The following is a 116934-nucleotide window of genomic DNA, read 5'->3' on the forward strand; positions in this document are numbered from 1 at the left end:
TTCATTATTGGGCCAGGATGGTCATACAAGGTAGGAACACCAACTGCAGCATATCTAGTCCCAGCAGAAATGTAAGCATCGTACGCACCATAGCCCCCCTGGGACATTCTGCCTGTAGGTTTTAAATCATCTTCCTGCCAACATAATATCAAAATAGTGATATTATTCCCACATATATTGAGCATATATGTGAAATTTCCAGGGGAATAGAATATGGAAACAAAATTGTTCTTTATCTTGCACTTAAAAGATCAATATTGAACCTTAGAGTGGTCAAACAGGTAAATTGTTGAAAAAACAAAAAAGCACTTGCTGTGATGTAGCTTGCCTTGGGTGTTGCTTGATCAACTACTACGGTATCACCCCCTAGTTCATGAGTATCAGCCATCAGATTCTCCACAGAACCTGTACAAGTAAAATAAGTATCTCACAGTGGGACATAACAAGATGGGAGGAAAAGAACCAGTATATATAACTAAGTTCGAATAAGTAACAGGTGATTCTTAACTGCACAACTTGGATTTTCAATTGGAAAAACAGACAACAAAATAACTTGTAGAACTTTAGTCTTGAAAACCCCATATAAAATATCCCAAAGGTCAAACACAAGCATGCAACCATTTGATGCGGACAAAAAACTGAAAGGTGCCAAGCCAGGAACAGGATAATCTGACCTGCAGTAGCAAAGGTGATAAAGCCAATTCCACGGTGAGCTTTTGAGACTAGTTCATGTGAAACAAATGCTTAATAATAATCTAAGGAAGTTCTAACAAGAAAGCTACCACGTTTACATGCAACCATAAGCAGAACATAGACACATGAACAAATACCAGAGAGAGAGCGTGTGTACCTTTTCATTACTAAACCTCTTTGCTTTTGCGTTGATATATTAAATTTTTATTTTACTATGTTGAAAGTTTGGGATGTCTCAAGTACGACAGCCTTAATATACGATTAAAGAATTACGCTATCGGAAACATTATTATTTTTTAACATTTATGGTAAAGCGTTACCTGAAAAAACATTATTTTTTCTACCGAAAATGTTAACATTAGGCGTTATCTAAAATGTTTAATATATCCGGTAAAGCGCTACCTAAAACATTATTTTTTTCTACCGAAAATGTTAATATTGGGTTCTATCAGAAATTAGTTAGCGAAAATAATATTTTCGGTAAAAGACAATAATGTTTTGGGTAACGCTTTACTGAAAATGTTAAAAAAATAATAATATTTACGGTAGAACATTTCCTTAATCGTATATTAAGACTACCGTATAACATAACTACCCTAAAAAAAAGATAGGTTATTGTTCAAACAAACTTTACAACTGCGTACCCTTATTCGACTAATTTAAATGATTGAACTTGAACTTTTACGTGAACTACTCCTCAAATACTGGACCTTTTTATAATTTATTTTTGCCAACACCTTATTTGAGTATTTGAGCCACGTGGAAGAAGAAGCAACATTTCTAAATTGCAACATTATTAAGTTCGTTTAAATTCACGATGGTTGTTAAAAAACATTGGGATAAAGCAACTTTTTAGTGCTTCAAGTTAATAATTTTATCAATTTAGTTCTTGATTTTTTGTGGTTAGATTAATCTTTAAAATTAGATTTTTGGAGAATCTTTAGCCCTTTTGATGATACATCACATTAACAGTGTGCCACATGGAATAATATCGGAGTATCACATTATCAAAAGGATTAAATTGAGAAAAAGTTGTTAAGTTTAATTTTGACTAAAACCAAGTTTATTGACTAGCATGTGTAATGTTTCAAAATTTAGGGACTAAATGTTGAATTATACCAAGAAAAAAAAACGAAGGAATTAAGCGGTCCAATCTAATCTACCACCGGCCCGAAGCGCGTTTCTTCATCATTCCATCCGTCGCATGTGCACCGTGTCTCCCTATCATATGCTACATTCCAACTAAACACTGTACTTAATGACCCTAATTGAACCAAGTACGATGGTCCCACAAACATAACAAGATCAACGGCTAAAAACAAATCTAAAGCCATTAACCCTAACACAGAGAAGAGGACAAACTCCTCCTGATTGGTCCTGGAATCGAAGCACGCTTTAATGGAGGAGGCATTGCCATTGATGAAAATCACAGCTGTAAACCAATCACCTCTCTGCTCATCGTGACCCCATTTGTCCCCTTTAACCAACCCCCCTTCTCAAACCTACTTTCACTACACTACTCCATCCCCTTCCTCTTCTTCAACAAAGCTCTGCAACTCGTCAGTGACAATGGCTTCTCCATGTTCGCTGCTTCTTTTGCCCCTTTTCATCGCTTACATTGTCTTTTCAAGCTCGAAAGTCGAAGCCCAAGTTGAAGAGACGAGCTTGAAGCTAATGGGTGATGCTTTGGAATGGCCGCTTTCAATGTCACTTTATAGTGACTTAAACGACGACGAAGGTGACGAAGAAGAGAGAGAGGGTGAAGATGGAAATGGGTATAGTCGTAGATCTTTGTTTTGGAAGAGGATGAAGTATTACATTTCATACGGTGCGCTTTCGGCTAATAGAATCCCATGTCCACCGAGATCGGGCAGGTCTTATTATACCCACAACTGTTTCCAGGCTCATGGACCGGTTCATCCTTACTCTCGAGGGTGTTCAAGGATCACCCGTTGCAGGAGATGAGGTTATTCATTAAGGACTGAACTTTGGATTTTTCCTTTTGTGTGCGCGTGTGTTCTTCTTCTTCGTCTTCTTGTTGTCTTAATGTGTGGATTAGCTATATAGCTATGAAATTGTGGTGTGTAATTTGGTTTAACTACTTTTGAATTTCTTTGTTGTTGTACCTTTGGAAGCACACTAGATCTTCATAAGCGGAAGCCCATGCAAACTTGATATTGCAATTAGATATCACTAGAATCTGAGCTTTTGGGTAATTATTGAATTTGATTTTGGTAATGGGATTTGTAGGTATCGGTATGGTTAACTGTATTGATGGCGCATTTAACACAGCTCAGCTAACTTCATATTTATGAAAAAGTAATATATTTAAACATGCATTATCATTTTTGAGGATATATTGTATTAGTTCGTCGTAACCAATGGTCATCATAGGATTCTCTCACACACACGCGCTTAGGTTTAGATCTAGTCGGGGTAATTACCTTCAAAATTTAAAATTATCATATATTATAAAAAAATTTATATATATTTTATTAAAAATATAATTTTACACTAATATATTTTATAAATTTAATTCAATTTTTAAAATTTTATAAATTTAAATTCATCCTTTAATATATCATCTTTTGTCAGTCCTTTCATACACTTATAAATATATACGGCGATTTTAGTCTTGATTGATTTGATGGTGGGGCTTCAGTTACTATTAAGGTTAAGTTGTGCTAATTGAGCTTTTGAAAAATTATCTTGATTACCTGTTTAGGTTGGTTACGTTGGAGGATAAACTTAATGATTATGTTTTATGTTGGTGAATAGTTTTACAAACAAACAAAAACAAAAATATATTCTGTAATAACGTATTTCATGACCAAAGAAAATAAATGAGATCAAAATGTTTGGCTTTCTAAAAGTGTTAAATATCTTATCAGTCTTTCCAAAATAAATCAGACAAAGAATTACATGTAAAGATCTTATGAGAGGAAAAAAATGTCTGCGAGACAACCATAGTAATGCCCAAGTTATCCTACATACTACAAAACTACAAGTATATATTATGTTGATTATTCAAAAATAAGAAAAAATTCAGTCTTTTTTAAGTTTTTGTTCTTCTTGTCATTTTTATAATTATGAAAAATTCAAAAGTCTTAATGAAACAATTAAAATAATCTTGTTAGTCCATAAAAATCAAATCCAATATTTAAATTCAATCGCACATGTGAATCGGTTAAAACTGGTGGTAACAAGCAAGCAAAGCATCATCCCGGCTTTCAACACTCCAAACTGGCGGTCATGGACGACGGGAATTTCCTTCATTTTCTTAACGGCCTAAAATAAACTTAACAGATTTGAGGCTAAATCATTATCATCTACTCATTGCTGGAATGATTAGAGAGCTAAATCAAAACGAATTAGAGAGTTGGTGTGCTGTCATCCAATCAATAGCACTAGTCTGCTGGGCCTTGAATCTTTGTCGACTTTGACAATTAATTTAGCAGATCCAACTACTACTAATAATATGATTATCCATATCATTCCGAAACCTTCTATAGGAGGACTAAGTGGAGACTAAAGCCGTGACATCCAAGCAAGACACCAACCTACACCAGTCCCACTCTGCCTATAATTGCCAAATTAATAAAACACCTCCGAAGAACCAATGACCGAATTTCATTGCTTATAATTTTCCTTCCAAGTAAAGCAGCTGGCAATTCTCAGCTCCACAATAACATAATTTAATGCAGTCTTTTTTTAATCAATTTTTAAAAACGTAGGCAATTGTGAACTTTACTTCTGGGCTTCTTCTTTCCTACACGTGAATAGTCTTTGGCAAAACCGACTGGCTGCCGGTGGCTCCTCTGACCCGGGCTAATGTGGCCAAGATTCAATGAACCATCAGGCGCTTACATTTGCATGAGCTCAAGTAAGAGGTCCCTACTAAAACTCAGATGGCTTCGTATTTTTCAACGGAACACTCAAAGCCGTTGGTGGTGCAATTTGATTTTTGTTGGTTTGCTCGATGGGGGCAATAATTCATTTTCTTTTTTTTCTTATTAATATAAAAATAAGTACCTAAATCGTATTCAAAATATCACCTGTTAAAAACATGTTAAGTGACACGTGTCGCATCAAAATTTTAAAAAATATATATTTTTAAATAATATTTTTTTAAAAATATAAACGTAACACGTGTCACTTAATGATTTTTTTAACGGTAATCACCTAAAAATGTAACGAAAAAATTTTAGACATTTATTTTTAATAAAAAAATTAGACACTAAGATATTTTTTTAAGTATTTATTTGTTATGAGCCCTAGCCCTCGACCTCACCTTCACATCTTGGTAATTTTACCAAAATATCACTCGTACAGGTAATAATTACCTGTCAAACACCCTTTCTCTAATATTATCGACCTAGCACCCTTTCTGACAAGACGTAGATCACCATCCGCACCTTCGTGGGATTTTGTCCAACCTAACACCACGTAAGGGAGTTAAACCTCTAACATATACGAAAGACGCAGATAATGAAGCACAGCTTCCATAGGTCCACATCATCCCTAAAAGCATTTTAAAAAATTATAAAAATAAAATTATAGGGACTAACATCATAATTTAATATATATTAGTTCCATGAATTGAAGAGCTTAATGGGGTTAGCTTATATAGACATATTGGAGTGTTTAGGTTATTTTTCTTGACAATGTGGGATAAAAGCTAAAAAGTGTATTTATTAACAATGTGTTTATGTTATGTTTCTATGAGTTGCCTTCAATCGTTTTCATTACATTTTAATTTTAATTATATACATATAAATGTAATAACAAGTTGATAAAAAAAATTTAAGTTACCTTACATCAACCCAAAAAATAAAAGTGAAAAAATTAATTGATTAATTACTTAGTATTAGATCATGTTACTACTATATCAACAACGTACAATGTGGTTAACTAATGTCTAAAATTTTACAATACCAACGGCTCACAATTATATTGTGCGGTCTAACTAGAAATTATATTTTTTACCATCTTGAGGTGGACTAGACTACACCATTTTTAATAGAGAAACACACTACCACAATTTATGAAGTTTATAAAGTTGATTTTGTCTCTTTATGGGTAAAATATCCATATAAACTATTGAATCATCTCCTGTTTGTTTCATTTTGGGTTTTGCATGATTGTTTGTTCAAAATCATCTAATGAAGTGTTGCTGCCATATTTCATTGGTTTGCTAATTGTTGTCTTGATGTTGTTAATGATTAGATTGAAGCTGCTAAAGGTTTCTCTCGGTTTGCTCTAACATGCGGTCACACCACTAATTTTTCATGATACAATGTATGTTGATGATATAGTAGTAATATGATCTAATACTAAGTAATTAATCAATTATTTTTCACTTTTATTTTTTGGGTTGATGTAAGGTAACTTAAAAATTAAACAAATAATAATTAACCAAATTCTTATTACATTTATATGTATATAATTGAAATAAAAATGTAATGAAAACGATCGAAGGCAACTCATGGAAATATAATCTAAACACATTGTCAAGAAATACACCTTTTAACTTTTCTCCCACATTGTTAATAAGCATAACCTAAACACTAATATGTCTATATAAGCTAACACCATTAAGCTCTTTAACTCATGAATTAATATGTATTAAATTACGATGTTAATTCCTATAGTTTTATTTTTAAATATTTTTAAAACATATATTTTTTAAAATACTTTTAGGGATATACACACCTATAAAATGTGTGCTTTATGATATGTTCCTTTTGTATATGTCAGAGATTCAATTAAGGTGCAGATAACGATCCGTGCCTTTTCTTACGTGGTGTCATATCGGACAAAATCCCGCGAAGGCGCAGATTGTGATCCGCATCTTGTAAAAAATGTACTAGATTAATAATATTAAGAGAAAGGGTGCTGGTAAGTAATTATTACTTGTACGGTGATATTTCGATAAAACCGGCTCACATCTTGTGCGACCGTGTCAGCTACAGTTCAATGGCCATGGGATCACGTCGGTCCTGCCCTAATTCAAGAAACCCGAAAAATCATGTCAATAAAATACGGCTATAAAATAAACTCCTAATTTTAATTATTACAAAGGATAAATAAAACAACAGTATAAAAGTTAGTGTATCATGTAACTCCAGTTTTAAAAACAAATTTGAATGAATTGATGTAATCTCAGAAGTGAATGATGTTTTTAATATTATCATAATTTTGTAAATTCTATATGTCCGAATTGAAAAAATAAAATAAAATTGAAATTGTTTCATTTAAAAAAGCCTATGAGAAAAAATAAAAAAGAAATGATAAATTTGATATGTAAAATATGAAAAATGATACATCTTTTAAACCGATAAAAAACATTTCTTAGAAAAAAGTGAAGGAAAAAGAATTTTGAAGACTAAATATTTTTCTGACAAGTTTTAAATATAATCTTGATAACTCCTTGAAAATGTCATATTTTGGGACCTTTTCACTTAAGTTATTGAATGTCTAAGAGCCCATTTAGGACCATTTAGATGCATTTAGGAGCATATAGTTGCATGTGGTGGATTTCAGTTTGTCGTGGCATTTTATTTTTACAGCGGTGCTGCTTTATGGGAAAAGTACTTGTCTGATGATGTGCAGGTGTTGAAAGCAAGGAAAAGAGGATTTAAAATGCCGTGACATAAGGATATTGCTGAGCTAAATAAAAATGCCAAGTTCAAATGGAATTTCAGGAGCGTACAAGGAGAGAGAAGATATTTTCTAGCCAGCTGTCCCGGATTTTACGCATGCTCTGCTCGAGATACCCACCGCAGCATTTTGGCGCTTCAACCACCGGTTCTGTTGATGACGTTGCCTAGTCTGACCCTGCAGATCCTGTCGGTCCTAGGGCGCCTGTAGCGGGATTATGCCGGTCTCTAGCCAACTACCTAGGCTGTATCATTGCCTAGTCTGCTCGACTCCTAAGCAACTCAACCATAGTTTTGGGGTTTCTAGGATGGTTAACACCAAACCTTAGGATTTCTTTTCCCCTATAAATAGAGGAGGAAGCCATATTGAAGAGGACTTTAGTTCCAGCCACATTTGATCTTAAAAAGTTAGAGAGAGAAAGTCTCATCTTTCTCCGTCAATCCCACTTGCCGTGGCATTTCTCCTTGACTAGCAGAAGGGAGTGGCATTCTGAACATCCGAGAGGAGCTAGTCCGCTGGGAGCAGTCCTTGGTGGCCGAGGAAGGCATTTGGCAGTGCACGTCGAAGGCTTTCTCTCTTCCCCTTAGTCCTTGCTTTTATATTTTGTTGTTGGGTTGTAAGGAACGAATGAATCTTGCTTTGTGCTTGTTGATTTCGAGCCCCACCATGAACTAATCCTATTTGATGGGAGTTCGCATGGTTATTTAAGTTGTTATTTTAATGAATGGTTGTTGTTTCATGCTCTATTCTGTTTTGTTTATGATGCTTAAAGTCTTGAGGTTGTAGGAGCTACGAGAGTAGCCTTTCCTTAGGAGGGTTCATGAGGTTCGAGAGAATGCCTTGGCAATTGATCTTTAGTCTTCGAGAGAAGCTAGGGAGGAACTACATAAACAACGGGTTCTAGATAGTAACTAGGCCTAATCTACCTTAGAGATAAGAATAGGATTTCATTCGACTAAAAGGAGTTGTGTATAAACGATAGGTTAGATGTTAATGCTACCGCAAAAAGGTATTGCCGAGACATATTCTATTAGCTGAGTCAATAGGATCACTGTTTGGGCTTACACCAATCAGTTTTGCCAGGGCATCTTTAGTTTGTCGAGTCCCTTACTAGAGATAGCATAGGGCACATCAGTAGACTCTGTCGGGCAGGGTAAGTATAGAAGAAGCACCATTCAGAGAAATAAACTTAAGTTTTCCTTGTGTCTCCCATCACTCATTTCCATTGCTGCTTGTCTTGTGAGAAAGCTAAAGTCCTACATATATTAAATCTAGTATTTACATTTTTATTTTACCTTGACATTTCCATTTGTTTTCACGTATTACAATTTAATTTGCCACGACATATCCATCTGCTACCACACTATCACCACTCCATTTCCACTACGTCCATTCCATTTTGCCACTGTATTCTCATCTGTATATACCATAACTAACTTTACTTAGGTGACAAAGTAAAGTGCCTTGACAAACCTATTTGATTTCCCCAATTCCCTGTGGAGACGATACTCTACTTATCACTTTATTACTTGTTCGATTGTGTATACTTGCACACATATCCGCATCATATTTTAGTACTCACAAACAGCAGACAAGTTTTTGGCGCCGTTGCCGGGGAATTGCAACTGGAAGTTAAATTTATTTGTCATAGCATTTTTATATTACTTGTGTAATTTTTTTTTCTTTTAGTTATCTTTACTTTATATTTTCTTTAATTTTTCAGATTTTTTCGAGTTTATGACCAGAAGCAACCCTGAAGAGCCATTGGAACCTATTGATCCTGAAATTGAAAGGCTCTTTAGACAAAGAAGACGAGCACAACGTGTCAATATGTACCAACTCTGAAATCAGGGCATTGGCCATGAGGGTGATCAATGCCGAGGCAAATCCAAATGCTGGGAATGCAGCTAGGCCTCGGGCTATTCGTGATCATTTAAATCTAATCTTAGAGGATCTCAACCCTAGAATTGTGGCACCGATATTCAGGCAGCCCATTTCGAGCCGAAACCTGTCATGTTCAACATGTTAAACTCTATAGGGAAGTTTGGGGGCATATTCGTAACTTCTTGGAAGTGTGCGATTCTTTTCGCCAGCAAGGGGTGCACGAAGATGTTCTGAAATTAAAGCTATTCCCATATTCCTACGAGACAGAGCAAGGGCATGGTTGAGTGGAGTTCCAGCGGGTTCTATGGAGTCGTGGACAGATCTGTGCAAATATTTTTTGCTACGGTATAATCCTCCGAACATGAACACCCAACTTAGGAACGACATTGCTTCATTCCGTCAAGCTGATGACGAGTCGATACATGAGTGCTGGGATAGATACAAAGCATTGCTTCGCAAGTGTTCAAACCATGGTTTTCAAGATTGGACACAAGTAGTGATGTTCTATAATGGAGTAAACGCACCCACGATGATGATGCTAGATGCCTCGGCAAATGGGACGTTACTGAATAAATCACCAGCAGAGGCATTTGACATCTTGGATAGGATTGCTACCAATGATTATCAGTTTCCCTCAACTAAGCATGGGTTTGGGCGTAAGACACATGGAGCTCTCGAGCTAGATTCTAATGATGCCGTGTCAGCCTAACTTGCTGCCATTACCAACATGCTAAAAAATTTACAAAGGCCAAGTGAGGTAAGGGAAGCGAAGGCAGACTGTTCAGTTTGTTTATTATGCCAAGGTAATCACAATGAGAGTAATTGCCCAACCAATCAAGAATCCATCAACTTTGTTGGCAATTTTAATCGAGGCAATAACAACCCCTTTTCAAACACCTATAATCCTGGATGGCGTCAGCATCTAAATTTTTCTTGGGGAAATCAAGGAAACAGCACTGCTCAACAGCCAGCTCGTCAGCAGAATTTTAATGATTCCTAGGGCTATCAATCGAATATGCCATGGCATAATCAAAACAAGGGAGGACCATCTTCATCAAATACTAGTTCTTTGGAGGCCACAATGCAAGAATTCATTGCAACAACAAAAACAATGCTGCAAGACCACTCGACCTCTATAAAAAATCAAGGATCTCTACTCCAGAGCCATAGTTCATCGTTAAGGGCACTAGAGAGTCAAGTAGGTCAGATTGCCGCGGCATTACAAGAACGCAAACCCGGACATTTGCCAAGTGACACTGAAGTCACCAAACCTCATAGCAAAGAACAATGCAATGTGCTAACTCTCCGAAGCGGTACACAAATTAATATAGAAGATAAGTCTGGAGGAAAACTGAAGGAAGATTCACCCCCCACAACCAGTCAAGCTGATAAAGAACTGCAGGAGGAAGCACCAAAGGAAGAAGATAAATCTGAGGGTTCATCAAGTAACAAAGCTGAGGGGGCAAATAAAAATGCCACGGTAACTTCTGTTCGCACCCCATCATTACAAGAAGCCAGACCCCCGCCTCTTTTCCGCAAAGACTGAAGAAACATAACGAGGATACTCAGTTTAAAAAATTTATTGACATTCTGGGTCAACTGCAGATCAATGTTCCTTTCTTGAAGCAATGGAACAAATGCCCACATATGCTAAATTTCTAAAAGAAATCGTCACCAAGAAGAGAAAGGTTGAGCAGTACGAAACAATTGCCACGACAAAAGAATTTTGCTCTTCCTTAAGTAAGCTACCACCAAAAAGACGTGATCCGGGCAGTTTTATCATTCCATGTTCGATTGGAAACAAATTTGTTGGAAAAGCACTGTGTGACCTTGGCTCAAGTGTAAACTTGATGCCTAATTCGATTTTCGTAAAACTGGGGATAGGAAATGCGAGACCTACTTCAGTCATCTTGCAACTTGCCGATCGTTCACATGTGCGTCCAGAAGGGCGAATTGAAGATGTCATCATGAGGGTTGACAAGTTTGTTTTCCCTGTCGATTTTCTGATTCTGGACTGTGAGGTCGACGCCACAACGCCCATTATATTGGGGAGACCTTTCCTAGCCACCGGTCGTATTCTCATCGATTGCGAGAAGGGCGAGCTAACCATGCGAGTGGCCGATCAACATATCACTGTTAATGTTTTCCGATCTCTCAAACACATGGATGATTATGAAGAATGTCAGAGCATTTTTGAGGTAGACACTGAAATTACAAAAGAGGCAGATCAATTTTGCCACGACAATTTCATTCAGCTAGATATTGATGAGAGGCTCCTTGAAGAGCCGAATGACTTTTCATCCGAGGAACAGCAGCTGCTTCCTTAAAGCTAGCCCAGGTACGTGCTTTGAACCTTTGAATTTCGAAGAGTTTGTTCCTCCTAAGCCCTCATTACAGCATGCACCTACCCTTGAACTTAAAAATTTGCCACAACATCTTAAATATGCTTATCTGGGTAGTAATGACACTTTGACTGTGATTATTTCCTCTGCCCTTACTCCTAACCAAGAATCTAGTTTGCTAAGTGTTTTGTCACAGCATAAGAAAACGTTAGGGTGGACGATGGTATATCTCAAGGGAATAAGTCCAACAATCTGCATGCACAAAATTTTGCTGGAAGAATGCCACGGCAAATCCATAGAGCCACAGCGAAGATTAAATCCAATCATGAAGCACGTTGTGATGAAAGAGGTTCTCAAATGGCTCGATGCTGGAGTGATATACCCTATTTCGGATAGTTCGTGGGTCAGTCCCGTCCAATGCGTGCCTAAAAAGGGAGGCATGACCGTGGTAACTAGCGAAGGAAATGACTTAATACCTACTCGCACTGTCACTGGATGACGCATCTGCATGGACTATCGCAGGCTTAATAAGGCCACCAAGAAGGATCATTTTCCTTTGCCATTCATCGATTAAATGCTGGATCGACTTGCGGGCAAGGCATACTATTGTTTCTTGGATGGTTATTCAGGGTATAATCAGATTGCCATAGCACCAGAGGACCAAGAGAAGACGACATTCACGTGCCCGTATGACACATACGCTTTTCGAAGAATGCCTTTTGGACTCTGTAATGCCCCGGCAACTTTTCAGTGTTGCATGCAAGCCATCTTTTCTGACATGGTGGAGGATTTTTTGGAAATTTTTATGGACGATGTTTCTGTTTCTGTAGACGATTTTCAAAAATGCCTCGGCAATTTGGTAAAGGTACTGAAGCGATGCGAGGAGGCTGATCTCGTACTAAACTGGGAAAAATGCCACTTCATGGTGATTGAAGGCATTGTTCTAGGACATAAAATTTCTGCAAAGGGCATTGAGGTCGACAAGGCTAAGATCGAGGTGATCGAGAAGCTTCCCCCACCAAATTCTGTCAAGGGCATTTGGAGTTTCCTTGGCCACGCTGGTTTTTACAGACGATTCATCAAGGATTTTTCCACACTATCCAAGCCTTTGTGCACCTTGCTGCAACAGAACCAACCCTTTGTGTTCGATCAGAAATGCCATGGCGCATTCAAAGAGCTAAAACAGAAACTTATCTCTGCACCAATTGTAGTTCCCCCAGATTGGACGGCCCCATTTGAATTAATGTGTGATGCAAGTGATTTTACCGTGGGAGCTGTGCTTGGGCAGCGTAAAGGTAAAATCTTTCATGTCATATATTATGCTAGCCGTACCTTAAATGATGCACAATTAAATTACACAACCACTGAGAAAGAATTACTTGCCGTGGTATTTGCATTTGACAAATTTAGGCCATACTTGATAGGCACCAAGGTTATAGTTCACACTGATCATTCAGCTATAAAATATTTAGTGAACAAGAAAGATGCCAAGCCTAGACTGATCAGGTGGATATTACTTCTGCAAGAATTCGACTTAGAGGTAATTGATAGGAAAGGTACTGAAAATCAGGTTGCATACCACTTATCTAGGCTAGAAAATATTTCAGAATGCCATGACATTTTTGATATTAAAGAAGAATTCCATGACGAGAAAATTTTATATGCCACGGCAATTCTGTGGTACGTTGACCTGGTTAACTTTCTTGTTAGTGGTGTTTTTCCTTATGAACTGAACAGCCAGGGCAAAAAGAGGTTTCTTCATGATGCCAAGTTCTACTTTTGGGACGAAACGTACTTATTCAAGCAATGTGCTGATCAAATGATTCGACGGTTTGTCCCCGAAGAAGAACAAAGCGATATCTTACACCATTGCCACACATCAACTTGTGGAGGGCATTTTGGAGGTTCGAGGACTGCTGCAAAGGTCCTCCAGTCAGGTTTTTATTGGCCATCATTATTTAAAGATTCCCACGCATTTTGCAAGGCGTGCGACAGATGCCAGCGCACTGGAAATATTTCCAGATGACACGAAATGCCGCTGTAAAATATTCTGGAGATTGAGCTCTTTGATGTTTGGGGCATCAATTTCATGGGACCATTCCCATCTTCCTTTGGAGATTTATACATCTTGCTAGCGGTGGATTACGTTTCAAAGTGGGTTGAAGCAATTGCTACGCCGAGAAACGACTCAAAGACTGTGCTCAAGTTCCTTCATAAGAACATCTTCACTCGTTTTGGAGTCCCAAGAGCTATTATCATCGATGAGGGCACTCACTTTGACAACAAGTTGATTGACAAGGCATTACAGAAATATGGAGTGCGACATAAGATTGCCACGGCATATCATCCGCAGACGAATGGACAGGCTGAAATCTCCAATCGAGAAGTTAAGTAAATCCTGGAAAAGGTGGTTAACCCCCGAAGGAAAGACTGGTCCCCAAAGCTTGACGAAGCATTATGGGCATATAGAACAGCATTCAAAACACCTTTAGGAATGTCGCCCTTTAAGATGGTATATGGAAAAGCCTGCCACCTCCCTGTTGAACTAGAGCACAAGGCGTACTGGGCAATCAAAAAGTTAAACTTTGACGAGCAAATTGCTGGGGAGAAACGATTACTTGATCTAAATGAAATAGAAGAGTTTCGAGTGCAAGCATATGAAAATGCCAAGCTTTACAAGGAAAAAAACCAAAAAGTGGCACGACAGAATTCTTTTGCCACGGCAATTTCATATGGGTCAGAAAGTACTGTTGTTCAATTCTAGGCTCAAGCTCTTCCCAGGCAAATTAAAGTCACGCTGGTCTGGACCATTTGAAGTTCACCATGTTTACCCTTATGGTGCTATTGATATCAAGAACCTAGACGATGGATCCATCTTTAAAGTCAATGGCCAGCGCCTAAAGGCTTATCAAGGATTCCCACCTGCGCGTGACAAGTCGGCGTTGCTCTTGCAAGACGTTGACACTGGTCCGGCATCTTAAGGATGCCGTGGCATTTTTAACTTATATCTGTACATAAATTATTTTTGTTTTGCCTTTATTTTAATATTTCTCATTATTCAGTAATTATTTTCATTTCATATTTTTGCCAGGGAATCCCACGCACTAAGCACGTGAGGCGTGTTGACGAAGTTGAGAACACTTTGGGCGGCAAAATGAAAAGGAAAAAGGAGGGAAATTTTATTTTGACTTTTGACTTAGGAATGAATTTTTTTCATTTTATTTTCTTTCCCGCCCTACCCCACCGCTTATCTTCCCCCCCCCCAAATATTTCCATTTAACTAGCCTACCCCACTTACTTTTCACTTTTCACTTTCTCTTTTTACTTTCACTTTCTAGTTTCCTCTTCTCCTTTCCAACTGCCGTCGACCACCATAACAACCGCCTCAAAAAGCTCTCTTCCTTCATTTATTTTTGCAGTCTCACGATGGTGCGCTCACGACCAGCCCCACCACCCTCACCACCACGCTTTGTCGACGAGGCTGCCAAGGAACGCTATCAAACCATAAAGAACCGGCGAGTCTTTTTCGAGTTGGGCTTTGTCTTCTCCGAGGCGGAGAACGCCGATTTGGGCAGCGAAGTGCTGGACGTGGTCACTAAGCATAAGTGGCAGAAGTTTGTCAAACATCCTGCCCCTGTCAACGCCACAATAGTGAATGAGTTTTATTCTAACGTTACCAAGCCAAATCAACATGCGTGATGGTTTGCGACATTTCTATTCGTTTTACTCCTACCGCTATTTTAAACTGCAGGTTGCTGATGACCACCATGCGAGCTTTACCCAAGAGGCCGACCATAAAACTTACCAAAGCATCCTGGAAGACTTGTGTTTTCCCGGTACTCAGTGGAACGGTCAGCAACTGAAACGAAAGACCGTGGATAGGGATCGACTGCTCCCTCATATCAAACTGTGGAACCATTTCATGAAGCACAAGCTCATGCCAACCTCCCACAATACAACTGTATCATGTCAGTGGATGCTTTTGCTGCACTCTATCATCACCGGACGAACCATCGATATAGGGAAGATTATCGTGGAACAGGCTCATCTATGCCTAAAGCGACAGGCAAGTGCCTTGGTATTCCAAAATCTCATCACTGCTTTATGCCGACAAAAGAAAGCTCGAGAAGAAATGTTTGATGAGATTTTGCCGGGCATTGCTGGACTCAACAAAGCAAAAATACCTATGTTGCTGGGCTACAAGGAAGCCAAAAGAAAGGAACACGAGGCAACCACATCTCGCGTTGCATCATCACCACATGTCAGGGCATCTTCAACTGACCTAGAGCATGCTGTCCAGCGCACTCACCAGCGCAATCACCAGCATGTTGGGCAGCTGTCCGACAAACTGATGGTCTATTTTGCTTATGCCAAACAACGTGATGCCTTTCTCACCAGTGCCCTGATGGAGTTCCTCCCGCACACTAACTTTACCATTCCCCATTTTCCTGATGAGCTCGTCCCATCACATGGAGATGCCGAGGCATCTGCAGAAGTACCTCCACCCGCCCCAGCTGCTGCTCAACATTCATCGAGTAAAGACAGTCCCCAGCGAGCTGAAGCAGAGGAGCCAGTGGACCCTGATTCGATCCACGCAGTTTCGCCTGATGTAGACAGAGAAGCCAACCTCCAACTTGTTAATTTCCCGGAGCCTGCCCCATTTATTGAACCGTTCGCAGAAGAACATCCAGCAATGCCACCACCTGCTGTACCGATGGAAGCAGCCAACCCCGAAGTATCACAACCTACTGAGTCGGCCGAGGAGTCACAATCAGAGATGCCACGGCAAGCTCCTTTGCGTAGGAGCAGACGTCGCCTACGAAAGGCATCTCAACATCAGGAGCCCCCGCTCCCAACTGTTCAAGAAGGCCCTCGCACTCCTCCAGCTGCACCAGCTTCTGACTCCGAGCATTCCAGTCCCGCTAAGCTCCGCAAGTGCACTCGCCGTGCAACTGCTGCACCACCACCATGAAGCCAAGGTACCTTGCATTGCATTGCATTCATAGCATATAGTTTTCATTTTTCTTAGATTTAGTAAGCATTGGGGACAATGCTTCTCTCAAGTTTGGGGAAGTAGGGTTCTCGCATCATTGTATGATAGTATTAGTAAAATGAATATGCCATGACATTAGTAAATATAGAATTAGTTTTCTGGAATTAATTGAGGATGTCCGATGATGAAGAATTCTTGATGGCTAGGATAGAATGTATATGACTGGTTGAGGATGATAGAACCAACTCTAGGACTTGCTTCTTTGAAACCCTTGAACACGAGTGTATGTTTTCCATGCTTGAGAAACTTAGAAATTTTTTATAAGAGAATTCTTAAATGTCGTGGCATAAAACTGTGAATGATGAAAACCCCGCATAAAAAAAAGAAAAAAAAATATAAATTATAAATAAATGCCTTGGCATATCTGTCCACTATGTCTTGAGACACCTCCTGACTAGCTCGGGGGTGAAAGGTAGCTCCATTTCATCTAGAGTGTGGGATGGTAGAGTGATGGGCTGACTCTCCTCGTAGCAGAAGTAATCAAAGAAAACAAAGGGGAGTAGTAATTTGAAAATGTCATGGTAAATTGAGAAAGCTTGAGTAGAAAATTTTTAGGTTTGTTAAGCATGGACTGGATACAAACACGCACACACCCACATAAAGAATCTTGCCCTAGGGGACGATACTTGATTTCTCAAACTAGTCTAGCATGTTGAAGCCATATGAGCTGAGGGCTGAAATTTTATCCCATATAACTATTCTGCTTCTGAACTTGTCATGGTATTTTTGTTTTGCTTATCACTATCCATTGCTTGAGGACATGCAATAGCTTAAGTTTGGGGGTGTGATAACTCCTTGAAAAGGTCATATTTTGGAACCTTTTCACTTAAGTTATTGAATGTCTAAGAGCCCATTTAGGACCATTTAGATGTATTTAGGAGCATATAGTTGCATGTGGTGGATTTCAGTTTGCCGTCGCATTTTATTTTTACAGCGGTGCTGCTTTATGGGAAAGGTACTTGTCTGATGATGTGCAGGTGTTGAAAGCAAGGAAAAGAGGATTTAAAATGCCGTGATATAAGGATATTGCTGAGCTAAATAAAAATGCCAAGTTCAAATGGCACTTCAGGAGCGTACAAGGAGAGAGAAGATATTTTCTAGCCAGCTGTCCCGGATTTTACGCATGCTCTGCCCGAGATACCCATCGCAGCATTTTGGCGCTTCAACCACCGGTTCTGTTGATGACGTTGCCTAGTCTGACCCTGCAGATCCTGTCGGTCCTAGGGCGCCTGTAGCGGGATTATGCCGATCTCTAGTCAGCTACCTAGTTATATCATTGCCTAGTCTGCTCGACTCCCAAGCAACTCAACCATAGTTTTGGGGTTTCCTAGGATGGTTAACACCAAACCTTAGGATTTCTTTTCCCCTATAAATAGAGGAGGAAGCCATATTGAAGAGGACTTTAGTTCCAGCCACATTTGATCTTAAAAAGTTAGAGAGAGAAAGTCTCATCTTTCTCCGTCAATCCCACTTGCCATGGCATTTCTCCTTGACTAGCAGAAAGGAGTGGCGTTCTGAGCATCCGAGAGGAGCTAGTCCGCTGGGAGCAGTCCTTGGTGGCCGAGGAAGGCATTTGGCAGTGCACGTCGAAGGCTTTCTCTCCTCCCCTTAGTCCTTGCTTTTATATTTTGTTGTTGGGTTGTAAGGAACGAATGAATCTTGCTTTGTGCTTGTTGATTTCGAGCCCCACCATGAATTAATCCTATTTGGTGGGAGTTCGCATGGTTATTTAAGTTGTTATTTTAAGGAATGGTTTTTGTTTCATGCTCTATTCTGTTTTGTTTATGATGCTTAAAGTCTTGAGGTTGTAGGAGTTACGAGAGTAGCCTTTCCTTAGGAGGGTTCATGAGGTTCGAGAGAATGCCTTGGCAATTTATCTTTAGTCTTCGAGATAAGCTAGGGAGGAACTACATAAACAACGGGTTCTACATAGTAACTAGGCCTAATCCACCTTAGAGATAAGAATAGGATTTCATTCGACTAAAAGGAGTTGTGTATAAACGATAGGTTAGATGTTAATGCTGCCGCAAAAAAGGTATTGCGAGACATATTCTATTAGCTGAGTCAATAGGATCACTACTTGGGCTTACGCCAATCGGTTTTGCCAGGGCATCTTTAGTCTGTCGAGTCCCTTACTAGAGATAGCATAGGGCACATCAGTAGACTCTATCGGGCAGGGTAAGCATAGAAGAAGCACCATTCAGAGAAATAAACTTAAGTTTTCCTTGTGTCTCCCATCACTCATTTCCATTGCTGCTTGTCTTGTGAGAAAGCTAAAGTCCTACATATATTAAATCTAGTATTTGCATTTTTATTTTGCCTTGACATTTCCATTTGTTTTCACGTATCACAATTAATTTGCCACGACATATCCATCTGCTACCACACTATCACCACTCCATTTCCACTACGTCCATTCCATTTTGCCACTGCATTCTCATCTGTATATACCATAACTAACTTTACTTAGGTGACAAAGTAAAGTGCCTTGACAAACCTATTTGATTTCCCCAATTCCCTGTGGAGACGATACTCTACTTATCACTTTATTACTTATTCGATTGTGTATACTTGCACACATATCTGCATCATATTTTAGTACTCACAAACATCGGACAAATCTTAATCCTACTTATAGAGTAAGAGAAATGAGGAGTTTAGGAGAAGGAATGATAATTCTTTTAGGTAGCGTTTGGTTGGCATGAATCCCTTGGAATTAGGGGGAATTGGAATCCAATTCCACCACTTTCACATGTTTGGTTCAAGTTTTCCAAGAGAATTGGAATCCCTCATGCCTTTAACTTTTCATCAAACTAGGGAAAGTGAATTTCATCCAAGAATGAATGGAATTTAATTCTCTTGTTGGAGGGAATTGAAATTTGACCATACTACCCTCATCAATCTTTTGGTAACTTATTCATATATCGAATAAAAATATTTTTTATTATTTCAGGTTGGGTCGGGTTTCTAATTCATATATTCGGGTCGGGTCGGGTGAAACTTTGTTTTGGTCGGGTAAGTTTTTTAAGTGTGATATTCGGGTTGGGTCGAGTTCGGGTTTAGGGTGAAAAATACCCGACCCAAAAATATATATAATTTTACCTTATATATTTAGGAATAATTACAATAATTCCCTCTATATATAATTTTTTCAATTAAGTCACTTTTTTTATTGAATAAAAATAATTTTTTTATTATTTCGGGTCGGGTCGGATTTCTAATTCATATAGTCGGGTCGGGTGAAACTTTATTTTGGTCAGGTCGGGTCGTTTTTTTAAGTGTGATATTCGGGTCGGGTTCGGGTTTAGGGTGAAAAATACCTGACCCAACCTGACCCAAAAAATATATAATTTTACCTTATATATTTATGAATAATTACAATAATACCCCTATATATATTTTTTCCCAATTAAGTCACTGTTTTTATTGAATAAAAATATTTTATTATTATTTCGGGTCAGGTTTCTAATTCATATATTCGGGTCAGGTCGGGTGAAACTTTATTTTGGTCAGGTCAGGTCTCGGATGGAGGTTCCCTTGTTCTCGGGTCAGGTGGACCAAAAACCCGATACAACCCGACCTATGACCATCCCTAATTGAGATGATTTTAACTTATGATGTTTATTAGCATGATTTTTATAATTTATTGAAATGAATAATCAATCAATAAAATTAAAATTTAATTTTTTTAAATTTTTATAATATATTGCTACATGTAATTTATAAAACAAAATAAAATTAAGCAAAAAAACAAGAAGGGCACTCATGTCATTTTACATTACTGAAATCAAATTCATCTGACATGTCTGCGAACCAAACAGAATATGTAATTGGATTTAATTCAATTTCCTGTCAACCAAACAGAATATGGAATTGAATTCCAATTCCTGATAGATTCCAATTCTTCACAGATTACAATTCTCTCATAAACATTCCAGCGAACCAAACGCCACATTAGTGGTCTAGAACCCAACATTTAAAGGAATACGAGGGAACAATGATGAACAATTTAACCAACTTACCAAAATGTACTTACTCAAAACTAAATATATTTAAACTCAAATTAGTTTTAAAGAATCACAATTATCCAAAATTTTAATATTATCAAATCGAATGAACATATTAATTTTTATATAATTAAGAGAGTGAATAGGACTCAAATTATAAATGAGGATTATCAATGAGACAAATGGTCAATAAATACATTTTATTTTATAACAAAAGATATTATATTATATTATATTATATAGAAGGCTTAATAACAAAATAAGTGCTCAAACTATACCGTTTTTTCCAAATAAGTGTCTATACTATTTTTTTGACTCATCCAGGTGTCAACAAATGCTACCCATTTAGGTGCCCGAGTTGTCAACAGTGTTAATTTCCCCCTTAAGTGACACGTGTTACAATCTGGTGATTTTGAAATTTATTTATTAAATAAAATATTAAAAATTTAAGATTAAACAAAGCACTAACTTTTCTTTTATTATAAAACAACCCCAAAATCTCATATCCTAACCTTAATCCGCCACCACTGCCCTTTTCGGCCACGACCACCGTCACCGACATAGTCCTACCATCCTCATACTCATATTTCATCGTAGTTTTCGTCGATTGGTCGTCGAAATCACGTGAGATTACGATTTTCATCCTAGGTTTCGCAGGGTATAAAACATTCGGCCATTGATCGGTCACGATTTCATAGGGAGTTTTGGTCGCCAAGAAAGGGAAGGTCTGGTGGAGCTTCGTCGACAGAAAAAGGTTGCGGCTAACGTGGGTTTGAGTTGAAATGAAAGTTTTTAAAATTTTGGGTTTATATCAAAATTTGAGTTTCTTTTTAAATATATATATATATTTTTAATTTTTTAATTTTAAATAATTTTTTAAAATTTTTATTTAACGGAAACATTAACACTTTTGACGACCCAAACACTTAAATGAGTAACGTTTCTAACACGAATAAAATTTTGCAAGAGTTAAAAACAGTGAATGTTCATTGATGTTTAATTCATGTAAACAATTTTTAATTGCTGCATGTAACTATACTCGTTAAGATCTTAGCTTCCTAAACCAAAACGACCCAAATTTCCACCTTTCCTTCAACATTTTCTCAGCAAAAGGAATCGATGAAACCGCTAAACCAGATACTCACCTCACGTTCGCATTCACAATCATCCAGCAGCTCCGACGATAGAACCAACGCTCAAGATCATCCCTTCTTCATAGCTCCACCACCAGGCGATGCCTCTGGCCGTGAGAACCGCCGTGGGTTCTCAGTTGGACCACCAAAGTTGGCCATACCAGAAGACGGAGGAAACAAAGAAGAGTGAAGTGGAATTTGATGAAGAAGATTGGATATGTCATACGAAGGAGATGATAAAAATGTCATAATTACAGTTGTTATGTAAAAACAAGTTATTAAAATTATACTTACAATTATTATTGTTCTTAATATAGCGAAACATGATATGATATGGTTAATGTTATCTCCATTTTTAGCTTATTTTCTTCAGTTTTAAATATTTATTCTTTTCATGTGTTTCGGTTGCTGTCATTTTTTCCTTTTCTTTTTTCCAGAAACGAAGTTACATTAATGAGGAATGGGCAGCTTTCTTTTTCATAATGAAAACAAGAAAAATAGAGGAAAAATTATAAAATATAATAGGGTAAATTACATGTTTATTCATTGAACTTTATTCTCTCTCCTATTTCACTAACCTTACTTTCAATTTTTTTCAATTTGCTCACTGAACTTTAGACATTAAACTTTGCCGGTCACTAAACTAACGGTGTTATGACGTTGCTATATTAATTGAAAAAAATTAAAAGTACAATGAGTAAAATATGAGAGAGAGTAAAGTGTAGTAAGTAAACATGTAATTTATCTTTTTAATTATAAGTCCTATGTGGCATGTTTTATTATTAAAATAAGCCACATGAGCATCTCGTTACTAAGCAAACGGTCAAGTGATAAAAAAAAGTTTAATATCTAAAATTTAACGAGCAAATAAAAAAATTAAAAGTACGTTGAGTTAAATAGGGAAGAGAGTAAAATTCACTGAGTAAACAGATAATTTACTCAATATAATAAAGTGCTTGTCGGTGGGGTTACCGTGATTTTCTCACGAAAAATGGACAGTCGAATTACAGTGGCCACGGATCAAGGTGAGACTCTTACGTGTAGTTCAAGCCTTAATCAAGACAAATCAAATTCAAATAATAAAAAAATAAATATATTTTGAAATTTAATATTTAAAATTGAGTTTTATCTCATAAAATTATTTAAATTATAATTAAATTTTTAGTAAAATTGGAATAATTTATGAGTACAAGTATCCGTACTCACAAAACATTAAATCATTATTTTATATCCTTTATTTACCTATTAATCAGTAAATTAAATAAACATTCTTTGCAATCCATGCTAATCCATAGAACTAACCTCTTTTCTGGGCATTATAAGTTAATCGCAATGCATTCCTACGATACGTTTGCTTAATTTCCTGACTGACACAAATATTGGTGAGCGTAAACGAAAATATCAAATAATAGATTAATAAAACTTAGGTGGAGAAAGGACTAAAAATGATTACAAAGATTGTTTATTTGAAACAACATAACGTAGATTGGGGATGGGCTGTGGGACACAATAATATATATAAAGATTAGATATTAGTATTATATTTTTGATGAACGAATTAAGTGCTTTATATGGTAAAAGAATTATTGTTATTCCTTGAGGATCCGGGTTCGAGTACCATAGATACTAGGGGTGTGAGCGTTCAATCTTAAAAGGTTGAGAGTTATCGTTGAACATATATTGTCTTGTACTTACCTCAAATTAATAAAAAAATATTATATTTTGATAAAATATGTAAATAATCTATATAAAATATTTTTAACCATTTAGTTATAAATAATTGTTTAATTTAAAAAATATAAATTAATTTTATCATCATTAAAAATTTAACAATAGATAACCTGTCATAATTAAAAAATAAATAAAAATATCTTATCATTCAAATAATATATATATATATATATATTTGAAAGGACAAATGGATTAATATAAAAGTAGAGTATGTAAATGATTACTAAATTATATTCAAATGAAATTTTAATTATTAAAGTTTTAAAAATTATAAAATAATCATTAAATTATTACAAAATAGCTAGTATATATTATAAAATAATGATAAATTTTAATAATGTTTTACCATATTTTGATAAATTTAGTTATAACTATTTTATAATTATTTATAAAATATAATGACTTTTTAAATTTCTAAAACTTTAATAGTTAGAAAATAATTTCTTAAGTACGTGTCCTTATGTCAGTCGCGAATTAGATCTTGTAATCCATCCTGGAGTCTGCCCTACTGGCGGGGCTGCCAAAGTATGTGCGTCTCTATCATCAGACATCACACAGTGAAGGATCAGAAAGACATTCAGACAGGGTAAGTTGGTATAACTCTTGTGGGTGGGGTCCGTGAGGGTTAGATTTAGAGGTGTCAAGCGGAAAGGCTGATGTTGCATTGAGATGTGAATTGGTGAACTAAAACATGGAAACCGAGTTATTACTATAATAAAACCAAGGATTTATTCAGAAGGGCCAAAGCCTTAACATCTGCAGTTAACAGGAACACGATCCCAACAAACGAAAAGCAAACCAACAACAAAGATAAAGATACTGAGGCCATAGTTGTTCAAACATGGAGATTAAAAAACATGAGCAGCAAATGATGTTTTGTCAGATTAAGGATCCAACTCCTCAGATAGCCAGAGCTGTCTTCTTGCATATGGGGCACAGGTTCTTGTAGCCAAGCCATTGCTCAATGCAATTGAAGTGAAAGTCATGTCCGCAGTCCAACTTGCCCATCTCTTCTCCGTTGGCATAGTCCTCCTATAAATTATTCCAAAACATAAAAATCACGGTTACATTTCATTCTTATCATAACTTTATATCGCAATCGTAGATGAATGTTTTGCATTCATCGCAGCAATTAGGGATGTAACGAAATGAAATGATCTTATATGACCTGACAGATACAACATTGTTCAGTGTCGGCAGTAGAACCGGCAGTGATGGGTTGAAATTTGCGTCGCCTCAGAGTGGCTCGAATAGTTGCCTGGGTTAGCCCAGTGCTAACATTCCCTATTCGATTTTCCAGCTCCAGCAGTTGCTAAACCCAAGAAATGATGTTCAGGATTAACAAAATCTGGAATCCATGACATTACATTACATTACAAACATTCGAGATGTTACCTCATAAGACATGTTATCAACATCAAGGCGCATGTCATCATGAGTAGTTTCTAAAGCATACATGGTCTGCAAAAATGTACGACCCATTTCCGTTGCATCCTGCCCAATAATACCCAGTCAGTGCAAAACTTGATATATGGCAGCAATTTTTATAACTAAGGAATAAGCTTAAACCTTACCTCGGTTCGCAAGCCACCAGATCTACGAACAAGTCGCAGGTAACTGCGCATCTGTTATGGCAAAGAAGTGTTTAGTTCCTAAAATAGACTAAATGGAAACAATAATCATGAAGAAAGTAGTGTATTGAGCAAACCTGAGATATCAGTCTTCTTCTCCTTTGCGCATTCATTTGAGATGACATTATACGTGACAGTCGAATGTTATTAGCAGCTTGTTGTCTCTCAGCAGCAATGGCTCCAGGCCTTGGAGAAACCTGAGTCGGCATGTAATTAATATTTCTCACTGAGGCTTCCAAGTCTCGAATAGTATGAGAAGAATCAGTATATGTGGGGTGGTTATGCGCCATCCTCCATGCCTCGGAGCGCTCGAGCATATATTGCAGTCTTTGTATAGTTTGTTCAGCCATACTTGGTTGATGGTACCCCACGGACGACAATGGTGAATTATACATGCCCGAACCGGATTGGATTCCCGAAGAGGCGGCAGCGTTTCCAAGATAGCTTGAGTTCCCATTGACCGATTCATGCTTGGTTGCACATTTCCCGGTTGAATCGTCACAGCTGAACCAAAAGATTGATGACCATGCAATGGCATGGTTGGCCCATTCCAGTATTGGGAAGACAGCGGCGTTTGAAATTGATTATGGGCTCCAACAATATTCTGCTGCTGCTGCTGCTGCAAATGACTAGGGATTCCTACAGTAAGCTGCTGCTGCTGCTGCTGCTGCTGCAACTGATTAGAGACTCCTACACTAGGCTGCGGTTGGTGGTGCAACATGGCAGGATTTGCCGGAGCCGGCCTTATTTGTGAGGAACCAAATGAGGAAACCACTGGTCGTTGACGATGCTGGCCAGTGGCTTGTGCGTTAAAACCGTTGGAGTTCCATGCAGACATGTTTGCATGCCCAGGGTTTTGTTGGCCTAGAAAGGCTCTCAGCCGAGTGTTTCTCTGATAGCTGTCGGTTTGTCCGATCTGTATCGGCGAAGCAGCCACAGGTCGGGCTAAATGACTGCCATTGTTGGAGGAACTAGCTGCAGTTGGGATGTTGAGGACAGCATTTTGGGGTTGTGGAACTTCAGGCGCCCTTCTTTTGCATAAAAGCCTCGACTGACCATTAGTTGGAAGAAGACCCTCTCGATTGATAGTTTCTTCTACAACATACCCAGCACTTCCTGAATGTATCATAATTGGGCTCAAGGAATCACAAGAGGCTAGGATTTGTAGATTACCTGATGCTCTTCCAGTTCTAGAAAGGTCCAATGTTAACGGAAGTGGCTCATTCAAGTCTAGCTGGAGCGGACCAGAACCAAACTCTTGACCTTGACGACCCGATAAAATTGATGGAGCAATGGTCCCATGGTTACCACTGATATGGCCATCATTAGGGCTCATCCCGCTGTTCTCTAGGAGAAACCTTAAGGTCGAGGCTTCCCTGGAGTTACTGCCTTGTCCTTGACTTTGCATTCTGAATTTCTGGCCAACAAATATACGTTCTGCAAATAGAAGAAACGAAATTAACTTGAAAAAATAATTAGAATTCCATGTATAATGTAAATACATTTGCCACAAATGTAAATATTACGAAAGTTTATCACTCAACTTACTCAAAATTAATTGATTTTTTTATTCTCTCTAAAAAAAAAAGCAAATAAAGGTATAAGTTTAACTCTAAAATCAGATCTGAAAGGCTTCGTTTCGTTTGAGAACTCTTTTCCAAACGAACTTTTTCAATGCAGAACATTATTTTTTTCAGCTTCTTGACTTGAGTAAATAATCACGTTTCAAAAGTGATTTTTTTTTTTGCTGAAAATGAATTGTTTGATAATGCTTTTTCATTTCAAATGAAATTTTGAGCCAAAAACACTTTCATTACCATCCTCAAACGGCCCCTTAATTCAATTAAATCATTACACCTACTGATCACTGAAAAATCTTGAACAATAAAAAAATTGAAATTTTACATAAATCTAAATGATACAAAATTAAAAAAATAAACCAACTATGAGAGGGGGGAAACATGGCAATTAAAAAAACATCTCCTTTTGTGATTATTTCTAGAAATTACATCTCAACTTCCTTTGACTTCACATCAATCTTGTAGTTAAAATGAAAAAAAAAATGGATTTTGTGTGTAGGTCACATTAATCCCAAGCAACATAAAAACTAATTAAAATATTTGGGAGTGTGAACAAGAACTAAAGGATGGGGACAAGAAAAATCCAAGAGATTAAAACAAAAACTTTTGAGTAAAAGAAATCAAATCTGAAGAAATGTATAAAAAAACAAGCTTCACCATGAGTCTTGTAACAGTTTGAAAATAATCAAACTAAGAAGAAAACCACAAGACTCCATGAAAATCAAACCTGAATCTAGAACAAACAACTCTAAAGAAAGAGAGAAGGAAGGAAGAGAATAAAGCCTTTAACTACGAAGAACAAAGGAGAGTGTGTATACCAAAAGTAATGAGAAGAGGCAATGAGTTCCATAGGAAAATGGGATAGTATTTATAGGCTCAGAGAGACTTGGTTTCCACTGAAGCTTATCTGTTTGAGCTTCAAATTGGGTGCAACGTGACAGAGTACATAAAGGATTATTTTATTACACTGCGTTGTTATTTTGGGGATATTTAAGCGAATCTGAATTAATTACTAATGAAAGAGATTGCTACTATGGTAGTAAGTAGGTTTTATGGTTATTTGTTGACCAATTGTATTTTTATGTATTTGTTGTTATGTATTTAAAATGGTTTTCATATATGCATGAATCAACTTACCTCGGTGTTTAAAGAAATCGTTGTTTCTAGAAGTCACAAGTTTAATCACCACCGACGACATAGGGTGATTAAGCGTTTATTATCAAAATGGTTAAAAATATTTAGAACATATATTACTTTGTATTTATGTTAGCTTAATAAAAAATGATTTTCATTCGTTTTTATATTTGCACAAGTTAAATCATGTATAATATTACTTCATTTATACATTATTCAAGATTATCTTTAAAATCTAGTAAAAAATGAATTAGATATCCTATTAGCGTTATGTTATTTCATTGTTTAATTTTTCATACATTAATATTTTTATCTTATGTAAACCTTGTGTGAACCTATCTAAATTATTATTATTTTTTTGTATAACTATCTATTTTTGATTTATTGATCGACTAATCCAAATCAATTAATCATGTATGAACCTATCCAGATTATAATTGTAAGACATTGATATTTTCACTATTCATTTACAAAATCACACATATCAACCTCCAAAACATCCAAAACTTAATGCTATTTATCAAATTATTTATCATTACATCAATAATCACTTGATAATCACATACATGTTACATGTAATTGTTTTGTGTGTGTCAAAAGGAATTGAGGACCAAGAAAGAGACAATTGAACTTTAAATTTCATGTTCAGATTAATGAAATTTCATCAATTTCGTAATCCCACCAACTTTTCTTTAAATTGCATTGATTTCAAACATTATAGTATTTGACATTTTATTGTTTTCTTAAAGGTTTTTTATTTTGTTAAACAATATTAAGTATAATGACAAGATATATTACAGTTTTAGACAAAGAATTTGTGTTTAAACTTAATCATGGCATTGTTAGAAAAGATAATCACAAATTAAAATATTGATATTCATGAATGGTAAAACAAACTTGAAGGACACTTTGATAGAACCAAAAAAAAAAAGAAGAAAAAAGAAGTTACACCTACCATTTCTAACGTTTGTTTTGAAAAAAAAAAATCAACCGCCTTTTTTGGTAATATTTCAACGGTTTTTTTCCATAAAAACAAAAATCACGTGTAATTGTCAATAGTTATAAATATATCTAAAAATTATCATTTTCATATTGAGCCTTAAGCGTTATAAAAAAAAACTATACAAAAATACAAACCAACTTACCTCAGTGATTAAAGGAATCATTGTTGTTTCTTGAGGTCACAAGTTCGAGCACTAGCGACTGTAACAGGATGATTGAGCGTTCAATGTCAAATAGTTGAGAGTATTTAGAACAAATACTACTTTATAATCACCTTAGCTTAATCAAAAAAAAAACTACACAAAAGGTAAGGTATCTAATATGGTTACATGAGAAAAAGAAGTAATGAATGAAGTGAGGACGAAAAACTTAATTCATTATACATGTAATGTATCATGCACGGTCTGACCCTTCTGTCATCTCTAATCCTCCTAATTGTAATTTGATAGACCTTTAATTGTAACACCAAAACCTAGATTAAGAAGAACTGGTGGACTCGAAGGTGCCACATTCTGATATTGAAACAATCCAATAATTTTACTTTAGGACTAAAAATATATTTAGATTAAAAATAATAAACAATAATCAATAAGTGACTAAAAATATATTTAGACTAAAACAATGATATTGAAAATGTTAGATATTAACTCAAGTTTTAATTAGAAATTAAGTTATATTTTGTTGTAATTCTATTGGTTGAATATTACTTGATGATTAAATTTATTCAGTTAAAAACTTATGGAATAAGGATTCTTGGTAGTAAAGTATTTAGTTCTATAAATAGAGTGTATATCTTAACATTTAGAATTATTATGAAAGAAAATTACTTTTAAGAGATATAATCATTATGTAGTCTCTATAATTTTTCGAAAGAATTTTGAGATACACCGAGTTTTGATATATATACAAATTTTTTGAGATACATAAGATAACGTGTATTTATACTCTTCGTAATATCTATGTTTGGAATATTATTTTTCTTATCTTTGAGAGTGAGAGTAGACAAGTTGAACCACATTAAATTTCAGCTCTTCTGTATGTCTTATTTTAAGTTGATTTCGTTGTAGTTTTTTTCGTTTCTAAAATCTTAACATGTGGTATCAGAGCTAAGTTGAGTTGTAGGATTTTAAAGAATTTTTTGGCTACGAATTTTGTTAACAATATTATAGACATGGAAGCAAAATTGTGTTGTAATGAGTTTTCGAATGCATGGGAGGAGTTCTCGATCTATCTAGTGCTACATAAACAAATATTACGTGAGAATTAAATTTGTTGAAGACTTGACGGTGAAGTTTTAACGTATTTTTAGCTCACATAAGAATTGAAGTTGTTGAAGATTCAAAGACCAATTTAAATTGGATTTTGTTGTAATTCTACTGATTGATTCAATAAGAATTCTTATGGAATAAACATTCATTGTGATCAAATATTTTGTCCTATAAACAAAGAGTGTGTCATAGTAACATATTAAACTAATTCGACCAGAAATCTAAAATATTAAATATTACGTGAAACCACTGAAGTGACAACCATTTTTTTCTTTAAATTGACATTAAAATCATAGGTAAACATTTATAATTGTAAAATCATAGGTAAACATTTATCATTGGAATGATCAAACTATGGTTCTCATTCTAAATCGATCCTTAAACTTTTGAACATTCCAATTCCATCCCTAAATTATAATTCTCATTCTAAATTAGTCGCTAAAGTTTTGAGCATTCCAATTCCATCCCTACATTATGACCCTAATTCTATATTAGTCCCCAAACTATTGAATGTTTTAGTTTCAACCCCAAACTTCAAGTGATTTAAGGGATGTTATTGGGATGTTCAAAAGTTTGAGGACTAACTTGAAATGGGATCATAGTTTGGGGATGAATTTAGAATGTTCAAAATTTTAGGGACAAATTTAAATTGAGAGTCATAGTTTGAGGATGTATAATGCAATTAACTCTTATTTTTTAACGGCACAGATTCATGAAATTGTGACAAAACATGACCACATTTTTTGGGGTTATGTTGGTTATATAAAAGTTCTATGCAACTTCCAAGTTTCAACTCCCTTTTCTTGACGTAACACGAAACTAAAAACCTCAAAAGAAAATCAAAAGATTTGTGCTGTGTTTTTGAAGGATAAAGGAGGGAGAGGTAGAGATGGAGCGATTGCCGGTAGACTTGTTGGCTCATATACTGGTGATGATCACTTCATTCACCGATTTAGCCAGTATGTTTTTCTTCTTCTCCTTTGTTTATTTATGTTTCTATTATGAGTTTCTTTTGAATGGTGATTGTTATGGAGAGATTATTATTACGTGTGGTAGGGCAAGTGGGGTTTGTAGGAAATGGAAACAAGCTGTGACACATGCTCTGGCTAGAAGACAATCCCTGTGTTTTGCTGGCTGTAAAATGGACGATGATTCCACTGCTCGTCTAGTTCGTCAGGCTTACAGCCTCAAAGAACTCGACATGTAAATTACTTATTGGGTTTATTTTTGATGATTTCTTAATTTGTTATTTTCCTCTGATGAACATATTGTATTGATACATGCCTGATATGTCAAGTATTCGCTCTGAATTCGATTAACATAATTTTATACATGGTAATCATTTTCTTTTACTAATTTCTTACTACAATTACAGTTCAAGGAGTCGTTGGGGTTGTCAAATAACTGACAATGGACTATACCAGATCTCATTAGCAAAGTGTGTTAGCAACCTGACATCAATTTCAATTTGGGGTATGACGGGGATCACTGACAAAGGTGGTGTTCAATTGGTATGTAAAAGCCTTTTTATTCGTTAGTCAATCTCCTTGGCTTGCACTTGATGAACTTGATTTTCCCAAACAGATAACCAGAGCCAATTCCTTGAAACACCTCAACGTCGGTGGTACGTTTATCACAGGTGAATCCTTATTCGTCATTGCCGATAACTGTTCACATTTAAAGGTGAACCCCCCCCCCCCAAAAGCCCCCCTTTTAGTTCTTTTTCTGAAAGCTTGTTTGTTCTTTAGAGATGATTGAGATTCTAAATTTTGGTTCATTAATTATCATCTAATCTCAGAGCATTGTCCTATGGAGTTGCCGTCATGTTACAGAAAAAGGATTGTTTGTTGCAAGTAAATGTCGAAAACTAGAGTCGATCAATGTGTGGGGAACTAGAGTACCCTTGGACTGTTTCATTGGTTAGCTTACTATCAAACCAGCTCTTCAAATCAAACCACGAGGTTTGCCATTAAACGTTGGAGCTGTGGCAATGTTACCTGTAATATAAGTTGTTCATTCTTCTGGGTTTTTCAATTGTAATTTCATGAATTTGCTTATTCAATAAATTGAAACTTTACCTCCTAGAAACTCTCTCTCTTCAGATTGGTTCGTTCAATTACCTTTAAAAAAGGACATTCAATAAATTCGAAGCTCGATTACCATTCGAAAATGTAGGCTATTAGAATCCGCAAGCTAAAACTGCTTACTGCTGTATAAATGCTATTGGTAAAAACTTTATTGTTAAATACAATACTGCTCATAGCTAATGCATACAAATTTATCAGACTAATAGTAACTTAACCATGCAGCTAACCTGGTAAATCATACAATATTAAAGTAGATTGCATACCTGAACAACTAGGTATACTTCAATTTTGCCTCATCAGAGGACTCCCAAGAAATCTTTCGATTGTAATCAAATTCTATGACTGGAGTTTACGACCAACACATATTATAAGCCCTCCAAGAAGTGTAGATGATATCCTGAAAAACTACCTGTTCTAGTGAATAATGAGTTGATCCATGGAAATGAAAACAAGGCAAAAATCAAGTGGTTAGGATGATAGATTGTTGAAGTGGATCCTGAGAACTGAACGGGTCCAGAAAAGCTTCCGAGGTTATTTATCGCCGGACTTGGAGTATGTATTGAAACATTCTTGCAAGATCCAAAGGGTGCCCCAGGCTGCATAAGAACAAAACAGAGTTATTGTTTCAGTCTCCCAGACTCAGATAAGTAATAATACTCTCTGCTAGTCATCAGAAAAAAAAATGAGATTTGTAGATTCTTGTGGCCGTATAATGCCAGCTATATAAAATGTTATTATCAGTGGAACCAAGGCTTGTTGAAAAATGAGCCTTCAAATGACTTCGATGAAAATCAGATCTCAAACAGTGAATGAATATCAACAAACCTGGCAGGCTGCAATAGTATTACATCCGCATATTCTCTGGCCATTGATGCTATCCAGATCATCAAAAACACCGCCTCCGTCGCTTCTCTGCATGATTTATCCCGTGTTCTACGGTTAGTGCTATGCATATTTTAAAACAAATTTATAGACATCAGTAACATCTGAATACCAAGTAAAAATTGACTGCCAAGAAGTTCGGCATCATATTCCCGGCTGCTTTGTTGCAGGTGAGGATCATGTCACAAGTGGTGTTGAACGCTCTTTGCAAGCTTGATTTTCATCTGGGAAAGTCGAAAAGTAATTCGTAAGGAAAAGAGAGGCCTTTTAGAATTAAGCGGCTGTGATTCTTTTCTGTTTGGACATTTGCTTGGCTTACCCCTGGATCTCCGGCTGAAACCCGAAACACCATGAAGGCGTTACTACATAGATAGTATGCGATATGAACACATAAATGAAGTGACTGTATGCACATAGTCATTACCTTCGTTTTCCAATAAGTACTTCCACTGATAAGCAACTCCTTCCGCTTCCTTTGAAGCAACTGACGTAAAGACCAAAAGCCGGTGATTTACTCGCACCATTTCATTTAGGGTTGGCCAATTCTCACCCTTTTTCGGCATCTTGGACACCGCAAACCAATACTCAATACTTGTTCAAACCAGCATTGGCAAAAAGCTTAGTTAGCCCTTTCGGTGTATGCACGTAGTCCTCGATTATAATGGTTACAATCTCTGTTGGATTTCGACTCAGGAATGCTTCCACTTCCCTCAAGGTGTTAATTGCAGGTTGCTGAAAACCATCCAATGAGCATATTGCAAATTATTCCATAAAATTTGAAAATAGATATTACCAAAGAAAAGATGATTGTTGAATTCTTAAGATAGAAAAGAACATATTACAAAGGCAGTGAAGCTGAAACATCGCCCTTGGAATGAATGGCAGAGCCAAATATCGCCATTGAAATCATACATATCCAACATCAGCCCCCTAACTCCATTCTAAACAATGAACAAAAAGCAAAGCAAATTAGTTGAAGAATGAAGAAATTAATTTATTTTTTATTAGTTTCTCTATTCTATACGATTCCTTCTCTTACAGTTTCCCTAAGATTCTAAAAGAATGAGAAGGTGATTTAAAGACAACAGAAATACAGACCATCAATTGATTGGTAATCTTTGAACACCTGGTAAAGCTGGAGCATTCACTATGCTGAAGGAATTGTGTGTCACCAACCATGAATACTTGTTGAAAGGTAATCCACCGATCTACCACCCCACAATTCACACCAAAACATTAATCCCCATCACTAAATAAAATAACACACACAAATGGAAGCAAAAAGCCCCCTTACCAAAAAGGAAACAATTTTACATCATGTTTGCAGAAAACTACAAAAACCCATCAGTAAGATGCAAAGAAGAAGAAGAAGAAGAAGCTTACAAGGAATCGTGCCTTTGCCTCTGATACAAAAAGGTCGAGTCTTGCCTAAAGCAGGGCAGTTCCCACAATAAAGGCCTGGACCACAACCTGTAGCCTTGGAACATGAATCCTGAAGCTGCAAAATTGTCAAACATTTCAAGTTCAATCTGTAAAGATAATGTAAACACTAATTTTTCATTTTACTTAAATTATTATTTTTAAAATTATTATTATTATTATTAAATATTAGTATTATAATAATAATAATAATATTATTATTATTATAAATATTATTATATTATTATTAATAAATAATTACAAATACATCGGAGCCCAAACCCAGAGCCAATTATAAATAGATCCAGAAGCCCAACCTGCAGGCCCAACTAGAGCATGTACATCCAAACCCTAACACCAGATTAAGGTTTTCATCATCTCAGCAGCCAGCCGCCTCAATCTCAACATTGAAAATCGAAACATCGAAGGTAAATAACCTTAGATAGATCTAAGGAAATTTATGAAAAAAAGTCGGATTCGGCCTTTAGGTGTTAGGATATTTATTTTAGAGTAATTTGGGATTTCCGACCACCGAGACGGTGGCCGGCGGTGGTTGTCGGTGCCTGGACACGGCGACCGACGGCGATAAGCTCTCCCTCCGGCGAAGGAAAACCAAGAAAATGAGAAACTTTTCTCTCTAAGAGAGAGAAGCAAAAATAAAAAAATGAAGGTTTAGGCCCTTAAGGGGACGGTTAAAGGGTTTATATACCTCCCATCCGGCATCGTTTTGGAAATGGTGCCTGTGTAATTTCCACATGGGAAAATGTTTCTGCAATCCCTTCAAGTTTTGTAATTTTGTATTTTAGTCACTAAATCAAATTTATAAGTATTATGATTCGGTTTTTTAATTTTATATTATTTTTATTTTAGTCATTAGCAGTAATTATACAATATTTAGGGTAAATACCCATTTTAGTCCTCTAATTTTAATAATTAATATTTTAATTCGAATAGCATGTTTTAATTTAATTTAATTTAATTGAGAAAATAACCTCAGTGACAAAAATGCCTTATAATATACAATTTTAACCAACTTTTTTTGGATTTGCCAAAATGACCAACTAAATCGCAATGCGATCGATAATTCGCAACGCGATCTCCGGTATCGCAAATCAGTTTCCAAATTCGCAACGCGAACTTCGACTATCGCAACGCGAACTTGGACTATCGCAATGCGATTTACATATTCGCATTGCGATAGTCCAAGTTCGCATTGCGATAGTCGAAGTTCGCGTTGCAATTTTCCAAATTTGTTGCGATAGTCGAAGTTCGCGTTGCGATTTTCCAAATTCGTTGCGATAGTCGAAGTTCGCGTTGCGATTTTCCAAATTCGTTGCGATAGTCGAAGTTCGCGTTGCGATTTATTCCAAATTCGTTGCGATGTATTCTAAATTCGTTGCGATAGTCGAAGTTCGCGTTGCGATTTTTTCCAAATTCGTTGCGATAGTCCAAGTTCGCGTTGCGATTTATTCCAAATTCGTTGCGATAGTCCAAAATCGCAACGACCGGTGGTATTGCATTTGTTTTTTAAGAATTTTCTCTAAAAAGATAGTATTCGGGCAGATATGTCGAAGACACGTATTACCACGACCACGACCACGGCCACGACCACGACCTGAGACAAGACGAGACGGACGGCGACGACGGCGACGCGCGAGAGTTCCCCTTGTTCTCTATCACTCAACAAGGAAGTGGGAAAGCCAAGCCTTAAATACCATTCCCAATAGTGTTTCCAATACTATGTGGGATTGAGCATTACCAACACTTGTTTCCAATACAATGTGATTATTCAGGAAACAATTAACAATCATGCACCTTAAAACAACTGAATCAGCAACCAATTGCATTAGTATTATACGATTAAATATGTCATAATTAAAAATCAATCTATAATCAATCGCGATTATTACAATTTTAAGCAAAACATTCAAAAATAATATCACTATTTAAGGCTCAATCCCACATAGTATTGGGAACAAGTGTTGGTAATGCTCAATCCCACATAGTTTTGGAAACACTATTGGGAATGGTATTTAAGGCTTGGCTTTCCCACTCCCTTGTTGAGTGATAGAGAACAAGGGGGACTCTCGCGCGCCGCCGCCGCCGTCGTCTCGTCTCGGGTCGTGGTCGTGGTAATACGTGTCTTCGACACGTCCGCGCGAATACTATATTTTTAGAGAAAATTCTTAAGAAATAAATGTAATACCACCAGTTGTTGCGATTTTGGACTATCGCAACGAATTTGGAATAAATCGCAACGCGAACTTTGACTATCGCAACGAACTTGGAATAAATCGCATCGCGAACTTCGACTATCGCAACGAATTTGGAATAAATCGCAACGCGAACTTCGACTATCGCAACGAACTTGGAATAAATCGCAACGCGAACTTCGACTATCGCAACGAATTTGGAAAATCGCAACGCGAACTTCGACTATCGCAACGCGAACTTGGACTATCACAATGAGAATATGTAAATCGCAATGCGATAGTCGAAGTTCGCGTTGCGAATCTGGAAACTGATTTGCGATATCGGAGATCGCGTTGCGAATTATCGATCGCATTGCGATTTAGTTGGTCATTTGGCAAATCCAAAAAAAGTTGGTTAAAATCGTATATTATAAGACATTTTTGGTCACTGAGGTTATTTTCTCAATTTAATTTGATGTCCGAATTTTATATATATTTATTTTAGTCACTAAATTAATAATAAGGTAAAATAGCATGTTTAGGCCCTATAATTTTAAATAATTAATTATGAATTAGGGTATTTAATTTTAATAGGTTATAATTTAGTTACTAATTTTAATACTTTCATTTATTTTACAAGATTTATTATTTTTATATTTTAATTCTATAATTTTAATTTTCTTTAATTTAGTCACTGTTTATTTATTATTTAATTTTATATGTTTATTTTTAATATACTTAATTATTATTATTATTATTATTATTATTTAGTCATATAAATATATATAAAATATTTATTTATTTATCTTATTTATAAATTTAATTTTATATAAATTAATTTTAAGAAAAATAATCATATTTTAATACTTATTTATTTTTTAATATTAAGTAATGGGATGTATTAAAGCACCTAGAAGTCATTTTCTGATATTCTTAAATAAATAAATATCATTTTTTTATAAATTATATATTAATTTATTTTAATTATTTTAGAGAAATGTTTTATTAATATTATTTATTTTTAATATTAAGAAATGGCTGTCTTAAAGCACCTAGAAGTCATTTTATGATATTTCTAAGTAAATAAATATCTTATTTATAAAAATAAAAAATATACAGATATTAATATATTTTCTTAAAATTATATTAATAAATTTGAAATAATAGGATTATGAATTAAATATATTTTTAAATTTTTTAAATTTCAATAATAGAGACAATTTATAATTAATGAGTACCAATTTTGGGCGTTATAGGGGTGTTAGTCATTCCCTAAACGTAATCGACCACGAATCACTTCTTTACTAAATTTTTTGGTTATACGCAGATCAGTTTATATTTTAAATTATGTTTTCTTAAAAACTATTTTAAAATGTTATTTTTAGATATTTGACCTACCTAACCCAAATGGTCAATGCGACTCAAAATATTTTATTTTAAATCAAAATCATTTATTTATTCATTTTAATTTTGCCAAGTAAAAATTCGTACCCGGGCAAAAACGGTTACGACAGCTTGGCGACTCCGCTGGGGACCTGGTCAAGTTTGAAATTAATTATAAATTGTCTCTATCAATTAGAAATTAAAAATTCATATTTATTTTATAATTCTTTTCTTTCAAAATTTTATTGCTTATAATATTTATTATTATAGTTTTTATTTTATTTTCAGGTATTAATTTCATTGTTTATTTGTTTGTCAGAAGTTTGAATATTTCTCCTCACACACAACACTTGCATTGCATAACATAAGCTTTATAATCAAGCTTGTCCCTTTTAAGTGGGAGTGAAAACGACGTTTTCGTGAGAATTTATTTTCCGTGTCAGACCTAGTAAGCACTTTCGGGGTTCATATGCTCTTTGTCTTCATGAGAATTTATTCTCCGTGTCAGGCATAGAGAAATGTGTCCCCTCGAATTGAACTTGATCCGCTTAAGTCTGTAATGTACTAGGATTGAGGGTTTGTAGCCCAAGAGGGCACCAACAAGGACAGTTCGAGTACCTTTACTCCTAGAACTAAAACCTTGCATATAATAAACCCTAGAAATTCACTTGATCTAAGACAATGTTGAAACCCTATCTGTTAGGTTAGGTTTAGCTTTCAATTTATTTGATTTTATTTTTTTCTTCTAAATAAATGCCTGCGAATTAGTAATCATTCAGTTAGGTTTATTGTTCCAAACAAAACATGGAACTAGAAAGCATGAGGTTAGGATCCATGATAGATAGAATCTTTTCTTTCCATTAATTGGTATTAACCAATTTATTTTTTCCTTTCTCATTTTTATTTTTCATACATTTTGTTTTGCTCTAACTTGTTTATATTGATTTCTTTTGTTTGCATTGCATGATCATGACATAACCAAAAGGTATTGACTTGAAAGACTGTTCATCAAATTGGAAAGAATTCATAAATGGACAAAAAGTTTTATGATCAAACAAAATATGACACAACCAAGGAAAGACATCCTGAGGAAACTCTAAAAATAGAGGAGAGCTATGCACTCAAAGATCATATGCCCATTGAAGAGCAAAAGGAGATACGATAAATAAGAGAGCAGATGTCCAAGATGATGGTTAGAATATCTGTTTTGGCCAAAGGAAAAGAAATTCCTACACAGAAAGAGAGAGAGCTCAATGAAGATAAATTGCAATCTCATATATGCAAGGACTTCTGATCCTAACCAATTTGAGAAATTACAGAAAGTTATCATTCGTATTCACAAGTTATCTGGAGATACCCAGGAAATGGTGACAAATGTAAAAGCTCCCAGAGATGAGAAAAAATCAGGTAATATGAAATCGTCGAAGTTTAGTATGCTCCCGACGTTAAAACTCAGGTTCAATCCAAGACAAAAGGTAGTTCTCATTTTGATGTTATCCCTATATCATATAAAGAGTTATATGAGAAGATACTTGAAGTGGCTCCGTACTACATAAAACTGTTCCAACCTCCGTATCCGAATTGGTATGACATCAACGTTTATTGTGAATATCATGCCGGAGCTCAAGGACATACCATTGAGAATTGTCTTTCCTTCAAATGTTGAGTCAAAGTCTTTTGGATCATGGAACCTTACAATTTATGATAAATGATCGTCCTTGTTTGGTAACTGAAGGTCCTGCTAGATTAATACCAAAAGTGGTCAAAGGTAAGAGCATCAGCAGGGGCGTCCAGAAGGAAGAAGATTTACTGAGGTCTGAGGCTCAAATACGTCATTTAAAGATTGAAAACGATAAATTGACCACCAAAATGGAAACCATGCATGAAAATTTCCATAAGTCAGTCAAGCCTTTCAAAATGCTGGCATAGGAAACACCCCAGAAGAGTGGATAACAGGGGTCACCAAACTGAAAAAGAACTGCAACATACATGAAGATCTTGTCCAAAAATTCTTGAACACAAAGGTTCTCTTACAAGATAAAATGAGCAACTCTGAGAATTGACACAAGAAGATGAAGGAAAAAGAGAATGTCATGGAAGAAGCTGCAGTCCAGACAAGCAATACGACCCATAAGTTGATAGACTAACTTGGATTTAGAGAAGTTAGGAGGGAAAGTTGTCCCCTACATGTAAAAGTTTTGTTTGATGCACGGAAACTTTTGTGTTCAATGAAATCTGTTCTAAGATGACCACTCTTGAGTAACACCTTTTCATACATGCATTTGCATTTTGTATCTTTGCATTTTCATTTTGCATTTATACTTTTATGTTTGCTTTTGTATTGCACAATTTGCATTCTTATTGTTGCGTTCACATATTTACATTTGCATTTGCATTTTGCATTTTTACGTTTGTATTTACATTTTCATTTTTGAATTTACATATTTGCATAATTACATTTTATTTCAAACTATTTTACATGCATTTAATCATTACAATATGGGAATAATTCATGGAGGATTCCATGACAAAATTTTTGAAATCAAATTGGGGCTAACTCGATCTTCCTAAAGAAGGATAAGAGCCATGAATGAGATTTTAGCAAGGGTTGGTAGAATTGAGAAACTGCAAGAGCAACTTATCAAGACTCAACAAGAAATGATTGATCAAGTAAAAAAGTTCCAGGCTGATTCAAAAGAACAAATGACCATGTTCATGGACACGATGAATGATATGATCCATGGAGGGAAACCCTTAGAGGATCCCACTGTGAAGGCTATGAATGAGGTTTTAAATAATGATGAGTTCGACGTGATAGTGTCTGATGATCAAGAACTTATTAGTGAGTATGGTAATTCAAGACAGCTTCAAGATTTGGTCCCAAGGGGCAATTTAAGGAGTCTGGTTAATACTACCCTAGTTGTAGCTGAAATGAGCATCCACAACCCCCTTGATCACATGAGAGCATTTAGTCGTTCAGAACAATCAAGGAAAGTGAAAATTTCCGAGCGAGAAAAACTCTGAAGGTGTTTCAATAATCTATATCAGATTGTACCCTCATTTGGTTAAAGGCCAATACATTACACCAAGATTGGTGAAAGTGTCACCAAAGCCTTATGCCCATTGCTATGATCAAAATAGTTTCTGTAATTTTCACTTGGGAGTATCCAAGCATTCAACAGGAAATTGTTGGTCATTGTTAAAAGAAATAGAGACGCTCGTTGACAATGGAGTCTTGACACAAGAAATGATCAAGAAATGGGGAGCAAATAAAGATGAAAATCCTGGGCCAAGTACACACCCAACATTCAAGGAATGATGAGGCATGATGCATAAACAAGTGGAAGTGTTATCTATCACTGTAGTACTTTCTATTTTCAGCATCTTGTTTGAACTTTTCTTTTGTTCCTTTCTCTGTCTTGTTGAAATAAATAAACTTGTGTTGTTTTTATGGTTATGAGCAATGAATTAAATTTTTGAGTATCAAGTAGATTAAATATTCTTTTTCAAGAATTATAGATCTTTGGCAAAGTGATAAAATTATACCTTCCATATCCCATCCAATGCCAATTACTTGACCCTCACCAAAATCAAATCTTGGCCATATATTCATCTGAGACTCTGAAGTCATGTCTCTACCTGTTTTTGAGACACCAAATCCAGATATTTACCTTCTTGGGTAGTTGATTAGTTCATTACCTTCCACTATATACACAACTTCCAAAGTACACCTTTGTCCTTCCATATACAAAACCATCATTTTTGTACAGTGAAATCAAAAGACCTCAAAAAACCAAACTTTCAAATTATCCGTGAATCTTCCTGCAAGAAGAGACGAGATGAGGCATCATGGATCAACTTATCAGAGAATGATTGGGGCATACTCAAAGAAGAAGAAGAAAATTGATTTAGATAAATATATCATGCATTAATTATATTGTTTTCATGTAAATAAAGATTAATCTTGAATATTCATCCCCATGGGGGTACCTCTTTTTACAACTCTTTTTACAAAGGCTTCTGTGTATGAGATGACGAACGACATTGTTTCATTTATCCTTTCAAATATATGTATATATATATCCCTTATTGTCCCCTTTTGAGCCTATAATATTTTTCTTCTGATTAAACCCTAACCAAGGATCACCCTCTACATTTGGGGGCAAGGTGAAGGATATCTGCTCACAATAATAAAGATTGTTAATCTAGCTTTATTACAAAGTTAAATCTCCATGAAATAAAGAGATTTTTGAACCACAAGGTAAATCAAATGCAAAGTACTTGAAGATCAATCTAGTCAAGAATAACGAAAGAATTTTCGAAATACAAAAGGAAAATGAGGTTCTCAAGGCAATTGGAGTCATACATTCAAAAAAAGGAAAAAGGAAAAAGGAAAAAAAGAAAAATTGAATCAAGATGAGTGACTCATTAAGCCTCAAGTTACAAGGTTGATCAAGTGCAATAAAGTTCAAAGATTCATATTCAACAAGAAGCACAAGAAATGCTAGAGATTAATGAATCTTATGGAAAAATCCCTAGCAAAGCAGATCCAAGTCAAGCAAGACAAGATTGAAGGCATCAGAATGAATTGATCCTTGGTTCAATTACCCTTAAACACTTGTTTGGGCCTTTTTATCCATTTCTTTCATAACCCTGAGCCTTGGCCTACGTTACGTACCTGAAAAGTCCATTTAATCATATATGGATTTTTTATGTGAAAAAGACTATCTTCAGATTTCATTCCGCCTCTCAGGATTGATTTTTATTTGGAAAAATTATTTTTTTAAATCTTTAATGCATGATATGAAAAATGATAAAAGGGGGTTCAAGATGTAAATTTTTAAATAATATCTTAGAACCAAATGAGGATTCAAGTCGAAAACCTAAAAAGGAGCTCGAATATTAAGTGGTGCAACAACGACATAAGAGACGATCTTAAGCTCTTGATGAAGCACCACACATCCCAAAGATGTTCTTGAGATTCTAGAACCAAGAAGTATCTCTATGAGATGAGCATAACAAACATTCCTTCAAGATAGTAGAAGCTCAAAGAGACATATATACTGGATCAACCTGAAATACCTTACTTTACCAGAATCAACCTAAGCCCTAAATCAGTCAATAATTTTGACACTTGCCATAGGACTATATTTTTTGATTTAAAAGTAGTTGATTTATTGGATATTCTTTGAATTCATGCTTATGATTTGATTCAATTGTGAACCTGAAAAGAGGTAATATTTACAAATTCTTTCATTCTTTGATAAAGAAAGGAGAAAAAACATTTTTAAATAGGATAGTATCAAATGAGGAAGGTCCTTGAAGCAAGTTATTGTCTATTCTACCTCTATTGAAGAAAAAGAATGAACGAGGCCAGAATGATGAAGCATTTCACTTTCTTGAAAGTAAGTGGTCCAAGAAGCCAAAAAGTCTAGAGAATTGAGCTTGTAACAATCTCTTGTGCATTCATCAAGAAAGATTATCACTTATCTCATGCTGAGGGCGATAAGCATCACCAGAAAATTATTTTCCCCAGCCATCAATCCATGTCCCCTAGGAGAATGGGATATGTAGGTGTGTATCTTGAAGCAGCAGAAGAAGCAGTAATTGTAGCAGTCATTGTAAGAAAATGCACCAACAAAAATCTTCTAATTCATCTCGATGATGTTTATTTCTTCCGGTAAGGTTGTTACATGGAGGATGCCACCAACAATAAGGTCGAATTTGCCAAATCTACTCATTAATTGCTCCAACCAATCACCATTCAGTTCTTGCGCATCTGTTTTCAAAGGTATGCCAAGACAGTAGAAGGCAACCTCTGCATCACTGATCTAGAGAAAAGAGACAGGGCATTGATACCACCGGGGAACATGTCTCTAGCAGATCCTCCTCCTCATGTATGGTTTTCAGGGAAACCTAGAAACATTTCCACCTCATCAGGTTTAAGTGGATCAACTTTACTCCTTTCGACCCATACCAGATTCCATTTTCGGTACTCATCAAGAATGTACTTCTAGACACTCGAATATGGCTCATCGTCATAAGCTTCAAGAGTCTTACGGATCTTTCTGTTAATTTGGCACTTCTGTACATGTTTGTAAACAGTTCAACTTTGTTCTTGGATCACAGAAGGCCACCATTTTTTTAATGGAAAAACATCATGTATGGTGCATGGAGGAAGCAGAATAAGAGGAAATTTGTTCCCAATATGCAGATTATGAATATAGCCCTTTTTCCGTGCAGCAACACAAAAATACTTTGAATCTACAAATTATGGCTCTACATCGTATAAGTAACGTGACATTTTGGTCCAAACACCAACTGGAGCAAGTGCCACGTTCTCGTAGTAGAAATAAGGCGGTCCAATACATCTTCTGGAAGTGTTATCTGATCTGGTTTGGTAGGAACCCTAAAATCAATCATTGGATTTAGAAGATAAATTGGATGATCGTCTTCATTAAGAAGCTTCTTTTCAAGCTTCCTCTGCTTCTTCCTTTTCAAAAAAATCATAGCTCGAGTTTCGTCTTTTCTTGAAATTGGGGTTATTCATAATGGATTCCTATCTTTTACCGTAAGAAGTACGTCAGCAGCCTTAGCCATTTGAGCAGCACATATAAAATTTGTCAACTCTGCAATTGATGAATCCGACCATATCTCTCCATGGCTATTGAAGTCTCAGCCTCTGAGTACCCCATTTTCGTCAAATATAACAGTTTATTCTCCTTATCAGAATCAGAATTCAGGATTTCCTCGGTATCAGAAGAACTATCAATATCTGTGAAATCATCCTAAAAGATCTCTTCATAATCAGATGAGTAGTTATCAAAATCAACATGTTGCATGGGTGTGCACTTTTCAAGAGCTGTACCACTGTATATGTAGTCCTGCTATTGCATCAAAATAAGATTACTGTTCACATAAATTGGTTTCTCTCTCACAGAAAAGTATATTCAGAAATAGCTTCACTGAAAACAAGGTTCACTGTGTCAGTCTGGAATGAATTACCAAGCGATTTATAATACTCTATCCGATTAGATCCCTCCATATCCAAAAAAATAGGCACTTCATTCAGAAGAGACACATATCTCAGACATTTCTGTCAGAATGATTGATTACTTCTTAAACAAAATAAAGAGAATTCCTCAAGTTACTTGACAACTGCTGTTTAGTAACACCAAATGAGAGTCTTCAAGATAAACAAATTTGGGTCACAAATAAAGCCACAAATACCGACAGCAGTGCATTGTCAAATTGACCTCGTGGGGATCATGATATTCAAGTCAAACAGATGTTGAGAGTGAACTGAAAATATAATATCGAGGCATCTCAAAAGCCCATTTCAGACAGAAATAATCCATGTAGGGCATTTTGAATGCTCAAAACAGTATGAATATTTAAGCATTCTTGAAGACTCATATCAGCAAGAAAACAACTTTGAATGCATATGAAGGCTCATAGCAATATGAATATTTTAGCATTCTTGGAGGCTCATCAATAAGAAGCAAATGTTGGGGCATACTGAAAGCTCATTTCAATCAAAATCAGGAATGTTGACGCATTTTGAACGTTCGTATCAGTAAACGTTGGGGCATGCCGAAGGCCTATATCATTTTGCAAAAAGATCATTGACTTGAGCAAATATTTCCAATGAGACAGAAATATGAAGAATGAAAATGTTAAAACAGTGGCAGTCGAGCTTACATACATAATTGCTTCGTTCATCAAACAGTTGCATTAGGGTCCTGATGTTGAACAAATATTTACTCAACAAGTATGGTTTCAAATACCCAATCTTATTAACCATGTGTCACATGACAACATGTTCTTTGTTAAGCTACATCACGGTTGCATGAATAAAGATGGTCCCCAGGCAGACCATTCTATCTAGGGTTCAATTCCTCAAAATCTCGGCTTTGAATTTTGTATTTCGTGTGTCGGTGATGATTGGAAATATTTCTTTGAGATTCGTTCAGTTAGTTTTAACCATACTGTTGAGGTTACGAAGTGTTTTTCACATCAGATTTTGTTTACTTGATGACATTGAATAAATAGGCTCAGCTTACGTATATTGCCCTTTCCCGTTGTTACTGAGGTTATCATTACCAGTCAGGATGAACTGAGTTTTTATCTATGTGGTTTATCATGTGCATTTCATCTACAGCAGCAAGAATTCCATAGACCTCCTTCTGTACATGGATCCTATAGCTGATGTTTCTACTTCCTACAACACTCTTTTGGAAGAAAACGTGATCAATATCTCTCTTGCCCGAGATGATATCAAAATCAGTTGGTATCTCTTATTCAATTCAACAGTAGCATATTTTGTAAATTTGACCAATCTTTTGGTCATGAAACACACCAACATCTCACTTCTAATCCCATTGAGTTTTGTTCTCAAGTGGTCTTGTGACATCATACAAAAACTTTAAACACTATGAAAAGAGCTTCATTGACCAAACATCTATGTAGAAATCACAAGAAATGATGAATGTGTTGTCAAATGTTTTACGAACCAGTAATTATGGTGTTGAATCAATGTTGCGATCATATGGTGTTTCCATTTATGGACCCAAGATAAAGTCTATCTTCTTCAACCCCAAGGTTAGAAGTAAGATATGATGAAGATTTCTTTCCACAGAAGGGAAACTGAAATTTTAACAACAAAAAACTAGTGGAGCCAACTAAGATTGAACAATAAGTTGTTATTAAACATCTTGACATGATATGGTCCAAGTTGCCAGTTCGAGATCTGATTAGATGTGGAGACATGAAATGAATTAGGATAAATCTTCCTTGTGATGTGTTTCAAGAGTTAAATCAGAACAAACTCTACTCTCTTAATTAATCTCTACTGAGTTTAGCATTTCTACATTCCTCAAAGATGATGGATTCTCTTTTCAATGATGAAAACTTTATTGGATTTCTATACAAGTTCAGACGAAGAAAGACGATGTTATCAAAGACAAAAATGGGGCATCAAGGTCATAGTTCTAACTACGACAAGATTTCTATAAATGAAACATTTTTTCTGAGACTTTCGTGAAACAAAGAAGACACAAAGATTGCTCTTCCAAATCATAAATGCCAGCTTGAAATGATATTTTGATCAAGTGAAGGAAGACCAAGTTTGCCACTTTGAAGTAAAAAATACACTCAACATTCATGCATTCATAAGAACATCATTTGCACAATAGACAATGCATTGCCTTAATACATTTGATTGCATTCAAACATAAGGTTTTTTTTCAGATCTCATTATGAAAAAGAAGATTCATGATGAAAAATACCTTACAAGAAGAAGGTAGAATTCAAAACCTCAAATGTAAGAATCACACAAACATCTGAAGAATAAATGGACGCAATCCACAGAAGAAGCATTATTTTAAAATGGGGCATGTTACCCAATCAACAAGTTATTTTGAAAAATGAGAAAACGATTTCCAAAGTTTCTCATTCATCTTTTCTGAAAATGAAATTGTTGAATAGTAAGAAAACGATTTTCAAAGTTTCTTACTTAGTAAACTATTTCCCACATCTGTAAGACCTACAGTGCATGATGTTTTCAAAAGCCTTCGGAGTTTTTTTTATGTTTTTAAAGCCTCCGGGTCATCCGTAAGACCTACATGTAGGATGTTTTCAAAAAGCCTTTGGAGCTTTTTGATTTTTTTAAAGCCACTGGGTCATCCGTAAGACCTACAGTGCAGGATGTTTTCAAAAAGCCTTCGGTAGCTTTTTGATGTTTTTAAAGCCTCCGGGTCATCCGTAAGACCTACAGTGCAGGATGTTTTTAAACCTTCGGGAGCTTTTTGATGTTTTTAAAGCCTCCAGGTCTTTCGTAAGACCTACAGTGCATGATGTTTTCAAAAAGCCTTCGAGAGCTTTTTGATGTTTTTAAAGCCTCCGGGTCATTCGTAAGACCTACATGCAGGATGTTTTCAAAAAGCCTTTGTGAGCTTTTTGATGTTTTTAAAACCTCTGGGTCATCTGTAAGACCTACAGTGCAAGATGATAAGACCTCAGGGTCATTCATAAGACCTCTGGGCAGAATGTTTTAAACATTTCCATCTTACTCAAAAGAAATCAAATGAAAAATTGTTGTTTTTTCGTCTTTGCTCTATTCTTGTTAACACAAGAATGAGCAAAGAGGGGCAACTGTAAACACTAATTTTTCATTTTACATAAATTATTATTTTTAAAATTACTATTATATTATTATTATTATTAATATTATAATATATTATATATTAATAATAAATAATTAAAACTACATCGGAGGCCTAGAGCCCAATTACAAATGGATCCAGAAGCCCAACTAGAACCGGCCCAGCCAAACCCTAAAACCAAATTAGGGTTTTCATCATCTCAGCAGCCAGCCGCCTCAATCTCAGCTGTTGGATCTGGCAAGATCCAACGGTCCAGAAGCCTCCAGATGAAACCTTAGGGTTTTGATATCCTAGGGACTACAACCGCCGCCTCTGCTGCCAAGTGCTCCAACCGGCCATTGCCGACGGTCAACCGCCCCACATTGACACCTCATTGCCATATCGCAGCCTCTACTGTCTCCACACCGACGTTCTAGCTGCTGCCGCCCTCGTCAGAAGACTCCAGAAGCTCTCCAACGCTAGGCCAGTCGTCCACGTTGCTACTCTATAGTGAGTCACCACATCGTTCGGTGATTCACTGAACTTTACCCATGGGAACGGTCCGAGCAAGCAACCGAGATGGCTATAAAGCCATCACACATGAAAAAAACAAAAAAGAAGAAGACCAAGATAACCACCCAGCAAGCAAAGAGACAGAGCAAGACAGAAACGAGGAAGACGAGTAACAGCAACCAACAAAGGAAAAAAGGAAAGGAGACTTACCGAGGAAACTGCAGTCATCGGAGCCTCCACTCGGCGCTGGAAAACCGAAACATCGAAGGTAAATAACCTTAGATCTACATCGATCTAAGGGAATTATGAAAAAAAGATCTTTATTTTAGGGTAATTTGGGATTTTCGACCACCGGCGACGGTAGCCGGCGGTGGTTGTCGGTGCCTGAACACGGCGGCCGACGGCGATAAGCTCTCCCTCCGGCGAGGGAAAACCAGAGAAAATGATAAGCTTTTCTCTCTAAAGAGAGAGAAGCAAAAATAAAAAATGAAGGTTTAGGCCCTTAAAGGGCCGGTTAAGGGTTTATATACCCTCCCCATACGGTGTCGTTTTGGGGGAGGGGTGCATGTGTAATTTCCCACGTGGGGAAACTGTTTCCGCAATCCCTTCAAGTTTTGTAATTTTGTATTTTAGTCACTAAATCAAATTTATAAGTATTATGATTCGGTTTTTTAATTTTATATTATTTTTATTTTAGTCATTAGTAGTAATTATACAATATTTAGGGTAAATACCCATTTTAGTCCTCTAATTTTAATAATTAATATTTTAATCTCGAATAACATGTTTTAATTTAATTTAATTTGATGTCTGAATTTTATATATATTTATTTTAATCACTACATTAATAATAAGGTAAAATAGCATGTTTAGCCCCTATAATTTTAAATAATTAATTATGAATTAGGGTATTTAATTTTAATAGGTTATAATTTAGTCACTAATTTTAATACTTTCATTTATTTTACAAGCTTTATTATTTTTATATTTTAATACTATAATTTTAATTTTCTTTATTTTAGTCAATTTTTAGTTATTATTTAATTTTATATGTTTATTTTTAATATATTTAATTATTATTATTATTATTATTATTATTATTTAGTCATATAAATATATATAATAAATAATATTTATTTATTTATCGTATTTATAAATTTAATTTTATATAAATTACTTTTAAGAAAAATAATCATATTTTAATACTTATTTATTTTTAATATTAAAAAATGAGCTGTCTTAAAGCACCTAGAAGTCTTTTTCTAATATTTCTAAGTAAATAAATATCTTATTTATAAATATATATATATATATATATTAATATATTTTCTTGAAATTATTAATTTGAAATAAAAGATTATTAATATATTTTGAATTTTTAAATTTCCATATAGAGACAATTTATAATTAATAGTACCAATTTTGGGCGTTATAAGAGTGTTAATCCTTCCCTAAACGTAATCGACCACAAATCCCTTTTTTACTAAAATTTTTTAGTTATACGCAGATCAATTTATCTTTTAAATTATGCTTTCTTAAAAACTATTTTAAAATGTTATTTTTAGGTATTTGACCTACCTAACCCAAAGGATCAATGGCAACTCATAAAATATTTTATTTTAAATCAAAATCATTTATTTATTCATTTTAATTTTTTCGCCAAGTAAAAATTCGTACCAAGGCAAAAAATCGGAAAGAAAAGAAGAAGAAAGGAACCTAGCAACTTCCATTAGAACAAGAAGAGGAAATGCTGATGAAGGAAGAGGCGAGTACAGAAGAAACAAGTACCCAACTGCAGTGGCTCTGGATAAGCCCGTAAAACAAGTCATCCTATTCATTTATATTTTTGCGATCATGGTTTATTACAACTGAACCGACCCACAAAACTGAACTGACTTAAAAGACGAAGAAGAAGAAGCTTCCAACCGAAGTGGGAATGGTGGCTTTGCCTCTGATACAAAAAGATTGAGTCTTGCCCAAAGCAGGGAATTTCCCAAAATCTGTAGCCTTGGAACATGAATCCAGAAGCAGCAAAATTGTCCAAGACTTTAAGTTCAATCTATAGAGATCATAAAACAACGGGAAAGGAAATGTAAAAGTAAAAAGTAGGAAGGAACCTGGCAACTTCCATTAGAACAATAGGAGGGAATGTTGATGAAGGAAGAGGTGAGTAACAGAATAAACAAGTTCCCAACTGCAGTGGCTCTGGATAAGTCATCCTATTTATTTGTATTTTTAGCGACCATGATTTATTATAACCCAACAAATCGATCAAAATTTCTAATCTTATTCTTACTAAAAACTATAAGAATGTTGGACTCAATTTTCTAATTTAAAAACAATTACTTTAATGAATTAGTGAAAGTCCAAACTTAAGATTTGAGGGAAGTTGAAAGCTGCAGCCTAAATGGCAGAGTTAGTTGAAGATGTAGATGGATGGGTTCGGACTTTGCGACGAGGCATTAGGCAGTTGAAAACATGGGTTTATGCTACAGATAGTAGTGCCTAAACTTTTTTTAAGTGGAAACAATTGTGTATTTCTTCAAGTAATTTAAATGCCAACTTGAAAAAGGTAGCTTTGCTTTAGTTGGTAGGAAATGGTTACTCGTTTATTGTGGTTTTTAAGAAGCTCAAATACGTGTATCATCCTTCCACAGTAAGCCTAATCACATCGTCTTCTTATTAATGTATAGGTTTCGTAAGTCATTCTTTGTTTAACTTTTTTATTTTGGCACATCTTCCAGAAGAGTGCACTTTCCTGGTTTAGATGTTTGTTTACCTAGAAAATTTTCGGACTGCACAATATTATAAAAAATTAGACCGTAAATTAATTGATTACTTGCATTTGATCCGTGCATCTGATTGACTCATACGTGGAATTTCAATTGGAATCAACAATTATATAAAATTAGTTCTATTAGCTCATGAAAGTGGAAATTGGTATATTTTGAGGGCTAAAATAGAAAACAGAAAATGAATATATTGGGTGCAAAGTGAAACACTGATGTGCTTGAAAGGCTAATTTGTAAATTAAACCTTTATATATGTTTTCACCCACAAGGACAAATGGTGCGAGTTTTAAGACATTAATTTTAGCGCTAAAATCTCTAATTAGCCCAAGTCATTTAAGCCCAAGCAGAAGCTCAAAACGATAGTCATTGAAAAGCTAATCAGATTTGAAACTCAGTGAGCCCAATCAGCTTCATCGCGGCTTAACTCGCAGTAATCCGAACCTCCGTGTCGCCGCAATTTCATCGAGTGTCGGGAGTCGTTTCGAAACCATGTCACCGGCATCTTCTTCACCTCGTTTCCTCATTTATCGGGAAGACACAAATCCTATTAATTTATCGAAGAACAACAATCCGGTGAACCAATGGTAAAAACTAGACAACAAAAAGCCAAACCCAAACCCCAAGTAAGTTTTACTTCGTTTTCTGTTTATTTATATGATATTTGACTCCTTTTCTTTCCTGCTTTCTAAATTCAGTTTATAGTATAGCTTTGTATCTATGAAGTTCAACTTTGTTATTGAAATCAAGATTTTGATGGATCAATTGGAAATATGATGAATAATGCACTTGATTTTTGCTTCTGGATATCAAATGTGTAATACAAGGGGACTCATACGACAATGAAATCAACATTTTTATAGCACTTTTTGTGTGCTTTAAATAGGTTTGGGTTGTGCAATTTGTGAATGCTACTGATATAAACAGCAGCCAAATAACTGAATGATAGTTCAGTTTATGCTTTTCGTGGTTGATTGTTTCATCCTCGTAAATTACTCAACAAAATTTGTTTGGTGGATGGGTAAAAAAGCAGGGAAAGCAGGCAGATTACTCGCAGTTTCTTTCCCAGCTTGATGCGATTGCCTAAAAATCATCAAAGTTACTGCAGATGGTAATTGTTTTTTCAGGTTTGTATCTTTTAATTCGATTTTTTTGCCCCCTATTCTTTTCTGAATACTTTTATAATATATTTTGTAGCATTCATGCCATTTACGTTCTTTATATCTGATTTTTGGTACATCATTGTCATTATAAAGGTGTGCATTTTTGTTGGTTTTGTTGAAGTTGCTCACTCGTGTTAGCTGTCAGGGCCCTTGCTGATCAGTTGGAAGGTGACGAAGAGCAACATGAAAGCTTGCTTATTTTTTCCATTATAGCTTTCTAAGAATCTCTGAGTCTCTTTTCAGACGTTTGCATTGGATACTAGAAATGTGTTAGCCATCTGTAAGTAGAAATGTGTTAACCATCTGTAAGTACTGTTATTTATTTTTGTTTAGTTTAATGTTATTAGTTCCTGTACCTAGGAGTATTCCATATGCGTTATTATCAATGATTAGAACTGATTGGTACAAGCACAATAGCCTCTTGAAATTGCAAGATAAGGATATGAACTTTTAATCTGAGTTACTATTAGCTACACTTAATTCATGTGCAGAAACAAGAAAAAGAAATCAGGTTAGTTAGATTCTTTTCCCCTCAAAAGGCTTGATGCAAACTAATTTCACAATTTTTTTTTCATTGTTGAATAATATATTTTTCTATCAGTTAACTCTAGTGGTCACATGCAAATCCCTCATGTGTGAAATAATTGAAATGTTGAAACAAATGTTGAAATATGTATATATTTATATATATTATAGTAAATCAGACGTTTGCTGTTCCCTTTACGCAGATGATATTTAAAAAAATTTGTTTCTCGTTTGGATGGTTGGATGACTTATGATATGTTGCTCGTTTTCTCTCTTTCCCCTCCATTCCTCTTCCATCTTTTCTTCTTATTGAAGGTTCTAAGTTGTAGGTAATCCAAACTTTTATCTGATATTGACAGAAAAAGCGTGAAATGTTTGAACCCTTTATCGAGGATGATGTCTCATTTGATGAATAATGTCAATCCATGGGAAAGGATGGCACATGGGCTGGACATATGGAACTGCAGGCAGCTTCTCTTGTTACTCGCAGAAATATATGCATACACCAGGTAAGATCCTATCTTTTCCTCCCTCTATGGTTAGCTTTGGACATCATGGAAGTCATCCCTCACGCTTTGCATGGTATACAGAACATGTCACCATGCTGGTACATAAAGAATTTTGATGACAGAGCAACTCGCATGATCCATTTGTAAGTGTTACAGTGCTCCTTTATTGAAAGCACTGCTCATTTCTTTCACATTCTTTGATTGCTGTCTATAGTATCTAATTCTGCTGTACGAAATACAAATGTTTTTCAGATCACACCATGACGAGGAACACTACAATAGTGTAAGATCACCCCTGTAATGGGCCAGCAATTCCAATTGTAATTAAGATTTGATTTTATTTTAGAATTTTTCACTGTGCTGGTTCTTGAAGTTATTCTGATTTTAAGTTTGAACGTCATTATGGGTAACTATAGTCTACTAACTACTAGTTTGTCAAAAGGTGGATGCTGATATCTCAGCATCATCTAATCAAGCAAAAACTGCAGTTACTAAGACAAAGGGGGCAGCTGGTAAGGACAGTATCAATGCGGGATCAATCGAATTAGTAATGGCTGGAAGTGGCTGTGAAAGTGCTGATAAAGTTGAACAGGTGATGAATTAGCATATATATATATATATATATACACGGTGTCTTTGTTCCTGTGTAGCTGTCATTTCTAAGTTACGGCCTCAAGTCCCTTTTTTGCATGCTCAAGAATCATGGCATGCTTGAATCTCCTCCATTACGCGAACTTTACTTGTACTCTTCTTCAGGTTTTACTACAGGTGGATGGTGATGTTGATGCAGCTATCGAATTTTTGATAGCAGAACAAGGGGGTGAAGAAGGTGCAGCTGCGGATGATTCACATTCTTGTCATGCAAATGTTTCTTATGGTAATGGCCGGTCAGTACACAGGCTAATTCTAGATTTTTGTTAGGGTTCTCACTACTTTACTTTTTCATTTTATTCTTTATAATGAAAATGTCCACTTTGTTTTTATAACATCTTATGTAGGTATTTTATTTACTAAGACAGCTGTTGATGAGATTAGAAAGATCATTACAAGATGAAATATGAAAATCCTATTCATGCGGGGACACAATTTTCTCCGTTGGGCCTATTCAAGACCATCCTAGCTTTATTGGATTTATGAATCTGTCTCCTGTGAAGATTTTCGGAGTTGATTGGGAAATATATGTTTTTACTTCAAATGGAACTGCACTAACTGGTAGAAATTCATGTTGAAGTCGCTTTGCCTTTAGTTTCTTAGTGATTCAAAACAGTAGATAGATCTTCTTTATTACCACTGAAATCTGATTCATTTTTACTTCATACCTGCTTGACATTTGGGGAGGTTTCACTTTGCTTTTTCTTTCTGTGATGTTTAAAGAGATTATGATTTGACATATGTGATGTTCTTATCTATTCTTAAATATGGTATCCAGGTAATGATGAAAACAGAAACAATGAACAACATAAGGAAGAAACTGTCTAGAAGACCACGGAACAGGGTCCATCTAGTGATGGCTCTAAACCCTTGATGGTAGCACTTCTCAACCGGATGAAAAGGTTTAATGATGTGATGAAAATAATATCTTAAAAAATTATATGTATGGTTTGAAAGTAAGATTATCACTCTTTTTCCTTCTTTAACTTTCCGAACTGCAAAAGATTCCAAGAAACAAGTTATGCCCATGTGGATCAAAGAAAAAATACAAGGCTTGTTGTGGATCTGTATCAGGGAGGTCCTTGAATAAACTTATAGTGTATACCACCTAATCTCTAGTTTGCTTTTGGGTCGATTTATGCTATATAAGCTAAATGCAATACGTATTGGCTATATTACTTCAACTAAGCACTGGAACGGTACTGGACATTCTTTTGTAGCACATGATATCGGAGCTTGAGTATCTCTCCCTCTGTGTGCTTAGTTTAGATGCTTTTCTTGCATGTCAAGTTTCTAAGCACTTATTTTTCTGAACCTTTTTCTGTGTAGTAACCAAACAACGGAGGTCAGAAAGGGTAAAAAGGAGCGGAAACAAGGCAAGAAAGGAGTATCTGCGAAATCTGCAGCATCTCCTAGATCTGATGGAGGGCCACCTGACATGGGAGCACTTTGCATATGAGCTTAGTATCATGTGAGTGCTTTTGCCACAATTATCATCCTCAACGACTTTCGTGCCTGGTTGCATATATTTCTTCATTCTAATCTTTCAACGAGAATTTATTCTCATTTTAAACGAGGAAGAAACAGCACATTTGGCAGAAAAGTTTGATCCATTTTACATAAGTACATCCTGCTGATTATTTATTTTCTTTGCTTTGTAGATCTAATACATGCCATGGGTAGGATCTTATCCTTACATGCTCTTCCAATTTGCTTCCAACTGTCCGACTACGACATATGCTGGCAGTCTCTGGAAAATGAATATGAGTTCTCAATGCCCTCTATGTTCCCGGGATTCCTTATCCAGCCAATTGTTATGCAGGCAGGATTGACAGTTTCTGCTATCCACTCCTAACTTTATTTTTGAGATTCCTTGTAAATGGTATCTTTGGCAAAACATGAGATTATACAAACATAGAATGATGATGAAGAAAAGGGAAGTACTAGAAATGGTATAGGTTCTTGTTTTAAAGATGCTACCCTACATTGTTTTAACATTCGGCCTAACTTTTAAGTATACGAGGCAGAATGTCTGATAACGCATAGAATATATTTTAGGGTTCAGAACTGTGTTGTGTGTATACAGATGGAAGAATGTGTTATTCCTTTGTACAAGTGGCAACTTGCTTTATCATTTGGGCCTTTCATGGCTTCAAGGAAACTGGTTCATGGAAGACAAAGCTAATTTAAAGTCAAAATGCTCGATTTGGCATTTGATAAATAAATACTATAATCAAATGGTTGGCAAGGACAAACTTCGGTTTGATCATAAAGATTCTTCCTTTAAGGAAAAGCTTCATTCCAAATTTCGTAATATACAAATGATGCTTTTAGGTAACAAACAATACAATCCCTAAATTATTTATAATCATCTAAAAAATATATCAAAAATAATTCCGTAAAGTCTTAATCAGAATAAATTTTATATTTTGAATGATTTCGGTAGTAAAAGAAAATATTAGTCTCCTTAAAAGATATAGATTCGAACAATTATGTATGTATTTGTATATATTATTGATGGTTGGAAAAATTCTAAATAAATAATATCTTATAATCACATTGAATATTTAAAAAATATTTAACCATATCAATTTCAAAACATGACAGACCGACTAATGTGATTCGATTAGGATTCCCAAGGTTTCTATTGTGCATGGTGAGCTGCTTTTATAGTGAAAACTGAGAGCCACCCATTTGGAGATTGAAAAGCAAAGTCTTTTCTTTCTTAACACGGGAACTCGTATAAACCTTTCTTTGTCCCCAAATTGTAAATTGTTGTTTTCCGCATGCTAATTATACGGCCTAGATATATAATACATATATTAAAATTATTTAAGACTAAGTTTTAATGTATTAAAATTTAATAAATAAATTTTATAAAATTAATATAATTACAATACTCATGAAAATTTTTGAATGATAACAAACATGAAATTATAGAACTTTTACCAATATACTCCATAGATATTGACTACTATAAATATCTTTCTTTTCTTTTTTTGCTAATACATAAATGACGAAAAGAGAAACCAGTAGATGTTTTTGCAGAATAGCCTGCATCTCCCTTGGAGGCTCCAGAAACTCAACAACTCCAATAGCTTCACCACGACTTTTGCTAGAAAGTCTGCAACACCGTTTTCTTCCATGCTGTAGACATTTATTTTTGTTCGAGGTCTTTATTACATTGTATAGCATATATGATATTATATAATAATTTCAAAATATATAATATATATAAATTTTGAAAATATATAGTATAGTTTTTGAAAACACGAATTTAAAAACGTATAATATATAGTTTTCTTAAAAATTGTTTTTTTTAACATATATATATATAATATAGTCTTTGAAAACGTATTTTAAAAACATATAATATATAGTTTTTTAAAACGGTTTTTGAAAATATATAACATATAGTTTTTTAAAAAAATGGTTTTTGGAAAACATATATAATATAGTTTTTATAAACATATTTTTATATAATTTTGAAAATATATAATATATATAGTTTTTGAAAAACATATGTAATATATATATATATATATTTGAAAACATATTATATGATTTCGAAAATATAATATATTATATAGTTTTTTAAGCTTATTATTATTATTATTATTTTTTTGGTTTTCCAGTTCAAGTCCAAACGGTCCAGCAAGGGAGTTCAACCGAGTCATGCTAGCCTCGCCCAACAAAGCAGGCCCGGTTAGAAGGCCTGGCCCAGCTCAAATCGAATTAGGGTTTCCACACATAAGCAAAAGGGCACGCATAAGAGGAAGCAAGCAGCACGCGTGAAGGACACGCATCAGTAACCGGCCGAGATTCCCGGCCAAGCAACCCGAGACTGCACCATCCTGGGATTTCTAGCCACACGAACGATGGTTAGTCTGAATAAATTAGAGACGAGGGAAATAACCCCGTCAAAGTCGGCAACAACCCCATCAGGGGGCTATATAAATACCACGCCTAACACAACAACAAACACATAGAGCAAGCCAAGGAATCCGAGCAAAATAGAGAGGAAAAACTGAAGAAAAATAACAATAATCACAAAGAAAAGCAAAACATTATCATCAGAACTACAAACTACTGAAAATAAACTATATTTGGCCAAAACCGAAAACAACCAAGCCAAACATTCACACAAGCATAAAGGCAAACGCATCGTTGGTCTTGGCTCGGGAAGGAAACGACTGTCAGAAGTCAAAAGGGCTCGCCGGAAAACGATAAAAATTGAAACCTTAGAACTTAGATCTACGTCGATTCAGTCTTATTTTGGGCAGTCGAGCTTTGGTTTTGTGTTCAAGGGGTTGGGAGGAACATTTGTGTGGAATTTGGGTTTTTCTGGCCACCGGTGCAGCGGCCGAGCGGCGAAGTGGATCATCGGAGAGTGACTGGCTCTAGGCCGATTGGGTTTTAGTTGAGAGTGTTTTGGGGAGGTTTTTTTTTGTAAGATGATATAAAATGAATATTTTTGTGATTTTAAGGGTATTTATAGGGGGACTAGGTTACAATTATGAAATAGTTTAATTATTTATGCAGTCCCTGATCGTTTGATGTGTAATTCATTTTGGTCATATGTTATAAATTTTCCTTGAATTTTGAATTTATTCAATTTAATCCCTGTTCAATTTTTTTATATTTTTGCAAATTAACCCTTCCTAACTTTTTATTTTTCTTAGTGCTTTCAAATAATATCAATTTGATCCTCAATTTTAAATTTGTTGCATTGAAATCCTTTTAATTTAAAGTTTTATTTTACTTTATATTTCTTAATTTAATTTTGTCTTACTTTAATATTTAAAACTAATTTGATTTATATTTTTCAGGTCAATTTCAAATCCTTCAATGGTAAGTAGTTCGGATCAAACTTTTAAATTTTAATTTAACTATTAATTTTCACAATTAAGACAACCGAAAAATTAAATTGGTACCGAAAGGGTAGTACAAGGGTGATAATCCTTCCTTGGCGGTAATCGACTCCTGAATCCAACAAATTTTTGGTAAAAAGCATATTAGGTAAGATGATAAATTAAGGTGTCTGGTCAACCTAATTTTAAAAATAAATGATCAGTAGTGGCTCTAACATGTTTTATTTAAGTCAAACCCCGATTTTGAGCCCACCCGATGGATAGTTACAACAACTTGGCACTCTGCTGGGTACAGGTAAGTGGGTTAGGCCAAAATTAATTTTCGGTTATCTTCTTAAGTAAAAATTGTGAGTTTAAATTTTAATTTATCTATTTGATCCTTAATATTTATTTTTGATTATTTTTTTCAAATAAATAATTGTACTGATGTTTTTAATGATTTCAACTTTTCAAAATTTCTTTCAGGCTCTATACCCGAGCTTCAAACCTTTTCGTAAGTGGAGGTGAAAACGACGCATTCGTGGGAATTTATTCTCCGTACATGCCTAGCAAGTAACCTTCGGGATGCATATACCTTATGTCTTCGTGTGAATTTATTCTTCGTACAGACATAAGGGAATGTGTCCTCTCGAGTTTAACTTGGTATATATAAGCTTGTAATGGGTTTAGGATTGAGGGTCTGGCAAGGTCAATGGGGCACCAACAAGGAGAACTCGGGTACCTTTTTTTAGAATCTAAACCAGGAGACTACAAGGAGTTAGAACTCACCCCGAAACTCCATTTTAAAACCTAAGATGCTTGAGTTATTTCATGTTCTATTTTCTGTTCAAGGCATGCGAACTAGAAATATATGCGGTTAAGACTTGCTCAAAAATTAACATGCGGGATAGAAATCATGTCCGGGTAAGAATAAAAACATGTAGGGTAGATATCATATGGGGTAGGAATTTTTATTTTCATTTTTATTATTATTATCATCTTACTAACTTGTTTCCTTCTTATTTGTTGTTTTCTTTTATTTTTTTTCTCCATTTACATCATTTAAAGAGGTGTTGATCCATAAAAAGTGTTCGTTAAACACAAATAATCAATATTAATGGACAAAGGGGTTGTAATGCAAGAGGTGAAAATGAAGAGGTTCGGTTATGGTCAGACAAGACTCGGAAAAAAAGGGAGACAGTCTGCAATGTAACTATGTGTCAGATCTGGTTGGTTATGCTTCTATCAGCCTTAAACAGAGCGATGTTCAAGAATTGTAGAGCATTTGGGACAGCTGAAAAAGCGACCAGAAACAAAGATTTTGTCAGTGGTATGGTGATATCACGCTTCTACTCTATGTAAAGATAGATGAGCCCCTAATTCGAGCCTTAGTACAATTTTGGAATCTTAGGTACAGTTGTTTTACATTCAATCAATAAGACATGGTGCCCATAATTAAAGAATATACCACTTTACTACATTATAAAGGAATCATAATTGATCGGTTCTACACCAAGTATATCCAAAGTCATCCTTTCAAGAATGGGTTGGCAAAGGTTACAGGGTAGATGAAAAGTGGGTAACTGACTGGATTTAACACAAAGGTAAATGAGAAAGAATTACTTGAACCCATATCTAGCAATTAATGAAGAATCATCCAGATGAATGGAAGGTGATTGTCCTTTTGCACTAGGTCTCTACGGCTTGGTTATCCTCCCAAAAACTTTGGGATACATCGAGACGGCTGTGGTGGAATTGTTCGAACAACTACCTAAAAGAGTGAAACTTGTGCCAGTAATATTAGCTGAAAATTTTCGTTCACTAAACCATTGCAGAAAAACTGAGGGAAGAAGATTTATAGGGTGCATACATCTTATTTAGGTCTGAATCCATAGTCACTTCTGAAAGACTGATGAGATTTCTTATCGTCGATTCAGTACCTCTTACTCTCTTTTAGAGGAATTCCTTACACTAAAGTGGCAATAAGACATCCCGAAAGAAAAATGGGTAAAGGTATTCACGCACCTTCAAAATAAGGACATTGTTTGGAGAGCCCATTGGTTAACTCATATTGACATCCTTTATCGATATGGAGACTTAGGAATCATAATATTACTTGGATTATGGGGAGGAGTCAGATATTCTCCGCTTTTGGCACTTCGACAGTATGGGGCACGTTAGTTTGTCCCAACTACACATGGGATATTTGGATCAGAATTCGTATACCATGAGGAAAACTACAAGAAGAATGTTAAAGATGTAGCTGAGTCATGGAAGAAAATATTTTGTATGGATATAGTGGCTATTGAAGACATGCTTACTCCAGATTATTTGGAATGGTAGAAGCTAATGAAGAATGACACCATTCTCGTACCAAATCATGAAGATTCTCGAGCCATGAAGAGCATCTTAAACCAGTTCCCTCTAAATTAGAGATAGCAAGAAAGAATTCGAAGCTGAAAAAGAAAAGCTGAAACAAAGGCTAAGGGAACTAGAGGTTGAAAGATTCCAATAGAAATTAGATATCGATACTCAAAAGGATCGAGCAACAAGCTAGAAATGAACAAAAGAAAGTTGTTTTGAGTTGGAAGATTTGAGAAAGGGGTATTAGGAGCAAGTTCAGAACAACTCCAGTCTGAAAAGATCTTCTGAATATTGGAAAGGTGAAGCCAACAGCCTGAAAAAGAAATTCGAAAGACAAGATGAAAATGAGACACTAAAAGAACAGTTAAAGACTTCCCAGAGACGTTTGTTAGAAAGCCAACACTAGAACAAATGATTGAGGACCAAGGTTACTGATCTGGAAAGGCCCCTTCAAAGGAAACAATAACAGGATGGAAAAATAATAGCTGAATTGGAGGCCATTGTTGACAAGTTCAAGAAGCAAGCAAATGAGCTTCAGATAGTTCCCTTTGATGGAGGAGTTCAATGGCGTTTTCGTTGGGAGCAAGCTCAGCAAAGGGTGAAAGCCAAAGATATAGTTATTCGGGACTTCTTAGAGCAAGTACAGAAAGCGGCACATCACTTACACGGTTTGGCGAGAGAAACTGGAGTGGTCTGACAAGGTATTCAACTGGTAACAGACTAAGGAAGAAGACTTGCCAACCTGTTAGAAGTCGTTCGGGGTCTAGAGGACTTAGTCAGAATGTACCTTTGAGTTGTTTTTAGTCTCTTAAGAAATAACAATTTTGTCTCAATAAATACTATTTATAATAACAGACATATTTTTGGATCAGTGCCTCGAAAATTTCATGCATCATGCATTTTTACATACTTTGCATTTTTTATTTTTTTCTTTATTTCTTTACATTCCCATTAACTAACAGAAAATGTCTCATCGAAAAAGGAACAAACACTAGACATACCACCCCACGCATTGGCACAAGCCTCATCTACTGTAAAAGTACAGACTTCTGTATCCAATCCTCAGAATAATCCGGATGACTACCATATACTGGATTTTGATGAAGATGACAAGGCAAACAAAATAGAGGAAAAGATCAAGCAGTTGGAGGACTAGATGAATACGGTTAAAGGGGACAACGACTATTATGGAGTTAATGCTTTGAAGTTAAGCCTAGTCCCAAATTTGATTCTTGCTCTAAAATTTAAAGTCTCATACTTCGAAAAGTTCGATAGGAACAGTTTCCCTTCAGCTCACATTATCATGTTCTGTCGAAAGATGACAGGATACATAGGGAATGACCAACTCTTGATTCACTGCTTCCAGGAGAGTTTGGTCGGTTCAGCTATCAGGTGGTACAATCAATTGAACCGCTCGCACATCCGGACATGGAAAGATCTCGCCAAGTTATTCTTGGAACAATATATGCACGTAAACAATATGAGGCCGGATCGTGTTATGCTACAGGGAATGGAAAAGAAACATAATGAAAGTTTTTGCCAATATGCACAACGATAGAGGGATTTGGATGTGCAAGTTCATCCGCCCTTGGATAAAAAAAACAAGGAAGCTCGTGGTACATACCTTGAAAGCCCCTTACTTCGGGCATTTAGTTGCCATTATGTCCAGAAACTTCTCTGATTTGGTTATGGCCGGGGTGATGGTGGAAACGACCATTAAGCAAGGAAAAAAATGAATGAGGTGAGTATAGCAGAAGACCTCCTATAAAGAAAATAGAAGAAGAGATCAATAACGTCAAACGACTTTAATGTTAGGGTACAAAATAATGAAGCTTATATGATGGCTTTAACGTACAAAATAATGAAGTGTCAAACAACTTTAACAGACAAAAGAACGACTTTAAAAAAAGGAAATCAAAATTTTAAAATTAGTTATAAAAATAAAAAAATTAACGTTTTTTTAATGTTAAGGTAAACTACTTTTAAACTTACCCAAGACTCGTCAATAATTTTTTTTTTACTTCATTTTTTTCTTCCCCAAACTTTTTTTTATTTTTTAAATAAATACTAATATTAAAATCTTATTTGTAAAGAAAAAAATTTCACTCGGTGCATAAAATTTTTAAAAATTAATTTTATTAAGTCTTTCATTTTCTGAACAGTCTTATAATTTAATTTTTCATTAAATATTTTAAATTAAATTTTATCACAACATAAACTGTAAATTTAATTATTATTATTATTATTGATATGATGAAAAATTAATAAGTACATAGGTCATGAAATTGTTTTGAAACCCCTCCCTCTTCCATGATTCAAGAAAAAAACTTAATTTCTGAGTAAATTTTTGTCCAAAATTTTAATTTAATATTACTTGAAGTGATATGAAAATATAAAATTCCAATATTCAAGCTAATAATAATATATCAGACAAAAGTTCCATAACATGAAATGATAAATTTGAGAATGCACATTTATGTATTTCCCAAAAAGATGTTATATCGAAACACGAGAAAATACATGAATACTAAATAATGTTAAGGGGCTCTCAATAAGACGGCATAAATCTATTTATGAAATATTTACAAGCATTAGAAATTGAAATCCCTATGGCTTTTTTGCATATAGAGGCAATCGGGGCTCCAAAATGAATTAGCCATAGGCACCAATTTACACCACCTAATGAATTCATCGTGATTAAAGCAAATGCGATCGTATCATCAGATATAACACGAGCTAAAATTTTGCTTTTCCTCGGGAAGAAGCCAGACCTTCAGCCGATTTATTTTTATTATCTTGAATCCATCCTTCGGATGGATTCAATTTGTTTCTTCTTGTGGTTGAAATGAATTCTATCACGAATCTATAACGAACTAGTTTGACTTGACGATTATCGGAAGAAGCAAATCTCCATTAGTTACCCAATCTACAAAACTCTCGGAATATTTACCGTTGATATCATCACGAGTCACTTCGGATGAAGTTCTGTCAATTTCCTAAACAATTTTACGACCTATGTGCTTATTAATTTTTCATTGGCAAAAATGCCCAGAATGCATGTGGGAATTCCCCCCCCCCCAAAGTAATCCTCTTTGCTTATTATTTCCCCAAATGGGGTGATATATACAGTGAAACCATGAATTGCTTAGATTTCTCGACACCTTCAATGGAAACAAAATGGCTTTGGATTTCTAGGCGTCTTTAGGTTTAGGACAATTTGATTTCTAGGTGTCTTTAGTATTAGAACAGAGATAATAAATAACCAATATGTTGAATTTTCCATCATTTTATAATCAAATTTTAACTAACCATCTATTATATATTAATTTATTCTGAATCGGATAGTGAACTAATAGCATAATTGTGATCATCCGAAGATCTAATTTCCTTGGCATTATTTTCATTATAGTAAGGTGGATGCTTTGGGTATTTATCAATGGGAAAAATGCGCCGAGAACCATTGAAGGCGCCGAGAAATCCAAGATATTCATGGTATTGCCCTAAACCTAAAGACGCCTAGAAATCCAAAGCCATTTTGTTTCCATTGAAGGTGTCGAGAAATCTAAGCAATTCATGATTTCACTGTATATATCACCCCATTTGGGAAAATAATAAGCAAAGAGGATTACTTTGGGGGGGAAATTTCCCACATGCATTATCTGTCATATATCACCCATTTTTCATCATATCAATAATAATAATAATAATTAAATTTACAATTTATGTTGTGATAAAAATTAATTTAAAATATTTAATGACAAATTAAATTATAAGACTCTTCAGAAAATAAAAGACTTAATAAAATTATTTTTTTAAAAAAATTATACACCGAGTGAAAAAAAGTTTGGGGAAGAAAAAAATGAAGTGAAAAAAAAAACATTAATGATGAATCTTGAGTAAGTTTAAAAGTAGTTTACTCTAACATTAAAAAAAGTTATTTTTTTTTAATTTTTATAGCTAATTTAAAAAAAAAATAAAGTCGTTGGACGTAAACATTTAATTATTTTGTATAAAAATAAATATATTTTTAATTTATTAAAATTAGGATCAAATTGACAGAATATATAAATAATATGGATTATTTGTGTAATTATATCATCCAAGTAAGCCTGTTAACTGCTTTTAACAGCCTACGTGTGTTTTCTGTCACGCCTGTTAATGGTGAGTGACCAATTTGTAACAAACGATAATATCAATGACCGATTTGTAATTTTTTAAACATCAATGGTGAAAAAAATTACCCAAACATTAGTGATAATTAGAGTAGTTTACCCTAATATTAAACCTAGACCAGGCTAAACAAGCAGTAACCAGTGAACTCTTTTTCTCACATCATCTGTGTTTCTTTGTATTATTGGTTGGGGAAAAGATCATTCATTGTTTCAGCTGTTTAACCTGTTACACGTGGCAATAACAAGCTACTCTTCCATAATTTTTTTAATCCATAAATTTTCATCATCTCAAATATTATTTGGTATATTAGTAAAAGATTTTTTATATTTTTATGTTTATATGAGATTTATAAGTAATTTATTTACAAATTTGTTTTTAAAATTTTAAAATTATTTATTTTACTGAAAATATAGTATATTTTATTATCATATCTGATATTTGTTGGTTAGTTTATTTTATTATCACAAAAATAGATTTAATGTCCATCTATTTAATATGTTGAAATTATAAAAAAAAAAAGTTTGATATCACAAAATAATTTGAGAACAAAATGGATTTAGAGAGAGAGAGGAATCAAACCAAACAACGTCCTATAAAGGGGAAAAAAAAACCCAAAGGAGTAGTTGGCCCGAGTGAGTGATGAAAGCGATCTAACACTTATCACCACCCAAATTATTATTGTATTTCCCTTTTTTTTTCCTATGCTAGAAAAATGAGTGTTGCATATAACATAGACCAATGCCTTCATTGTCAAGTCCCAATCACACTCCCAATTTATACATTTAGATAAATTACAAATTTAATATTTAAACTATTAATTTTTTATTCATTTAATATCTAAACTTTCATTTTTTAAAAATATACCTAAAATTTAATTTTTATTTCATTTTAGTATCATAGTTTAAAATTTAATGTTAGATTTTGAAGGAAAAAAATAGAATTTTAAGTATTAAAACGGACCAAAACTAATAGTTAATGTAATAAATGAGTTAAGTTTTTAGTGGTGGGTATTAAAATAAAATAAAAACTAAACATTATGTATGATTAAAAAATAAAAGTTCAAGTACTACAATAAACTAAATTAAATTAATAGTTTAGACACTAAATGCATAATTCAACCTAAACATTTTCATGGGAGGAATCAACTTTAGAAATTGTGTTTGTTTATTGGGGAAAAATATATGTACAATATTAAAAATAAAATTGATACTATTTTAGAATGAGATAAGGTTCGAGGCTCTAAAAAAGCTAGTGTGGCTAGGTTCGAAAGCATTCAAACCGAATAATAAGTGGTTTGTATGATGAAACTCCTGTGGAGGCTGTTAAATGAAAGTCAATAATTTCTAATGGCAATATAAGCGGGAAGTAGAATAGACCGTCCAACTCAGTTGGTAAGAATGTAAGGCTCTTAGTTTCGTAGTCGTGTGATCGAGTTTCACGATAGACAATTTATAATTCTGACTATCGGAGGTTTTTCACGGAAGTTACTCTCAACCTGACGTTGAGAATAGTCTACTATCCTACCTCCCCTTATCCCATTACATATGAAATAGAATCAGCTAATTATAATATATGCTGGAAGTAGCACTATTCTGAAGAATAGGAATAACCCCTCTCCTATACGGAGGACGGCTTGTAAAATAGTTAATTACATTATTCATCATTTATATTTGTATTTTGTTCATTTTTTTTCATTAATTTCAAAAAATATAATATATGATCACTTTTAATTTTATTTAATTAATAAGATCAATTTTATTTTTATTTAATTAAAATGTAGTTAATTTTATTTTTATTTAATTAAAATGTAGTCACCACGGGTTAACTTTCGTTAACAGAATAGGTGACATGTCATAAATATTTTGAGAAAATAACAAATTTAATCGTGTTATTTATATATTCTCTCAATTTAGTTTACTTTTAATAAATCAAAATAAATTCAATCCTCGATGTCACATGTCACTGGTGCCACGTTTCATGTCACATGTCACCATTCGATAAGAGGATTAATTTATTTTAATTTATTATATTTATTTTTCACCAATCAGAGGATGACACGTGTCACCTTCTAGTTAAAAGAAAGCAAAGCAAATTAGTACTACAGGGATTCAAACAAAGATCTATTGGAAAACCAAGCAGGTACTCAACCTTTGAGCCAAGATCAATGTTCGGTCTAAAATAGACAATAAAATATATATTTTGTACCGTAATGTCTAACTACTTAACTTAAATTTATAATATTTTATATATATTAAATTTAAGAAATATTTTTATATTAATTTATTAAATATATTTTATTATTAACATAATTTTAAAATATTTTAATTTAAAAATATATATTTTATTCCTATCTAAACTTTTAGAAATATATTTTATTATTATTTTAATTTGTCAAAGTATATATTTTATATTAATTAATTAAATATATTAACATGTTACTTTAAATTATTAAATATATTTTATTTTTATATTAACTTCATTTTTTAACATAAAATATATATTTTTAAATCAAAATAAAATTAATTTTTTTAAATTAAGTTAATAATAAAATATATTTAATAAGTTAATATAAAAATTATTTTTAAAGTTAATATATAAAAAATATTATGAATTAAAGTTAAGTATTTATACACTAAGATATAAAAATATATATATCTTGTTATCTATTTTAGACGAAGCATTGATATTGGCTCAATGGTTGGGTACATGCTTGATTTCTTAAGTGAGCCAAGTTTGAATTTCTTTGGTCCCAATTTGCTTTACTTTGTTTTCTTTCAACTAGAGGGATTGGTGGAAAATAAATATATTAAATTAAAATAAAATAAAGTTAATCATTCAATCGAATGGTGACATATGACATCATTCAATTAGATGATTAAATTTATTTTAATTCATTTAACATATGAATAAATTGACAAAATATGAAAATAACATGGATCATATATATGATTATACCAAAATATCACATCACATATATGTTGATTGTTAATGGCAGCTAACTTGCGACGACCATATATTAATTAAATAAAAATGAAAGTGATCATATATTATGTTTTTTTAAATAAGTGAGAAAAAGTGAACAAAATACAAACATGAGTGATCAATCATGTTGTTAACTCTTTAATTTATTAAAAATATGACTAAATTGATAGAATATGTAATTAAGAAAGACCAAATGTATGATTATATCTACCTAGCTCATTAGTTGCAACGTGGTTTATATTCGTAAGGAAGCCAACAAAATGGCTCATGTTTTAGCTAGGCGAGCTCTCTTGCATCATGTTGTTTTATTCTTTGATACTGATTATCCCGATTTCATTGAGGCTGATGTAAAAAATGATATGGTTTTTGTGGTTAATCGATTGGAGAGCACTTTTTCCCCTTATAGGACTCCAACCTTGTGTTGGTAGAAGAGTTTTTGACGAGACCCGCTTTTTCCAACAACAAAAAAATATGATCATACCAAAATATTTAAGTACCAAGTTAAATCTATTAAGCGTTAATGACAGTAAACTCATGGTGCCACATTTTAATTAAATAAAAACGAAAGTGACAATATATTATGTGTTTTGAAATCAGTAAAGAAAAGTTAACAAAATACAAACATAAGTGAGCAATCATGTTGTCACACCCCAATTTTTTTACTAAAGCATTCCTATTAAATCTGTTTTTTTTTGTGAGCCTTAGAATTCAAGTTCTATCTCTATCTTTATTTTAATTGAATTTGATTTTATCAATCTATAAAGTATTTTTATTTTTCTTAAACCCTATATATTGACAAAAAAATACAAAGAGAACAAATTCATCTTCTACCTTATTGTTTCGTTTCAAATTTTACGATTATTAATTTAGTTAGCTTTTCTAAAATGGTGTGGCCTCTCCCCTCTAAGCCTTTGACTCAAGATTCCGACCACAAAAGTCTTTGCATGGTAGTATATTTATTGTTATACTACGATTTAAGGTGTGTGTCTTACATTACGTGCTACAACTGTTTTAATTTTGTTTAATCATTTTTATGTTGAATCTAGAATAATTAAATTCCAGATTGTGATTATGACTAAGACTGTAATTATGTTTGTTTAATTTTCTAAATACTTCGTTTGTCCTCATATTTTGACCACATTGAACTTTTTGGTTCATTCTCCTTTATTTCTCTCTTTCATATATATCGATGTTAGGATCAAACTATGGATCATTGGGAGCAGTGTGGGGTACAAGCCTTCTGTGAATCTTACCTTATTTTCCTAAACATATCTCGATTTCCCATGGCTTCTAGCATGGATTTATTATCTTGAAGTTTTGATGTTAATAAATTAAAAATTGATGCTCGAAATAAATTATATGTAAATGTTAAATTGTTATATTTAAACATTTTCATCTATAAAGAAAGAGTGAATTTTGAAAGTATTTATAAGATAGAATCATATATTTTTTTTCTCTCAACATATTTTTATTTTTTTATATTTTAGTGACAAATTTTATATTTCTCACTTTTTGAAATGAAAAAAAGAGGGGGAAAATTGTAAGGTTAATTAAAAGAAGACTGAAGATTTGGCAGTATTTCGTGTGTGTGAGAATTTACTCTTTGGTATTTAAGGTGCTACAGTGTCAGAATCCTCGGACTTCGTTCCTTCTTGCATTTGTTTATGAAATTTATCCACTCTTTACCTGGGCGCGTGGATACTTCATTTTTCCCTACTTTTCCATTACTTAAACCTTTCTTTCTATGTAATTAAATATCACGAATCAAATGATGTCGGTAGAAATGAAATTATTATTTTTTGAGATTTTTATTTTAATCATAAGAAATATTAAGAGTATTAACATTTAATAATAAATGATTAACAAAAATTATCTTATATTTATCTCATATTATTAAAAATATATAAATAAAATGTGATATATATAAATCACCAATTAAATAAAATTATAATTGAGACTCGAACTTTAATATTTAGTTAATTAAATCATTGTTTATTTATATTCGTATATATTTAAATTTTATTAAAGATTATACAAAATAAATGATAATAAATCAATATTAAAACACATATATAAAATAATGAAAAAACCCAAGAAGAAGAAGAAAATTTACTACAAGTTTACAACCGATGATAATATTTAAAGGAAGACATGAAAAACTCACTAATCTTAGATATTGCGTATATATGAATAACACACATATGTACGATAAATTAAGGAGAGAAAAATCACTATAGTCAGATTGAAAATTATTCATATCTATCATAAATTTTATATTTTTCTCTTGATTTTAATTTTTAATCACATTATAATTTATTTGAATTAAATTAAATAAAATTTAAATTATAATTTCTAACAAATTTATTTATCTATTTGGTTAAAGACAAATTCATGTAAAAAAAATAAAGGAAAAGTAACAATAATCTGATGTAGCCACTGCCCTTCTATTTTTTATAATTGAAAAACATATGAGTAAATCTTAATTAGAAATCTTAATTTTAATTTATTTTGATTTTATTTTTCTCATTGTTTATAATTAAACATATTTAATTTTTATAATTAATTAAACTTTATATCATTTGGGTTAGGATACTAACTCCGTTGGATGTATCTTAAAAAGAAAGGGAGAGTAGCAAGGGGTGAAAGAGGTTGAAGGGGAGGCGTTATTAAATTAAAAACCCCATTATTTTTTTAAGAACCCCTTAATAGATTTATTAGAAAAATAACTCTTAAACTGTTTATGTAGGATCACCTCACGTTGTAAAACGCTTTTAATGTATCTCGCGTTTTATAGGACGTGATACCCATTAATTTTTTTAGATAAAATAATTTAATATTAGATAAATACAATAATAGATATATGAAATTTATTTTTCGTAAAATGTAAAATATGACATCGCTTTTTTCTAAAATGCTAGATTATTTTATGTGACAGTTTAGGGGTTATTTTTATAATTAATCTACTAAAAGATTATTCTTAAAAGAAATAATTATTAGAGATTTTTAATATAATAACGCCTAAAGGGTTACCGTTTGCTTATCAATGGACCCATTTGATGTGTATAAATGTTGCAGCAGTCACCTCGCCATTCATCACATGCAGATATATGATTGACATTTTGACTAAGGATGTTCAAAAAAAATTCAAAATCACTAATAATAACCGTTAATCGGTATAACCATTATATATAACAAATAAATTAATTGAATCGTTAAAAATGACGATTAACAGTTAAAGTTATGGTTAGAAATTTTGATAAACGGTTAACCATTAATAAATTAAATTTATAATTATATTTCTAATTTATTATATTTTTACACAAATAACTTGATATAAGTTTCTATTATTTATAATTTATATATATATTTAATAAATTTGTATACAAATAACTTAATATAATTATTTTTTTATTTTTTATTTCTTTGAAAATATAGAAATATACTTACAACAATATAATTATGTGTTTATTGTTAGGTACTAAGATTTTGGGAATGTACATACTTACATCGATGTAAATATGTGTTAAGTGCTATTTTTTTGTGGTATGAATTATAAAAAAAATTGACAAATAATCTTAATGATTAGGTTACGGTTAAAAAAATCTCATAACCGATATAACAATTAATCGACTATTTAGACTAAACAGTAGGATTAATCTTCCATAAACAGCCCTAATTCTGACATTAAACCTAAAACTGATGCTTATAAATAATAATGTTTCTTCAGCTACGTGAATTTTGCCAACAGGATTTGTTTAACTCTATATATGTATACACTTTACCAGCTATTAATATTATTATTACTTTGAAGTTAACAAATTGTTTCCACTTTTCGTTTTTTAATAAATGTAAAAAAGTATAAACCCAGTGATTACAAGTCTCTTAGGGGTGTTTCCCATGTTTGGTTGGTCGGAAATTTCATTCTCGATAATATTTTATTATCAATAGTAGATTTTTATGGTATATTACCGGGAATGTCATTACCTCCCTTCCCTTAGATATTGTAACATTACCGGCGTTTTGAACTAAAATACCCTTAAATTTTTATTATTTTTTCAAAAATATCCTTCTTCTATCATTAAATAATAAAAATTCTACGAAGGTTAAATTATAAATTTATCCTTAAATTATTTTAGATTTACAAAAAAAATTCTATAATTAAAATTTTATATGAAGTTCAGAGATTAAAAAAAATTTACCCTTTCATTAAACCTTTTTTATATTTTTAATTTTGTAAAAATATTTATATAAATATTATAAATTTAATTTTTTAAAGAAAATATATAAATATTTTACAATTTGTAATATTATACAAAATATATAATAAGAACAATTTGGTAAAATATATATTCCAATAATCTTTTATTCCTTTAACCAAACACGGTAATCTTACATTCCTGCTAAATCAACCAAACACAAAATACAACATTCCCAGTAATCCTATTCCCTGGTAATCTTTTATTCCCACTGGTAATCTTACATTCCGTGAACCAAACGCACCCTTAAATTAATATCTATTAGTTTGACAGAATATTAACTGTTTGGTTTTAGGGTTTGCATATGCTTCTACCAAAAATTTCATGAATCTACATATAACAAAAAAAAAAGTAAAATAAAAAAAAATCTTCCAGCAATCCCTCATTCCACGCTAATAGTATATATATTTGGTCATTATGAATGAAATATTGATGAAGTGAGTTGAGAGATTTTCTTGTTATCTGCTTTCTTAATTGATTCTGCATATTTAAATCTTCAGGATGTTGGTGATGGTGATGAGAGAGGAAGGTGGCCTTGACCTTTCTTCATATAGAAAATTTTCCTTTTTTTATTAAAACAAATCTTATGCTCTCGGTATGCGAACTGATCAAAAAATATTGCAGAATGACGACCCAGATGACGAAATCGAAATTCATTTTCTATTCAGTTTAGTATATTTTATTAAATCTAGTACCTTTATCATATTGCTAATGGACATTAAAATTATTAACAACTAGACTGATGCAAATACCATATATTAAACATCTTTCACCATCCAAACCAAAAAAATAATGCTTTATGGGAAGGAGGGAATTTTCATCCCAAAGACACAAATATTAAGGGTATGTAAAACTCGATTCGACTCGAAAATTTAATTTTTTTTTACTCTATTTAACTTGAAAAAAATCGATTTGAATTGATTATGAATTGTAATTTCATAAACTCGACTTGGCTCGAAAAAAATTCAAGTTCAAATTGAGTTGTAAAACACAAATCGAATAACTCAAAATTTTTAGTAATCAGTAGATTGATTTTCAAGTTTAGTTGAAGTTTGAATCGAGTCTCTCAATTTTTTATGGTACTCGATTAAACACTCACCCCTAACAAGACCCTTCACTTCCTCGTACAATCTTCACCGGTGAAATTATAAAGGAATTGTAGACTCCTCAAAAAATATATCATATCCGTCTCATTAAATTTGTATTTTATTATTTTTTTAAAGTTAATTTTTTTAAATTTTGATCATGTTTGTTTTAAATATTTTAAAAATTAAATTTTATAAAATGCATATTTTAGAATTACTCAATTGAATGTTTTTGAAATATAATTTTTCATATTTTTATGAATAATAAATTTTAAATAATAATGAGTTAAAGTTGAAAAATTTTGATAAAAAATCAATAAGGACAATTTAAGTGAGAATAAGAAAATACTAAAGAATATATATTTAATTTGTATAAATTTTTAAATAGTATCTTTAAAAACTTAAACCTTTTTAAATAATTCCAAATCAATAAATAAAGGTGAACTTGTCCACTAACAATCCTTCCATTTTTTATCATACCCTAGGCCATTGAAAATGAGATTTGAGGAAACCCTAACCTCCTTGGCCAATGAAATTGTTTTTTCTTCAAGATGATTAGTTTAATTAGTTAAGATGACTACTATTAGGGTTTTATTCCTATATATTTTATATTAAACTTTTTTAATAATTTAAATAATTATATAAACTGTTTATTTAATTTTTTAATCAATTAATAACATATATTTATCATGTATATACATTCAAATTCCAATTCTCTAATAAAAATAATATTTCCTTTCGATGCTTATGCTGATACCCAATCGGTGCCTTCTCTTCATTCTTTCCCCCCCAACAAGACGTCCTATGTAAAGCAAAATACGCATGGGATAGAGTGAAGAGGAAGGGTTAAAATGACAAAAAAGTCCATCTTGTCATTATAACCACACATGTCCGAGTGCTTTTGGTTTGAGAGAAGTGATTCAAAGGACATAAATGACAAGTTGCACATTCAATATAAAAATGCTGTTTTTAAGATTAATTACATTATCATTTATATTTGTGCTTTCTCTACTTTTATTTATTAATTTCAAAAAAATATAATATATGATCATGATCATTATATTTTTATTTAATTTAAATATGATCACCATATGTTAATTATCGTTAGATCATTAATAATTGCTGAGTTGCCACGATAATTGAATAAAATATAAAATACATGTCTCCACGTGAATTAGGTTAAATACATGATTGATAACTTATATTTTTTATTTTGTCCACTTTTTCTTACTAGTTTTAAAAAACATAATATATGTCGCTTTTGTCTTTATTTAATTAAGCACATGTTAACTATCCTTAAACCATAAACAATTTATTGAACTTACACAAAAGTTAAATAAAACATAAAATACATCATTTTCGCTTGGAGTATACATGGATTAAGTTTTTTTTTAAAAAAAAATTGGTATAAAATTGAAACCTATAACAACACCCTTTTAATATCCCTAAAAGTCCTTAAAATCCTAAGAAGAAGAAGAGAAAGACACACAGACGAAGAAAAATATTATGGAATCAAACAATGATATTTTCAACTCGTTCTCCACAACAAAAAAAAATGTGAGAATGAGTTGTGAATAACTAGTATCCTAAAACAACACCTATTTGTCATTGTGGAGAACGAGTTGAAGTCATCAATACTTAATTTTATAATATTCTTTATCGTTGACGTGTTTTTTTGCCTTTTCCTTTTTCTTAGGATTTTAATGGTGGCTAGGGATATAAAAATGGTGTTGTTTTAGGAATTTAAATAAAAGTATTTTAAAGGGGACTTTATTTTAAGGATTTAAAGAAAAATGATAATTGATTACACCTTTTTATTTCACATTTATATCAATTTTTTTTAATTTAATCCACATACAATCTACATAGATATATTGTATTTTCTATTTTATTTTAATTTCGTCCAGTTCAACAAATCGTTAATGATCTAACGATAATTAACCAATAGTATTAATGAGAAAAACACAAACATAACGATTAATCAATATAATTACCCCAATTCAAGTGAAAAAGATATATTTTCTATTTTATTTAGTTACTGTAACAACTCAAATCTTTAATAGTCTAACGATAATTAATTCGTGATGATCATATTTTAATTAAATAAAAAAAAATTATATATTATATTTTTAAAATAAAATAAAAAAACAAAATAAAAACATAAAAATATAAGTGATCAATCATATAATTATTCTATTATTATTATTATTATATATAAAACTGTACAAGGCTGCAAAGCAATGCCATTAAAGGCAACGCCAAAAAAAGTCGGAACTTGAAGTAAAAAAAGAAGGATAAAAAAACATCCAATAAGATTGTTAGCGAGGGTAGTGTTTTTTTTCCTTAGATGAGTGAATGGAAGCCTTTTCGGCGAAGCCAAGTTGGAGAAGAAGGTGTAATCTGCGATGGGAATCCTGATGATGCTGCAGAATTTCCAAACAACTGTTGATGATCACCGCTTGATAGTGAAAGATCACACCCAATTCCGCCTCCATTGCTGCTCCTTGGAAAATGAATCTAATAATTCACCCACACAAAAACGTTATAAAAAAAAAGTAATTTTGTGTTAATTTTCTCAATCATAAGTTACACACAAACCTGATAAGTTGATGGATTAATGTATGGAGGAGTAATCTGAAACATCTCTCCAGGTCTCTTAAACTGTCCATTATTATACCTAGCTGAAGCTGGAGATTGAATGTGCGTTTGACTCAACAGCAGCATTGTTTCTTCCTCGCTATAACCCATACCACTTTGCCTGCCCGTCACAGTTTTCACATTGTTCGAGTTCAAATTCCCTAAGCTTAAGTCCAGGTTGTGATCTCCGGCGTTACCGGACGTTTCTAAACAACAAGAAGGATTTAGCATCTAAATCTTTGAAAGAGAAAACGATTAATGAATAATACGATGGAATTTAATTTACTTACCACCAGAATTATTAAATTCGTTTTCGTATATGCTGGGATCAAAGTTAGTAACAGCGTCTTTGCCATTGCACTTAATTGCAGCTCTGTCATATGCCCTACAATAATGGACCAGAAGACTATAAGTATTTTAACTTAGAAGATGAAAAAAGGAGGAAATACACGAACCTGGCTGCTTCAATCTCGGTGTCAAACAAGCCTAAATAAACATACCTGTATGAAGACAATTGAACAGCTCGATGAAGAAACAATAATATTATTTGCTATGAATACAAGGGTTAAGAAAATAAAAGGGGGATACTTTTTGCCTAAAAATTGGCCCATTCTGGCTTCCCATCTCCCACATTTGTGTAAAGTAACTCCTCTATATTTGGAGCTTCCTCTGGGAAAACCGGTGCTTTGTCGGCGAAGAACATGCACAAATTCTTCCTTGGTTAGGTTACTCATCTGTTATGCAACAAAGACAGAAAGAATTTTTACCTTTTTGTAAGACAAGATGAGATAAACTACTTGTGTCATAAGATAACCTGTTTCAAGTCTTCCTTGTAATCTTCGATGCTAAAGTTTATATCGGCCTCTAATCCCCGGAACTTGATTGCTGCCCTATCATATGCACTGCCATACATATTAAGTTTTTGTTAAGTTTTTTCTTTTCCCCACTGTTTTTTGTGTGATAAAAGAAAGAGATGTGGTTGAGAGTGGAGAGATCACCGAGCAGCCGCTTGTGCCGTGTCAAATCCACCTAACTCAGCCGAGAAAACGAAGAAATCAGACACGAAACTTGTCTGAGAAAAACCAATACAACTGATGCAAAAAAAAGGACAGTTCTCATACCTAAATAAACTTGTTTTCCACAATCCCTGTACGTCAAATGACAAACCCAAAAACACCTTAAATTCTGATTGGCTTAAATATGGTAAGAAAGAAAATGAAATTCCAAGTCTTGTTGTTGTGATTTAAATAAGTAAAACTAACCAAATATGAGACTCCCATCTGCCAGTTCTTCTATAAAAGGTAACTCCTCTATACTGCGAGCTTCTCGACCTAGGTCCTCTCCTGCTTTTCTTCATCGGGTTTGAACCTTCACCGGATCTTTCCGGTGCGAGAGGCTCCGATTGGCAGAATCTGACGCCTACCCAGTGAGCCTTGGGGAACCCTGAAGAAGAACCCGTTTCCTGGTCTTGATCGAGAGGGAAGAACTGCCGGGTCACGTGAGCCGGTTCACTCTCCATGGAGCACTCTTCTTCTTCTTCTTCATGAGGCACCGAGAAACCGAAAATCCTGCTACTTCTCTTCTTTAACCCCGCTTTAACTCGCTCACCATCTTCTTCTTCCGATCCATCCTCGACCACCAAAGCTGAAGAACTTGAATTCGACATGGATCCGATCCGTTTTCCCTTGTCTTCATCACCATCTACGGAAGTCTTCTGAGACGAACAACAGCCCTCGGATTCATCGTCTCTCGGTTGTTGATACGGCGAGTCATTGAGATCCCACATTTTTTCCTCTTTCTCAGCTTATTATCTCCACCAAAAAGAAACAACAAACTTAAGAAAATATCCTCACCAAACAAAAGAAAACCCAAAAAATTCAGAGAGAAAACTAGGAAAAGCCTCGATCTTTTCTCTCCCTTCACTTTGTAGATAAACAATGAGGGAAGGATTAAAGAAAAGAGGTTTTGGAAAAGGAAAAAAAAGGAAAGCAAAGAGAATTGTGAGTTAGCTTAAAGATGGTAATAGGAAGGAAGGAAGGAAGGAAGGAAAGGGTTAGAGAAGACGGGAAAACTCAGCTGCTGAATGCAGAATAGAGGAGGCAATTTTGAGTTGAAAACTTGTAGCCAAAACCATCCACAATCAATCTCTTCCATTTTTAGTAACATACATATTTTTATTATTTTTTGTGTTATTTTCTCTTTCCTAGCTTATAAATAAATATTTGTCATTTTTGTGCCTCTCTTTGTTCTGAAACCCAATGGGTGTAGGGTTTGTTTATATTATATAATTCGCCAATCAAATTCAATGAAGGTAAAATATCCAAATTTAAAAATTAAAGTATTTACTATTTATATTTTTATATATAATATTTTTTATTATTGAGATTTTAAGTATTACTAATGTTAGTTTGATGACATGATATATTAGTAAGATATTAAATCTTAAATTAATTTTTAAAATTTAGATAAAATATTAATTTAATTAGATATTTAGACTATTTTTACAACGATTATGTGGTCTAGGATCAAAATGGAAAAATGAAAATATTAGAATAATATTATATGAATTTTATTAAAAAAATGAGTGCAGTACATATTGAAGACACATAATTATATGAGTTGATGTCTTTTTGGATGATCACATCAACAATATGTATATATAACTTTAATAACTTAATAAGTGTAGGTTTAAAATATTATATTAAATTACGTAAAAAACTCATATATAAGCCATGGAAATTTGAGAATATCTAAACAAAAATTTGTTGATCTTAAGTTGTTAAAGATAATTCTTAAACTTGATCAAACTTATATTAGTTTGACAATTAAAGAAAAGTGTTTTTCTTATAAAATATTCGTGATCCCAATATTTAAAATTATCTTTAATTATTGTACTAATACGAGTTCAATCAAATTAAAGATGTATTTAATAGTTCAAAATTAATAAATTTTTATCCTAATATTGTCAAATCTTACGTTACTGATATAAATTGTTTTAAAATTTTCAATATAGTTTTATAAACAAATAATGATTGAGTGATTAAAGTTAAGGTTTATAAACACACGCTGCTAGAATCGTTTGATTGACTCGTGCTTGTACTCATGCTCGTGCAATTACATGTCAAAACATGTATCGTGCATAATATTTTTTAAAATAGAAGTCGTACAATTTTTGGCCCAATATAAAAGAAATAAAAATATCAATTTGACTTTTGAAATGTTGACATAGGAAACGTGTCTTAAAAAGATGTCGTAATGGTAAATAATGTTATTTTAGTGTCATTTCAGTAATTTAAAAAAAAGTATTATTCTTAAAAAATAAATTTTACTCCAAAAAATTAAATAAAATATTAATTTAATATTTAAATATTATATAAAATATCAATCTAGCCCGTGATTAAAAATATCTTGTCATCGGTTGCCATTGACTATTACTGTTGATTACTATTGAATTTTAAAATTTTAATTCATTTTTTAAAATTTTTTTAAACGTGATTATATTATTTGTCTCATTAAAAAATGTCGTGAACCCTATAAATTCGATGTTTGTTCGAAAGTATGGTGGAACAAACTTAACCCTTTGTACAGTATTAAACAAAAAAATCATATTTTTTTAAAAAATAAAAAAATCATAATTTTATATATCACATTCACATAGTTATATATTTCAAATATACCACCAAAGTAAAACTAATAGATAAATAAATGCTTTTATATGCGAACATGTATATATTTTGCTATACGAGCCATCAACTTTATATATCTATGGCATAGTGTTGAAGGGATTCTTATCTTTTGAGATTTTAGGTTTTAACACGTTTAATGGATGTTTGAGATATTAAATATGTATGAAATTTTATTATTAAATGAATAATTTTTTAATTAAGTATTGTCTTATATCCATTTTATATTTTATTAATTTGTATTCTAAAAATAAAAACAAATAAATAGATTTAAATTATATTTATAAAGCAAAGAAGGGTCTATTTAAATATATGAACTATTCATTGTCTTCTTCTATCAATGAAAAAAACTAGAGGAGAAAACTTTTTGAGTTGTTTTTAATTCTAATTAACCTAGTAGGTTTACACGGTATTTAATTGTGAACAATTGAAAATTTTTGACCCAATAAAACATTAATGAGAATCAAGCAACCAATCAATTTTCAAAATTAATGTTTTAGTTAAAGGAACATTTTAATATTTATCCTTTTAATTCCAAAATAGATTTTGAAAAGATCTGTTCTATTTAAGGAAAATATCCCACATTTGAGTTAAAACATTCGCAAACCCACAAAGAGCCCGACCGGTTCGGACATTAACGTTACAAACATTGTGCACGTCTGCTCATATACGAACCAACAATTGGTTCTACATTTTCCTCAACAACGCTTGAATCAATTTCTCATTTAAAGCTCTAAAATTATCAAATTTTTTTCTAACAATAAATAAATAAATAATATAAATAATTAAAACAATAATTTTCTAAAACCACTTACTAATTTTCATAAACAAAATTAAATAATGCAATTATTTAACAACGGTAACGTGCTATATTCTTAATATTCATGATAAACACTTGAAATTCATCAATATTGCACTTGATTTCCTAATCAGACAGTGGCATCTACTATATTGCAAGCCAAGTAATTGATATGATTACATGGGGCCGGCACCTAAATATGCTTGGGATATTATTAACATTATTAACAAGAAAATAATAGAAATGGGGACCAATTTTCTGAAGCTTATTGCTAATTTACTTAATATTTATGTACATTGTTAGATGCAAGGAATTAATTAAATGCTAAAAGAAGCAAGCATGGAGACGAAACTCTAATTTAGTTCGAGTTGTTGATATGGAAATGGAATAGATAGTTCTCAAATTTACTTCATGGTTTCCACGAGAGTTAGAATCCATGTCCTCACAATAGTTTAAATGCATTTACTGAGAGGTGTATGTGTTTAGGTTAAATATGAGTCATTGATTTACTAAAGGAAGTTAGTTTACTAGGATAAACATGTGATTAATTTCATAGCCAATCAATATATTTAAACTTATTGGTTGTTGTAAACTTATGGTTTATTTATATCTAATGAAAGAATTGCTTGTAGGAAAAGAGAATGGCAAATGAAGAAGTGTAGTAATGATAATAAATTCAATTCATGATTAAAGTATCAAGTTGATTGTATCTAGTATCTACTCATCTAGTTAGCTATGAACTTTTATGTTTTATTTATATTATAGATTATTAGATTTTGTATTTCGAATTTTTAAATTTTGTGTTTCGATGTTGGACTATGTAATTCGAAGTTTTGAACATTTAAATTTGTGTGTTTTTTTATTTAATAATTTGAAGAAAAAAAATCAGGTATCCGGGTGCCCGAGTTACGGGTACTCGCAAAATCCAAGTACCCGGAACATCCGTGCCGGGACACGGACCGAGAAATCTCCAACCCGGACGGATTTGCACACCCCTACTTATAAGTCATTGTTATTAATGAATACGAGAAAAATTCATTCTATCTAGGAGAACAGGGTGTATAAGTTACTAGGCTCGAAAGCGCAAAGTAACATGAATACACCCACTAAACAAAAACTTGGTAGCAGACATTTTTCATCGATTTTTTGATAGAGAACATATAGGTATTATAGACGAATTTAATAAGTTATAACAAAAAACTTCAGTTGACGAGTACCTGGATAGATTTGAAGAGCTACAACCCTATATGCTACAAATGAACTCACAACTAGGGGAGGAATATTTTGTTTCTATATTTCTTAGTGGTTTCAAAGACGAATTAAAGCACAAAGTCAAGGTTTTGGAACCAAAATCAATGGCAGAAGCAGATAGAAAAGCAAAATTATGCGAACTCGCTTTAGAAATAGAGAAAAAGTTCAGGGATCCTTATAAGACAAACTTCCCTAATAATCAGAACTTTCCCTCCAAGCCTCCTACTTTATCTATGAGATTAATGGTGAAACCAAATAATACTAAAAACAACCAGAAACAATGATTGATTGATTACCAAATAAACCATAATATGTGTTTTAGATGTGGAGACAAGTTCGGTTTAGGACACCAAAGCAAACCCAAGCAACTAAATATGATGGAAGAAGAATTGCAAAACTTAGAAGAGGAAATAAAAGAGGGCGATAAAAACATCCAAAATTGTATACATGAAATTGTTCTAACAAAAGAGGGAAAAGAAGCACTGGAAATTTCTCTTAATCCATCACAAGTAGTGTGTGTGTCACAATAGAATAAGAATGTTGGGATCTATCAACTGAAAACCATTCAGTATTTTGATAGATACGGGTAACACCCACAGTTTTGTGACATGAGCAAAAGCTAGTGCAGAGATCGTGTCCAATAAACATTTGGTTATTATAGTAGCTAATGGAGATAAACTGTACAACTCATCCATTATTAAACAACTACAATGGAAAACGCAAGGCCACAAATTTGAACACAATTTTCGAGTCTTGCAACCAGGGGAAGTGACATTGTAACACCCTAATCTGATCCGACCCAAAATTCGAAGGATTAAAATATTACACTAAACCACTTAAGTGGCTAGCCATTTTTTTGAAATCATTTAACCCATTCATACATTCAAAACACGATAAAATACCAAATATAATCATGTTTACAAATATGGGGAGCACCCACAATAGTCTCTAAGAATACATAAATTAAAATAGAGTTACGACTCAATAAGACAATAGGGTCTATGATAGTACATGCTACTATAATACTCGAGACGTACTCTGATAGTTGATTAACTCTGGACTCTGAATCTGATAACGAGCTCCTCGAACTGTAACTTAAGAACCTGCCCATGTAAACACATTTCATATGCTGAGCTCAACAGATGAGCATGTAATGAGTGTAGTTATAAAATCATGAGGACATTTAATACACACAACAAAGTAAGCATGCGGGGTCACCATAGCATCACAAAACTCACAACCTTATTTGCTTACTAAAAGTACCTCAGATAGGATTTGAGTCATATAACATCAGCCTCCCATTGTACCCTGGCTAGGTCTAAGTCACAAACATCAACATCTTGCCAAACTAGTATACTCCTCTCGAGTACTCGGGATGTATTTGGGTCACTTAACATCAGCTCAGGTTCAAGTAGTGATTTGAGGGCCTGGGCACTAGATTGGATATATCTGAATAATCCTCGTTCTACCACACAATCGTCCTACAAAGTGACTCAGGCATCCTTGTCATTTCTCGAGTGTCAAACAAAGGAATAAGTCTAATAGAATCTTACCTCATTAAGATCATATGTTGTCACACAATTTATTAAGGTTCTCACTTGTAAGCTTATTGAAATGTTTCCCTCAACATAAACCCTCATTTTCACCTTTTTGACTCAAGCTAGGCTTTAAGCCTAAGTATTCATGATGGTACCTATACTCCTCCTGAGGTATCGATAATCCCCCGAGTATTAATACTAAAATTATATTCAATGTTTTCGAAAAAGCTTCAATATCGATACTCAGCCTGAGAGTATAGATAATCTACCCTTAGTATCGATACTCCCATAAGTATCAATACCCAAATTATTTTCGATGTTTTGAAAAATGCATCGGTATCGATACTTTATTGGGAGTATCGATACTCTACCCTAAGTATTAGGCCTGTAAATGAACCAAACGAACACGAATGAGGGTATGTTCATGTTCATCCATTTAACTTTGACCGAATAAACGAATTAACATAAGCAACTAAATGAATAAATTTCTTGTTCATGTTCATTTAGTAAGAAATTTAGCTTGTTCGTGTTCATTTAGTAAGAAATTTAGCTTGTTCGTGTTCATTTAGTAAGAAATTTAGCTTGTTCGTGTTCATTCATTATTTTTTCTTTAAATGATAAACGAACACAAATGAAAAAAACGTAAACGAACACAAATAAAGGAACATAAACAAACGAACATATTTTTTTGAGTTTATATTTGAGAAGAGTTTTTTTCTTTTCAAATAAATTTAGGATTTATATTTTCTTTAATTGATTTGAGTATTTTTTATTTGAGTATAAAATTAATCGAGTTTAAAAATATTAATGGGTTTAGGGTTAAAATTTATTAAATCTTAATATTTCAAACGAGTCTGAAGAAAATAAACGAATGAACATAAACTAACATAAACAAACAAACATAAAAATTGAACATAAATGAACATAAATAAACGAACATAAACGAACATATTATCGAACGTTTATATACGTAAATGAATGAACGAGCCTTTTGTTCGTGGTCATTCATTTAATTAAACGAACATAAAATCTTGTTCATATTCATTCATTTAATAAACAAATGAAATAAACAAACTTCCCGCTGAACGGTTCACTGAAAGTTCGGTTCGTTTACAGGCCTATTGGGTATCGATACTCCCACGAGTAACGATACCAAATTTAGCTACTAGAATTTGATCAAGTCCCCGAGTATCAATACCTGACCTCCGAGTATCTATACCACATTAACAATATCGATACTCCTTGAATAAGTATTGATAATCTTCTCACAACTCCTTTAAATTTGCCCAATCAAGAAGAACATTGTCGATACTGTTTATGCAGTACCAATACCATCAACTCAGAAAACCTTGTTTTTCTCGAGCAAAACCTCCTAAATCACTCCTAAGGTATCCCCAAGACCCCAAACAGTGTTTAAAGCTTATGTATGGTTAGAGAATCATGAAAGGTCATTTCTTTACGCATAAATAATATTAAACATCAATTTTCATGCCATCACCCAAAATGCACCCATGCACCCAAGAACTCATACACTCTTACAAGCATCATTACTACACATGTTGATCTACAAGTAGTAGGGGAGGGTTAGAAATATGTAACCTTTCTACTAGAAGCTGAAGAATCAACTCAAAGCTCACCAATCACCACTTTCTCATTTCCCTTGCTTTTGTAGCCTTCACCCACTCCTTTCATTAGAACAATCAATGAAATGAGTTAACAACTTAATTAAGAACTTAATAAATGTAAGAATGAAACTTTTAGAGTTTAAGAATGATTTTAGGCTCACCCACAAGCCCTAACCATAAAACTGTATATAAACCCAACCATGGTCGAGATCTAAGGTTGGGGGCTTAAAATGGAGCTTAGAATATGGTGATTTCTAAACTTACCTCTAGAAAATCATACTAAGAATGGGCACCAACAAAGTCGTCACCTTCGTTCAAAATACCAAGAAGGAAGAATAAAATTTGAATGAGGAACGAGAAATATGGTGAGGAAAAAGAGACATGAGAGAGTCACCCCCTTTTGTGTTTTCCCCCTATTTTGACCTCATGTGCTCATAAAAAAATCAGCCTTTGCAACATTTAAGGGGAAATTTAAAGCTTTGGTCTCTCAAATTAAAAATACCATTTTTAAATCATAGTGAGCTCAAACCAAGCCCAATTCTCTTCATAATTGTGACAAAGGCTTCTTGCAAGCCTAAATGGTTTATTTAACTCACTTTCGGGTTAGCCCAAAACTACTAACCTAGAAATCAGATCGTTTCAAACATGATACTTGGAATGGATTGGATGTGAAAGTATAGTCCAATTAACATGGACTTTAATAAAATGACATTAAATTTTTAAATGATGGAGAAAAAGTGAAAATAAGGAGGGAAAATCCACTGTTATGAAGATTCGCTCATGTGAGAAATTTCAAAGAATGATAGAAATATAAGAAATTAGTGGGAGAAATTTATGTGGTAAATACTTAAGTGGAAGAAACGGTTATCCCAACAGACTTACAAACAATTTTCGGCAAGCAGTCTTCCTTGAATCGAAAAACTTACCCCCAAATTGAAGTCGTAATTATGTTATTCAATTGAAACAAAGAGTACAATCAATTAACTTACGACCCTATAGGTTTTTACATCATCAAAAAATAGAGGTTGAAAAATAAATTACCGAGATGTTAAAAACCTCTATCATTCAGACCAGTAAAAGCCTATTTGCTTCCCCTTACTTACCGGTTAGATAAAAGATGAAACTTGGATATTATGTCTAGATTACATAAAACTAAATTCTATGACAGTCAAGAACAAATTCCCTATTCTGGTGGTGGAAGACTTACTAGATGAACTATCGGGAGTTAGATATTTTCAAAAATTGATTTACGATCTGGTTATTGGTATATTCGAGTTAAGGAAGATGGCATACAAAAGATAGTATTTAGAACCCATCATGTTCACTTCAAATTCAAAGTAATGTCATTCGGATTAATAAACCTCTAGTTACATTTCAATCATTTATGAACAAGTTCTTTGCACCTTATATGAAAAGGTTTGTCTTAGTTTTTTTTGTACGATATATTGATTTATAGTAGTAGTTGGAAACAACGTTTGAAACACTTGGAATTGGTTTTACAACTATTATTGGATAACAAATTATTTGACAAAAACGAGCAAGTGCATTTTTGGATAGAAACATGTGGAGTATTCAGGCTACATTATTTCCCCATACGGAGTAGTGACTGTCACGAGCAAAATCGAGGCAATACAAAGTTGGACACTACCAAAGAACCTTAAAACATTTCGAGGATTTTTAGGTATCATGGGATATTACTGAATTCTTTTCAAAAACTATGGAGCAATCAGCAGACCATTGACAAACATGCTTAACAAAGATGGGTTTAAATTGACTCCAGAGGCATAAACAACATTTCATCGTTTGAAATAGCCCATGTGTACAACCCTATTTTTAGTTCTTCCAAATTTTACTCAGCCATTCTGTTTAGAAATAGATGCCAGCTCGAAGGGAATTTGTATAATATTATCGTAAGAGGGTAGACCAATAGCATTCCTAAGTAAGGCTCTAAGTCTAAAACACGCAGATCTATCAATATACGAAAGGGAGTATCTAGCCATTTTAATGGCTGTGAACAAATGACAGCATTATTTAGAAACGAGTACATTCATCATCAAGAAAAACAACGAATCCTTGAAGCATTTACTCAAACAAAAGATCACTATGGCAATTCAAAAAAATAGGACACACTAAGCTATTAAAATTGAATTACATCATTCAATATTGGAAAGAGAAAAGTAACTTGGCTGCGAATGCATTATCCAGACAATTCGAGGCTAATTCCACACTGTAAAAAATGACAACCACAACGATAGTTCCATTTTATGTCCAAAAGGTGGAAAGTAGTCATCGAAATGATGAACGATGTAAAGAGAAGATTACTAAATTAGCATTACAAGACAATTAGTGGACTTATGTTCAGGGGGTATTACGATAAAAAAACGAGTTTACATTGACTCAACATGAGGACTACGACAGAATCTAATTAATTTGTTACATGACTCCCCGATTGGAGGGCATTCTGGACTGCAAGCTACTTAATTTAGAATTAAATAGTGTTTTTATTGGAAATGGATGAAAATAACTGTTAAGACTCACATTCAACATTGTGGTACTCGCAAAAGGACTAAGATTGAGCACGTTCCAAAATCATGATTGTTATAGCCACTTCCTATACCACAACAAGCGCGGGATATCGTTATCATGGATTTTATCGAAGGACTTCCACTAACCTTACGACCCAACTGTATATAGGTGGTTGATAACTCCGTAAAAAGTCTATATTTTAGGTTTTTTGACTTAAGTTATTGATTGTCTAAAAGCCATTGACATAGCATTTGAGCTGCATTTAGGACATATTTTCATGTGGTGGATAAGTTTTGTCGAGGCAAAGTTTATTTGATTAAATTGATGCTGCTGATGAGAAAAGTTGTTTGTTGATTATGATGATACAATAAAAGACTGAGAAAGAATTTATTTGTTGAAACAAATTAATTTGCTAGGGCCAGTGGAACACAGAAGACGAAGACAATGAGGAACGGATTTTCCTTGCCAAGGCAAGATTTATCTTGCAAGACTAACGCGAATCTGACGATCTGCTGATGTCACATGGCCATCTGTCCAATCTACCTACGTGCAATCAAGCCCCCAAGATTCTGACAACAGCCAGCCGCATTTCTATTTATAGCTTGAACAAGAAAACACATGTATTTAGGGAATATTTAATGATGTGAAACCCTAGAAAAACTCCCTTAATAAATACCCAATCACAGCCACCAAAAAGAGGAGGCATAGGGGAGAATCATACAAAGAAAATACCCTAGGCTTGGAAAAAAGCGGCCGCGGCATCATTTTTTCCACCGTCCCCACTCGTCCGTCCTTGGTGCACTCCATAACCAAGCTTCACCGGGGAGGCGACCAATCCCTCGAGAGAGGCTGGTACGCTGGAGTAGTCATGGTGGTGGTCTGATGTCATGGCAGAGTTCTGTTCTGGGAGTTTTTCTTCCTCTTGTTTTTCATGTTTTATTTTTCTAAGGGATTGTACTTAATGAATATTTTTGGGATGATGTTAACCACACCATAAACTATTTTATTTAGTGTTGGGAATGTTTGGATGATATTTTATTTTCAGTTAATGAATGATTAAGTATGTTTTTGTTAAGTGTTGTTTTGTTCACTATTTTATCCTTTTTCCTTGACACTGTAAGAGCTTCGAGAGATTGTCCGGTGCCTAGGCGAAACATTTCTAGACCTTGTAAGAGCTTTCGAGAGATTGCCATTTTTCTAGAAATAGATTCCTAGATTCGAGAGAATAAAATAGATATACGTGAGCAGTGGAATAGATCCGGGATGGTCATGTTCTAATCTGCCTTCCTTAGAGATAAGGAGAGTGTTTTAATCGACTAAAAGGGATAAACGCTTGAGTATGATAGATAACGACTATAGTTCACGCTGAGGGGTATTGCCACAACAACAATTTGACAAACCAAGGGTTGTAGCTCATGCCGAGTAATATTGCTATAGCAACCGTCTAAGAATACTCAGTAATCATGTCGGGTAGCCTAAGCATTGCATATCAAATCATTCTTAGCATGAAATAACTTCTCGCCATAGCAAAACCAACCTAAGTGCCCTGTTAAAATCTGATTGTGTGAGGTTTCCATTTTATTTATAGAGTTTTGATAACTTTAGTCTTGAAAACCTTTATTTGTTCATCTTTGCATATTTTTCTTGCCTCGACAAAACTTTTCTACTCACTTCACTTTACAATTTTTCTTGCCTTGACCATAATTTTTTTGATCAGTTCATACCATTTGCCACTGCATATTTTTCTGTGTATATCATTAGACTTAGATACATAGGATTAGTTAGTGACACCTATTCCTAGCTGTAACAATCTTTTAAAAGCCCTCCAATCCCTGTGGAGATTATACTCACTCACTACTATATTACTTGCATCGATTGTGTATACTTGCACAGATTTTCTTGCCTTAGCATATATATTTACAAGCGATAAAGTTTTTGGCGTCGTTGTCGGGGATTGACAATTGGTGTTTTTAAAAGTTTTGTTATAGCATTATTTTTTTTTTATTTATTATTGTATTTTGTATTTTATGGATTTATTTTCTATTTTTGTTTACCTTTTTCAGGTATTGTGCGGTTGCATAACTTGTAGAAGTCCCAAGGAACCATTATCTCATTTTGAATATGAGATCGAAAAAAAATTCTACCAAAGAAGATATGTTCAAGGAGCTCAAAAAGCTATATACGAAGTTAAAAATGAAGTAGAGGAACGTGAAGAATTAAATGGCACAACAAATAAAAAAGAGAAGAATGTTGTGAGATCACTTAGCTTCCACCTTTGATGACCACAAGCCTGCTATTGTAGCTCCCAAGATTTAAGCATACCAATTTGAGCTCAAACTGGTTATGTTCGACATGTTAGACTTGATTGGACAGTTTGGTGGTGCTCCTCATAAAGATGCAAGGCAACATGTTCGAGCATTTTTGGAGGTATGCGACTCTTTTCGAAAACAATGTGTGCATGAAGATGTGCAGAAATTGAAGTTATTTCCATATTCTTTTAAAGATCATGCCAGGGCATGGCTTAATGGACTATATTCTGGCTCGATAAGGTCCTGGGTAGATTTGTACAAACAATTTTTGATATGGCATAATCCACCCAATATGAACAACCATCTCAGGAATGCCATAACATTGTCTTGCCAAGGCAATGAAGAGTCTATGTATGAGTGTTAGGACCGATAATAAAGTTTTTTTCATAAGTGCACCAATCATGGATTCCACGACTGGACTCAAATTATGATGTTCTACAATGGAGTCAATGCACCCACTCGCATGATGTTGGATGCCTCGACGAATGGTACTTTGCTTGAAAAATCACCCGAGGAAGCCTTTGATATCCTTGATAGGATAGCCAACAATGATTTTCAATTCCCGTCTACAAGGCTAGGAACCAGAAGGAAAGTGCCTGGGGCATTTGAACTTGATGCAAGGATTCAGTGTCTGCCCAACTTTTTTCTGCCATAACAAATATGTTGAAAAATTTACAGCGTTCCAACGAGGTGAAAGAAGTCAAGGTAACCAGCTCGGCATGCAATTTTTACCATGACAACCATCATGACAGTGAATGCCCAGAAAACCAGGAGTCCATAAATTTCATGGGCAATTTTAATAGAAGCAACAACAACCCTTACTATAATACATACAATCTTGGGTGGCGACAACATCCAAATTTTTTGTGGGGTAATCAAGGGACCAACAACAACCATGCATGCAACCTTAACATGCCACAACAAAATATTTCTGAACCTACAAATTTTCAGCATCAACAGATGCCCTGACAAAATAGTAACAAAGGTTCAACATCTTCCTCAAATTCTAATTCCCTCGAAGCTTCACTATAATATTTTATGGCCTCGACAAAAGATTTCACGACTTCAACTAAGGCTTTGCTGCACGAAAAATCTTCAACAATTAAAAGCCAAGACACACTGTTACAAAGTCAGGCACTTTATTAAAAAGTCATAGCTCATCTTTGAGAGTACTAGAGAACCTAGTGGGCCAAATTGCCACGACATTACATTCTCACCCGTAATGAAGCCTCCCTAGTGATACTGAGGTCACTAAGCCTCATGAAAAATAGTAATACAATGCACTTAATCTGAGGAGTGGCACCAAATTAATCTAGAAGATAAGTTTGGGAGGATGAAGCAAGAAATTTCTCACCACGACATTACACATGAAGAATCTGAAAGTCAAGCTAAAACTGTTGAACAAGAAGAATTACCTATGGAGAAGGAAAATGACGAGGGTTCAATAAGTCACCCTACTGATGGTGGAAAATTTATTACCACGACAAAATGTAGACACCCGTTTTTGACCGGGAATACGAAATATTATAAATAGTAATTATATATTATTGTAATAATAATAATAATAATTATTATTAATTATTGTATTTTACGTTCGTAGGCTTTGAGACCCATTACAAGTTACAACCCGGTTCAAGCCTAAAACAATCCCAGATCCAATAATGGACTACAATAAACCCAACTCAGATCACTTAAGGGTTAGGGTTTCTCAACCCTAAATGATAACCAGCTAAGCCTCCTCTATCACCAAAAACAAGCCAACGCCGAATGCTTCTAGAAGTTGTCATCATCATCAAAGCAGGGAAGAGAGGAACAAGAGGGGTGACCATTCGAACAGAGGTGGTGCTCGTTTTTCAACAACAAATTTCCAGCAACGATTGTAAGGGAATATAGGGTTTTGTTAGATTATTTAAACTAAAAAAACAGTGTAATATCTTAGTTTAAAAATAAAAAATAACGTCTACAGATTTTTGTTTGAAGGTATTCTTCATCATTTTCTTATGTTTTTTGTTATTTTATTTTTGTGTGCTATTATTATTTAAGAACAAAATAAATAGGGAAAGGGTAATATTACCTTAGCCATGGGTTTCTGCCGAGAGATAGGAGAGTTTTCTCTGAAGATTAAAGTTGGTTTAGGAGTCTAATATTACATTGGCCATGCGTGAAAGAAAAAAAAAGAGAATGAAGAGTGAAGCTGAGCAGCAGGGGGGTTTCATTGTTTTAGGCGTGTACATTAGCTAGGTTTAGCCATAAGTTAGTTTTATATTAAATGTTTTGGTTAAATTAAGCTTTTAGTCATCGTACTTGTTAAGGTAAATTAGTTTTAGGTCATTAAAATTCACATGTTTATTATTTTGTTCCTTTATTTTATGAGCATTCAATTTCAATCCCAAGCAGCCTCATTGTATTTAACTTCTGTTGTTTTAGACATTTAACTTCTAATGTTTTCATGTTTCATTTTAGTCCCTAAATCTAGTTATTTTAAATTTTCATTTGTTTGTACATTGGGTCTGCTCCTTTTGAAATCTATATTTTAGTACTATATGCATTCTTGGGTTTATTTTGATTTTAGTATACGAAATGTAAGAAGTTATGTTTTATGACTTGATTTTTGTTTAATTCATGGTTTTAGTCTTAAATTTATTTTACATTTACCTTTAGTCATTATGTTGTTGCATTCGAAGTTGTATTATTTTGGTATTTAATTAAATGGGTTTCACGTAATATTATTAAAATTATATTTATAGTAAGCATAATTTTAGAATTAATATTGATTAATTTGTTACATAGGTATATATATTTATTAATGGTTTTAAGTTTTGTGTACATTTTTTTTAATTCATTTCGTGGATATTAACATTTTTTTTTAAAAGTCCTTTAAATATATATTTAATTTGAACCCCAAAATTTAATTTTTTATATATTTATATAATATATTTATTTTCTATATTTATTTGTTTTGTTTTTCTTTGTATCATTTTATTAATCTAGTGTTGTATTTTGCATGATAGCCTCACGTGCATAACTCGACTCTTATTATAAATTGATAAAGGGTAATACCCTTTTAATTTAAAAATTGTCAAGATGGCTTCTTTTAACTCACTAGAGAGTCGTTTTGACGAGTTTAAATTAAAAGTGTATCCCGTCAGTAACACCTAAATAAATTTGGATTCATCACTTTAAAATTTGGGAATGAAAGAAAAAAAAATATTCGGCTATTTAAATTTTTTGAGAAAAGATCGTTGGAACTTACCTAAAGGTCTGGTCTCAATATTTTTAAATATTCGAATATCCTTCATCTTTCTAATGACTTGGTAATTTAAATTTAACCTATTTTGATGCTTTTGAATGTTATAAGATTCATATTATTGTTGTTTTAAGGGATCATAAACCAAATTAAGTTCAAATTTGTAAATTTCATTGCAAAGACATTAATTAAGCGACTAGGTACCGATTTAGGGCGATGTGGGGATGCTAATCCTTCCTCATGCGTAACCGACTCCCGAACCCAGATTTTGGTAACGTAAACCGCAAATTCGTCATTTTAATTAAAATTAAATTTTATAAAATGACAACGTTTTTGGGTGCCCAATCACACGCTAATCAAAGATTGGTGGCGACTCCTCGGACAGTTTGTTTTTATCGTAAAGGAATTTCCAAATTTTCGAAACGAGAGGTTTTCTAAAATCGCATTGTTTTTAATTAAAAATTAATCAAAGAAATCAATAATTAAAAATTGACGCGGTTTTAAAATCTTGCTTCCCTTTGAAAAAAATCGTTTCGACAGCTTGGCGACTCCACTGAGACTTTTTTTAGAGAGTTAGCCGATAGTCGATTAATTAATTTTCTTTGCAAACAAAAGTTATAAGTTTTTTTAATTTGGTTTTTGATCCCTTCTTTGTTTTAATTTTTTTGCATTTTAGTTTGTGATTTGGTTAACGAATAATATTTGTACTAACGTGTGATTTCCATGTTTCAGTTTTTTGATCTTCATTTTAGATTGTCTTGGATCGAGGCAAAGGATTATGAGTTTCCCCTTACTGTCGCTATAACCTTTCGACATTTAGAGCCTTCTAACTGTGCTTTGTCCCGTTAGGTAGGGGTAAATGCTACGCTTACGTGAGAAAAATTACTTTTCTCCGTATGGGCTTTAGCAAGTAACCTCTGGGGTACATGCTTTCTGTTTACGAGTGAAACATTGAGTTTCCTCGCATGGACATAGGGAAATGTATCCTCTCAAATTGAACTCGATCCGTTTTAAACTTATAATGGGTGAGGATCGAGGGTCTGGCAAGTTCAAGTGAGCACCATCAAAGGATAATTCGAGGACCCTTTTTAGTGATGCCAAAACTCTGCCCATTTTATGTTGAATCTCTGTCCGCAGACACAAAGGGGAAACTCATTCTAACATTTTCCTCGAATTTATTTATTTTTGCAAGAAGTATAAGAACTAGAAAAGCATGCAGTTAGGTTTTACAATTTCGTATGAATATGTGGGTAGATACCATGTTGGGTAGGATCTACTAAAGCATGATTGGGTAGATACCTTGTTGGGTAGATACCATGTGAATAAGGTTTAGGACGTATATATTTTCTATCTTTATTTTATTCTTCGATTATTCATTGTATATACTAACACAGTTTTATTTTTGTTTGTGTTTTATTTATTATTGCTGCATTGCATCATCATTCATGAAGAAAGGTGTTGGTTCACGAAGTGATCATCAAATTAGAAGGCGGTCATAAAATGGAAAGAGCTTTCATAACAAGGAAATGGATAACACAGAAGTGAGGTCGTGGTCCGAGGAAACTCAGAGGAAGAAAGGCGACAGTTTGACTGAAGATTATATATCAGTACTACCAGAGGTCGCTCCGGTCAGTCTAAAGCAAAACGATCTGCAAGAGTTATGCGGAATTTGGGAGAGTTGGAATTCTGATGTGAAGTACTCTTTCTGACAAAAATATGGTGACATAACCCTTCTGTTGTACGTGAAAGTAAATGAGTCCCTGATCAAAGCTCTTATCCAGTTTTGGAATCCAGCGTATAATTGCTTCACTTTCAACAAGGAAGACATGACTCCCACGTTAGAAGAATACACCTCCTTGTTTCATTTCGAGATGGTACACTTGGACCTAATCTACTCAAAGGCCACAAGAACTCAATGCTTCAAGAGCAAACTCGCGAAGATTACTAGAATGGGAGAAAAATGGGTCGTTGATCGAATCCAAAAGAAAGGATAGTCTGATTGCTTCCCTTGGCCGTGCCTTAAAAAACTTATTGTCAAGCATATCGATGTCGAGAAGAGCATTGAGATGTTCACTTTGGGAATTTACGGTTTGATGATTTTCCCAAAAGTTCTTTGTCATGTAGAAGCCACTGTAGTCGATTTATTTGAGCGTTTGGAGAGGAAGGTAAATCATGTTCCTGCGATTTTAGCCGAGACATTCAGGCACTTAGCAGTTGCAGAAGAGCCGAGAGTAGTCGCTTCACCGGGTGCGTCCAATTGCTTACTGTTTGGATACGCAGTCACTTCTGGAAGATTGATCGAGAGTACAGTCTTCGGTTTTCTACCGCCTATTCACCCTTAAAAGATTTTCTCACCAAAGAATGGCCAGAGCATCTCACCAGGAAAGATTGGGTTTCACTCTTCAGAAATCTACAAGAGCATGATATAGTGTGGTGCATCCCTTGGTTAGCTTTTGTTGATGTGTTGTATAAATGCGGGGATTCTGATTGGGTATTCTATTGGGATTATGGGGTGGACTAGGTTTTGCTCCACTAATGGTACTAATGCAATTTGGGGCACGATAATTGTCCCAGCTACATTCGGCCTGAAGACATCCGAATTTGTGTACTATGGAGATAATTATAAGAAAACTGCTCATACAATATTGGATGCGTGGAAGTCAACCTTTAGAACCGATTTGGTATCAGCTGAGGTTATGTTGACACCAGATTATGTTGCATGGAGAGCCGTACGGAAGAATGATGTCATCTCTTTGGCATATTATGATAAAATAATTCCTTTGGAAGTACAATTCAAATATGTACCATCTAAGTTAGAGATATTGAAGAGCGAATTTGAAGCAGAAATAGCCAGAAAGAGGCAGAGTGCGAGGCTCTTAGGCAAAAGAATTTTATGTTGGACATCGATAAGGAGTTCTATAATAGACAATTTGAGCTTATGCGCCAGAGAAAAGATGAGGTCGAGGCTGATTTCGTTAGATTATAGAGTGATTACCAAAGTATGAATCGAGAACGGGAAATTGCTGGCCTCGGAAGAACTTTGGAGCAGTGGAGGTTAGAGCTCAGGGCTGAAAGAGATAGAGCAGAGCTGAAAGAGAACGCCGAGTAAGAGAAATAGAGGCAGAGAAGAAGAAAAGAAATCAAGAATTTGAGTCCAAGAGGAAGTCTTGGGTTAGGGCACTGAAGAGCGAAAGGAAAGAGGCTAAAGAGTTAAGACAAAGTACACCTTAAACAAGAAACAAGAAGAAGAATTGCAAACTAATATTGAAGAACTCGGAATGAAGGCAAATGACATGCAACTTGAAATTGAGACTAGAAAACAAAGAATCGAAGAGCTCGAAACTAAGAAGAGGCAAAGCAAAGAGGAGCTAAAATTAGAAAGACAACATCGGGAGAGTGTGCTCCAAGGCAAACAAGATGAAGTGTTCCTCTGGATACAATATACGGAGGAAAGAATGAGCGAATAGAGGTACTCATTCAAGAGATGCAGGAAATGGAAATAAGACATGAGGATGAGTTAGCTCGGGCTAAGGCGAAGATGAAGTACAGTGCCTACATTATACAGCTTGAAAGTTTCTTATTTGCAGAAAGTAGTCAGCGTTGCCCAACAGATCTAAGAGTTAGCCTCGAGGAAAAAACTACTTTGCAAGGAAAGATTCATGATTTAGAGGCTGCCTTACGAAGCTGCCAGACAAAAATCGCTAGTCTTGAGCGTACCATCCAAGATACCAGGCAACAATGGTAGAACTCAAACGATCGCTTTAGAGATTTGAAGACAAATTTGAATGATGTGATTCGTGAAACCATGAATCAATTGAGTGGTATTGCGAGGCAGTTGGGAGAGATGGACATCCAGGCAAGGTTCATCCAGAGCTATACAAATCCAGCATCAGATGTGGGAAAGAGGGTCGATTGGCTTGTTAATGAGATAGTTGAGCTGAACATTAGAGCTAGGCCTTTTTTGTAATGGATTTTTCTTGTAACGATGATGCTTTTGTCCTAAATGAAAGTTGTTCTAAGACTGATCACGTCTTATGAATCAATGCCTTTCTGCATGCATTTGCATTTTATTTTAAGTATTGTGTTCTACATTTTATTTATATCTCATCATTTTATTCTCTCATAGTTTACATTCATCCTCAAAACATTAAAATTGACAATAAGGGATACATTATGGAATACTGAGACCTTCTAAGCATCCATACAACACGAGAAAGAGAGCCATGGAAGATAAGATTATTCAAATTGAAAAAAACTCAACTGGAGTTACAGGAGAATTTAAGGAAGATGCAAGAAGACTTGATCAACGCTCAAAAGGATATACTCTCTAAGCTAGCAAGTATGTTGGAGGTGAGAAATCCGGAGCATGGAAAGGCCCCTGAGTAAAGAATTGAGGAACCACTTTATCCTCCAGGGTTCACCCCGATACAGCCTCAAAATGGTCAAGGAACGTCTGTCCCTACCAGAGTACATATAAATCATGTCAACATGACTGAGAATCTGCAACCGAGATCTGGTTCACATCCCGAAGAAAATCCATATCACCAGGTCCCGGACCTTGATGAGGAAGCTAAGAGGAACGAAAACAAGCTGTTGCAAGAACAATACAAATAATTAGCAAGCGAAGTCCAAGCTATGAAAGAAGACACCAGCTTGTATGGACTTGACGCTAAAGAGTTAAGTTTAGTCCCTAATCTGGTCCTACCTCTGAAGTTCAAAACTCCCGACTTCGATAAGTTCAACGGTACCAAATGCCCTTCTGCCCATATTACGATGTTCTGTAGGAAAATGACTGGGTACATAGGGGATGATCAGCTACCGATCCACTGTTTTCAAGAAAGCTTGACTGGTTCAACATTGCGATGATATAATCAACTAAGAAGAGCTGATATTAGGACATGGAAAGATCTAGCCAAATCCTTTCTTGACCAGTATAAACATGTGAAAGATGTCAGGCCTAATAGAATGGTGTTTCAAGCAATGGAGAAGAAAAATAATGAAAGGTTTAGACAATATGCTCAGAGGTGGAGAGAGGTAGCAGTGCAAGTCCACCCACCGTTGGTAGAGGAGAAAACGAACCTGTTTTTGTTAATACCTTGAAGGCTCCTTTTTTCTCGTACTTTATTGGTAATCCTTCTCGAAGTTTTGTTGATATAGTCATGGCAGGAGAAATGATTGAAATGGCGATTAAAAGCGTAAAACTCGAGGGAGAAGAGCCCAACAAAAAATCACCGATGAAGATAAAGGAAAACGAAGTCAGCAATGTAAGGCAGTATGATTCCCATAACATCACAGTGTCCCAACCTCAGGGAACAGTAGCACCACCCCAAAATAAAAATAGACAATGAACAAGAGACCTGAGGAGAGAGATGCCTCAATTTGATCTGATTCCTATGACTTATAAGGAGTTATTCCACGAGTTATACGATCGACATGTAGTCTCACCTTATAATATGGACCCTATACAACCCCCTTATCCCAAATGGTATGACGCAAGTGCTAAGTGTGAATACCATGCGGGGGTTTCCGGACATTCCATTGAAAATTTCCCCGCATTCAAAAAGGTCGTCCAAGCTCTGAAAAGAAGAAGCATCATCAATTTTGGTGACAGCAAACAACCAAGCATAGCCCAGAACCCATTGTCAAACAATGCAGGAGCCGGGATTAACGTAGTCGCTGAAGAGAAAGGAAGGAGGACTATAATGAATGTTAGTGAGGTGGTATCACCCATGTCTTGGGTATGGTGCCAAATGGTCAAAGTAGGACTATTAAAGACCAATATGCCATATGAACAGTTCAACAATGAAGAGATGTGCCACTACCATAACTGTACAGGACATAATATACAACAGTGTCCTGATTTCTTGGAGCGGGTGCAAGAGATGATGGATAGTAAAGAGATTGAGTTCTTCAAAGAAGTAGATGAGAAAGAAGAAGTAGAAGTTTACGCCTCTGAGGGGTCGTCCAAAGATGTCTACAGTGTTAGTTGTTCCCTCATCATTACTCCCAAGAATCGAGTGGTTGAAAGGGTAACCCCAAAGGTGATTATTACACATCCATCTCTGTTCCCATACAAAGATAACAAACAAGTGCCCTGGAGGTACACTTGTAAAATAGGAGAGGTGGCAAAGCAACAAGAAGAAGTAGATGAAGTGGGACACATGACCAAAAGCGGTAGGTGTTACTACAAAGAGCTTGAGAAGAAGATTGCGGTCGAGAAAGGGAAAAGTATTGAAGTACAGATAAAGGAAGATGACCTGTTATCAATGAACCAGTGACAAGAATGAAGCAGTGGAATTTCTAAAGTTCTTGAAATATAGTGAATACATTATTGTTGAACAACTACACAAGCTGCCTGTCCGCATTTTTGTCCTATCACTTCTTCTAAGTTCAGAGGCTCATCGCAATGCCTTGTTAAGGGTTTTGAACCAGACCTTTGTCCCGAAGGAATTACCTACAGAAAAGCTGGACCGACTAGTTGCCAACATACAAGCTGATAACTTTCTATCTTTTTATGAGGATGAGATCCCTTCAGGGATGATTGGCAGTCATAAGGCTCTGCACATCACTGTTAGGTGCAAAGGGCATGTTTTATCTAGAGTGCTGATAGACAACGGTTCAACGTTAAATGTAATGCCCTTGGTGACTCTGAAAAAACTGCCAATGGACAGTACTATGATGAGAAGCTGTCAAAGTGTGGTTCGAGCTTTTGATGGAACAAAAAGAGAAGTGTTAGGTAAGATTGATATTCCTCTGACTATTGGTCCAGCGATATATAAAGTGGAATTTCTTGTGATGGACATCATGCCTACATACAATTGCTTGTTGGGAAGGCCCTGGATTCATCAGGCCGACGCAGTTCCGTCAACTTTGCACCAGAGGATAAAATTTGCAATTGATGGGAGGCTTATATGCATTCACGCTGAAGAAGATATTATCGCTTCGGTTTCGACCACGACTCCATACATTAAAGTGAAGAACAAATTGTTAAGTGTTCTTTCATAATGTTAGATTTTGTCAATGCAACGTTTGCAGTTGAAGGCAAGAAGATCCCAAAGCCTAGATTGTCAAACTACACCAAAATGGGACTCAAACTGACCCTTAGAAGAGGAGCAAAAATTGGCAAAGGGCTAGGACGACAATTACAAGGTCCGGTGGGTCCAATTTACCCTATAGCTAAAAGAGATAGGTTTGGTTTAGGGTATCGGCCAACCTTGAAAGAAAAACTGAGGGGCATCAAGAAGAGTCAAGAATTGAGGAGGGCAAGATTGACTGGTGAGGACCCAAGCTGGGAATCTATGACCTTCCTGCCATTAAGAAGCAGTTTCGTGTCATGAGGGCATATATTTCAGGGGACTTTTAGGAGTAGTAAAGTAATAGTTGAGAATGATTTAAGGATTTAAGCATTAATGTCATTACCGATGAGGAGTTTGAAGAAATAAGGATTATGGGCATTTACCCTGCGCCACCGGGCTTTGTGTTGAACAACTGGACTGCGAAGGAACTGCCTGTAGTTTACAAATCTTTCGTATAGTAATACACTAGAACTCTTCCCTATTGTTCATACCCTGGGACAATATGTGATCTAATGTAAAGGGTTAAGTTGTGTGTTTTTACCTGTTTTCAATAAAAGATGTGTTCTAATGGTAAACATTCTATCATGCATTTCATTTTGGTTGAATATATGTATATATTATTTCGTTCTATTTATTTATATGGGAAAAGAGTCTCCCATATATATATATGTATATATATCTTCTTTTTCGTTATTCTTTCAGGAACTCAGATATCAATGATACAAATGATGATGACCCTGACCCGGAGATTGATTTCGAGATGCCCATATGTCAAGGGAAATCGAAGGTTGTGATGATGATGAGGGATGTGAGTTACCTTCTGAATTGCTAAAGATGGTGAAGCAAAAAGATAAACAAATTCTGCCACACGAAGAGCATACATATACTTTGAATTTGGGTACAAATGAGGATAAGAAAGAAGTAAAGATTGGTATCACCCTGTCTGATGCAGAAAAACGAAGCTTTATAGAACTACTTCAAGATTTCAATGATGTATTTGCTTGGTCATATGAAGATATTCCAGGTTTGGATACATAGTTGGTTGTCCATAAGCTGCCGATAAAGCTAGATTGTAAGCCCGTACAACAGAGACTGAGAAGAATAAGACCAGAGATACTGCTCAAAATTAAAGAAGAAGTGAAGAAACAATTTGATGTTGGTTTTCTTTCAGTGGCCAAATATCCTGAGTGGGTAGCAAATATTGTCCCGATACCAAAGAATGATGGGAAAGTTCTAATGTGTATCGACTATAGTGATCTTAATAGAGCTAATCCAAAGGACAACTTTCTTTGCCACATATAGACACGTTGGTGGACAGTACTGCCGGAAATTCCTTATTCTCATTTATGGATGATTTCTCTAGCTAGAATCAAATTAAAATGCACCCTGAAGATATGGAGAAAAAATGTTTGTCACTATGTGGGGAACATTCTGTTATAAAGTCATGCCGTTTGGGTTGAAGAATGCAGGGGCAGCCTATCAGAGGGCCATGGTGACGTTATTTCATGACATGATGCATAAAGAAATTGAAGTTTATGTCGATGATATGATTGTCAAAGCCAAGACGGAGGAGGAACATATCGAGAATTTGAGGAAGCTCTTTCAAAGATTAAAGAAGTGCCAACTAAAACTTAACCCAAATAAGTGTACTTTTGGGGTGACATCGGGAAAGCTGTTGGGATTTGTAGTGAGCTGAAGAGGAATTGAAATAAATCCAGATAAAGTAAGAGCCATTCAAGATTTCCACCCCCAAGAACATAGAAAGAGGTTCGAGGTTTTTTGGGGAGATTGAATTATATAGCCCGATTTATCTCACAGTTGACTGAGAAGTGTGATCATATTTCGCCTTCTGCGGAAGAATAACTCAGGAGAATGGAGTGAGGATTGTCAAGAGGCTTTTGAGGCAGTAAAGAGATATTTGTCAAATACTCCGATATACGCCACTCATCTCAGACAAGCCTTTAATTCTTTACTTGTCAGTTTATGATAATTCAATAGGATGTGTATTGGGACAACATGATCAGACTGAGAAGAGGGAGAGGGCTATATATTATCTCAGTAAGAAGTTCACTGAGTGCGAGGCCAGATACTCACCAATTGAAAAGTTGTGTTTCGCTTTAGTATGTGCTACCAGAAGACTTAGACAGTATATGTTGTATCATACTACTTGGCTCATATCTAAGCTGGACCCATTGAAGTATCTAATGGGTGTACATGTATTTTCTAGAAGATTAGCCCGTTGGCAAATCCTGTTATCCGAATTTGATATCCAGTATGTAAGCCAGAAGGCGGTTAAAGGGAGCGCCATAGCAGAATTCATTGCAAGTAGGGCTTCTGAAGAATATGAATCGTTGAACTTCGATTTTCCAAATGAGGATCTAATGGCTATCTCGGAGGAAGAAACAATTGCACCCACCGGTGAATACTGGAAGATAAACTTTGATGGTGCTTCAAATGCCTTGGGGCATGGGATTGGGGTAATTTTGGTTTCACCAGATGGAGGTCATTATCCTTTTAACAGTCGGATCAATTTTGATTGTACAAACAATATGGCTGAGTACGAGGCTTGTGTTATGGGTCTTAGAGCAGCTATTGAACGCAAAGTAAAAATACTCAAAGTATATGGGGATTCAGCTTTGGTAATTTACCAGCTCAGAGGAGAATCGGAAACAAAAGATCCCAAACTTGTGGAATACCGTAAATTAGTCCTGGGACTTATTAAAGAATTTGAAGAAGTGACTTTCAATTACCTCCCAGAGAAGAAAATCAAATGGCAGATGCCCTGGCTACTTTGGCAACAACTTTTAAGATGAACGAGCATGCAAATATGATGCCTATTGAGATGAAGGCTTATGAGTATCCAGCTCACTGCTTTAACGTTGAAGAAGAAGATGGAAGACCTTGGTATTATGATATCTTGCAATATATAAGGTATCAAAGTTATCCTGAACAAGTGACTGAAAATGACAAAAGGACCATTAGAAGAATGGCTGCAGGGTATGTGCTCGATGGTGAGACCCTATGTAAGAAAAGCATAGATCAGGTCTTATTAAGGTGTGTGGACATTAAAGAAGCCAAAATGATTATTGAATATGTACATGAAGGAATATGTGGTACCCATGCTAGTGGGCATGTAATGGGCAGACAGATTATGAGATTTGGGTATTATTGGTCAACTATGGAAACTGACTGCGTCAATTATACCCAAAAATGTCACAAGTGTCAGATTTATGGACATAGAATGCACACCCCTCCTCATCCATTGTATGTGATGACAGCTCCATGGTTGTTTTCTATGTGGGGCAAGGATGTTATTGGATAAATTTTGCCAAAAGCATCAAATGGTCATCGCTTCATTCTGGTAGCAATAGATTACTTCACCAAGTGGGTAGAGGCAGCTTCCTATGCAAGTGTTACCCAGTCAACGGTATGTAAGTTCTTGAAGAAGGAAATCATCTGTAGATATGGCTTACCGGAGAGGATTATCTCTGACAATGCATTGAACTTAAACAACAAGATGATGAACTTTGTCTGTGAGCAATTCAAGATAAAGCATCATAATTCCACTGGTTATCGCCCAAAGATGAATGAAACAGTGGAGACGGCTAATAAAAACATTAAGAGGCTTATAGAGAAAATGACAGAGACTTATAAAGATTGGCACGAGAAATTGTCATTTGCTCGGTTTGCCTATCGAACTTCAGTATGAACGTCAACTGGGGCAACTCCGTTTTCTTTAGTTTACGGCATGGAAGTTGTCCTCCCTATTGAAGTGGAAATTCCCTCACTCCAGGTTTAGTCAGAGGTGAAGCTAAATGAGGCAGAATGGGTACAGGCCAGATATGACCAATTGAATTTGATTGAAGAAAAGAGATTAAAAGCTATTTGTCACGGTCAGATGTACCAGAAACGGATGATACGAGAACACGATAAGAAGGTTCACCCTCGAGAAATCCACGAAGAAGATATGGTGCTCAGGAGGACATTGCCTATTCAAAAATATTTTCAAGGGAAATGGATACCCAAGTGGGAGGGACCCTATGTTTTCAAGAAAGCCTTTTCTGGAAGAGCTCTAGTATTAACTGAGGTGGATGGGTCGGAGCTACCATATCCGGTGAACTCCGATGCAGTTAAGAGGTATTTTGCTTGAAGATAAAAATGAAAAAATGAAAAAAAATTGAAAAAAAATAAAAAAAAATGAAAAAAAACGAATAAAAGGGGGGTTCAAGATGAAAACTCGAAAGGGCGTCTTAAAACCAAAGGAAGTCTCAAGTTGAAAACCCGCAAAGGGCGTTTTGAGTGTTAAAATTCAGAATTCATGTATGGTGGAGGTTCTGAATTGTTTTTGGAAGTGGAAAAGAGCTCTTGACATGGGTATCAACAATAACAGTGGGTGATCAGTATTGAGACCAAAGATTAATGAGTCTCGATAGAAATAACCAAGGCAGAAATTGAATGCACATGAGATTCAATACTGGTTTAGGGTATCCAATAATGGGAGATTTGGGAATTCAGAAAAAGCTTCACACTCTTAGGCATCATCATAATTTTGGAAGTCATTTTGACAGAAGCTACACTCGAGTCATTCTAACGGCGTGCTAGTTCAAAAGCATTTGTATTATTGATATTTGAGGACACCTATCCTTTTGTTTTTCAAATCAAAAGTTTGCCATGTAGTTGTCTAAAAATTCTCTGCATTTATATAAATAAAGACATTTTTCCTTTTCAATTTCCCTTATACAAGCATCTAATTTTGAAAAAGTTAAAACACATAGCTTAACTTGTGGTACATGAGATCATTTTGTATTGTTACGCAAAAGGTTTTAGAAAATGCAGGTATTCTAAAGCTAACAATGGTTTTAACATGTAAGCTTGTATGGTTGTGGGAAGCTAAAACCTTGGAATTCATAGAAAATCCCAGTCATAAATAGATGAACAAAAGAGATTGTCATTTATCAAGAAGTGGTCATGGATACTGGCAGGTTTCAAGAATGAAAGAAATCAAAGACCTGCCAATCCAAAGGTTATGGTATTGAGATTGTAACTGGGGTGAACTGGTCAAATGTTCTATGCCCGAGACGAAACTGAGTTCCATTGAAATCAAAGGAGATGGTGTTCCTTCAAAGAAGAAAATGCATTGAATTGCATACTTGCATACATTTTAGGCATGGATAGGATCATGACATTGTATGATGACTTAAATATTTATAGGTTTTCCAATGATAATTGAAGATTGAAGAAATTGAAACATTAAGATTGTTTGAGTCTTATACTCTCTGAAGGAATATGGAGCAGACACAATTGTTGAAGATTGTTTGAGTCTTATACTCTCTGAAGGAATAGGGAGCGGACACGTTTGTTGAAGATTGTTCAAGTCCTATACTCTCTGAAGGAATAGGGAGTGGACACGTTTGTTGAAGGTTGTTCAAGTCATATACTCTCTGAAGAAATAGGGAGCGAACACGTTTGTTGAAGATTGAGTCCTATACTCTCTAAAGGAATAGGGAGCATACACGTTTGTTGAAGGTTGTTCAAGTCCTATACTCTCTGAAGAAATAGGGAGCAAACACGTTTGTTGAAGATCGAGTCCTATACTCTCTGAAGGAATAGGGAACAAACATGTTTTATGAAGATTGTTATAGTTTTATACTCCCTGAAGCAAGAGGGAGCGAACCCGATGGTCGAAGATTATTCAAAGAAGAGGGAGCAAATATTTCGTCAAGTTTCAAATCACGAAGAAATAACTGGACAAAAACGCACTGTCTTTTTATCTTTGCCCTATTCTTGTTAACACAAGAATGGGCAAAGAGGGGTAACTGTAGACACCCGTTTTTGACCGGGAATAAGAAATATTATAAATAGTAATTATATATTATAACAATAATAATAATAATAATAATAATAATAATAATTATTATTATTATTAATTATTGTATTTTACGTTTGTAGGCTTTGAGACCCATTACAAGTTACAACCCGATTCAAGCCTAAAACAATCCCAGATCCAATAATGTACTACAACAAACCCAACATAGATCATTTAAGGGTTAGGGTTTCTCAACCCTAAATAATAACCAACTAAACCTCCTCTGTCACCAAAAACAAGCCAACGCCGAATGCTTCTAGAAGTTGTCATCATCATCAAAGTTGGCCAATTCAGCAAATCTCACTGAATCAAAACCAAGGTCAATACACAAAAATTATCAGTTCACCTAAACCTTTGAAATAAAAATAAACCCCAAAAATTACGGGGTTAAACATACATGCTTCAGCACTAATCCAAGGAAAATGGTGGATTCAAAGTAATTATAAATATGAAAGCAATCATTTGGAGAAAAGAAAAAAGAGCAGGGAAGAGATGAACAAGAGGGGTGACCATTATAACAGGAGGTGGTGCTCGTTTTTCAACATCAAATTTCCAGCAACGACTGTAAGGGAATAGAGGGTTTTGTTAGATTATTTAAAACTAAAAAAACAGTGTAATATCTTAGTTTAAAAATAAAAAATCACGTCTACAGATTTTTGTTTCAAGGTATCATCATCAATTTCTTATGTTTTTTGTTATTTTATTTTTGTGTGCTATTATTATTTAAGAACAAAATAAACAGGTAAATAGGGGTAATATTACCTTAGCCATGGGTTTCTGTCGAGAGATAGGAGAGCTTTCTCTGAAGATTAAAGTTGGTTTAGGGGTATAATATTACCTTGGCCATGCGTGAAAGAAAAAAAAAGAGAATAAAGAATGAAGCTGAGCGGCAGCGGGGTTTCATTGTTTCAGGCGTGTACATTAGCTAGGTTTAGCCATAAGTTAGTTTTATATTAAATGTTTTGGTTAAATTAAGCTTTTATTCATCGTACTTGTTAGGGTAAATTAGTTTTAGGTCATTAAAATTCGCATGTTTATTATTTTGTTCCTTTATTTTATGAGCATTCAATTTCAATCCCAAGCAGCCTCATTGTATTTAACTTCTGTTTAACTTCTAATGTTTAGTTTCAATTTAAAATCTAGTTATTTTAAATTTTCATTTGTTTGTACATTGGGTCTGCTCCTTTTGAAATCTATATTTTAGTCCTATATGCATTCTTGGGTTTATTTTGATTTTAGTATACGAAATGTAAGAAGTTATGTTTTATGACTTTATTTTTGTTTAATTCATGGTTTTAGTCTTAAATTTATTTTACGTTTACCTTTAGTCGAAGTTGTATTATTTGGTATTCAATTAAATGGGTTTCACGTATTATTAAAATTATATTTATAGTAAGCATAATTTTAGAATTAATATTGATTAATTTGTTACATAGGTATATATATTTATTAATGGTTTTAAGTTTTGTGTTCATTTTTTATGAATTCATTTCGTGGATATTAACATTTTTTAAAAGTCCTTTAAATATATATATTTAATTTGAACCCCAAATTTTAAGAGTCATATTATTATTGTTTTAAGGGATCATAAACCAAATTAAGTTCAAATTTGTAAATTCCATTGCAAAGGCATTAATTAAGCGACTAGGTACCGATTTAGGGCGCTGTGGGGGTGCTAATCCTTCCTCATGTGTAACTGACTCCCGAACCTGGATTTTGGTAACGTAAACCATAAATTCGTCATTTTAATTAAAATTATTTTTTTATAAAATGACAACGTTTTTGGGTGCCCAATCACACCCTAATCAAATATTGGTGGCGACTCCTCTGACAGTTTGTTTTTATCGTAAAGGAATTTCCAAATTTTCGAAACGAGAGGTTTTCTAAAATCGCAATGTTTTTAATTAAAAATTAATCAAAGAAATCAATAATTAAAAATTGACGAGGTTTTAAAATCTTGCTTCCCTTTGAAAAAAATCGTTTCGACACAAAAGTTTCACCTCCACTCGTAGCAGATGAAGTCAGATCCCCACCAACTTTCCCTCAAAGGTTGAATAATCATAACGAAGAGATCATATTCCACTACGATTCAACTTCATGCATAAAGCACTTTGAAGGAGAGAAAACTATTGCAAAGGTCATACAATTCAGATGTGAAAGACATGAACTGCCAAGGAAAAATATTTTGAAGGTGGAAATGTTATCTGTGTGGGGCATTTTGGTCTATACTGGTGCTCTGATCGAACGCGACAAAACTGCCATATCAGTTCAAAATGTTTAGAGTTTGCATCCCTTCAACCCTCTTTATTTTTTTGTCATGGCAAAATTATTATTATTTGTTTGTTTGTGTGTTTGTTTTTCTTTGCTTTATTTCTTTATTTACTCTTAATATTAGTTTTTAGAAGAACAAGAAGAAGCTCCCAAGCATGTGGATAAGGGTAAAACCCCTATAGATGTTACACACACTTAGAAACAAGACTCAATTGATGTTGGCATAAATGATGACATTGTTGATGATGACCACCCATTTGCACAAATGCCACGGCGAATTACATCACCTCTTATCGAGCGTCACCTGAAGAGGCCAACAAATCACGTTTGAACCTCTCCACTTAAGGAATCTGTGAAAAACAACCCCACTGCCATCAAAGTAGATGTTAGTCAAGGTATCTTGCATTACATTTCATCTTTAGTTTAGTCTTCATGCATTGAGGACAATACATCTCTCAAGTTTTGGGGAGGTGTTGTACTTCATACTTAGTTTTTTTTTTTCATTTTTGATAATAATTGGTTGAAATATTTGTTGTCATGGCATGAGTTTCATTAGGATAGTTGTTGAAAAAAGTTGATGATGCCCAATGATGAAAGAAAATTTTATAGCCTATGCCAGAATTATCTTATATGACTGTTGAAGGCTAGAACCGACCTTAGAACTTGATTCTTTGTGACTCTTTGAACACTATTATATGTTTTCTCTGCTTAAGATTCTTAGAAAATTTTTAGGAAATAATTTTTTGTTCTTCGTGGCATTAAATGTTTGAAAGGCTATTGAACTGCTTAATGTTTTAAATTGCGTTGAATTACAAATAAATACCTTGGCAAATCTATAGAGGGACACTTCTCTGTGCGATGGCATGACCTGGAAAATCCCTTAAATAAATGGTTGCCTCAGCATATGAGTGAATGAAAGCAGTCACGGGATGACTCTACTTGACTAGCTCAGGGGTGGAAGGTATGCTTCCTTTCACTTAGATTGTGGGATGGTAGTGTGATGAGTTGACTCCCCTTGAAGTATGCAAAAAAAAGATGAAGTTACATGTTGAAAAAAATAGGGGTGAAACTATTCTTGATGAATAATTTGATGCATTGGTAAAACAGAAGCGCTTACTTATGAGTTTTCTAACTACTTTAAAATATAGACTGCTATACAATCATGCATACACACCGATAAAAAATCCTGACCTAAGAAAGGTATTTGACTTCTCGTATAGTATACCATGTTGAGCTAAACTGTTGAGTTAATCGATTGACGGAATCGACCAAGAGGGGGTGAATTGGCAATAAAAATTTTGGTGGAAGTTTTTGCAGAAAATTGAAAATAATTGCACAGCGATTTAGAGTGGTTCGACTTTCTCAATCAAAGTCTATGTCCACTACCTTAGCTATCCACACTAAGGATTTTCCACAAATTCACTAATTTGTCTTTCTTTTGAGGACAAAGAGTAACCTTACAAACCCTCAAGAATTATACCCCAAATTCTTGCGAACACTCTCTCCCAAAGAGAACAATACAAATTTTGCAAACTTACAAGAAAATCCTCACAAGGTAGATTGTTTGTACAATTCTAGAACAAAGAAAAGAACACTCAAAAATGAATACAATTGAGCACAATATGTGTTCTTGAAAGCAAAATGAATATTGAATGAAAAATAGACTTGAAATGCTCAAACTTGAGGTTTGATGCTTTCTCTTTGATTCTCTCTTGATTCTAGTTGCTTGATATTTCTTGTTGTTGATCAATGACTTCTAAGCTTGTTTAAATACACCTTGAATCACTTATAAACGTTGGGGATGATTAGAGAAGATAATATAGCCGTTTTAGTGTGAAAACAATTAATAAAACATCTTGGAGCGTAGGGGGAATCGGTACCCCCTATGGGGAATCGGTTCCCTAAGTGTAAAATTCAAATATTTCGACCGTTACGCAGGGGGGAATCGGTACCCCCTAGGGGGGAATCGGTTTCCTCTGAGCATACTGGAATTCTCGGAGCCAAACCATTAAGGGGGGAATCGGTACCCCCTTGGGGGGAATCGGTTCCCTCTGAGCAATCTGTAATTTTTGGCTTTGAAATGGTTCGAAATACTTTGTAAAATTATTTTGAAATTGTTTTAAGATTAAAACTTAATTTTACACTTGAGTAAGGATTAAAAATGATTTTTGAAAGATTTAGAGTAATGTTTTGATATTCGAATAATTATATAGAATATACTTAGAAAACCTTTATTGCACAATCTTAAAATTCATTTAACTTAATTTGTTATATCGAAATATCAAAATGTTTTCAACAATCTCCCCCTTTTTGATATAACAAAAACATTTTAGTAATTTTAAGATTTTGAAATCAAAAACCGACGTTTTTAAAAATTACTCCCCCTTACTTTAACACTTACTCCTCTTTTAAAACATTTAACACTTCTCCCCCTTTTTGTTAAATCGAAAAGACATTTGTAAAGAATTTAAACAAGGTTTTGAAATCATTTAGCCAATTGAATATAGTTTAAGCTGCTAAGATCACAATCAAGAGAAACATTAGCCATTAGTTTCATAATCAATATTCATAATTAATGTGACATGAAAAAATTGGTCATATTGCTAAAATGATGCAGTAATGAATAAATTTAACCACACCAAATATATAAGTTCTCACCATTCATAAATCCCAACAAATTCAAAAATCAATCAATCCACAAATTCAAACATTCCAAAATATTCAAAATGTTAAAACAATAATCTTTTGGTTTAAAGTTTTAAAAACTAAGCATAGAATCAAACATCCGGATCGGGAGGAGGAAAACGAGCTCGCATAGCGGCCATTTCATGAGTGAGTTCATTAATACAAGCGTTGGTTGCTTCGTTGTTTGCACGAATCTCCCGAAGAATTTCTAATTGTTGAGCTCCCATTGTGGATAAATAGGACTCTATAGAAGTAAAGCGCGAATCTATGGTAGCATATCGGAAATCGAATATCTCTATAAAGGATTGAAAATATGGAGGCATTTGATGCGTTTGTTGTGCTTGCTCCTCGGGCTGCTCCTCGGGCTGCTCAGGCTCATCTTAGGCTTCATCGATGTCTCGCATTAATTGTTCAAGCTCGGGATCATCGTCAGCTTCTGGTTGTGCTCGTGAAGAACTTTCTCCCGGAGTACTTTCAGATGATCGAATCCATTCACCAGTTTCCTTATCCTTAATCCATCCCGCTCTCGTTAAGGAAAGAAGATTAATTTTTTTTAGAGGAAATGAGGCATCTAGACCTACTCTAAGCCCGGCTTTAGAAAATAGGTTACTCAAAATGCAACCGTAAACTAGAGATGAATAGAGTTTCTTGTTAGGTACAAGGTTTACGGTTTCAACAATTTCAGCAAAAATGATTTGAGGTAGATTTATTTTAATACCGTTTTCAAAACAATGTAACCACCAAAGATCCAAGGCTCTAAGAGTAGAATAACGACCTCCGGATGGTCGAAACCACCAAGAAATCATTAGATGAAGAAAATGTTCATGAAGGTTTAAGACACTTGCACTATCTCTTCTTTTATAACGAGATCCTAAGATTTGTTTTTCATTTGAAATACCATCATTATCTAATCTGAATGCATTGGCTATGTAAGCTGAGTCAATATATAAGAATTGTCCTAGGAGGTAGGAACGAATTCCTATGGTTTCAGTTTCAGTTTGGTTTTTTACACAAACGACATTAGAATAGAAAATACGAACAAGTTGATGGTAGACAATGGGTTCAAGATCAAAAAGTTTGTCAAATTTCCACTCTTGTAAAAGAGGAAGATATTTAAAATTAATATCTAACATAGCTTGACGAGAAGGAATACGTTCTTCTCTAATTTTGTAAGAGTCGAAATATTGATAATACCAAAAACGATGATTTCTAGGACCATGATGATTGAAGCATGAATTTTGGATAGTCAAATTAGGATCAATGGGATTAGGATTAGGAATTGGATTTTCAGGAATAGGATGAGGATTTGGAGGTGGATTTGGTTGACGGTGTGAGCGACTAGATGATGACCTAGCACGTTTAGGATTTGACATGGTTTAGGAAATCGGAATAGAATGGATAACCTGCAATTTAGAAAATACATGTATGCAATTCAATCAATCCCAAAACTCAAATGAGTCCTCAATATTTCAAGGTTCTCTAAATCAATCCTAATGGGCAAAGTTTTTGAAAGCTTTTGAAAAATACAATTTTGAGAACATAATTCAATCAAAACACAATAATTTGAAAAACATTTTTTTTATTTCGAAAATTTCAAAATTTTGAAAAATTCTTGTGTTTTTGATGAAATTAGTTGTAATACCTAGTTTTTACTCACTAAACAATCAATGCCCGATCTAAAGTTCAACCTAGAACTAATTAAAACTAGTTCTATGTTCATAAATTGATGAAATATAAGTTTTGGAAAAATATCTTGAAGGATTTCGAATTTGAGTGAGATTAGATGAAGTTTGCACGTTTTTGATGATTCCAACAGGTTTAGAAGATGATATTTGAAGTGAATTCCGATTAAAACCGATGATTTGAGGCAAAAATGGAGATTTGAGAGTTTAGAGAGGAGAAAACGGCGGAAGGAAGAAGAAAAGAAGAGGGTTTGAACAAAAACTAAGGGTTCTGCCCGATAAAACCAGAACCCCAGGGGGTATCGATTCCCCTGTGGGGGGAATCAGTTCCCCTTCAAAGGGGGAATCGGTTCCCTCATGGGGGTATCGATTCCTTCTACACCAAAATGCTAAAATCTGATTTTAAACACACAAAATGCTAAATTAATTTTCTCTAGTGGTATTGGCAACTCTTATATTGAAAATTAATCATGTTCAAATAATCAAATTATTCTTTAAACGATATTTTAACATAAAATTAATTTTTCATCAAGAATCATAAACTCCCCCTAACTAATAGCAATGAATGCAATCAAAAATTAGCATTTTTAGTCTTAAAAGTGCTAAAATTAATTTAAACACTAAGTGAAGATAGGTTGGTCAAACCTAATTCTCTCATAAGTGTCCAAAATCTTTCCTTGTCTAAAGGTTTTGTAAAGATATCCGCTAATTGGTGTAAAGTATCAACAAATTCTAGAACTGCATCTTCCTTAGTGACATGGTCTCTAATGAAGTGATGTCTTATTTCAATGTGCTTAGTTCTAGAGTGTTGGATGGGATTTTTAGTGAGACAAATAGCACTAGTATTGTCACACTTGATAGGAATGGTACCAACTTCAATTTCATAATCAAAAAGTTGTTGTTTCATCCATAAAACTTGTGCACAACAACTACCAGCTGAAATGTATTCGACTTCAGTGGTAGATAATGCAACACAATTTTGTTTCTTTGAAAACCAAGAAATCAACATATTTCCAAGGAATTGGCAAGTACCGGAGGTGCTTTTCCTATCTAATTTGCATCATCCATAATCCGCATCAGAAAAAGCATGCAAGCTAAAGCTAGAGTCTCTAGGATACCAAAGTCCTAAACTAGGAGTTTCCTTAAGGTATCTAAAGATTCTCTTAACAGCTAGTAAATGTGATTCCTTAGGGCATGATTGAAATCTAGCGCATAAGCAAACATTAAACATAATGTCTGGTCTACTTGCAGTTAGATAAAGTAGAGATCCAATCATTGACCTATATAATTTAACATCTACACATTTACCTCCTTCATCTAAGTCAAGCTTTGTTGAAGAGCTCATTGAAGTGTCATGAGGTTTGCTATTTTCCAGTCCAAACTTCTTGAGCATATCTTTGACGTACTTAGCTTGATTGATGAAGATGTCATCTTTTCTTGGCTTGATTTGGAGTCCCAAGAAAAATGAGAGCTCCCCCATCATGCTTATTTCGAATTCACTTTGCATTAGCTTGGAAAATTCTTGGCAAAGAACATCATTAGTAGAACCAAATATTATATCATCAACATAAATTTGAACTACTAATAAATCTTTACATTTATGCTTTAAAAACAATGTAGTGTCAACCTTTCCTTTTGAAAAACATTTTTCAATTAAAAAATTTGACAATCTTTCATACCAAGCTCTTGGAGCTTGTTTTAAACCATAAAGTGCTTTTTTCAATTTAAGAACATGATCCGGAAATTTTGAATCTTCAAAACCTGGAGGTTGTTCCACATACACTTCTTCTTCAATAAACCATTTAAAAATGCACTTTTAACATCCATTTGATATAATTTAAATTCATGAAAACATGCAAATGCTAATAACATTCTAATTGCTTCCATCCTAGCTACGGGACCATATGTTTCATCATAGTCTATGCCCTCTTCTTGAGTATACCCTTGAGCAACAAGTCTAGCCTTGTTTCTCACTATATTACCACTCTCATCAACCTTATTCCTAAATACCCATCTAGTACCTACAGTAGATTTATTACTAGGCCTTTCAACTAATGTCCATACTTTACTTCTCTCAAATTGATTTAACTCTTCTTACATAGCCATAATCCAATGTTCATCATTTAATGCTTCTTTAATATTCTTAGGCTCTATGCATGAGATAAATGCAACATAATTACAAATATTTCTAAGAGAAGATCGAGTTGTTACCCTTTGGATGGATCACCTATAATTTCACCATCCTTGATATAGTTGTACTCTCTTGGATAAGATACTTCCCTTTCTTCAATGGTTGGATTCTCAAGAGGATCATGAGTTTCTTCCTTTGATGATGGTTCTTCAACGTCATGTCTACCGTCATTTGTATTTATAACACCTACATCATCATTCACACAAGAATCCTTCCTCGGAAGGGGATTATCATCGAAAACAACATGTATAGACTCTTCTACAACTAAAGTTCTTTTATTAAATACTCGATAAGCTTTAGAATTTAAGGAATAACCTAGAAAAATTCCTTCATCACTTTTAGCATCAAACTTGCCAAGGTTCTCTTTACCGTTGTTTAAAACAAAATATTTACATCCAAAAGGATGAAAATAGCTAATGTTTGGCTTTTTATTTTTGAAAATTTCATATGGAGTTTTCTTTAAAATTGGCCTAATCATTACTCGATTTATAACATAACAAGCGGTATTTGTGGCTTCCGCCCAAAAATATTTTGGCAAATTATTTTCACAAAGCATGGTTCTAGCCATTTCTTCTAAAGTTCGACTTTTCCTCTCAACAACTCCATTTTGTTGAGGGGTTCTAGGTGCTGAAAAGTTATGGCTAATACCATTAGAATTACAAAACTCAATAAATCCAAGATTTTTAAATTCAGGGCCATGATCACTCCTAACACTAGTTATAGAGTAACCTTTTTCATTTTGGATTATTTTTTAAAATATGATGAAATGTTCTAATGATTCATCTTTAGCACTTAAAAATAGAACCCAAGTATATCTAGAATAGTCATCTACCAAGACAAATGCATATTGTTTTCCACCCAAGCTAGTAGTCCTAGTTGGCCCAAAAAGATCTATATGGATCAATTGTAATAATCTACTAGTTGATACATCATTAATGGATTTAAAAGAAACTCGCTTTTGTTTTCCTTTAGCACAAGCATCACAGATTTTATCATTATCAAATTTAAGCTTAGGCAACCCTCGAACTAAATCACCTTGAATTAGTCGTTGCAAAACACTCATACTAGCATGTCCTAGTCTCCTATGCCATAACCAACTATCATGTTCATCCTTAGCAACTAGGCACAAATTAGTCATATCAATAGAATCTAAATGCACCATGTATATGTTTCCTATTCTATGACCAACAAGCATAATCTGATTAGATGCAATGCCAATGACTTTACAACCATTAATATCAAACATGACATTGAATCCCTTATCACAAAATTGACTAATACTCAATAGATTATGCTTTAATCCATTCACATATAAAACATTCTTAATTTGTATGGAAGAGGTATTACCAATAGTACCAATACCTTCAATGTGACCTTTTGAATCATCACCAAAAGTCACTTCTCCTCCATTTTTGGCTTTAAGCTTAATGAACCGGCTTTTGTCTCCGGTCATGTGTCTTGAGCA

The 116934-nt window shown here is 34.2% G+C and overlaps 5 protein-coding genes, 1 long non-coding RNA gene and 2 pseudogenes across 7 annotated transcripts in view; 4 read left to right on the plus strand and 4 right to left on the minus strand.

Moving 5' to 3' along the window:
• LOC120138196 (RNA-binding protein Musashi homolog 1-like) overlaps positions 1-2110 on the minus strand; it is a 3050-nt gene extending 940 nt beyond the window's left edge. The window contains 4 exon segments of the mRNA XM_039153761.1: positions 1-134; positions 329-405; positions 675-743; positions 2038-2110. The exon segment at positions 1-134 is cut by the window's left edge and continues 5 nt beyond it. Coding sequence (XP_039009692.1) covers positions 1-134; positions 329-405; positions 675-743; positions 2038-2110 — 353 coding nt within the window.
• Positions 2107-2863, plus strand: LOC120138099 (protein RALF-like 34). Its single transcript, XM_039153692.1, has one exon. It carries the CDS (start codon positions 2263-2265, stop codon positions 2656-2658), a length of 396 nt encoding a protein of 131 aa, XP_039009623.1. The 5' UTR covers positions 2107-2262; the 3' UTR covers positions 2659-2863.
• Positions 2864-24403: 21540 nt separating this feature from the next.
• Positions 24404-25343, minus strand: LOC120138198 (E3 ubiquitin-protein ligase MBR2-like). The gene is made up of 5 exons (XM_039153762.1): positions 25212-25343; positions 25078-25128; positions 24899-24997; positions 24672-24815; positions 24404-24535 (listed from the first exon to the last, which is right to left on the minus strand). Exons 1-5 carry the CDS (start codon positions 25341-25343, stop codon positions 24404-24406), a joined length of 558 nt encoding a protein of 185 aa, XP_039009693.1.
• A 5664-nt stretch (positions 25344-31007) lies between these two features.
• Positions 31008-32173, plus strand: LOC120138137 (F-box protein At5g67140-like). Its single transcript, XM_039153721.1, has 5 exons — positions 31008-31081; positions 31175-31321; positions 31494-31629; positions 31703-31801; positions 31917-32173. Exons 1-5 carry the CDS (start codon positions 31008-31010, stop codon positions 32040-32042), a joined length of 582 nt encoding a protein of 193 aa, XP_039009652.1. The 3' UTR covers positions 32043-32173.
• A 337-nt stretch (positions 32174-32510) lies between these two features.
• Positions 32511-50954, minus strand: LOC120138199 (annotated as a pseudogene).
• Positions 50955-53638: 2684 nt separating this feature from the next.
• Positions 53639-55281, plus strand: LOC120138200 (annotated as a pseudogene).
• A 43-nt stretch (positions 55282-55324) lies between these two features.
• LOC120138063 lies at positions 55325-56399 on the plus strand. Of its 2 annotated transcripts, none has more exons than XR_005517487.1 (3): positions 55325-55472; positions 55703-55844; positions 56035-56399. It is a non-coding gene; the product is annotated as an uncharacterized LOC120138063 (long non-coding RNA). The 2 variants fall into 2 exon arrangements; XR_005517486.1 differs by having other exon boundaries at positions 55703-55848; positions 56035-56395.
• A 20025-nt stretch (positions 56400-76424) lies between these two features.
• LOC120138060 (floral homeotic protein APETALA 2-like) lies at positions 76425-78785 on the minus strand. Its single transcript, XM_039153669.1, has 9 exons — positions 77983-78785; positions 77842-77867; positions 77719-77749; positions 77535-77622; positions 77309-77454; positions 77176-77220; positions 77011-77105; positions 76682-76926; positions 76425-76600 (listed from the first exon to the last, which is right to left on the minus strand). Exons 1-9 carry the CDS (start codon positions 78504-78506, stop codon positions 76427-76429), a joined length of 1374 nt encoding a protein of 457 aa, XP_039009600.1. The 5' UTR covers positions 78507-78785; the 3' UTR covers positions 76425-76426.
• Positions 78786-116934: the final 38149 nt, after the last annotated feature.

The sequence above is a fragment of the Hibiscus syriacus genome, unplaced genomic scaffold (assembly GCF_006381635.1).
Source record: "Hibiscus syriacus cultivar Baekdansim isolate YM2019G1 unplaced genomic scaffold, ASM638163v2 tig00110678_pilon, whole genome shotgun sequence".
Taxonomy (NCBI): Eukaryota; Viridiplantae; Streptophyta; class Magnoliopsida; order Malvales; family Malvaceae; genus Hibiscus; species Hibiscus syriacus.

Excerpts from the sequence above, each read along its gene's own strand:
- LOC120138099 (XM_039153692.1), top strand. The coding sequence starts at position 2,263 with ATGGCTTCTCCATGTTCGCTGCTTCTTTTGCCCCTTTTCATCGCTTAC.
- LOC120138198 (XM_039153762.1), bottom strand. The coding sequence starts at position 25,343 with ATGCCGACTCAGGTTTCTCCAAGGCCTGGAGCCATTGCTGCTGAGAGA. Across the intron at positions 25,129-25,211 it reads GAAGAAGACTGATATCTCAG|ATGCGCAGTTACCTGCGACT; the intron begins GTTTGCTCAATA and ends TTGCCATAACAG. Across the intron at positions 24,816-24,898 it reads TTGATAACATGTCTTATGAG|CAACTGCTGGAGCTGGAAAA; the intron begins GTAACATCTCGA and ends TCTTGGGTTTAG.
- LOC120138137 (XM_039153721.1), top strand. The coding sequence starts at position 31,008 with ATGGAGCGATTGCCGGTAGACTTGTTGGCTCATATACTGGTGATGATC. Across the intron at positions 31,082-31,174 it reads TTCACCGATTTAGCCAGTAT|GGCAAGTGGGGTTTGTAGGA; the intron begins GTTTTTCTTCTT and ends TACGTGTGGTAG. Across the intron at positions 31,630-31,702 it reads ACAAAGGTGGTGTTCAATTG|ATAACCAGAGCCAATTCCTT; the intron begins GTATGTAAAAGC and ends TTTCCCAAACAG.
- LOC120138060 (XM_039153669.1), bottom strand. The coding sequence starts at position 78,506 with ATGTGGGATCTCAATGACTCGCCGTATCAACAACCGAGAGACGATGAA. Across the intron at positions 77,868-77,982 it reads AGATGGGAGTCTCATATTTG|GGATTGTGGAAAACAAGTTT; the intron begins GTTAGTTTTACT and ends TTTGACGTACAG. Across the intron at positions 76,601-76,681 it reads TTAATCCATCAACTTATCAG|ATTCATTTTCCAAGGAGCAG; the intron begins GTTTGTGTGTAA and ends GTGAATTATTAG.